Source organism: Myotis nattereri (genome assembly GCF_964212035.1).
Source record: "Myotis nattereri genome assembly, chromosome: 3".
Lineage (NCBI taxonomy): Eukaryota > Metazoa > Chordata > Mammalia > Chiroptera > Vespertilionidae > Myotis > Myotis nattereri.
This window is the reverse complement of record NC_138077.1, coordinates 191,697,626-191,824,639: the sequence shown is the minus strand read 5'-3', so window position 1 is coordinate 191,824,639 and position 127,014 is coordinate 191,697,626. Positions and strand designations below refer to the sequence as shown.

Below are 127,014 nucleotides of genomic sequence, written 5' to 3'. Positions count from 1 at the left end.
AGGGGAAAGGAAGGGGTCCCTCCAGTCTTCAAACTGTGGGGGTGGGGTAGTGCTGAGCGCTGGCTGGGCTCCTGGGGAGGAGGAGGAACTGGCGTCCGTAGTCAGAGGGCTAAACCTTAGCCCCTCGTTACTGAGAAGTAAATAATGTGGGCGTGGCTTACAAAGGGGGCGAAACTCGGGGAGACGGCGACACTTGCAGCCTCTGAGCTAGCCTGGAAGGTCCCTCGTTCCCAGGACCTGCAGGGGTTTGGATGTTCTGACCCCAAGCCCTGGGAGCTCCTCTTTCTCCCAGGCCTTGGCTGCTTCCAGTGTCTGCGGTTCCCGCTGTCTCCCGGCTCTGGATCCGGCTCCCTTCGCTCCCCGCCCTCGTCACACTCACACACACACACACACACACACACACACACTCCCCGGCCGGGGGAAGGGGCCGGCCCCGCCCCCGGGAGCTGCTTGAGAAGAGAGCGAAGTGGGAAAGAGTCGCACCCTACCAGCCACACTTCAGAAGCTGGGAGACCATGTGGATGCCGGGATGGGGCGGTGGTGGATTTTGCATCAACGACCCATTTCACGGGTTCTTGCTCTCGCTGCCAGGACACAAGCAGCACTCGCCACAGCCCACCGTGTCCCCAGTCGGCTCCGAGCCTGGAGCTACCCCTTGGCTAACCCCTCTCCGCCCACCCCAGGGGACTGGCGAGGCGCGCTGCGGCCGGGACTGCTAGGCATCTGCTGGCGAGGCGGAGCAGTCCGCGGCGAGGTCAGCCAGCACTGAAGAAGCCGCGAGGAAGCACGACCTCCATCTAGTGAAGGTCATTTATGTGCCCGCGGAGGGTTTAAGGCGCCGGTGTGGGAAGGCTTGGGCCCTCGTCTAGGACGAGGGAGGCGGCTCTTGAGCGCCACCATCTGGGCTGAGCTTGAAGGGAGAAAGCTCCACCCACCCTGTGGCTGTTCAGAGCTCTTTTCTTGGGGTCCCCAACCCCTGTCCCTCTGGAAGCTGAAGAAGCCTGGAGAACGGATGTGAGCCTTGTGTCTACGAGACCTGTGGGCTTGCGTGTCTCTGCATTCTGTATGTGTGTATTCCGCACCCCCACCCCCCTACCCACCACCAACAACAGCAACACTGACGGGGTCCCACGCTCTGTGCTGAGATGCCCCGGCCCATCGCCCTGTTCCTGCCGCCATCCATACTTCCTCAAGCAGAAGTGACCTACATTTTTGGCATTGTAGACCACTAGCCACGTACGAGCTGCTTCCATGTGTCATTTCTGTGTGTGTGTGTGTGTGTGTGTGTGTGTGGCACGTTTACAAGCACACTTGCTCGCTCACAGACATACTCGCTGGGCCGTAGCCATGGCAGGGGCTGGGAGGATCTGGGAGGATCGGGCTCCTTTGCCTGCAGACAGGAAGGCCATCAGGAAGGGCTTGGGCTGGGACACCCTGGAGACGGGGCCCGCCGGGGAAGCAGAAGGCGGTGGGTGCTCTGGCCAGTCCTCAGATGCTGACAGGGGCCTCTGAAGTCAGGTCTACCTGACTTACACCCCACCTCCTTCCCATCTTCATTCTCCTCACGCTCGCTTCCCCCTCCCCCTGCCCCAGCGCTAGGAGATGGTATTTTTAGAAGCTGCTTAGAGACCCAGGACTCCTTTCATTTCAGAATGAGTCTTCCCTCCATCACTGCTCACCTTCTCTTCAGAGCCAGGTCCCGTCCCCGCCGCAGTCTCTAAGTGCCAGCGATGGCCTCCTCCCTGAGCTCCGGGGACTTCAGCCCAGAGGGTCTGACCCTTTTGCTACAACAAAATGCAGACTCCCTGGGAGCTCCCCAAGGATCCCTCTCGAGCCAAACCTATGGGGGGAATTTTCCGGGGAAGCCACATAGGCTGCCCCACAAACCCCTGGCTTTCAAGAATCTGGATCCCACCCTCTCCCACCACACACGCCTGTAGGCACCCCCGGGGCACCGCCAGATCTAGACCCTAGGCATGGGGGAAAGAAGGGGAGAAGATGTAGTGAAATAAGCCTGGTCTTTCTTCCTCTGAACAGCTCTTTTATAATAAAAACAAAAATAAAAATAAAAACATACATTGAGAAGCCCCAATGTATGCGGATAGAGCTGCTCCAAGGCCAACTCCACTCCACCAGGCGGCTGCAGAACAGACACCCCACGAAGAAATCCAGAAGGACCTTAGGAAACTGAGCCATGGTTTACTGTCGCCTTTAAGTGCTGGGGCCAGTCAGCCAAGGGCGGGTTAGAGCCCTCCCTGAACTGGCAGGTTGGGGAGAGGGTTGGGGGTGAGGTTTTTTTGTTTGTTCGTTTTTTTAGGGGGTGAGTTTTCTTTCTTTCCTTTTTTGTTAATCCTCACCAGAGGACTTTTTTCCCATTGATTTTTAGAGAGAGTGGAAGGGAGGGGAAGAGACAGAGAGAAACATCCATGTGTCCCCATTGTAGCCTACTCCTAAGGGTAACTGTGGCAAGTGAGAGGGGTACACAGATGGCACAACAGTACACACACACTTGCACACACCAGGTGCGCAGGCCCTAAAGCAAAGTGAGCAACAAGTGAGCCAAGATCAGGTGTGCAGGACTCTACCTCTCGCCAGGTGAGATGGCTTAAAGTTGTGGGTCTGTGCCCAGGAGAGGCCCCGGCCTGGGCGTGAACTCTGGTGGGATGGAATGGGGCAGGCGGAGGAAAAAGGACTCTGTGAGGATCACCACACCACCTGGCTGCACGGGAGAGCTCTGACCTGAGTGTGACAGGAAGGAGTCACAGGCTTCCCGTCAGGGTGAATTCCTTCCTAGGACAAGAGACTTACTGGCAAAAATAAGAGGGAGGCACCCTAGCGGGTTTGGCTCACTGGATAGAGCGTCGGCCTGGGGACTGACGGGTCCCAGGTTCGATTCCGGTCAAGGGCATGTACCTTGGTTGCAGGCACATCCCCGTAGGGGGTGTGCGGGAGGCAGTTGATCGATGCTTCTCTATCACCAATGTTTCTAACTCTCTATCCCTCTCCCTTCCTCTCTGTAAAAAAGCAATAAAATATATTTTAAAAAAATACGATGGCGGCTATAAGCAAATGCTTACACTGTATTTTGCTAAGATAAAAGAAACACAAAACATTTTTTGACTTTGAAAATTAAACAAAGAAAACCTATAGATTATCAAACACAACACAGCCTCATGAGCCTCTACTTCCTCCTCTGTAAAATAGGAATGAAAATATTTCTCAGAGTTATCGTGAGGTGGGAATATAATTTATATGTGGCCCAACACAGTGCTTGACACATAGTTCCAGCATATTTTATTATTCAACTCCATGGGTAATTAACGTGAACAACAGAAAGAAAGAAATGGGAAAGGATAAAGGTAGGTTTGCTGGTGAGGTAGGAAAAGAGAGAGAATTAGAGAAACAGTCCTAGAGGGAAAGACAGAATGAGGGGTAAAGAAGGAAACACCCTTTGAGACGAATGTGGCTAGAAAGTGAGGAACCTGAAGGAAATGCGTTTGAAGAGACAGGAATATGATCAGGGCAGGCTGGCTGGCCCGCCACCAAGTGGCCTGAGGGCGACATTTACCTCGGCGGATTCATCATGGTCCAGGCTCATAAACTTGGCTTAACAGCACTAAGAGAGAGTCTATATACTGGGGAGTTGGGAAGTAGATCAGACTAACTCAGCTCCTGTCCTGCTATAACAGTGGTTCTCAACCTTCTGGCCCTTTAACTACAGTTCCTCATGTTGTGACCCAACCATAAAATTATTTTCGTTGCTACTTCATAACTGTAATGTTGCTATTGTTATGAGTCGTCATGTAAATATCTGATATGCAGGATGGTCTTAGGCGACCCCTGTGAAAGGGTCGTTCGACTGCCAAAGGGGTCGCGACCCACAGGTTGGAACCGCTGTGCTATAAGAACCAATGTGTTCATATGCGATGAGAAATGGAACTGCCGAGGGGGCCAGGATGCTCACATCGCCACGTCCAGCAAATTCCTCCCCTGCAGTAAAATGTGCTCAGGAAGCCAGTCTGTGATGTGCAGGCTGCGTTGAGAGCGTGAGGAGAGGGAGTTGGGGTTGGATGGTGAGAGCCCTGTGCCTCCAAGTCCTCAGGAGGAATAAACTTGCTCTGGTACCTGAGTGACTACTGGGGGGCAGGGGTGGGAATGGGATCCATCAACAGATGCTTCTCTGACTTTCTCTCTTTTTAAAATCTTAGTTCTATTTCTTTCTTTAAATTTTTTTTTATTGCTTTCAAATAGGAAGGGAGAGGGAGGGAAAGATAGAAATGTCAATGATGAGAATCACTGATTGGCTGTCTCCTTCACACCCCCTACTGGGTGGGGATCAAGCTCACAACCCAGGCATGTGCCGTGACCTGGAACCGAACCGTGACCTCCTAGTTCATAGGTTGATGCTCAACCACTGAGCAGCACTGGCCAGGCTTAGTTCTATCTCTGCTCAGCCAACTTCAAGGTTGAAGCAGTCCTCTTACATTTAAATTACCCAAGTAATATAAACTAATAAAATTTTCCTAAGTAAAAAGTGAAAATATCCATTCACTCTACACAGTCCCATTTCAAAATTTAGATCTTGTTAATAGATTGATCTATACCCTTCTTGATACACACTCACGCACACCTTTACAGAAAATAAGTATATCTCTTGGCAAGGTAAACAATGCTGATTATCTACCCCAATACCTCTTCCCTCTCATATCATATTTTTTGTTCCTGAGAAATCCCCAATTTTGTTGGGATGTTTATCTACTGTAATCCTTTGCTCAGAGAAGATGACGCTATCAGGGATGAACAAAGATTGTTATTGGCTAATCATTTTTCAGCCCAGTCCATGTCTGAGTGTAGCTTAGGCATGGGTGTGTGATGCAACCGTGGCTTCTGAATTGGGGATTCTAGAAAAAGTTTTGCTCCTAATGTCATGTCTGCATTTGACACCTGGAGCTGCTGCATCTTGACATGGGGGTGGGGAGGATTTCAGAAAGGCACGGACACCGGGGAACAGGAATCATGGGGACCACTCTAGGGTCGGTCTGCCACAGACAGAAAGATTTAAACCTAAAGTGAAGGAGAGAGAAGCTATCGGGTGCATGGACACGTCTCCCAGGAATGAACTGAACAAACTGGCAGGAGCTGGAGCTGGGTCTGGAGACTGTCAGCTAGAGAGGCAGCTGCTCTAACCTTTTAGAAGAAGTCTTAGCCCTGGCCGGTGCGGCGCAGCGGACAGAGTCGGCCTGAAGAGACCCGGGTTCGATTCCGGTCAAGGGCACATGCCCGGGTTGGGGACTCGATCCCTAGTAGGGGCATGCAGGAGGCAGCCGATCAATGTTTCTCTCTCATCATTGATGTTTCTATCTCTCTCTCCTTCCTTCTTCTCTGAAATCAGTAAAAATATGTATTTAAAAGCAGTCGTCCGTTTGCTCTCTCTTTCTCTTTCTTCCTGGGGTCAAATTTCTCTGGTTTCTTCTCATAGGATAGTTGCCACATTTTCCTCTGTGTAGACAGAGGGCTCGCCTCAGCCTACTTCAGCATCTGGCCCCTTATACCTCTGGCCTGCCCATGACATGGGCTTGTTATGGTGTCTCTCTGGTTTCTGCTGTGGGCCCGACTCTGCATGGCCTTTCAACTTACCTCCCCACAGCTAATTTTGGCAAAGAATCTAATAGCCTAGCTTGGGTCAGATTGTTACTGATCCAAAAAGCTGTGGTTAGGAGAACAGGATCACATGGTATAAGGATGTCCCCTTAAGCAGGGAGCTGTGAATGAGCAGGCACCCAATTTATGTCTTTTATTTCATTCCCCTGCATTAAACTCGTCAGCAGCAAATGCAAGTGACTGTCCTTGCCAGAGGCCTCAGCCTGCCAGCGTAGCTACTCTGGTCACTGTGACACTGTACGTAAACTCCATGGAGATGCGAAACTTACTTATCTTGTTTGTTGTTGCATCTTCAGTACCTAGAACTATGCCTGGCACCTTGCATGCACGCAATAAATGTGCAATGAATGACTCAATGAATGGGACTTGAATAACATGATTCAGTATTTCCTTCCAAACTCACTTTCCTAGAAACATAAATGTCCCGGGGAAGTCAATTACTTTCCCCGCTGAACTATAAAATCTGATTGTCTATTTCCCTGCTCCTTTTTCTCAGGGTTAGGGTTGGGCTGAAGTGGAAGCATGATGGAAGGGGTACGTGTAAGTGTGCAGAGGGTTGGTGAGGATAATTACTCCATTGGGTGGATCGGATTGAAATTAAAATCTAGAGGCGAAGAAGAGGCAGAAGAAGGGTCAGTGTAGAACAGGGGTCCTCAAACTTTTTAAACAGGGGGCCAGTTCACTGTTCCTCAGACCGTTGGAGGGCTGGACTATAGTTTAAAAAAAAAAAAAAACTATGAACAAATTCCTATGCACACTGCACATATCTTGTTTTGAAGTAAAAAAAACAAAACAAAACGGGAACAAATACAATATTTGTATTTGCATGTGGCCCGCGGGCCGTAGTTTGAGGACCCCTGGTGTAGAAGATAGCCACATTCTGTCTTTTTTTTTTTTTTTTTTTAAATATATTTTATTGATTTTTGACAGAGAGGAAAGGAGAGAGAGAGAGAGTTAGAAACATCGATGAGAGAGAAACATCGATCAGCTGCCTCCTGCACATCTCCCCACTGGGGATGTGCCCGCAACCCAGGTACATGCCCTTGACCGGAATCGAACCTGGGACCCTTCAGTCCGCAGGCCGACGCTCTATCCACCGAGCCAAACCGGTTTCGGCACCACATTCTGTCTTGATGGAGCCCAGAGTGACCTCTAATGATCAAAGCCTGTCCTTACAATAACATCTCTTACGTCTAATGAATCGATCATGAGCATAATTCTTGCTGCTGGTTCTGTGTCAAATGTGTTCAATGCCTTTTTTTGTTTAATCCTTACTACAAGCCCATAAGATGGCTATTGTCATCTACTTCCTTCTTTTCTCCACATTCAGGGTTTTAAAAGTGTCGTTCATGTATTCATTGAATTTGGTTAAAGTTATTTTTTTTAAATATATTTTATTGATTTTTACAGAGAGGAAGGGAGAGGGATAGAGATTTAGAAACATCAATGAGAGAGAAACATCGATCAGCTGCCTCCTGCACACCCCACACTGGGGATGTGCCCGCAACCAAGGTACATGCCCCTGACTGGAATCGAACCTGAGACCTTTCAGTCCGCAGGCCGACGCTCTATCCACTGAGCCAAACCAGTCAGAGCTAAAGTTATTTTTAATCAAAGTAATACTGCATGTAGTATTAAAAGCCAAATGGTACTACGAGGCTTTACAATAAAAAAAGAAACTCCCTGCCTCTCTCCACCTCTCTCCACAATTCCTGAGTTTCATCCCCCAGAGCTGCCCACTTCCAGCACTTCTGGTGGTGCCTCCTGGTAGTTCCTCACACTTACTGACCGTGGTACTGAGTCCACTGCCCCTTGTAACTCTGGTCTGCCCTGACAATGGCTAGTTGTGGTGTCTCTGAAGGCACAAGGTGGGTTTTCCTTAGTGGGGTACTTTCCTGCTCCCACTATGCTCTACAAGCCTCAGGCATGGTCAGCTGGGGTCATGAGGCCACTAATATATACGACACAGTCCATAAACAACTCAGCTGACATTTACTGCGCCGGGTTCAGGAGACAGTCTTGCACAGTGATTCAGGTCACAGGCAGAGGTAGGCTTGAACCCCAGCCCAGTCTCTTTCTACCTCTCTCAGCCTTTTCTTGACCAGAATGGCTGTACCCATGATACAAGATTGGTGGGAGGATGGGGGTGTGGTTGTGGGTAATCAAGGATCCTAACACAGGGCTCTGCTCCCTTCCATCAGGACTGAGAAACCATGCCTGGAAGAGCTCTTGAGTGAGGGGTGGAATTTGAACAGGAAGGAAAAAGAAAGTTTATTAGGAAAAAGAGACGAGTTGAAGTGTAGACTTACAGGCAGAAATGAACCGAGTGCTTGAGGAACAGTGAAAGGAGACTGATGGAACTTGAATGTTGGGCTCTTTTCAGATGTAGGAGATGTCAGATGGTAGCTGAGAAAAGTCCTGCCAGGGCAGACCACAGAGCATTACTGTAGGACGGGCGGGGAGGAATGAGGTGGTGTGCGAGGAGCACTCATTTGTGAGCAGCAGGCAACGCGGATTGGATTGGGCAAGGGGTGGACTCAAGTGTGGTGTAAATGTAATCAAGCTTTGCCTGGGACTCCAGAGATCTATCCTCCACAGAGAATATCTGCCATCTCCTGCCACAGTGGGGTAAGGAGGACTCTCTCAACACAGTGAAAAAGAAGAGCATAAACTCTGAGCAGATGTGGGAGACATTCTTGGCTGTTTACCCAACTCACACTTATTTCCTCCCTTTTGATTTCATTCAGCCTTCTCTGAATGGCCTTGACAAGGGATTGGCTTAAGCACCAGCATATGACACAATTCTAGCCAATCAGAAGTGATGGGAAATCAGCTGAGAGCTCCTGGAAGAGTTTATCTTATTCTTTAAAAGGATTATAAGACAGCCATTTCCTCTTCTATATCTGAATATTGTCAGGTAGGACCTGCTTCTATTCTTTTTCAACCAAGGCCAAAGAAACCATAGACAAGATTATCTGACACCCCAGTGTCTTTGAACTTCTGGATTAACCATCTCAAAAACCAGCTACTTAAAGGCTCCTCCAAATGTGGAGTAATAAGCCTCCTGTACTTTAAGTCCTAAAATGTGGTCTGAGACTACCAGAGGCACACGCACGAGGTCCTACCAGAAATGCAGACCCTCATCCTGGCTGGGTGCTCAGTTAGAGTATTGTCCTGATACACCGAGGTTGTGGGTCCGATCCCCGGTCAGGACACATACAGGAATCAACCAATGGCTCTAGTCAGTTTTGCTCAGTGGATAGAGCATCAGCCCATGGACTGAAGGGTCCCAGGTTCAATTCTGATCAAGGGCACGTACCTCAGTTGCAGGCTCCATCCCTGGCCCTGGTTGGGAAGCATGTGGGAGGCAACCAATCGATGTGCTGCTCTCACATCAATGTTTCTCTCTGAGTGTCTCTCCCACTCCCTTGCGCTCTCTAAAAATCAATGGAAAAATATTCCCGGTGATGATTAACAACAACAACAAAAACAAACAAACAAAAAAAATCAACCAGTCCTAGCTGGTTTGGCTCAGTGGATAGAGCGTCGGCCTGCAGACTCAAGGGTCGCAGGTTCGATTCCTGTCAAGGGCATGTACCTTGGTTGCAGGCACATCCCCAGTAGGGAGTGTGCAGGAGGCGGCTGATCGATGTTTCTCTCTCATCGATGTTTCTGGCTCTCTGTCCCTCTCCCTTTCTCCCTGTAAAAAATCAATAAAATATATTTAAAAAAATAATCAATCAATGAATGCATAAATTAGTGGAACAAAAAATGGATGTCTAGCCCTAGCTGGTTTGGCTCAGTGGATAGAGCATCGGCCTGTGAACTGAAGGGTCCCAGGTTTGATTCCGGTCAAGGGCACATGCCCGGGTTGTGGGCTCAGTCCCCAGTGGGGGACTTGCAGGAGGCAGCCGATCTATGATTCTCTCTCATCGTGGATGTTTCTATTTCTCTCTCCCTCTTCCTTCCTCGCTGAAATCAATAAAAATATATTTTAAAAAATCGATGTCTATGCTTACCATTGGGTCGCCTGCACTATGACATGATGCATTTCCATAGCGAGTAAGCCAGTTTGAATCAGGTCTGCTTCTTGGAGCTGAAAGCATTCTACTTAATTCATATTTACTACCATGAATTCTCTCACATTCACTTTCCTGGGCTCCAGACCTACCCACATTTCCCAGTCTTGTGCCTCCTCTTCCTGGCTTTCCTACCATTCATTTACTTAAGAAAGATGAATCAGGTGCATACTTTTATGCCAAGCTCTGTTTTAGACACTACAGATAGAGCAACTGATGAAACACAGGTGCTATCATTACGGGCCAGTGAAGAAGCAGACAATGAACAAAACTATTTTTTGAATAAATAAAATAACGAATAATGCAGAGTAGGAACTCAATCCGTGTGGGCTGAAAGAGTTATCTTTGTCTATAACATCACAGCAGAGTTTGGCTCAACAAACAGCCCTGGGAAGTGAGGAGCAGACCCTCTTCTTGCAGCCCTAGAAATCTAAAAAGGAAAATACAACCTGGCCTGCCCCCGGAGCTCAGAGTCCAGGTGAACCGTGGAGGTGCTGAGTGCTAATTCTGCCAGGCCCCGTGAACGTGCTCCACGTAACCCTCTCATTTAGTCCTCACCACTCCAGGAGACTGTGCAAGGGCAGACGATGGCTCCGGACACAGCGGGCCTGAGACCCGGCAGCCTGGATAGTGAGAGGCTCTGGCGGGCTCTGACCCTTGGTTAGACCTGCTCCATGTGACCTTGTGCAAGTCCCGGTCTCCCTCGTCCTGCGGTGCTCTAGCGCCTGGGTGGTGTCTGACTCTGGGGTCGCCCCCGCCCCCCCCCCCGTCTCTTCTCCCCCTCCCCCCCCCCCAGTCTCCTCCCAGAGGCTGCCTGGGTGTGTGGGAGGGGGGTCTGGGGCAAACGCGGGCGGTCGCTGAGATCAGTAGGGAGGGGGCCGGTGAAGTCAGTAGGGTGATCAGTGGGAAGGAGACCGCTGGGGAGGGACGACCATAGACACCCACTTTCTGCCCCACGCGGCCCTCTGCTCCCACGCCCTTCAGCGCCGCCGCCAGGACGGGCCTCCTCCTGGGCTCCAGGAGGGCATCCCTTTTCCCCACCGGGCGCCCCGCCCGCTGCCCCAGGCTGAAAGGCGACACATGCTCTGCGGTCACTCGGCTGGATTTGGGCCAGGGCTCGCGTTCGGCCACTTTCCTTCTCTCCTCCGCGTCCACTCCCCCTCGCCTCGGGACCACTTGGTCTGCGCCGCCTGCATTGTCTGTGTGCCGGGCCCGCCCGCACTGCGGGGAGAGGCGGGAGCCGCCCACGCCGCGCCCGGCGCTCCGCGTCGCCGTCTCCCTGGGACGCGCTGGGCTGCGCGGCGCGCGGGAGCCGGGCGGGCGGCCATGGCGCGGCGCGCCGGGAGGTAACCCGCCGGCTGCCGGGAGCGCAGGGCGGCCATGGCCCGGCGGCGCCGCCGCGCCTGCATCGCGCTGTTCCTGGTGCTGCTCTTCGCCTTCGGCACCCTCATGGGCCTGCGCACGCTCAAGGCTCCGGACGGACTCCCGGCTCTGGGCCCGGGCCTGGAGCTGGCGTCCTTGGAGCGACGCCCGGAGGGGGGCCCCGCGCCCGCGCCCGCCGCCCGGGCCCCCGCCGCCCCCGCCGCGCCGCCACCCCCGCCGCCACCGCCCCGCACCGCGGGTCCGGGTGGTCCCCCGGAACCGGCCCCCGCAGAGGCCGAGCCCGTCCCCGGGCAGAGTCTGCGGGTCTACTCGGACCTGCACGCCTTCTACTACTCGTGGTACGGGAGCCCGCGGCGCGAGGGCCACTACATTCACTGGGACCACGTCATGGTGCCGCACTGGGACCCCAAGATCTCGGCCAGCTACCCCCGCGGCCGCCATAGTCCCCCCGACGACTTGGGCTCCAGCTTCTACCCAGAGCTGGGGCCCTACAGCTCCCGGGACCCCGACGTGCTGCGGGAGCACATGACCCAGCTTAAGGAAGCCGCCATCGGTGAGCCCTCCCCACCCCCTCCCCACGTGTCCGGGTCCCCCAGCCTCACCCTCTTCCTTCCTCCACCGCAGCTCCACGTGGTCCAGTCACCCGGCCTTTGGCCCCACTCACCCTTCAGCCTGGCTTCGTACCCCTTCCGAGGCACCGCTGCACTTTCTATCATTTACACGCACCCACCTCTGCCTTCTGACCCCCAGCTATTCAGGGCCCTTTCTTAGGGCAGACCTGCTGGGAGAGCCTGTGGAAGGCGGTTGGGCCAGAGCTGTGCCAGGCACCTTCATGTCTGTTGGATTTCTAGGTTTGGGTAAGTGAAGCCTGGGTATCCGAAAACGGATAATCCGCAGGAGTCTTGCATTCAGAGTAGCGCCTGGCGTGGCCGCTGCCTTCATACCAGCTACAGGGGAGAGCAGCAGCCCCCCCTGCGTCTGCTGGCTCAGGAAGGACAGTTCGTCCAGGTGCATGATGGACCCTGCTCTGCAGCATGGAGTCCGGATCTTCCCTTAAAGTACTCTGCTTGAGAGGAGGTCCCGGGAGCCTCCTGTAGGCAGGCTGGGTGGGAGGCTCACCTGTCAGATTTTGTCATTGAATTCCGCTGCATTTTACAGTCCATTCCAACTTATCTGGAAACGGTGAGTGAGTGAGGGAAAACACTGAATGCCAGAGACACGGGGGGAGGTGTTCACAGATGTATAACACAACGCCTGTCCCTCGGATTTTACCGTCTGGAGTGGCAGACAGGCTGGACAAATGCTATTTCCCACCAGAAGAATCAGATGACCTCTCTGTTCAGGGCTCTTCTCCCTTCAGGACCCAAGAGGTGCCCCTCTCTTCCTGGGATAGGACTGTGCCTTCCGGGTGGGTGTGGCATTGTCCACCCATTTCCCTTTGTTCTACTTGCTAATATCAGCAAAAGCCGGGACCCTACCCAGGCTTTTCTCAGGCTCCTGCCAGGTCTGATGCGTTCAGCTCGCCCGGATGCTGCTCTTCAGCACCGTGGGTGAGGACAGCTCCAGGACCCAGGCTCGTCTGGAGTCTGATCGGCAGGAAGTGAACCTGGCAGGAGCCTTGCTCTAAGACAGCGGTTCTCAACCTGTGGGTCGCGGCCCCTTTGGGGGTCGAACGACCCTTTCACAGGGGTCGCCTAAGACCATCGGAAAACACATATATAATGACATGTTGTTTTTGTGATTAATCACTATGCTTTCATTATGTCCAATTTGTAACAATGAAACTGGGGGTCACCACAACATGAGGAACTGTATTAACCCTTTGCGGTCCAATTTTATTTTTGGAATTCAAACAGTCTGGTCCAAATTAATTGACGGGATTGAATGTTGAACCGGTTTGCGGTGTCTCAGCCTCGACGTTGGACCTGCTCCTAAGTGCCTGGTCTGTCGAGTCAGCCTCCACATTGGACCGAAAAGGGTTCAAGGGTCGAGGCATTAGGAAGGTTGAGAACCACTGCTTAAGGTTTCATTCAGAAACCATTTTGCAGTTGGAGGTGGTCTTCGAGGGAACAAATCTCTGGTGTGGGGATGCTGTGTGTCTCTGAAGTAGCTCGTGTTGTGTTTCAGGTGTCCTGGTCCTGTCCTGGTATCCACCTGGCATGGCTGATGATAATGGGGAACCCTCTGATGACCTGGTGCCCGCCATTCTGGACACCGCCCATCAGTACAACATCCAGGTGAGTCTTCAAGAAGAGATCAAGTGCCCTCTGGCCCATTCTGGAGATTTTCCCTCTTCTGCCCATAGGGATAGTGCCTCCACCCAAGTTCTTGGCATGAGCCCAGCTATGGCAAATAAATAGCAAGTGTGGTGTTGGGGGTGGGGTTCTAATAAATACTGCCTATGTCACTCTAGTTTTCAGTTCTGAAAAAAAGTTGGGAAAACTAAATATAGGAGAAATGAGAGACTAAATATCAAAATAATAGAGTTTAAGTTGGAGACCCTGATGCTGGAGAGGGCAGGCAAGAACCAAATGGGCCCACAGACAATTCCAGCCTCAGCTTCCTTCTGGGAGGCAGTGCTGGGCCTCAGGGAGCAGAGCACACCTGTTCTCAGCAGGTAGGCTTGCTTTCAGAGGAATGAGGGAGCTGAGCTTAGCATATCCGGTTATTTTCCCCAAATGTACCAATTAAATAAGTCATTCTCCTCTCCTGTGGCAGAACAACGATGAAGAAGAGCCTCACTCCCCTTCCTGAGCCCATCACCAACATGCATAATAGGTCATAGCACATTTTCCCACTGACATAGCTTCGGTATAATTCTTCCCACAGTTTTTTCTTTTTATTTTTTTCTATATATTTTATTGATTTTTTACAGAGAGGGAGAGAGATAGTTAGAAACATCGATGAGAGAGAAACATCGATTAGCTGCCTCCTGCACATCTCCTACTGGGGATGTGCCCGCAACCCAGGTACATGCCCTTGACCGGAATCGAACCTGGGACCTTTCAGTCCGCAGGCCGACACTCTATCCACTGAGCCAAACCGGTTTCGGCTCTTCCCACAGTTTTAGGTATCAAATGCCAATCACTTGAACTGGCAGATAACTTGAAACCTATTAGCCACCCTGCCACAGCCCAACAGAATGACTCTCCCCCTCCCCCCAAAAAAGTGATGCCCAGATACGGGAGGTGGGCAAACTTCTTGCCCCTCTTTCTTGGCCCTGAGAGCAGTGGCTGTTTTATGTCTATAGTGCCCACCATTGCCGGGCCCTCTCCTGAACTCAGCCTCTCCTCTAGGCCATCGTTGGAGCATCAGCCTTATAGGTTGACCCCTGGACAGATAATCACGTGACCAGTGTCTCCTATCTGTGGCAGGTGGCCTTCCACATCCAACCTTACAAGGGCCGGGATGACCTCACACTGCATGACAACATCAAGTACATCATTGACACGTAAGGCTGCTCTGGGGCATGGACTTTGGTGGGCATCAAAATAGGAGTAAGGATAGGTTTGGAGGGGCAGGTCAAGAGACACATGGGCAGAATGCCTGTGTTCCCCAGCAGTTATTTTATAGTAAGAGAGTATTGGGCTTTAGAATCAGCAACCTAGGTTTGAATTTTGATTCTGCAGCCTCCAATCTATAACAAAGGCAAGCCTCTTTTTTAAAAAGATGTATTAATTTCAGAGAGGAAGGGAGAGGGAGAGATAGAAACATCAATGAGAGAGAATCAATTGGCTGCCTCCTGTATACCCCACACTGGGGATTGAGCCCGCAACCTGGGCATGTGCCCTGACTGGCTATCGAACCATGTCTTCTTGGTTCATAGGTTGATGCTCAACCACTGAGCCACATGGCAAGCCTCTTAATGTGTGAGTCTTGTGAGAGTTACATGAGTTAATATATGTGAAAATGGCTTATACAGTGCTTGCACGTCATTCATTCATTCAAAAACATTTGAGTGCCTTGAGTTGTCTTGGCACTGTCCTAAGTCCATTGTACGGTAGTAGGTAGGACTAGCAAAGTTTACATTCTAGTGTATGTAGTGGGTGCAATGGAACAGAGAGTAGTTACACACGCAAAAATCAAAGTGATTCATACTATGGAAGAGTAATAATAAAGGATAAAGCAGGGTGTTGTGTTTGCTAGAGTGTGTCCAAAAAATATTTTAGAATGGGTGGTCAAGTGAGCTCTCTGAAGAGATGACATGTGGGCTGACACCTAAATGAAGAGGCAGCTCTGCGAAGATCCGGGACAGGCAGAAATTCCAGGCAGAGGGCTGTCAGATCCAAAGGTCATAGAGTTTGGGACAAGTTTACTGCGAGAAAGGCCAGTGTTGCCAGAGTGTAGAGGTAGATGGGATAATAGCAGGAATGGAAGTGGCAGGGCCAGATCAAGTAGGTGGGGCCTGGCGGGTTTTGGAGCAATCAGATCTGATTTAGACTTTAAAAAGAGAACTGATTATAAGGAGGTAGAATTGGGAGCCTGCAGTCCAGATGAAAGGTGATGTGGCTTGGCCTGGGGCAGGGAGATGAGGCTTGACTAAAGGAATAAGGCTGGGGAGAAGAGGGAGGGAGCTAGTTCTTGCTTAGAGGCATGACAATTCAATTATGGAGACTGGCTGGATCCAAAATTGTGCTTGGACATCCGGAAAGCTCTCATCCATGGCTGGTGACACCGCGGTGCTGGCTTCTGCCACCCTAGGCTGCCACTCAGGTGCTTCTTCCTCTGCTCCTCAGGTATGGCTCCCATGGTGCGTTTTACCGCTATAAGAACAGCATGGGAAAGAGCCTCCCACTCTTTTATATCTACGACTCATACCTGACAACCCCTGAGGCCTGGGCCCATCTCCTGACACCAAATGGGCTGCACTCAATCCGCAACACCCCCTATGATGGGGTCTTCATAGCGCTGCTGGTGGAGGAGGGCCACACCCATGACATCCTGGCCGCCGGATTCGATGGCATGTACACCTACTTTGCCTCCAATGGTTTCTCCTTTGGCTCTTCCCATCAGAACTGGAAAGCTGTGAAGAACTTTTGTGATGCCAACAACCTCATGTTCATTCCCAGTGTGGGGCCTGGGTACATTGACACTAGCATCCGGCCCTGGAATAACCACAACACGCGGAACAGGGTCAATGGCAAATACTATGAGACAGCCCTGCAGGCAGCCCTGACAGTGAGGCCCGAGATCGTCTCCATCACCTCTTTCAATGAGTGGCACGAGGGCACCCAGATTGAGAAGGCCATTCCCAAGAAGACGCCGACTCGTCTGTACTTGGACTACCTGCCTCATCAGCCCAGCCTGTACCTGGAGCTGACTCGCCGCTGGGCGGAGCACTTCGTCAAAGAGAAGGAGCAGTGGCTGATGTGAGGGGCCTGCAAACAGGGCCTGAGGTGCTGATGTCCCTGCCTCTCTGGAATACTGTCTCCACGTGGGGCTCAGCGAGGGTGTAGGCACTCACGTCTCCTTATCAGCAGCTGGTGCCTCTGGGTGGGCCATCAGGCCTGTTCCTCAGGCACGTGGTGCTGGGTTGCTCTGCAGCGACAGGAAACTGGGCAGTACTGCAGAGGGAACTGTAGAGGCTGGCAGGTGACTGGATGTAGCCCAGGGAAGCTTCACATCCTCAGTGAGACACTGAAATAATCCCTCTGGCTTTGAACTCAGCAGGTTGCTGTGGTGTGGTGGAGTCGCCAAGCCACTGCTCTAGGAAGGGTGTCAGGGTTCTGGGCTAGCATGCACCCTGCTCCCTTCTGCCACCCCTGCCCTCTCTTCAGGCCTCCTTCCCACATTGACCATCTTGTCCAAGTTAGGGAACCATACTTGAGACTTTCTAAAAGGGAAATTCTAGGTTTAAGCTATTTCCAATAGATTCCTGAACCCAATTTTCAGGGAATAATCCTGAGCACTCACACATTAATTCAACACAGACTAACACCACTTTACTATGTGCCAGGAGCAAATGACCGAAACGGTTCATCTTCCTTACAGGACCCAGCTTCCCTCATTTGGGATGGCCTTGTAGCTAGTGCAGAAGCACAGCTATAGGTTTTACTTTTGCAGTTTTACCCACTGCTGGGCGTTCTGTTTTCCCTAAGAAAATACCTCTGTGCTCAAGCCTCCATTTTCCCAGATGAACATTTAGCTTCAGGGAGAGGACTAGGACTTCCCCCTCCCTTTAGCTGCCTAAATGGAATGAGGCCCATTCACAAGAGCCATTTTCAGTGCTACTGTGATTTGTATTATTAAACAATGTGGTCTTCTCAAGTAAGCATTCCTCTTGCTCTCTTCAAGACTTCACAAATTCTGGCCCTGTAGTCAGATCTGGAGACTGACATGAGGGATGACTAGTGTTAGCACAGTGAAGAGGGAGTTTGCTTAAGAAATTAGCAAGATTGCTAGAGGGAATATTTAACAAACCATTGGTTCTTTACAAATAAACTAATGTGCTAACTGCAAAGACACTCAAAGCAGGCCCTGGGACACCTTTTTGGCAAATTATTAGGATCTACTTGAAAATATGTACATTGCAAACCACTATATTGAGAAGTTTATGGGCTCAAGAGTGAATCCCAATTCTGGGAACTGGGATGCAAGGCAGAGGGGAGGTAGTGGGCCCTACTGGGTACCACAAGGACTCCCAGTTGCAGTGAGGTAACTGATACTAAACCCCACTGATGGACGGGGTAGGCCTGGTCACCTGCTTGTGACTTAGTTGGGGAAACCAAGCAGGGACAGGTGAAAAGGGCTGGATGGGGTGACCTATAATTTACAGAAGGGGTAACACTGAGGCCTCATTTCACAAATATACAATTTGAAAAATACCAAAAGCATGGCAGTGCTCCAGGGGATGGGGGTAGTAATTCTCACATCATTGATGGAACTGGATTCAGTTCTCGAAGGCTAATCTGTATCAAGAGCCATAAAAATGTTCGTATACTTTGACCCAGTAATCCTACCCTAAGGAAATAATTCAAAGAAGAAAAACAAACCATTTTCAAAGACGTCTAATAGAGGCATTATTTCCTATGAAAGAAAATGTTCAAATGCCCAACAATAACTATGTTTAATACATGGTATCTACATATGAATGCAGATAAAGGCTGCTGAGTGGACACTAGGTTTAAATAATGGTGTCATTATAATGTATTTTATGAATAAGAAAAAAGGCACTGTCTGAAGAGAGATTTACTTTCCTATACTCTTTAATTTGGATCCCCCATCCCACTCCCTGCCAACTGAGCTGGCTTCCCACCATTAGCGGAAAGCGATGACCCTCTGCCAGGCAATGCAGCATGCCGCACCACCAGCCCCTGCTTCAGAGGAAATTGTGTTTGGCCTGTTACTCTAGTCTTTATACTAACCTGGTTCCAGCTTTAGGAGCACAAAAACTCAAGCCTTTGGTCACTTGAGTCCTTTAAACAGCACCAACTGGCACTCTAGCTTATTTGGACCTTAATCCTACCAGACCTGAGGCCCTGAACCTAACTGTCCCCTATACCTGGGCTCCTGAGCATTAAAGAGAAAAAACCAATATGATATAGAAAAATGTTAGTTACATGCAAACAAGTGGTTAGAATAAGATGGAACCTGGAGACATTGTAGAAAATAGGTCTACCTTTCATCTACCTTTCATCTAGCGCCAATATTCCACCTTTGTGTGGAAATTACCAAAAAATCGGTACAGCAGTCTGGTAGGGTTAAATGCCACCAACTCTCACTAGATTCCAAATGTTATTTAAATTATATATCAAGAATTTTTTTAAAAAAAAGAGAGGGAGAGAAGAAGCTTATCAGAATAAGAGCATCCTAGGAATGTTCTTAAAGTCTCTATTCAGCTTTTGGCTGACATGAAATTATAGACAATAAATATAGCCCCCTTCCCCAGGTGTGAAGCTAAACCAGCTTCTTCCGGGGCCTGGTTACAGTGCTCATAAAGGTAAGCTGCCTTCAAAGTCAGACTAGTGACGCTGTGGCCCCAGTGGCCTCTCAAGTGAGGCCTGGCCATCCACTGGTAGACAAGAAACGCAGTGTCCAGCATTAGTCCCTGGGCCCTTCTGCCTCTCAAGTCTCAGCAGGATCCCTGTGAGGGAGCAGCCCGTACTTCCTCTGGAGGACATCCGTAGTGTTTTCCAGGGCACTGAGGAGGAAATGAGGACAGTTAAGAATCTGACTTCTCAAAGCCCACCAGAGTCCAGTGATCAGGGAGCTCTAACTCTCTGGTCTTACTGCACTCTGTTCATCAAACCCTTGAAGAATCCTTTCGAATCCTGAAAGAAACAGCAACCACCAGCAAACTTAGTCTCACTCCACCCATCACTTCTCCAAAATAAAGGTTGTCAGGACAAGAGAGTGTGACAACCTGTATTTTGTCAAGGCCATTTTTGCATTCCCAACCCCCCTCAAATTCTATCCCCACAGCATAGGAGAGACTCACCAGCCTGCACGAATGATGCCAAACTTTCCAGGCACAGACAAGTCAACCACAGTTGAGCCGAGGCGACACTTGGGGCTCTTGCCATCCCCAATTGGCCCCCCATCGATTACCAAGGACAGCTGAGGCCAGAGGTCCTGGAACTCCTAAGAAGAGGGAGAGGAAGAGCATGGACACTAACCCCATGCAATGTTGTCACAATGCAGGCAGGGTTCACAAGACAAAGGCTACACCAGGGGTCCTCAAACTTTTTAAAGAGGGGGCCAGTTCACTGTCCCTCAGACCGTTGGAGGGCCGGACTATAGTTAAAAAAAACCCCACTATGAACAAATTCCTATGCACACTGCACATATCTTATTTTGAAGTAAAAAAACAAAACAGGAACAAATACAATATTTGTATTTTCATGTGGCCCGCGGGCCGTAGTTTGAGGACCCCTGGGCTACACAATCCCAAACCAGGAGGCACATTCCTATAAGAGGGGAAGGAACCTCAATTAATTAAGGTCAGCTATGCTAAGGACACTACATCCTATGAGGTTTGAGGTCCCCTCCCGCACATCAGCACCCCAAGTAACATCTATCTAGAGCTCAAAGAGTATCTTGCTGTGCCAGGAAGAAATTCCATACATCATTTCTGTTGGGGAGCTGTAAGCACAATGACTGGAGTCCAAGGTGGAAGCCCAAAGGGATGGGCTCTACCCTGGACTTTCCTCCAAATCTCGGTATGACCGCATTCAAGTTACTTTATCTATGGCTGTAAAATAAGGGAGCTGGACAGATGCTCCCTAAGGGTCCCTTCCAGCTCTAGCACTCCGATCCTGGATCTCAGGGGAACTGTGGATCACGGTTCGGAGAGGAAACGGGGTGGACTCTGTAAGTGCATGCCACCAACACTCAATCCTTGAGCTACGGGAAGGGTACTCCCTTCTTAGCTACAGCATCGCCTACTCCCCCTCATCCCTGCCCTCACCCCTTAAGAAGATGGGCCCGGGAATTGGGAATAGGGCAATACCAGTTGGATAGGTCAACTGTTTGCTGAGCAGGCAGGAATACCTCCCGCCATCCCCTTCCCCTACGCCTTGAGTATGGCCACCAGGACCAAGTAAAAGCCTGCAGTCTGGGAATAAGAAGGGATGCTGAGCTCTCACTTTCCCAGGCCCCTGAACCCACTCTCTAGGTCTGGGCATGGAAAACCACATCCCTTTGCTATGTTCTGCATTTAAGTTCAGTAAGAAGAAAACAGTGGTAAGTTGAACTTCTCTGTGTCCTCATTTGTTCCAAGCTATGCAGCTAACACCGGATTAGGATGATCCTTTGACCTGGCTCATGGCAGAGGTAAGAGAACGTGGTCAGGAGTCCCTGGGCCAAGTGATTTAACTTTTTGGAGTCTTAACTTCCTTTATAGCACTGTTGTAAAGACTTACTGCCTTATTCCCCGATAACTGCTACCCCTACAACAAGAGGAAAAACAATTATACTTATGTTTCTAATTAAAAAGACTAGAGGCCCAGTGCAGGAAATTCGTGCATGGGTAGGGTCCCTAGAGACTTCCTTGTTCTGCACCGCCCCCTGGTGGTCAGTGCACGTCATAGGGAGCGTCATAGCCAGCGGTCAAATTTCTGGTTGGTCAAACTCCCAAGGGGACAATTTGCATATTAGCCTATTATATAGGATAGAAAGAAAACACCCATCATCCCCTCCCCCCTCCTTCTCAAGCTTTGTAATAAAACCTTTCCAAGATTCTTTAACTTGGATTTCCCCCAACTCAACCCCTGCTAACTGGGCAGACTTCCCATCATTAAACTCTCCTGTCGGGCAATTCCAGCGAACCACCAACCCCTCTGGTTCAGAGAAAACTGTGTTAGGCCCGATGACATTTGGGGATGGAACAACAACTAGGCAACTCTCACCTCCACATTCAGAGAACTGGGCTGGGAGCTGAGGTTGGCACTGGTGAGAGCAAGTGGCCCCCCAAACATCTGGGCCAAGTCCTGCATGAAGGCATGGTCAGGAATCCGGATGCCCACAAGCTAAGAAACAAGGAGAAAGGGGACCATGAGAATGGATGGATGCAGTGGGTTCTGGGTCCAGCCCGGGTCCGTGTGAAAGCCGAATGGCAGGGAGACACGAGAGAAAACCCCACTCACGGGAGTGAAGGGGTTCAGGTCCTTGTTGAGCTCCTCCGAGCGTTCCATCACCAGGGTCACCGGTCCTGGTAACAGGTCTTTCAGGAGCCCCTCGGGCACGTTCACATGACAGTACCTGGGAAACAAAGGGGGCACAGCTCTACCCACGAATGAGGGGCCACTGCTGGTCCCGGTCCAGACTCTGGGCAGATCCAGAAGAGGGGACCCTCGGGACCCACCCGTCTTCCCTCTTCACCTACGAGCCTGAGCAGAAGCCTGGGCTCCGGAGAAGCACCCCAAGCTTGGGGCCCACACACCTCCGGCCTCCGAAACTACAATGGCTGCGCGGCTATCCCGTCCGTGTTTTATTTCCTCTTCAAAGCCCTCCCGGCTAAATTAATTAAGCTACTGTTTCCTTTTCCTTTTCACCGTGGGCGTTCCCCGCCCCGCCCCCATTAATCACAGAAACGCCAGGAGAAGAGGGGCCTGGTCGGCCTTCGCGGCTGCGCCGCTGCCTCTCGCCGAGGGCCTGGCCGACGCGAAGTGGCCGACACACACTTCCAGTTCCGGATTCCTGGGCGAGCCGGACAGGCCCCTCCCGCTCCCGGCGCCTCAGTCTCCCAAGCCTGTCACCGGAAGCCCCTCCCGCGGAGCCGCCCCCAGCAGGGCCGGGCCGGGCCGGGGAAGCCTTACCTGTAGACGTCGACCACGCGGCCCAGGCACACGGCCAGCGGCTTGGCCTCGCTGCGGCCCTTGAGGCGGTACACGGCGTCCAGTGCCGCCGAGCAGCTCGCCGAGCACGCCAGGCCGTACAGCGTATCGGTGGGGACGGCCACCACGGCGCCGGAGCGCAGCTCGGCCACGGCCGCCCGCAGCGCCTCGGTCCAACCGGCGCGCTCCGGGCTTGCGGCCCGCACGGTCCCGTTCCCCGGGAGCCGTAACCGCCGGGCCCCCGGCGCCGCCCGAGCGGGGCCCGGAGGGAGGAGGAGGCGGCCCTTGCGGGCGGAGCCCGCCGGCCCCTCACTCAGTCCCACGCTGGCAGCCACCGCGGCCCTCAGTCCCCTGCACGGACCCGCCGGAGACATCCGTCCAGGCCCGCTTCCGGGAGGAAGTGACGTACCCAGCCAGCTTCCGGTCCGGGAGGCTCGGCCCCACCTCCGCGCCGAGCAACTTAAAGGGACCACGACCCCCAGGAGGATTGAAGGAGACCGGTGGGGACGGGGCGGGGCGCAGCTTTGCGGAACCTTAGCGCAGCGCTGGGGAGGGGGCGGCCGAAAGGGGGGCGGTGGTCGGGCCGCGCAGGCGGAGATGGAATGGGGCCCCGGCTCAGACTGGTCACGGGGGTGAGAAGGGGCCCGTCGGGGCGGGGGGAATGGGCTCGGACCCCGCGCCAGCGCCGGCCCTGACGGCCTGTCTCGCTCTCTCCGGGCAGGGAGGCTGCCGGCGTGGACCGTGGGAAGGCGGGGCTGGGGCTCGGCGGGAGGCCACCCCCGCAGCCGCCCCGGGATGAGCGCGCCCAGCAGCTGCTGGACGCGGTGGAGCAGCGGCAGCGGCAGCTCCTGGACACCATCGCCGCCTGCGAGGAGATGCTGCGGCAGCTGGGCCGCCGGCGCCCGGAGCCGGCGGGTGGCGGGGTCAGTGCCTCCCGACCGGGCCTGGGAGGTGGGGACTGTCCACTGGCTGGATTAGCTGAGCCCCAGCTCCCCCTGAGAGTGAACGTGTCCCCGCTGCTGTACCTCCCACTTTTCATCTGGGTGAGAGGCTCTGAAAAAGTTCAGTGCTGTCCAGATGCCAAGGAGCCATATCCTTGCGGCCTAAGCCGAGGCCTTGCCTCCCAGCCTCACTTTTTTCCTTCCTGTTCCTACCAGAGTGTCTCATCCAAACCCGGGGCGCCCCCCCAGCCAGCGGTCTGCGCCAGAGGCGGTTTCCCAAAGGATGCTGGCGATGGAGCTGCGGAACCCTGACCGCTCCCGAGCCCGTGGCCCCGAGCTCTCTCCCTCCGGGGGGCTGGTGGCTGGACTCTGAGCAACTGCCTTCAGTCAAGGACCAGTCTTCACTGGCAGCGGCTGGAACTTGGCCCTCAGCCTGGGTGGCAGCTCTGCTAGCGGCTGGGTTCACTCCTTCCCGGCTGATGCGGAGCTGAGCTTTGAAATGTAGCCGAGGCACACCCAGCCCGGTGACCGGAGTTGGGCAGGCCAGCAGTGCCCGCCAGAGTGGTCTGGCCTGCTTCCGGGGATCCAGGTGGTGTTACATGTCCATTTCATGCTTCGGGGGCTCCAAGTCCCACACAACACTTTTAGCAGAGCCTTGATTAAAAGGAAGCCTGCAGACTCTCCTGGTGCCTGGCCTTTCCTTTCTGTCCCATCTCTAAGACTGATGGCTGGGGAGGGAGGAAGTGGTGGAAAGCTGGCAGGGTTGGGAAGAAATACCACAGATAACTACCAGATTTAAATAAGCATTTAATTAGGATCTCATTAGTATTTAATATTGCTTTTTCAATTCCAAAAAGTTAAATTTTCACTTCTTAGCAGATATTTTAAAGTACAATATTAAGTTTATACAAAATGAGCAATTAAGCAAACACCATTATTTCACATTCTTCAAAAATACAAATTCATATTTACTCTTTTGGGTTTGGAGGTTTCTTCCTTTGGAAGTACTGAACCTGTAACGTTTTCATATCGCTCAGTGAAAGTCTGTTGTTCCCATGTTTCACACTTAAATGAATTTGATAGGCTTTACATAATCCAAATAAAACTACTGGGCTTTAGACAACTGTCACGGAGACCTTCAGCCAATGACCGGTGTATGTCCAAAAGAAAAGGCTCTCCTGGGTCTTGCCTTTCCCGGCCAGAAGATCTGAGCCAGAGATTCAGCAAAACCAAGTTTCCAGCCACCTCCCCCAGACTGGGACTAGGAGTTCACAGGGAAAGGAAACAACCACCTTGAACTCTGACCCCCGCCCCACATTCACCAAAAACAACGAAGGACTAGAGTCAAACATCGCCCTAGGGGAGGCCTGAGGACACGGGAGCGGGCAAGAGAGGCTCTGACTTGGCACCACTGTGAGGATAACAAGGACATTGCAAAAAACAACCCTGGGTTTTGGTGAAAAAAGGTTTTATGAAAAACTTTCCCATAAGAAAAAGAGTAGAAACTGCACTGAGCTGAGAAAGTGACACTACGTTATCACCCAATTTTTGGCCCAGCAGGCACACCACCAAAAGGGCAGTGTGTGGTTTTTAAACTTTGCATCCAGTAAAAAAGGCTGTACTATGTACACATTAACATAAAGATCCAGTTTAATTTGCATTTTCAGTGCAGACTGAGAAGCCCTCTTGAATGGGCTTAACAGTGAAAAATGCCCAAACAGTGGTCATCAGCTTCCCCAAAGGGCATGGGAAGAAACACAGGACCCTTTCTCTCTTCCCCAAGTCTGTCCCAGAGGAAACAGCCTAACTGGTTACCAATCAGAAATATGCATAATTCCGTTTTCTTGCCTCCTCCCTCCCAGTATTAAGGAATGAACAATTCTGATCTATGTCACAGCAATATCATTTGCATATTGGATCTATGGAAATCTTTCTGCTTTGGCTGAAGTATTTTCAAACTTTTCCATTGTATAGTAGCCTGAGAATGAAGATAAAATGGGGTGGTAGGGGAAACAAGAGAGGACTGAGGGGGAAGGGAAAAAGTTGATAAAGCAAATTATAACAGTTTTGTTTATTGGATTTAATGAAGGCTGGAGGCCTTTTTGCTTAAAAAGCCAATAGGGGTAGCATGGGAGCGGTAAGGAAATGGCTCATGTTGCCTCCCCACCTCTAACACCTCCCCAAACATATTTCTGATTGGTGATTAGGAAAACTGAAAAGTCTAGCAATACTGTTGCAAGTTCCACAAATCAATGGTTTCGGTGATTCTGGAGAAGTCTTTTAAGATTAAGGACAATGGACGTGATTACAAATATAAAAGTCTAGAAGGTGCCAGGTTTCTACCTAGGAACATCCCGTTCCTTCCTTTCAGACATCACTTTGTAATGGTGAAGGGGGTAAAGATGGCAAGGGTGCAAGAAGTGATGCAAAAGGGCCTCAACAGTCAGCAGAAACAGGACCCGCAGCAGTTCTTTAGAGAGCCTGAGGGGGCGCCCTCAGGCACACAGGGAAGGCTTGCATAGATTGAGCAGTTGCTGAGAATGCATAATAGTGTTTCCCTACAGACAGCCTCCTGGTACAGAGTTGATGGAGCAGAAAATGCGGCCAGGCCAGGGCCACATGGGACAACGACCATCAAGCTACACATATTGCACCAAGGTAAGTGCTTTTCTTTTCACACCTCAATTTAACTTTTTATTCTAAGCAAAAAATAAAACTTTGTGGAAAGCACACACACACACACACACACACACACACACAAAAGAAATTGCAGCAATTGGGTTAAAGATAAAATAACCTAAAGTGCTTTTTATTTTATTATTTCTTTAATATACCAATATGAGGTTCTGCAAACTCGTCCCTCTGGACACATTCAGCATTATACAAAGTCTCTCAGGAAACCCACCCGCCCTCCATTAGCCCCATCAGTCCACTGCCTTGACACTCTCCAAGCTACTGACTCTCCCAGAGGTGGTAAACAGAAGTCCCTTGCTTCTACCCAGAGAGGTCTTCACACATGAAGGCCCCTCCCAGGCTTTGTACCAAGATCTCTTTCTAAAAGGATAGGGGGGCAGGGGATTCAATAAACGACACTAACTCCTGCCACCAAACTGGTGATGTCCCCATGAGGCTGACCAGACCCGACAGGAAAGGCAGGGCCACTTTCCCTCAATGCCTGGGAAGGGCCAGATTCACTAAGGCAGTTTGGTGGTGCCAGCCAAGGTTCCTCCCACCTCCTGAGCCCGTGTACTCCAATCCCTGATGCTGACTAGCACCCTGTATGCGAGCAGTATAACTAGAGATGCTAGCAGGAACTGGAAGTATAAATCTACAGGGGGGAAATGGTTAAGGTTACCATGGGAAGAAAAAGGCTTGATTTCACCTGGTAGAAGTCTGCAGACCTCTAACCTTTCCCTCGGTTCACTCCAGGTTTGGGAAACCACTCTCTCCATGAAGGCTCTGTCTGGATCCACTTTAGCCAGCAGCCCAATCTTCTCCAAGGTTTCCGGGGGGGGGGGGGGGGGGGGGAGGCGCTGGAGGAGGAAGGAAAGACTGCCTATCCTGTGGAATAAACCTGCTCTTCTTTGCAACCACTCACTGACATTTTAAGCACGCTCATGATTTTTCAAAAGCTGATTGGGTTTGATAGTTGCCCTCGTAATCTCGAATCATCCTCAAAAGGCAGATACTGCAACTAGAAAAATCTGTCGACCCAAACACTATTTTAAGATGCTTCTTCATCACCCCCAATCTTTGGAGAGCAGAAAAGCCATTGACCTGGGTAGGCTCAACAAGTCAGCACAGGCCTGGCTACCAGAAAGAAGCAACATTTAAACCATGAACACTTCCAGAGGCTTTTCCTGGACTCCCGTTTCCCACCTGCTCCCAGGGAACTGAGTCCCAGGTGACTCCAGGGATGTGGGAAGAGGTCATTCCTGCCCTCCGATGCCAGTTACCTTTGGGATTGTATTGTGCTGGTCGCTCGCAGAAGAGGTAGAGAAAACACACGTGTCCTACCTCAAAGCTTCCTATGCTGCCTGGTCCACAGAGCCAAGGACAAGCCATGCTCAGCAGCTGGTTTTCCAGGACCCACTCACTGTGGTACTAGAAGATTCCTCCTGACTTATCAACTTCTGCTGAGGTCAGTGGTCCCAGAACCCACCAGCCTCTTGGGGAGGAGCGTGCAGAAGGTTAAAGGAAACCCATTCTCCTGCCTAGACTCCTGGAATGAGAAGCCAGCAGCTGCTTGTGGCTAAGCCCACCTCTCATTGCAGTGACGACGTTGACCACCACTGCCCTCTTGTCCAAGTCTGTCCCTGAACATCCTGTTAAAGGCTGGGCTTCTGGCTCCCAAAATGATCTGCTCTGGATACTGTCTTGGCCGGCCGTGAGTATGGCTCAGAGACAGGAGAGTGGCAAATGCAGCTCTTTTTACATTAGGGAGTGGGAAAAAGGAAGGCAAGATTATGGCTACTTTCTGCCCGACATCATTGACCCAGAAGAGCAGCCCTGTTCGCTCAAGGCAGGGAAGGGGCCTAGTCTATAGACGCGGGGCCATGCCCAGCTTCTGAGCTCAGTGAGCTTGGTGAGTGCTTATGACTACATTGATATAGTCAGTTGAGAGAAACTTTCCATTTTAGTGTGGGCTGTAGTTTATGTTTTATGTTTAGAGGCATGACTTGGAGCCAAAGGCAGATAGATGGTTGTAATTCTATACACAAATCAAAAAACAATTCTTCTTTCCTATAACACAACTTAATGAAACATTCCAAATGCGATAACTTATTGCAACATTTCAGGCTTTTTGGTGGAAGGGGAATTTTTTTGTTTGTTTTACCCTGAGTAGAAGATCATCGTTTTGTGTTTTTTGTTTATTTTTTGTTTTTGTTTAGAAATCAAGTGACTAAGCTGAGCAAGTCACATCCTTCTTTGCACTGTACTAGGCTGTATGCAAAATCCAGAGGGGTGAGAGGTGGAGATGGGAGGGGCAACCAAAAGCCTGGCTAGAACCTGGAACCAGGATACCTGGCCTGCCAATTACATGCCACCTTAAGAAACCTCCCTCAGCGATACACCTTCTGATAAGCAAAATGCAGTTCTTCTGCTCCGAGGAAGAGAAATACCATAAAGGAAGGCAAAGCACCGACCAGCAACTGGCCATATACCCACATGTCCACTCTAGGACAAAACAGGGATGTTCCCCAAGAAAAATTCGCTGTGATCTGCAAACCCTGGCAACCAACTGAGAGACAGAAACAGGAAGGCAAAGACTGTGATCACGTTGCTAGAGCCTGCTCTGCACACACGCCATCGGCAGATAGTAAACAGCTCGCGCGGGGCCCGCAGAACCAGATCCTCCCTACAGCTTCGGGCCAGGCTGTTCGCTGCCCATCTGTGCTGCAGCTGGATGCAGACACCTGCCACAGTCACTCCGAGCTCCACTGACACAAGTGCAAACAGCAAAACCACCTCACCCAATTTCTGTCCGGCTCACAGCTGTCTGACCTGCCTTTGCCACTTCCCCCTCTGGTGGAGTGAGGGTCTGGCCTTTGGAGCGAGCTTCAGCCTCAGGCTCAAAAGACGCACAGGGAGGAGCAACACCTGACACACTGAATTCCACTGTCCAGACCCCAAGGCCCCAGTGCAAGTGATGGGCAACATCAGATTGATGGAAACACACCCTTTCACTTGGATTTTTTATGCATACGAGTAACCTTAATTTCCAAGTTCACATGACAATAAGCAAAAGTGACATACAGTGCAGCCAAACAGTTCATTTATAACTTAGCTTTTTTTTTTGTTTTGTTGTTTTTTTTTCTCCCAAAGATCAGTTCCTTAAAATGGATGCTCCTGGGATATGAATAAAGAAAATATATCCGAAATGTGAGGATTTCAAATAGATTTCTTCATCCTTCAAATTAACAATCCCATGATGGTAGACATCACACCTGTGTGCTTCCTGCTCGCCCTCTCTTCCCGGAGGGGAGCACAGGTGGCCTTTCACTTGGAGAAGCTGCTGGTCAGGCCCAGCTCCTCCTCCCCCTGCAGTAGTGCTTCAATGGGAATCAGATTGGACGGCGTGTCCAGGTTCGGGAGGGACAGAAACTCTGACACATCCATGGCACTTAACGTTTCCGTCTGAGGGTCTGGAGGAGTCCCTGCTTGTCTGCTCTGCTCACAGGAAGAGGGGATGGCGGAGGAGGATGACAGGGGGACAGAGGGTGAGGAGAAAGTCTGTGGTGGTAGCTTCCGGCTGGGCCCCTCGGGAGGCTGGGGGCTTGGCTCTGGAGGGGGTGGGGAGGAGCAGCCCTTGCTCCTGCCAGCCGCCCGCTCCTTGGCAGAGTCCCGGCACGCGCACTGGCACTGGCAGGCCTCCTCCTGCTTGATGATGATCACGGGAACACTGAGCCCGATCTGCTGCACGGAGCTCCCTGTGAGAGAGGCGAGAGACTGCTCTGCACGCGGCCGCAGGGCGCGGGGCCTAGGCTAGGTGAGGGCCGAGTGCCGCGGAGGCGGGAATGGCGGTGGAGAGGGTGGATGCCACGCACACCATCGAGATGTGCCCCTATTTCCAGCCTTGTTTCCAGCCCTCCTCTCCCCTGCACCCTCCATGCCAGCCAGAGAGGTGGATGCCTCCCTTTTCCTGACATGTTTTATTTCTGGTTTTGTTTGTTTGTTTGTTTTTTACCTCTGAGCCTATGGGTGCTTTCTGTGGCCTAAACTCCCAGGCTGTTCTTCTGGAGAACTGACTCTTCTTATCTCTGAAGGCCCAGCTCACTCCCCTCTCCCCTCTGATGCCTCCAGGCAGTGTTTCCAGCAGGCTTACACCTAGCGCTGGCCCAAGGCAGCTGCCTGGCACTGTGCAGAGCTCCTGGATTCCTCCCACATCTAGCATCTTTGTCCCTTTGTCCACACTGTGTGGGACTGTTCACTCCGCCTACCCAAGGCTCCTTCAGGACATGTCACTCATCTTTGCAGCCGTCTCTGACATACGGTGGGTGTCCGTAAAGCCTCCTTCTACACGGCCAGCCTCGTGTGCACACGCTCTGAACTCAGATGGGCTGTGTGTGTCTCAAGAGCTCTAGAGACCAAGGGGCAGGAGAGCAGAGTGGGAGCCAGGAGGCCTGAGAACTCGTGCTCTGGCTCTGCCACAAACTCATTTGTGACTCTGGGGGAGTCATTTAATATTTCAGGGCCTCAGTTTCTTAATCCATAACATAGAGTTTGAAAAAAAGGACCTTTTAGTTCTATACAGTCTCTGACCCAGATGCTATTTTTTCATTACTGTAATTAGGAAAGAGTCCAGTGAATTAACAACTGCCCTCTTTAGCATTAATTGTGATTCAAACTTTTTTTTTTTTTTGGCTACATTTAAAAGCTGTATCTGAAAGGGAAAGAACTGTTACTAGTTTAAAAAAAAATGTTAAAAGTGGCATTAATGCCGTAAGTGCACTAACCTCCAATAGTTATAAGAATATGAGATACTCTAATAAATAAACAATACAATGTGACAATTTTGATTTCAAAGTTTTAAAAATTGGGCAAAGCAACAAACTGTGCCTCAAGGGGCCCAGGGAGTTGAGTATCTTTTAAAGCTCACATAGAATTACATACCTGTGCTACTGGCTACTGGTACCGCAGTGGTAAAAAACACCTTCTCAACTTTAGATGCTTGCTGCTGGAAGAAAAAAAGTCACATTTATGGCACTCGAATACGGCAGAGCTCCAAGGAGCTGAAGCCTCCCCAATGTGATGGTCATCCAAGAGGGAGAGAACGCTCAGTGCAGAGGGGTTTGCACTGAGAGATGTTTTGTTTGTGCTCTGGCATGAGGTCACCCCACTGTTTGACGTTCAGTGTGGACAATGTAGCCAGGTTTGTCCTCCAGGCTGCCTCCCAGCTGCCCAATCCAGTGGTTCCATGTGCCCAAAGGCTCCTCCAAGGGTGCTGTTCTCCAGCGGATGATCTTCTCGGAGGGAGTCCCAGGGCTGGCTTCCCCTCTGAGCTCTCCACTCTCCGCCACCCCCAACACTTCTAAGAGGCTGGGAAGTTCTTTCCCTCCAGGATTAAGATGCATGCAGAACCGCCCCGTGAAGGCCCTGAGCACAGGGCAGCTGCTCATGGTGGGCCCTGCACTCTGCCACGCCCGATGCCAGCCCTAACTGCTGCTGAGCAGTTGTTAAGGTCAGGCAAGTGAGTCAACCTCTGACAGTCTGTTTCCCCACCCGTGACAATGGGGATGATAACCAAAGAACCCCAGCGAGGGTGTAATGCGAGGATGCATGTAGAGTCCCAGGCACGTGGCGAGCACTCGGCAAACATTAGCTACTTACGTTACTACTAAGTAGGATTATAAAGTCGTGCCCAGAAATCACCCTAATCACTTCAGTACACTTCCTATTAAACTATCTTCAAGTCTTAACTTCAAAGGGCTTTGTCTTTTTTTTATTATTGTTTAAAGTTTTACATGTCACCTTTCCCCCCCCACTGACTCCCCAACCTCCCCGCTCCCCCCATCACTCCCACCCCGAGGGCAAGCCCCCACCGCCCTAGTGTCTGTGTCCATTGGTTATGCTAATATGCATACATACAAGTCCTTCGTTGATCTTTAACCCCCGCCCCCTGCCATTTGTCTCTGGATCTAGGGCTTTGTCTTTTATCCCTCTAAGGCAGTGGTTCTCAACCTTCCTAATGCCGCGACCCTTTAATACAGTTCCTCATGTTGTGGTGACCCCCAATTTCATTGTTACAAATTGAACATAATTAAAGCATAGTGATTAATCACAAAAACAATATGTAATTATATATGTGTTTTCCGATGGTCTTAGGCGACCCCTGTGAAAGGGTCGTTCGACCCCCAAAGGGGCCGCGACCCACAGGTTGAGAACCGCTGCTCCAAGGAAATAAAATATAGGAGGACTGTGAAAGCTTCTGGCTAAGTTATAGGTGACACTGTAAAATAATGATGGAAAAATAAGACCCATATTTAAATACATGAAAATGAGTTGTGTGGAAAAGGAATGACGACACTTGTTCCATGCAGCTCCCCCGGGCAGATTCAGAAAGAAATGATAAAAACTTCATGGAAGCAGATTGGGTCGTAATATTGAAAAGACCTTTCCATTGGAAAGTGGAACTAAAGGTGGCAGGCACCCCGTTTATGGAATTTGAATGCTCACTATTTAGCCCTAAATAGTTTGTTTGAGATATTTAATTGAACAATGAAGTCATTTCCTTATCATCAAGACCAAACACTTAGCAGAAAATAGCTCTAAGTGGGCTCTGGAGCAGAGATTTCTCTGATGTGCATCTGATGGGGTGGTATCAGTCCCTCGCCTCAGTGTGACTGCCCTGGAGACAGAAGGGGCTTCCTGAACCGCTCTTGGGCCTCCGGAGTTGGCTGACTGCGCGCCTGGATTAGGCTGCAGGTGGAATATTTGTTCAAGTGCCCACTGCTTGGGAAACGTAAGCCTGATTCTCTGTCCTACTGTAGGTACCAACCACAGCATTCCCTGGGTTTACACCACCTGATTCTGGGAAAAGTGACCGAGAGACACAATTACATGTTTCACAGCCTGACAGCCATTTTCCTTTTTTGAAGAAAAAGCCTCTGAACATGTCCCCTATGTAAGGACACTTCACCCCACTGGACCTGCTTATACATAATACTTACCATTTGTTCTTGGTTTTGTGGTGAACTGGTGGCACCATTCAATATCCACTGTAAGTTCTGTTCTCCCATGACGAGGCTGGACTGCAGGATAGCCGTGCTGGGCGTCGGGGTGATGGTTATAGTGGGATTATTAGTTAGGACAGAGTTGGCACCCAGGGGTAGAGTCTGGACCATGGCTGGCAGGGGTTCAGTAGTACTTTGTGGTTGGGGCGCTGCTGCCACGGCTGACGTCACTGCCGCTGCTGACGCAGAAGCCCCAGCAACAACAGAAAGTCCTGGTACGACGGGCTGCGGTGCCTGAGGGTGCGGAAGAAACTCTTGATGATTAGCAGCAAACTGTGTGCTGTGGGGGACAGGCACTTCTGGAGGTTGTAAGAGAGCAGGGGGGTTGCCAAATGCAGCTTGCTGGGAACCAGGTCCTAAGGAGGGAGCAGGCGGAGGAGCAGACGGTGCTGAGGCTGGTAGTAGAGGCTGGGGTGGCTCGGAGATGCCAGGCTGCAGTACAAGTGGAAGAGATAAAGATGCTGAATTTCCTGTGGGTGGCGGAACATCACTGACTGACTCTGCATCACCATTAAAACTTTCAATCAAGGCAGCTGGCAAAAAAAAGAAATAGAAACATATATACATATCCCAAGCCTTCGATGAGCCACAAAAACACAGTCACTATGAGCTAAACCAAAGACAGCTGAAGTCTGTTGGAGCCAATTCCTTCATTGCTAGCAGGCTGGCTTTCTGCTTTTCATTTAATGGCACCTCTGGTCCAAGAACCAGGCTTCATAATCACCCTCACTTTCTAAATGTGAAGACCTAGTGTAGGTCTTAGCTTAAAAAAACGCGCTGTAAGGCTTTTCTACAAATGGGGCTCGACATCCTTTCTGGCATGACCAGTGTGCACGCTTTCTGACAACTGAGGCTTCAGGGAGATTCTCATTCGAACAGTCTGAGCTAAGCCGGTGGATCCTACCCTCTCACAAATGGGTGTCACATCAGAAGAGCTCACAGTTCCTCTCATTTTTTAAAGCCAACAAGAGCTTTTGGAAAAGGAGACCCTCCTCTTTGAAGGTCTAGGGAAAAGCAGGCCCTCAAGGAGCCCCTTGCTGAGGGAAGCAGGGAAGAGATGGAATTGACCTGAAAGGCCCTTACTTTTCTAACCCCTCACTGAAAGTCACTTCATGCAAAGAAACTGAAGTGATCTTTCACATGCCTGTCATTCAGAGTCAACGTGTGAATCCCCTTCCCAGTGCTGAGATCTGGGCAGGAAGAGACTGTGTAACAAACCTGTCTGCTGAGGATCTTCCTGAATTGCCGTATCATCTGAATTCTGGAACATGGACTTAAAGATGGTTGCTGGTGAAAGTGTGCTGAGGTCCTGGCCCTGTGTCTGATAGACAAAGAGAAGGATGTGAGACCTGCATCGGAGGCAATTCTTCGCAATGAGAGGACACAGAGCAGCAGAACCACCTGATCTTCTGAGGTGCTTCTTGTTTCTAACTTTTCCTTTTCAAGTGACATTTATGTCCCTAAACCTCAGACACACAACACTGGGCCCTCAAATACTCTAAAACAGAACCTGATAAGCTGACTAGCAGCTGAATGCCTGTTTCCATAATGCTTTCCTGGAACACAGGCAGGCAGGTTTGTTCATTTATTGTTCATGTGCTCCAGCTACAACAGCAGAGCTGAGGAGTTGTGACGAGACTGTGTGCTCTACAAAGTCTAATATATTTACTATCTGGCCCTTTACAAAAAAAGTGTGCTGACCCATACTCCAAGAGACCAAATCCTACATAAAAATGGGATTGAATAATACCCATTACCTGCAACTTGTTTTTCTCATGTAATATTTTGTTAATAACTTTCAAGGTCATTACATAACATCTATAATACTCTAATATGTATACCTGGTAATGAAGCAACCACTATAAAGAACTCTGAATGACAGGCAATAGTGATCCTTTTATATGCACCATTTTCTTGTCATTACATTGATTCTTTGTAACTTACAAATAAGGTCAGAAGCATTTATAAAGATAAAATGTGAAATAAACAAACACATATTACTCTGAGGACCTGAGTCTTGACAAGCACTAAATAAAATGACCACCTTGCCCTAGCTCAGTGGATAGCGTGTCAGCCTGTGGACCGAAGGGTCCTGTGTTCAAGTCTGGTCAAGGGCACATGCTCGGGTTGCAGTCATGTGCAGGAGGCAGCAGAACAATGATTCTCTCTCATCATTGATGTTTTTATCTCTCTCTTCCTCTCCCTTCCTCTCTGAAAGCAATAAAAATATATTTAAAAAATAAAATAAAATGACCACCTCCAGGCTTCCTGTTAGTTAAGGGAAGGGGAAAACACCAATTCTTTTATCTGCAACCCACCTCCACTCATTCATTCTGTAGGACAAGAGTGACAAAGGCAACCTCCAAGAGTCTAGACAAGTCCTAGAAATAAGTGAAGTGAGGGGCAAGGGCCGGGAGGCTGGGACAGAGAGCATGCACCCCGTCATCTGGGCTTCAGTGGAATCCTGCCACGTGGTTCTGCGGGCTGAGGAATACCAGCGCTCAAGCACAGTCCCAAATTTGGATCATTTGGTGAAGTCTACTGACTTGTCATTAAAAGCAAGTAACTGAAATCCATTTAAAAACACTGTATAAACCAAATAAAACCTATCTGCAGGCCAGATTTGGCCCCAGTGCCAACTTGTTCTTTAGGTCATTCTGCAACAACTCTGCTTGTGGGGGGAGAATAGCTCTGGGGCTGGGCAAAGTGTGCTGAGCAGAACAGTCCACCATCTAGAGGTCCTCAGAGAGGAAACTGCCTTTTTGAGCCAAGAGAGGCCAATTACTCTAGCACAGCGGTTCTCAACCTCTGGGTCGCGACCCCTTTGGCGATCGAACGACCCTTTCACAGGGGTCGCCTAAGACCATCCTGCATATCAGATATTTACATTATGATTCATAACAGTAGCAACATTACAGTTATGAAGTAGCAACAAAAATTATTTTATGGTTGGGCCAGAAGGTTGAGAACCACTGCTCTAGCATGACTCCACCATCGGGAAGGCGGAGAGGGGAAGTTCAGCGGATCGGACTGCCAGGATGACAGAGATGAAGGCAGAAATCTATGTGAGGCTGCCAGCTTCCATCCACAGCGGGTTAAGAATCGCAGGCAAGACAGTGGCCCTCAAAGTTTTCATTGTAATACAAAGTAGTACATTTTACATTATCGAGTATATATACATATATGTTTCATATTATATACATATCCATGTGTATAACTGAAATGAAAGTCTAAGAAATAGAAGCTTATCCTTACTATACAACGTTCTTCAACCGGTGACCCCAGGGCTCCAGAAAGCTCCTCAATCATTCGTCACAGCCCTAGCCAGGAGTAAACCCCTGAACTATTTAACAATCTGAGATTAAAGAGCTATTATAACCAGAAATCTTAGGCTGCACAGCTCAGAGGTCAACCAGGCTACCCAATACAGACATTTCTTTTAGAGCATTAGTTCTGAAATATGAATATGCATAAAAATCACATGAAGTGCTTATTTACTGTGGTTTGTTTATTTTTTCTTCCGATTGGTTAATTTCTACTGACCTATTTTCAACTTAACTGATTCTTTCTTCTGTCATTTTGCTGCTAAGCTCATCCAAGTGAATATTTTATTTCACATAAATTTTCAGTTCCAGAATTTCCAGTTGGTACATTTTTAAAAGTCTATTTCTCTGCTGAGATTTCCTATATATTCAATCATTATAAGCATATTCATTGGAGCTACTTAAAAATCCTTGTCTGCAGCCCTGCTGGTGTGGCTCAGTTGGTTGGAACATTGTCCGTGCCTACAAGATTGCGGGTTTGATTCCCAGCCAGGGCACATACCTAGGTCACGGGTTTGATCCCCAGTGGGAGGGCATACAGAGGCAACTGATCAATGTCTCTCTCATACATCGATGTTTCTCTCTCCCTCTCCCTTCTTTTCTTTCTAAAAATCAGTAAAACACATCCTCGTGAGAATTTAAAAAAAAAAATCCTTGTCACCAAGTCTAACATCTGGTTCATCTTGAGGTGGGTCTCCATAGGATTATTTTTCCTCTTGCATAAGGATAAAAGTTTTCTGTTTCTTTTCAGGTTTACTAATTCTGGATTACACTGTACATTGCAAATAACATGTTATAGAAAGACTCCGGATTCTGTGACACTTGGAAGAGCGTTTGCTTTAAGATTCCATCGACTGGGCTGTCCTCCAGCTTCACACTCTGTCTTCCCTGCAGTGGACAGCAGCTGCAATCTTTACCCACTTCTTTAGCCTTAGCTGCGCTGCTTAGGGTCTGCCTCACACAGCCATAGTTCAGGGGTCAACTAGAGATCTGGACACAGTTTACACAAAGAACTTGGGGCTCCCCTTTGTATTCTCTCCTTTCTAGGCAATGCCCCCTCATTTTCTAGGCGCTTTGGTAGCCCTGCCCTCTGCCCTCTGGATTATCATGCCAGCAGCACTGAGTGTTTACTGAGTTTTGGCCACCTTGTTTGGTGTCAACCGAGCCGGCCCTGATAAGCCACAAAGCCTGGAAACCCAGCCAAGTGCCTTTGCTATCTTTCAGGTGCCCCTTCGTCCAAGTGTTACCTCTGCCTATTTGGGTTGCTCTCTGGTGCCTCTGAGTGGTTGTTTTTTATATTTTGTCCACATATATAGTTATCTTTTTAAAAATATATACGTATTTTTATTGATTTCAGAGAGGAAGGGAGAGGGAGAGATAGAAAGATCAACGATGAGAGGGAATCATTGATCGGCTGCCTCCTGCACTCCCTCTACTGGGGATGGAGCCTGTAACCCAGGCATGTGCCCTGATTAGGAATTAAACCATGACCTCCTGGTTCATAGGTTGACACTCAGCCACTGAGCCACACTGGTGGGGCTATCTCGTTTTCTTATCAGAGTTGGTCTGGTAAGAGCGACTCTGTCATGACCAGACCCAGGCCTTGGGGTGCTTATATAAAAATGCAGCGTCAGGTGCCACTCCCAGGGACTTGGGACAAGTAAGGGAATGGGGAATGCTGGGGTGGCAGCAAGAACCTACACTGGCAGAAGTGCTGCAGATGACTCCACTTTGAGAAATACTTTTTCACAGCATTCCTGAGTTATTTAGTCTCTGTTCCTATTGCACTGATTCCTTCTTATTTATATCATGTATATAACCAGAAACTCTAACCTAAGCTATTTTTATTTAGCAAACAAAAACAACAAAAACTGCACCCTAACAACCGGTGCCGGTGACACAGTAAAGCACTCACGGAGCAGCACGAGCTCGGCTTAATGCAGTGGTTGCAAGGCCCATCACGGAGCCACGGGAAAGGAGGGGAAATTCCAAACAGTGAACTGGACAGCAGGTTGTCCTTTAGCAGGGGGCCCAAAGAGGAGGTTGCCTTAAACACCCCAATGTGGGGAGCTCAAAGAAAGGAAAAGACTGACTCAGATCAGACCGGCGGGGTTTCAGAAAATCTGGAGACTGGAATTCAGATTCCCCCTTATAGGGGACTAATTTTAAGCTCCTCAAGGACAAACCACACCTACATTTTTACCACTACAAGCTCAGCACCAGTACACTGCCTGATGGAGTAGGCACCTGATAAATATTTGCTCAATGAATAAAGAAAGAAATATTTGGGGGCCAGGAGGTTATCAAGTGAGTGGTCTGGATCAAAAGGCATTAGGCATCAGAAAGAACAACCTCTCTATGAAAGCTTGTATTAAAAAAAAAAAACAGAAGCCAAAACCGGTTTGGCTCAGTGGATAGAGCGTCGGCTTGCGGACTGAAAGGTCTCAGGTTCGATTCCGGTCAAGGGCATGTACCTGGGTTGCGGGCATATCCCCAGTGGGAGATGTGCAGGAGGCAGCTGATCGATGTTTCTCTCTCATTGATGTTTCTAACCCTCTATCTCTCTCCCTTCCTCTCTGTAAAAAATCAATAAAATATATTTTTTAAAAAAACAGAAAATCAGAAAACCCTAAACCTTAAATAGTCATTTAGTCTCTGTTCCTATTGCATTGAATAGTAAGTAACTGAACACAACTACATTTGGAAGACTTCAAAAACTGGTCTCCCTCAATTTCCCCACCAAATTGAGTGCTCAATTCTTGCACTTATTTTTCTAGTACCCATATTACAGGTATACTTACTGTATTGGAATTTTCTCGAAATTCAGAATCTGTGGACAGAAGACTCAAGTCACTCAGACAAAGCGAGTGATTTGCATCCTGTGAAAGAGAAAAAATTCTTACTGAGTAACCCCATAAAAATCAGGATTTGTAGTAGCATATCATGTAATAAAACACCTGATTACAATGCCCCAAATGTCTAGATGTAAACCATCTAAACAAGAACTATGTGAATTACTTCACTTTTTAAAATCCTGATATTCTTAGAAGAATCACTTACATTTCTTAAAGATGATTAGTAAAGAGTTTAAGAATTATCTCCCAACTAAGGCTCTAGACCAGTGATGGTGAACCTTTTGAGCCTGGCGTGTCAGCATTTTGAAAAACCCTAACTTAACTCTGGTGCCGTGTCACATATAGAAATTTTTTGATATTTGCAACCATAATAAAATAAAGATTTATATTTTTGATATTTATTTTATATGTTTAAATGCCATTTAACAAAGAAAAATCAACCAAAAAAATGAGTTTGCGTGTCACCTCTGACACACATGTCATAGGTTCGCCATCGCTGCTCTAGAATAACAAGTCATGGTAATATGAAATTAACAGTATTTGTATAATTAGTCTTATCATTTACAAAGTGATTTCACATAACCTCATTTGCTATTCATATAAAACTTTGAAGTGTTATTTTACATTTCCATTTGAAATGAGAAAATTAATGGGGAGTGGCAGTGAACTGTCCAAAATCACGCAGCTAATTCACAGAACAGAAACCCATTGCTTCTAACAGAAAGTCCTTCTTCCTTCCATTACATCACAGTGTCCTCAATATGGGCATCTCAGGGGCCCTTCCTCAGAACGTTACTGAGGATTGACTATTAAAATACGGCTGCCTAGGCCAACTCTGAACTCTGGGTTTCTAGAATGCCAGTATCAGTCCACATACTTTGTGGTAACCCTGCTTACCTAATGGATTAGATGCTGCCATTCATGTATGCATTCAACAAATATTCACTGAGCATCTACTATGCATTAGGCACTGTTCCAGGCCCAGGGATACAATAATGAACAAAAGCAAGTCCCTGCAGCTACATAGCTTATATTGTAGCAGGAGTTTAGAGTATGGGGAGGGGACAAGCAAATAAATATATTTGTATATAAGATGATAATAAACGCTAGAGGGTAAGGGAATAGGGAATGCTGGGATAGGAGCTGCCCTTTTATTAGAATAGGAAAGGCCTCTTAGATAAGGTGGCATTTGAGCAGATACTGAAGGAAAGAGGGCATAAGTGGGAAAAGTGTTCCAAGCAGAGGATACAGCAAGTACAAAGGCCTGGAGGCGGGCGTGAGCTTCCCTGGTTCAAAGAACCACAGGAGGACAGCATGGCTGAAGCGAGAGGAAGAGATGTAAATTAGGTCAGAGAAGTGACGATGCCAGAGTGTAGGGCCTTGTAACACACTGTAAAAATTTTGACTTTAAGCGACACAAGGAACTACTGGAGAGTTCTGAGGAGAGGACAGACATTACCTGCCCATGGTTTAGAAAGATCACTCTCGGTGACATGTAGAAAAGTGTGTGCCAGGGCAGAGTGGGAGTGCCAAGAGGACCACTCAGCAGGTGACTGCAATCATCCAGGCAAAAGAGGAGAGTGGCTTGAATGAGGTACCCAGAAAGAGTGATCAGATTCTAGATATGTTTTCAAGGTAATGCTAATGGGCTTTGCTAGTAAATGTGAAGTATGAGAGAAATAAAACAACTCCAAGATTTCTGGCCCGTGCCAGTAGAGAAATAGGTGCCACTTACTAAGATGGGAAACCTGCAGGAGGAACAGGTTTGTGCATGTCAAGTTGGAGAAGAGCCGATGATATCTGGGTGGAGATGACAAGTGAGAGGTTGAATGGAGTAGTCTAGAGTTCAGAGAGATCCAGGCTGAATATGAATCCAGGACTCAAAGATGGCATTTAAAGCCTGGGGCTGGAGGAGACTCCTTCCACTGGACAGTGCTGAGTGATCCAGAGGAGAGGTCTGAGCACTGTGCACTGGGCCTCCGATGCACACAGGTGGTCAACAGTTAAACTATCCCTGGATTGCTACCAAAGTCAGAAAACTGATCATGACCTCATAAATGCAGCTCAGCAGACAAAGGCTCTCAAATCTTAACATTTATATCTGGTTTTACAGAAGAAACCAAGGCACAAAGAAGCCTTGCCTAAGGTCATCCGATTAGTGGCTGAGCTTAGACCTGAATTCAGAGAGCTGAGCTCCAGAGCTGCAGTCTTCACAACACATGCAGTTTTACCTCTTACAACATAGGGATCGGGAACCAGGTTCTGGAATAATAAGTCTAATTACAAGCTCTGGATCCTTAGGTAAGTCATTTCTCTTTGCTTCTAGTTTCTTTATCAGTATATGGGGATAACAACAGGACTGATCTCACAGAGCTCATGTGAGAGAAAACATAAAAAAGCACTTAGCACAGTATCTGGCACACAGCAAACAATCAGTAAGTGTTATTATTGCTAATAAAACACAGGGAGAGAGTCCATTTAAAGGGATCCTCTGTTGTTTAGAAGTTGCAAACCACAGAATTAAAGTATGCTGTCTCTCTCCAAATCAAAATCATATTATACACTTTAAGAACCTCATTATTCAAAAGGGGGTCAGTTTGCTTCTTTAACTATGAAGTAGTAAGATAATAATAGCACTCACTTCCTAGGTTTAAAAGACATATGGTAAGTACCCAATGCCACATTACCAGCAGGAACAGGAAATTCACCCTAGGGTCTCTTGGAATGAGCTGGGAGAGGGAAATACAGTGGAGGAACTTGTCAAAGACTAGACAAAATTGCCTAAAACTTTGCAGAGGCTTGTTCTGTGGGTTAGTGCCTTAAACTGGTGATTGTCAAACCTTTTGGTCTGCAGACAATTCAGAAGGGCAAGGGACCCCCCAGCCTCTTCCTGGTTCTCCAATGACAGATTAATGGATGTGTGAGGTAAAGTATTAATTTGTGTTCCAAACCCAAGTACAGATATACCATTCTGCAGATATGCATGGGAAAATACACGCGTTTGGAGCATCTGGCTGGCCCTCTGGAAGCCATTCTAGACCTCGGGTTTCAAGACCTCTTCCCACACACAGGAGGGGGAGCTGAATCAAGGGCTGAAGCACTGAGTCTGCTGAGATTTCTGGCTTCTACCACCCCATCCCCAAGCCATAGAGCTTGGCCCTGATTTCTTCCCTCTCACTAACAGATACACAGAGATGATGTTTTGACCTTTTATTTTGATACACAAACAACGGTTGCTGTTCTGTGGTGCCCAGTTCAGAGCCAGAGAGAAAACACTGCGCACCTCTGATCCGTTGTGAGCTGGAAGTGCATTGTATAAGTGTCCTTTGTTATCGTGACCTTTCATGTGACTTTTGAGACTGTACTGAGTGCTGAATGTTTTCTCACAGCCGTTACTGGGGCAGAAAAAGGGTCGTTCACCTGCAAGAATGACAAGTAGTGTTAATTTGACCATGAAGTCGTTTCACTGAGTTAAGACACCTACTATTCCCTAAAAGAGGGAAGCAGTCTTATGAGGGTTCAGGTTACCAGCTGTTACACATTAGCTAAATTAAATGTTAACCATCTTAATCCTAAAACTCAATGTAGAGCAAAGCCCTGAGAAGAGCCTGCTCCGGGGAAGTTTAAAGAGATTACTTTCCCCCCAGGTTCTTTTATTGAGTATCCTGGTACTGTTTTCATTTCTTAAGTTTGGATTCCTGAGTCCAACCTTTAGATCCTTTTACCTCTGAAAGAAAGTCAAACATCATAGGTGGAAGGCTAAGCTGATAAGGCTCCCTCCCTCCACAGAGCTCTACAGGTCTCAACAGAAACATCGGTGTTTACTGGCTCTCTGAAGATGAAAATGAAAATGAACTTAAACTCACCAGTATGTGTACGGACGTGAGTTTTAAGGTGGTGGCTTGCTGCAAATGCTTTTCCACAGCCATCATGATCACACCTATATATGTGGTTTAAGCAAAAAGAAACAGCAATCATCAGCTAATAGACCTTTATCTTCACATCTCTCGTAAATACAGACTCAAACTAAAATGTTCAGAACAGCAAGATCACGTCAACAAAATTGGATTTAGACATGGAATGACAAGTCCCTGGAAAAGAAAGGTGACAAATCTGAGATCCGAGGGAGCTGATGGCGCAGGATAAGTATTTCTTGTGCTACAGAAAAGGCACTTATTGAGAGCACTGACAAGAAACGCCTTTTGATGAACTACTTAACAGTATTCTATTGACAATGAGAGCCCATTGGGAAACATACTGCCAGTGCAGGATTAGAAATACCAACAATGGGCACAGGGGCTCTCAAAGGCATGGAGCCTGAAACATAGCACTAGAATAAAATCATTATCTATTATCTTCTGTTTACATCAGATCTACTTCTTCCTTTACTATCTTGATAACCAAAGCCAGAAGTAATCTTTCCCTCCTATGGGTTTAGTTTCTTTTATGGCGCCTGTCATTTCTAATCTTGTTTTATCTCCTGTGTACACATTCGTTATCTGTCCCCCTAGACTGTAAACTCTTTGAGGGCAGGGTCCATGCAGTTCTTGACACTGGCTGTAACTCTTGCACACAGCAGACATTCGATAACTATTTATATGGATGAATGTATTTTCTTGGAAGCCAAAATATTTTATTTCTTTAAATAGAAAGCTTCTCTAAAGCATTTTACTTTCTAACTACGTATCATCATCTCAAGTCCTACCTAATATTCAAGAAAAGTTAGCAATATTAACATCGCAAAAAATGCATATGACTGAACAGAAATCGGAGTCTCCTCAACAGCCCACAGGGAAAGAGGTGCCTTACGTGTTACAGCATCTGGAGGGTGACCAAGGAGACTCTAAATACTCTTGCTTTAGAGGGGCCTGACTCAGAAAAGCAGCTGTCATTTTAAAATTCAATTACTTTTAACTGCTGTGTAAGAGTTGACTGTCCCTGAAGACTTTTCAATTTCCTGCTATCCTAATGAGATGGGTGATTCAAGAAGGGAAAGGTATGACAATAACAGCAATCTTTCCTGACAAGTCAAAGCCATTGTTTATGTGCAATTTTCATCTCTATTATATTTAGGGGGAATCCTTATGAACTGATTATCTCACTAAAAAGTCACATAATCATCCCTAAGTTGTTTTTGAATTCCTACTGAATGCCCAGAACCATGCTATATGCTATGAACACAGGAGAAAGGTGATACAAGTCTTTCCTTTAAGCTTCAACATTTATATTTCTATCTATTAAATATAAATGTGTATAAATACATAAATTTAAATATCCTATCTAATAAAAGAGAAACATGGTAATTAGCCATACGTCCGCTACCCTTCCCATTGGCTAATCAGGGCGATATGCAAATTAACTGCAAGCCAAGATGGCGGCCGGCAGCCAGGCAGCTTGAAGCGAACATGAGGCTTGCTTGCTTCAGTGACGGAGGACTCCAACGTTCCCTGCCTGCCGCTGCCGGCCTCTGAGCTTGCAGTTTGAAACATTGTTACAAATATAGAAGCTAAACAAAACCCCAGAAACCTGCTTTCAGCCAGCCGGGATCTCAGAGCTGGAGTTGAAACAGTGTTTCGATTATAGAACCCAAACAAACCAGATACCTGCTTTCAGCAGCCGAGGCCTAAGAGCTGGAGCCAAGCCTCAGAGCTAAAGCTGGCCCAGAATAAAAAGAAAAAAAGGAGCGGTTGGGAGCTTCAGTCACCCGCCAGTCTGAAAACAGCCCTCAGCCCCTCACCCAGGCTGGCCAGGCACCCCAGTGGGGACCCCCACCCTGATCCAGGACACCCTTCAGGGCAAACCAGCCGGCCCCCACCCATGCACCTCTATCCTATATAGTAAAAGGGTAATATGCCTCCCAGCACCGGGATCAGCGTGACAGGGGGCAGTGCCCAAACCCCCTGATTGCCCTGCGGCTCTGTGTGTGACAGGGGGCGGGCTACAACCTCCCTATCCGCCCTGCTCTGTTTGTGACAGGGGAAGGCACCCCAACCCCCTGATCAGCCCTGCTCTGTGCCTGATAGGGGGGAGCTGCCCAACCTCCTGATCGCCCTGCGGCTCTGTGTGTGACAGAGTGCGGCGCCCCAACCCCCTGATCGGCCCTGCTCTGTTGTGACAGGGTGCGGCGCCCCAACCGCCCCCCACGGACCCTGCTCTGTGTTGACGAGGTAGAGCCATAACCTCCCCATCGGCCCTGCCCTGAGTGTGACGGTGCGGCGCCCCAACCCCCTGGTCCTCCCTGCTCTGTGTGTGACAGGGGGCGGTGCCCCAACTCCCCTATTGGCCCTACTCTGTGAGTGACAGGGGTGAACTCCTCAACCCCCTGATCGGCCCTGCTCTGTGCGTGACAGCGGGGAGCTCCCCAACCCCCTGATGGGCCCTGCTCTGTGCGTGACAGGGTACGGAGCCCCAACCCCCCTGACTGGCCCTGCTCTGTGCGTGACAGGGGGTGGCACCGCAACCTCCCCATCGACCCTGCCTTGAGTGTGACAGGGGGCGGTGCCCCAACCCCCCAATCGGCCCTACCCTGAGCGTGACTGAGGGTGGCATCGCAACCTCCTGATCCGCCCTGCTCTGTGCATGACAGGGGGCAGCGCCCCAACTCCCCAATCGGCCCTGCTCTGGAGCCTGACCAGGGGCTGCACCTAGGGATTGGGCCTGCCCTCTGCCACCTGGGAGCAGGCCTAAGCCAGCAGGTCGTTATCTCCCAAGGGGTCCCAGACTGCGAGAGGGCACAGGCCAGGCTGAGGGGACCCCCCCCCCCCCGAGTGCACAAATTTTTGTGCACCGGGCCTCTAGTATATAGATAAAAATGGATGCTCCTGTTTGTGTACACATGAGAGATGCTGAAGAAACCACTAAACAAGTGAAAAATAAAACACTTGCACCACTAGCCTAAGTAGTCCTATCCCGTCTTTCCCCTTTTGTCTCCTACTCTTCCCACCGAGTCTCGGGTAAGTATCCCTTCCCCTGTGCCCAAAGCACTCTGGGCATCTCAGTCTCAGATGCTATCTGGCTGCCTGTGGTTCTTTGTTACCAGACTAAATTTCTCAAGAGGAGAACCTGTATCATAGCATTTCTCTGGCACTGATAAAAATCCTACCATATAAGTGAGTTGCAACAAATGTTTTGCAAAATAAAAGGAAGAATGAGGCAGGAAGCCATCATCCAGAGTGAGGGTGCCCGTGGAATTCATTACCCTCCCTCCTGTCGGCAGTAACTGGGTATAGCCATCCTGGGGAGAGCGAGCACTGCCAAAGGACTAGTGAGAGGAAGTTCTTTCCATAAAAAAGTTTTAGAGTGCATCAAGATACCCAGCCGGAACCTGACCAGTTACAAATAGAAAACAGTAAGACCTACCGAAATGGCTTTTCTCCTGTATGGGTTCGAATGTGCTTCCTCAGATCGCTGAGTGTGGTGAAGTACTTGCTGCAGCCTTCAGATTCACAGTTAAACGTTTTCCCTGTGTGAAGCCTCTGATGTGCTTTCAGCCTGTAAGAGAGCCCAGAGAAAGGCCCTTTGTCATGATGTATTACAGAGCCGCCCACACAGCTAACAGCCTCCAGGGTCAAGTGCACAAGCCTACGGCAAGTAAGATCTTTTATGAGAGAAGTAATTTCATTTATGGCTAAGTAAATACTGAATACTGATTTAATAAAAAATAATACATACTGGAAATAAAATAATAACATTGGGAGAATGGGCTTTGGGGAAGGGCCAAGTGTGATGGAGATGGCGGCAGGGGAGAGGGGAAGAAATAGAGCTTAATCCTTAACTTCCATAGTGGGAAGTCAATATCCTAAAGTGGAAAAATCAAGAAGGAGCAATATGAGCCAAATATTTAAAAGCATGGAAGTAAATATAAAAATATTAATATAGCCCTAATCGGTTTGGCTCAGTGGATAGAGCGTCGGCCTGTGGACTCAAGGGTCCCACGTTCGATTCCAGTCAAGGGCATGTACTTTGGTTGCAGGCATATCCCCAGTAGGGGGCGTGCAAGAGGCAGCTGATCAATGTTTCTCTCTCATCGATGTTTCTAACTCTCTATCCCTCTCCCCTCCTCTCTGTAAAAAATCAATAAAATATATTTTATAAAAAAGATATAATCACATAAAAAAAAATAAAATATATTTAAAAAAATATTAATATTAAGCTAAAAGAGTAGAAAGTGGTTGCTGTGAAGGGGGAGAAATGGGGAGGTACATCTTTTGTAACAAACCTATTAGAGCTATCTACTTTGTAAACATTGAGAATGTATAACCTTGATAAGATTAAAAATGTTTTTTTTAATTGCTTAAAATATTACAAAGAGTATTGCATATGTTTCCTTTTTTAAAAAAAATGTTTTTAAAATAGTAAAAAAAGGATTAAGTGCATCAGAATTCTATATTCCAAAACGTTTTGCTCAATGAGAAGTATATAGCATAGTGGTATGAGCGTGACTCTGGAGCGTGGGACTCAAATCCTGGTCCCACCTCCTACGAGACCCTAAGCCAGTTACCTTGCTGGGCTTCCATTTACTTATTAGTGCTGTGAGGATTAGCACTCAGAACAGTGCCCTGCACACAGTGGGTGCCTTAGAAATGTCAGCTCTTGTTATGTTTGTTATTTTACACTCAATGTTGAAGACTAGTAAGTCTCCTGATACCAATGGTGGAAAAGGGAAAGGGCTAACAAGCGGACCACGCCCCATTTCTCAGGCTAGACAGAAAGTACGCTTCCTCAAAGTGAGAGAGGAGTGAAAATGACAGAAGGTTTAGTACCAAGGTTCTGAGCCAAGGGAGATAGCACTCTATGCCAAATACTCAAATCCCCGGGCCAGGATGGCACTACAGGAGAAATAAAATCTAAACACAAATGTACCATCCTTTTCAGGCAACCTTTAAATCCCGGAAAGGGAAGTCTGCTGTGCGAGGAGAGCTGTGCAATGGTGACAGCCAGGGTAGAGCTGGCGGCGCAGCGGGAGGAAGGCTGACCTGTACAGCGTGTTGAACGCCTTCTCACAGCCCTGCACGTCGCACTCAAATGGCTTCTCCTTCGTGTGCACTCGCACGTGGATCCTGAGGCTGTAGGAGGTGAGGAAGGCCTTGCCGCAGCCCTCCTGGTTACAGACAAAGGTGTACTCTCCTCGGTGAGTCTTCTGGTGGGTGCGCAGGTTGCCTGCTGTGCTGTAGGTGCGGGGACAGCCCTCGAAGGTGCACTGGTACCGCTTTACCTGGCAGACAGAGGACACCTCAGCAACAGGACAAAAGAGCTGCCCAGGCTCTAGCTGCCCCCTGAGCTTGGCTCCCAGGAGATGTGGATGACACAGAAACACAGAAAATAGCCTCTAACAACAAAGTGGGGCTATCTTCCTGTTGATCAAATCACTCCTGGACAAAAAACAATGAGTAACGGGGAACAGATAGCTTGTAGAGAGGTGACTATTCTAAGTGAAAATAAGAAGGGTGCTGCAGACTTTAGTATACATCTACCCTCTAAAGGGGGGCATACACTCTTACAGTTACCCATATTCAAATTTGGCCCTAGCCGGTTTGGCTCAGTAGATAGAGCGTCAGCTCGCAGACTGAAGGGTCCTGGGTTTGATTCGGGTCAAGGGCATGTACCTTGGTTGCAGGCTCTATCCCCAGCCCTGGTCTAGCGCATTCAGGAGGCAACCAATCCATGTGTCTCTCTCACTTTGATGTTTCTCTCTCTCTCTGTCTCTCTCTCTCCCTTCCACTCTCTAAAAATCGATGGAAAATTGTCCTCGGATGAGGATTAACCAAACAAAACAAAACACAAAATTTTACTTCAGTTTAAGTCAAACATCCTGTCCTATGGCACGATATCTTGATTGGAACTAACCAATGTTAAATTGAGTCTAAAACATCCTAAAATTTACATATTCAGTCATATGCATATTAGCAGGTACATACTAGCATAGTTTCCACTGAATATTTTCAAGTCTACAAAATGAAAACAATGTATCATGAATTTCTCAGAGCCTGACATTTATCGAACTGCTAGACGCTGGATTTCCTTTTACCACCAAACTCTTTGAAAGAGTAGTTTTCCCTTGTGCCTTCTTCACTTCCCGCAATGCCCGTGTATTCCTTGCTACTTGGCGAGCTGGCTTCGCTGTTATGAAAATACTCTCTTGAATTCCTGGTGGCCAAACTCTTTATCCCTCCCCACTTCCCTTCATTTGCAAAAAGATCTCAAGGCTGATGCCCTCTCCTGAAAATTTGTCCTATATCACACAGGAGTTCCTTGGGGCTCTCTTTTATCTTCTCTGAGCCACTCCTTTCCTTTCACCTCTAAATGTAGGTTTATTCCCAAACTCTCTCGTCTCCCAAACCTGCCCCATCTCTACACTGGTGCAGAGGAAGCAGCATTCGACTTGGCGGGAGAAGACTGAATTCTGGCACTTATGTTCAAGACCTTGAGCACCTCATTCCACTTCTCTGAGTCTCAGGTCCTTATTTCTAAACGCGAATATTAATGCCTGCCCTGACTGCCTCACAGTGCTTTTCTTTGAGTGGAACAAAAGACGATGAAACATTTGTGAAAATACTCTGTAAATTCTCTGATGCTATACCTCTCAGGGTGCTAGTACTGTCTACTCTTCAGCTTTAGCAAAATCTTCATCCTTTAAACCTTCCTCCAAAGCCTCAGTTTATATTAGTGTTACTAACGACACTGGTGTTGCTCATTCAGCAGCTACTGAACTACTATGTCCCAACCAACAAGCTCGTTATCACACATAAGAAAAAGTAAGCATGCCGAAACCGGTTTGGCTCAGTGGATAGAGCGTCGGCCTGCAGACTGAAAGGTCCCAGGTTCGATTCCGGTCAAGGGCATGTACCTGGATTGCGGGCACATCCCCGGTGGGGGATGTGCAGGAGGCGGCTGGTCGATGTTTCTCTCTCATCGATGTTTCTGACTCTCTATCTCTCTCCCTTCCTCTCTGTAAAAAAATCAATAAAATATATTTAAAAAAAAAAAAGAAAAAGTAAGCAAGACCAAAATCTCTGCTTTTAAGAAATGTCCATTTTAAGGAGGCAGACGTGCACACGTTATTATACACCAGGCTGAGCCTAACAACAGACACATGGTGCTTGGGAGCATAAAAAAGACAAAACTAACCCCTCTCAGAAAGACTGGAAATCAGTGAGGCTCAGAGACCAAGGTACTTACTCTCTCTGAACTGAGGGTGTCTTTTTGCTTGCCTGTTAAAGTCTATTTTTTAAGGAACAAAGTGAAAAGGCCTTCCTCACACAAACCGGGAAGAAGGACATTCCAGAAAGAGGTAACTAACACCTTGGGAACTGCCTGGAGAAATGAATGTGTTTTTTTGGTACAGGGAACATCAAAAACTCTTATAGTATGAGAAAGACTGGAAGGAGAAGACTCTAGAAAAAAAAGGGCAAAGCCTCCTCAGTTAAGCTATGGAGTAGAGAAATAGGACAATGGGGAGCCATCAACAGGTTTTAACGAAGACAGCGAGACACCCAGATCTGGGGTTTAGGAGAGCATTCTGGTATTCTGTGGAGGACAGACTGGAGTAGAAGGGAAAGATTAAGAGAAGAGGACAACAGTTCTGGAGAGAGATGAAAAGAATCTGAACTGGGGAAGTAACAGTGGACAACGTGAGGGATGAATTCTAGAGACATCAAAGGGGGAGAAATGGCAGCCTCTAGGGCAGTGATGGTGAACGTTTTGAGCTCGGCGTGTCAGCATTTTGAAAACCCCTAACTTAACTCTGGTGCTGTGTCACATATAGAAATTTTTTGATATTTGCAACCATAGTAAAACGAAGATTTATAATTTTGATAATTATTTTTTATGTTTAAATGCCATTTAACAAAGAAAAATCAACCAAAAAAATGAGTTCGCGTGTCACCTCTGACACGCGTGTCACAGGTTCACCATCACTGCTCTAGTGACAACTGGGTGCTGAGGAGTCAAAGGGGTCAGGGAGAGGCAAAGTCAAGATCAAAGGCCTGGATGACTAAAGAGATGGTCACACCACCAACTTGGGGCTGGATGGGAGCTGGGGGAGAGTTGAGGAGTTGGGGTTGAGGCACTGCCATGACTTCCAGATGGAAATGTCTAGTAGCCAGTCAGACATACAAGCTGGAAGCTAAGAAACAGGTCTGTGCAGGAGTCTGGTACACAGATAGTAGCCTACTTGACCGGCAAACTACAGCAGGCTCAGATCCAGCCCCTGCGGCTATTTACTGTAATAACCTTGGGGAAATCACTTGAACTTATTGAGCTCACTTTCCTTAGTTATAACATGGAGGAAACAAAATCTATCTTTCTAGTGTTGTTGTAAGGATTAGGTATAATTTGCAAAAGCATTTAAATATAGTGACTGCCATACAGTAGGTACTCAATAAAATAATAGCTCTTAAAGGGGACAAAGGCTAGACCGTGAAAGTCACCAATGTTTAAGGTAATGGTACAAGAAAAGAAGCCATTGAAGGGTGAGCAGGAGGAAGGGCTGGGGAAATAGGAAGAGAAGCAAAGGAGAGCAATGTCACAGAAGACAAAAGAAAAAGGGTCTCTAACATCTGCAGGGTGCCAACGACTGACTACTTGTTGGTTATAAGGAGAAAAGAAAAACTTTATACTGGAACAACCAGGCTGTCACCTGTACCACACAGCTACACCTTGTTGATGCTAACAGTGGGACAGCTAGCTATGATGAACCCCACCAGGTGATGCAATGTGAAGGACATGGTCCCTTCTATGAAGTATTCTTGCCAAAAAGTTGATCCTGAATCTAAGTAACTGTAGAAGGACATTTTTTACTATTGTAAAAAGGGAAACTGAAAATGGACTGAATATTAGATGGAGGGATTATTGCTAATTTTGTTAGGTACAATTAGGTGTAATGGGCTTTTTTGTGTGTGTGGAGCTGTATACTGAAGTACTTAGCTGTATATATGATGTCTAAATACTTCAGCAAAGAATAGATTTAAAAAAAAAAGGGTCTCTAAGAAAAAAAGACATGAGGGGGGGAGGGGAAGGGGGAGGGCATGTGCTAGGATTGGGGGAGCGGCCGGGGAGTGGTCAATGGGGGAAAAGGGAGAGTTATGTAATACTTTAAACAATAAAGAATTTAAATTAAAAAAAAGAAAAGAATGATCAAAATGTTAAATGTCGGTGAAAACAAGGAAGATAAGGACTGAGGAAACTACTGTATCCGGTAGCTAGAAATTCACTAATGACTCAGCAAGACTAGTTTTAATGGACTGCTGGGGTCAGCAGTCTAGGTGAAGTGGAGGTACAGACTGGAGATGGAGACCAGCAGCAGAAGTGTTTGTTTTTGTTTTCTAAGGAAGGCATGTCTTGAGCATATTTGGGAGGGGAAAGGTCCTTGCAGAGAGTAAAGCTGAGGATCTAGGGAGGAACATAGAGAAGGATATTTAAAAGTCTGGGTAGAAGCTAAGCTTCAGGTAGGAAGAGAGACACTGAGTTTCAGAGAACAGAGGAATGAGATAAGGATGGGTGTGACTCAAGGCTGGACAAGGTTTCTATAAAGAGACAAACAGTAAATATTTTAGGCTTTGTGGGCCATGCAGTCTCTGTTACAACTACTCAGCTCTGCTGCTCTATGTGGAAGGAGCCATAGGCAATACCTAAATGGACAAACAAGGCTGTGCTCCAAAAATGCCATGACAATGAAATTTGAGTTTCATGTAATTTTCGTGCATCATGACATACTGTTCTTATTTTGTTATTTTAAAATATAAAATACCAGCCCAGCCAAGTGTGGCTCAGCAGCTGAGAGGTTGAATGTTGACCCAGGAACCAAGAGGTGATGGGTTCGATTCCCAGTCAGGGCATATGCCCAGGTTGTGGGCTCAATCCCCGTTGGGGGCGTGCAGGAGGCAGCTGATCAATGATTCTTTCATCACTGATGTTTCTAGCTCTCTCTTCCTCTCCTTTCTTCTCTGAAATCAATAAAATAATTCAAAATAAGTATATAAATAAAATGTAAAAAGCATTTTACAAAAACAGGCATCTGGATGGATCTGGTCTGTGGGCCACATTTGCCAACCCCTAAAACCAGTGGGGGTGGGGGGATGAGGGGCCCTGACTCCTCCCGTCTCCCCTCCCACTCCTCTCTCATCTATCCAACCTTCAATATGACCTTGCACAAGTCTGGATTTCTCAGGCAAGTGCTCTCACTTATTCATTCCTGACCCTTCCCACTGCCACCAGGGAGGTGCTGCACAAACATCTGTTGCGCTGAATCACTGGCCCAGCAGTCCAGGCGTTCTCGTGTCTCGGAGCCTGGCTTGGAGGCCTCCAGCTGCCAGATTTATTCTGAAAATGTTCTACACATGCCATCGCTCTGCTCAAACAATAAATCCAGTTCCTTAGCCTGACAGTCAAGATCCTTCGTAGGTCCTCTTCCGTCTTCTATTGCATTACTCCAGTACAGAGTAGGCTCTGTCTCGGCCTACAGGCAACAGCACACCCTTCCCCAAGTGCAACACTGCATTTCCACTTCTCTGCCTTTGCTTTCTCCTTTTTCTCTACTGGAAATGGCTGGTTCCGTTCTTCTCTGCTTTTCTGAGTCTCTCTCTTCAATTCAAGCTTTACTACCTACCTCCAAAGTCCTCATGGGATGTTAACCATCCCATGTCTAAGTGACAGTGCCCTTCTCTGAATTCAAATATTGAACTATACCAATCATTGGACACTCATTGATTATCCACTCAAACATATATCTTGACTTCCCATCAAGGCTAAAAATCTCTTTGGTGTTGCCAGATAAGAGATTTCAAAATATCCACTGACCAGGAAAGAGAAAAGGGCTGTGAGTGCTGCAATCAAGGAGTCTGCATGTCTCAATCGTAAAGCCTATGACAAAGACGAAAGATAAGAGCAGAATTTCATTCTTAAGATGCTGCAACAGCTGATAACTTTATAGGTAACAGTGCAATCAATAATTAACTACCCTTCCCTGTCTCACTGCCCTTCAATCCCTACTCCCATCAGGGTTCTTACTTGGCCAATTCAAGTTTCAAATAAATGTTCCTTCCTCAAGGAACTCTTTCCTAATTGGCTCCCAACTCCTACCACAAACTAGGTATTCTTGTTATAGGTTCTCATAGCTTCCTCTATTTCTTTAAATCATATAATACCATTAAGATTAAATAATTTAACAATTTATATCATTATCTATTTAGTTGCTAGGCACAGCAGTAGCTAAGGAGGCACTAAATAAGTTATTTCTTGAGTTAAATGAATGAATGGCTACTCTCCTTTTGGGCTATAGGTTCCATGAGAACAGGGACTGCATCTGTCATGCCTGTCTTGGTCACTGCCACAGCCTCAGGGCTACTCTTGTGGAGAAGTGGCACTCAATGCATATTTGTTGAATGAAGGAATAAATGATGAAACAAATGAACAAAATAAAACCAGCAGGACTTGATGCTGAGAAAAGTAGTAACAAGGACTACAAGTGACAAAGGAACAGAGTATCAAGGAAGATGTTAACTAGGTCAAATATGGCAGAGATGACTGATAAGCATTTCTTGGATTTGGCCAACTCACAAAGTCATAATTGCCCCAGCAAGACTAGCTTCATTGGAGGAGTAAGAACAGAAACCAGAATGTAATGGGCTGAGAAATCAGAGAAAAGCAAGAAGCTGGAGACAATGAATAGAACTACTTTTCAATAAACTCGGCTGCAACAGCTGTTTTTGATAGAGAAGCAAATTATGAAATGACAAATTCTACATTTTTTTGCAAAAGCTGTGCACCTGCTGATTAACAGTTGTCCTCAAATTCTGCCTAAACCTATGTCTTAAAGTTAATATGTTTACACTATATATTAGATGTCAAAATGTTATGAAACATTCTGATCATTCACTGCTGCACTGCATAAACTCATAAGGAATTCGATGTTGCTCTTCCCTCTGTCTTCAAGAAGGTGCTTGATTATGCTAATTGCATAGGAGATTTTTTAAAAAAAGGATGCAACGTCATCTCATAATAATCCATTCCTAACAAATATTATAGCTAGGAAATGTGTCTCTACCATACCTGAAATACACTTCCTTTCTTTCTCTGTCTTTAGAAAGAGTTGATCAGTTCCTTCAACTACGATGTTCTATGCTATGAAGAATAATATGCAAAATAAACAGCATGATCTAATTAAATTAATAACTGAAGTAAAGGTAGAAAAAGGCAAAATCTGATTAGGAAAGGTTTTACTCCATTCAATTCAATTCCATGAGTACAATTCCAGAGATCATAAAACGCTTAGTAAAAGACCTAACTGTTGAGTTGAGTCCTAAAGGTGAAGCAATGCTTACTAAGTGAAGCAACAAGACTCAAGGAATTCTGTAGTTCACACAGATAGGAAATGGCAGCGCTGGAATTCAAATCCAGGTACTGGTAAGTTCACAAGCCCATGCTCTTATCTACAACCTCATCCACTACTGCCTCTCTATATTGCAGTGCTCTTTATCGACTACTGTGTTTTCACTGTAATCAAGTTAAACTAAAATTAGTTTGTATTCCAAGTAAAAATTAAAATTGATCTGTGTTCCCCAACTCACTACTAAATGAAAGTGGTAAAGCAGCACAAGTGACAGGATACTGTCTACCATGAATTTAAAAGAAAATTTTCACTGGATAACTGACACAGATAAATCAGAAACTCAATATAATTTGGGGGGAAATTAAATCAGCAGGTTCCCAGTATTGCTTTTTATGGGGCAAGAGACATTACCCTGACCTTTTAACAAATGAACCCACTATTCTAACATGCATTGAAAAGCAAACATGTTATTTTTTATAACTTATCCTATGAAATCGAAAAAAATCATCAGGATGAAAAAACTCCACCCCAGGTTTTTCCTAAGTAAACCAGGTATATTCCTAAGTTTTTGTTTAATCCTTACCCAAGGATATGTTTATTGATTTGAGAGAGAGGGAGGGGGAAAGGGATTTAGAGAAACATCAATCGATTGCCTCCGATGCATGTCCTGATTGGAGACCGAACCCACAACCTAGGTATGCGGTCTGATAGGAAATCTAGCCTGTGACCCTTGGGTGCATGGGATGATGCTCCAACCAACTGAGCCACCTGGACAGAGCTGAGGATATGTTTTTTATTGCTTTTTAGAGAGAGAAGAAGGAAGAGAGTGAGAGAAACCTTAATGTGAGAGAGAAACAAACATTGATCAGTTGCCTCCTGTATGCACCCCAACAGATAATCGAACCTGCAACCTTGGTACATGCCCTGACTGGGAATCGAACCCACAACCTTTTTTTTTTTTTTTAAATATATTTTATTGATTTTTTACAGAGAGGAAGGGAGAGAGATAGTTAGAAACATCGATGAGAGAGAAACATCGATCAGCTGCCTCCTGCACATCTCCTACCGGGGATATGCCCGCAACCCAGGTACATGCCCTTGACCGGAATCGAACCTGGGACCCTTCAGTCCGCAGGCCGATGCTCTATCCACTGAGCCAAACCGGTTTCGGCGAACCCACAACCTTTAGGTGTATAAGACCAGTCCCAACCAAATGAGCCACCTAGTGAGGATAGGCCATGAGTTAGATTAAATGCTGGGGCCAGGACCAACTTCCAGATGTTAATTTCTGGAGCTCCTTTCTACGTACTCATAAAATTGAACCATGCATACTCTATTGTCATATGTTCACAACTGTTGTCAATCATGGACACTACATAATAAAAAGTATGTGAGAAAATAAATACTTAAATTTTTTTAAAAAAAAGTAACTTGGCTGAGAAAAGAGAGAGAGAGACAGGAGAATTAGGAGGGAATAGAGACTAGGATGATATTTGTATTTAAAGGTGGGAGAAATGGCTGACTGTCAACGCAAATGCCTACTCCCTCATAAAATGCTGAATAAACGAGTAATCTCTCACTCCATTTGGAGGGAGTCAGTAAATGGAAGTCGCTATTCTGACTTTCAGAATCATTTTAAACAGCACCAGATTTCACAAAAAGGAAAAGCAAAACCTCCTCAAACTGGATTAGAACAGGAAGTACAAAAAACCGTGTAAGTTTTCCTGGTTACATAGAGAAGGTATTGAAACATGTGGTACATTTAAACACAATTAAGGATATCATGCATGCATGCTTAAAAAAATTATGTTCCAGAAATTCTACTGTCCCACGTGCTAGGAATACAGGACAAATAACCTCTGCTCTCAAGGAGCTCAAAATGAAGAAGAGATTCAAACAAAGAGCAAGATGGTACAAAAATGTGCTGATAAATGGATGTCAGAATATAGAGAAATGTAGAGAAAAAGCATTTAACTTAGACTGGGGAATGATTAAGATAAGCTGCTCAAAGAGGTGATGCCCAAGCTAACGTCAAAGAACTTGAGGAAGAGGTGACTCATAATTAATTTGCCTATCAAAATTAAGTAAGAGCATATACAATATGAACATGTCATTGAAGATTCCAACAGATGTTTCTCCAAAAGAGCCTGAGAACTACATCACTTGAATGTTCCTGTGTAGCCTTCAAAGAGGGCTGTGGATCGCCAAGTTAAGGAGCTCGGAGAGAGCACGGGTTGGGCTCACTGAGGATGGGGTCTGATGCAAGTAACGGGCAGGAAGCATGAGCTTTCAGAGAACTGATGTTGCTTTACAAAGTGTTCTAAGTAGTTCTAGAACAGAGACACATCTATCAAAGATGATTGCCTTTGTTAAGTCCACAGAATCAGAAAAGAAAGGTGAATGAAATAAGCAAAAATGAGAAAATTAAAACCCAGAACTCCAGGAGACAGTGCTTAAAACATTTCCGAAAAGAACAAAAAGCTGGGCCTGAGTCTGAGAGAATGAAACTCTATGCACATTAACAGCCCATGCTAAGGAACGGAGCTCTGATTCTGAGCACCCAGCATATGGACATTCTTACAAACGAATGACTGGCTGGGATACTGTGGCTGAAGGAGCTGCCCTTCCCTCCCCATCACTAGGGACTTCCCCTTCCCTCTTCCCTGATACGAACTCTGCTCCTCTGCTGGCACTGATCTCATCCCTTCCACACATCCTGTACAACCAGAGCTCAAAGGAGAAGTAGAAGAGCTGTGAACTGACCTCATTTCTTCACCAGGCCGCCCACTGTCCACCACCAGAGCTAAATTCAGACAGCTGCTTCCACTCCTTAACCTTTCACCCTTAGAACTAACGGAATTGTGCTGCCCCTAATTTCTCAGCCCTTTTCATGGCTAACAGGTCTGTGTCCTTTCTTCCCGTCTTTGCAAAAATAGTGTACTATGCTAGAAAGGCATAGACAGGCTTTGGCATGCAGAAAGTCCTCAGTTCAAATCTCAGTTTACCACTTGCTAATGGTATGTTTCTAAGTCTCAGTTTTTTCACCTGTAAAATGAGGGTCAATAGTACTTACTTATAAGATTGTTATGAAAATTAAATACAAAACTATATTAAAACCCTTGATACAGCAACTCCCATATAGCAGGCACTCAACAGACGCAGCCATCGCACCCTCTCCCACTGCTACTGCCAGCATAACAGGAGTCCTCATTCTTTAGCTTTAAGAGCCTCGGCTTTGCCTGGTGCCCCAACTGCCCACCATGGAAGTACAGTGGAACCTCGTTTCTCAAACTTAATCTGTTCCTGAAGGCTGTTCGAAAATCGAATCATTTTTTCCCATTAGAAATAATGTAAATTGAATTAATCTGTTCCAGAAGCCCAAATGATTCCTTATTTTAACCTTTCTTATAAACAGTACATGTCTATTGTACTGTTTAACCTATAATAAACACTTTAAAAACAAAAAGAACATGAAATGTAAATTTAACAAAAAGGAAAGGAAATACAGTAAAGATGAAAATTTTACAATAATTACAAGTAGCATCAAAAGCAAAAAAACACAAAAATATTCACAGCACAATATCCTGAGATTTTAACAGTGGTAAATTGACTCATATTTTCGCATTCTCTCCTTTATCTGTCACCTGAGAGATGCATGACTCATCATACAGGTATCAGCATAAAGGGCTGTCCAGTTGAGAAGCGAACTGTTCGAGATGGGAGTTGTTCGAGAAACAAGGCTCCACTGTATCTATCAGTGGCCTGGGTGCTAAGGAAGTCAAAGGGAGCCGAGTGGGAGAGCAGAGGATTAGCTGTGGCCAAGGCTGGAACCCTGCAGTAGGACTACAAACCTGTTCTCATTTAAAAACATGGCTATAAACCATGGTTCACATTCCATAGTGGTATTCACATGACAGTTGAGCTAATTACGAGTTATCGGGACTTCTGCAGACTGTCCTGGAACCTAACCAAAATTTATAACTTTGTTTTAAGGAGAAGATGCTTCCCTAGGAGTTCCTACCAGAGACCAATGTAAACTCTTCTTAAACTGGAAATTACCTCCCAACCTCCTTCAAGAACCATGCGGGCCAACAAGAAAGAGAAGTAAATAAACATTCACTGAACAACCACGATGCACCAGACATTAAGCTAAATGTTTTATGCTTAGAGTGATGTATATTTATTATGAATAAATATCATTTCGTCTGCACAAAATGCAATGAGGTATTTTTATTTCAATTTTACAAGAGTGGTAACAGAGCAACTTGTCCAAGGCCATATCGTATATACCAAAACAAAGATGGAACCAAGGTCTAAATTATCCCTGTGCAAATCAAGAAAAAACAATTTTAAGAATAAGCTTGGTTTAAATAAGAGAAAGACATGAAAATACAAATTCTTTCTCCAATGTTCCACAATAGCAACATCTTAGCAAAACCCAACAGGTACAGCCTACATAACATGTACCTCTGAGACCTGTTATTCCTGCAGCACCATGCTGGAAACCACCCTTGTCCCTTTTCCAGGCCAGCAAGCCCCAGTGAGGGAAATGCTGGTGACGGGAGAGGCGTGTAACACACGCAGGCTTGCAGGGGACAGCGCTACAACAGCTTCGTCTGGTGGTAAACGGGAAAATGCTTCCAGCCCTGGGCTCCTCCGGAACTTTGTATATACGTACAGCTTCTAGCAGTTTCCATCCTGGATTCTAAGTCCTGGGGAAGAACTATTTGACAAAAGTAGATACCCAACAAGTAAAAGCTGTGGAAAGAATGAATGGATCCTTAACTCTAGAATTTCAAGCAAAAACTGTCTCTGTCTTTCCTAGTTCTAAATGGCAATTCCATGGGAGTTCAGAAGGAACCTGTACAAAAATATAATGATAATTTATACAAAGAATGAAAGTGGCCGGTTCCCCTCTGGGAAAGCCAGCACCCTCCTGGTTTGAGTGGACCGATCATTCCACAGCCCGAGGGACTGATAATGAGGAACGAGGAATTGGAAGTAAGTATCCCAAAGTAAAGGTCCCACTGCAAAAAGGCTCTGAAACCCTGGAGTCAGATTTCCCCCCTTACTCTTCTACTTCAAATTTGTCACACTAGAAAAAATAAGTCTCCTTTTGTCACTAACCAATATAGCAAGCAGCCTAATTCATAAAGCATCACTGTAACTGTGCTTCTCGGTAGAAAAAGATACTCCTTCTCAACCAGTGCACTGGAATACTTTGGTACAACAACAACACATCAGGTATATGACTGCTGGCTTTCTTCACACGTCTCCGACAACTATTCAGCAGAAAAGTGACAAGGTCGGTAAGCCACAGGGGTGGGGGGCTTCGGGGGCAGCACTACAACAGGTGGTTGTGCATTATGTTCACCAAAGTGTTTCAAACAGAGATGGATGAACATGAAAATATTCACAGCACAATATTAGTCCTGGCAGGTTCTCAGGAAGGGCAGAGATTCAAGTTTGGGAGCAACTCTTAAGAATGCTGATCTGGTGTCTCTCTCTCTCTCTCATTGATGTTTCTAGCTCTCTATCCCTCTCCCTTCCTCTCTGTGGGGAATCAATAAAATATATTTAAAAAAAAAAAAAAGAATGCTGATCTGGAACAGAGTAACACTACTTTGGAAATTTTTCAAAGCTACCAAACCAACAGGTAGGCATAGTAAAACAGCAAGTATGAGAATAAGATACACGAAATTAGAGTCAGAATGACCAGTGTCCCTGTGGAAGGAAAAGACAGTGTCTATAGCAAGGCTCTGGTTGGTTTATTTCTGTCCAAGGCAAGCATGTGGAAAAAGCAATGAAGTACCGCCATGCACTGCTTAATGACGAGGCTATGTTCCGAGAAATGCGTCCTTCGGCGATTTCTTCAGCGATTTCTTTGTTGGCAAACATCATAGAGTGCACTTACACAAATCTAGCCTACTGCACACCCAGGCTACAAGTGGTGTTGCTGGAGTACACAAAGCTACACAGCCAGCCGTATAAAAGCACAGCACATACAATGATGTACAGTACATAGTACTTCATAATGACAATAAACGACCATGTTACTGGTTGATGTATTTACTATACTATACTTTTTATTGTTATTTTAAGGTGTACTCTTTATACAAAAAAAAGTTTGCTGTAAAACAGTATGCTGTGTTAGGCTAGCAGCAGTCTCACACATCTCGTGTTTACTGTATGTCTTGATTGCATCACATTCTCCTGTGCTTGATTTAATCTCATGTTTTGTACAGTAACATGCTATATAGGCTTGCAGCCTAGGAGCAACTCCAGCCGTGGGAAAACTACGGCCCGCGGGCCAGATCCGGCCCATTTGAAATGAATAAAACTAAAAAAAAAAGACCGTACCCTTTTATGTAATGACTAGAGGCCCGGTGCACAAAAATTTGTGCACTCGGGGGAAGGGGGGGGTCCCTCAGACCGGCCTGTGCCCTCTTGCAGTCTGGGACCCCTCAGGAGATAACGACCTGCTGGCTTAGGCCTGCTCCTGGGTAGCAGAGGGCAGGCCCAATCCCTAGGTGCAGCCCCTGGTCGGGCTCAGAGCAGGGCCGATTGGGGAGTTGGGGCGCCTTCCCCTGTCATGCACAGAGCAGGGCAGATTGGGAGGTTGCGATGCCACCCTCAGTCACGCTCAGGTTAGGGCCGATTGGGGGGTTGGGGCACCGCCCCCTGTCACACTCAAGGCAGGGTCGATGGGGAGGTTGTGGCGCCATCCCCTGTCACGCACAGAGCAGGGCCCATCAGGGGGGTTGGGGCTCCATACCCTGTCATGCACAGAGCAGGGTCAATCAGGGGATTAGGGAGCTCCCCCCTGTCATGCACAGAGCAGGGCCGATCAGGGGATTGAGGAGCTCCCCCCTGTCACTCACAGAGTAGGGCCGATAGGGGAGTTGGGGCACCGCCCCCTGTCACACTCAGGGCAGATGGGGAGGTTATGACTCTACCCCATCACACACAGAGCAGGGCCCGTGGGGGGGGGGGGGGGTTGGGGCGCCGCCCTCTATCACCCACAGAGCAGGGCCGATCAGGTGGTTGGGGCGCGGCCACTGTCACACTCAGGGCAGGGCCAATGGGGAGGTTATGGCTCTACCCCATCACACACAGAGCAGGACCCGTGGGGGTGGGGGGGTTGGGGCGCCGCCCTCTAACACCCACAGAGCAGGGCCGATCAGGTGGTTGGGGCGCCGCCACTCTCATACTCAGGGCAGGGTCAATGGGGAGGTTATGGCTCTACCCAGTCACACACAGAGCAGGGCCCGTGGGGGCGGGGGGGTTGGGGCGCCGCACCCTGTCACATACAGAGCTGCAGGGCGATCAGGGGGTTTGGGCGCTGCCCCCTGTCACGCTGATCCCGGTGCCGGGAGGCCTCGTGGCTCCGCTGATCCCGGTGCTGGGAGGCATATTACCCTTTTACTATATAGAATAGAGGCCTGGTGCATGGGTGGGGCTGGCTGGTTTGCCCTGAAGGGTGTCCTGGATCAGGGTAGGAGTCCCCACTGGGGTGCCTGGCCAGTCTGGCTGAGGGGATGATGGCTGTTTGCAGCTGGTCACACACCCTTCAGGGTGGGGGTCCCCACTGGGGTGCCTGGCCAGTCTGGCTGAGGGGCTGAGGGCTGTTTTCAGGCTGGGACTGAAGCTCCCAACCGCTCCTTTTTTTCTTTTTTCTTTTTTTATTCTGGGCCAGCTTTAGCTCTGAGGCCTCGGCTGCTGAAAACAGGTTTCTGGCCTTTGTTTACCGTCTGTATTTGATACAATGTTGCGGTCCAGCTGGCTGAAGCTCCCCTGAGTAAAGCAGGTTTCTGGGGTTTTTTTAGCTTCTTTATTCGCAACATAGTTGCTTAGAGTTGCAGCTGAGAGGCTGGAAAGTCAGGCGGGGAAGTTGGAGTTCTCCTTCACTAAAGCAAGCAAGCCTCCCTGTTCCCATCAGCTGCCTGGCTGCCGGCCGCCATCTTGGCTGCCAGTTAATTTGCATATCTCAGCCCTACTCTGTGAGTGACAGGCGGATTAGCCAATGGGAAGGGTAGCGGACGTACGCCAATTACCATGTTTCTCTTTTATTAGTGTAGATGTTTACTTTGAATTTATATTAGTTCACACAAACACTCCATCCATGCTTTTGTTCCGGCCCTCCAGTCCAGTTTAAGAACCCATTGTGGCCCTTGAGTCAAAAAGTTTGCCCACCCCTGAACCAGACAATAGGAATCTTTCAGTTCCATTATAATCTTTTTTGTTAATGTAATGGGGTGACATTGGTTAATTAAATTATACGGGTTTCAGGTATACAGTTCTACAATACATTGCAGCTCCATTACAATCTTATGGAACCACCGGCTCTTTGTTGACCGGTCCCTCTTGACAGAAACATTGTTATGGGGCACATGACTGTAACAGGTAAGCCAACTACACACAACAGAAAGCAATGCAACAATCGGGGTAAACAGGAAATTCAGGCTAAAATCTGACTCAGAAAAATAAGCTGCCTAAGAAGCCAAGAAGACTAACTAGTTTTCAAATGATTAGATTTCTTAAGAGTAAGAGAATGGGAAATGGAGAAAAAGACTAAGTTTAAAAAAAGAAGGGAGGGGGAGTAAAGAATCATGGAGAGTGTTACCAAATAGTTTATAAAATGAATTTAAATGCCAAAAAATAAATAAAATCACTGTGAAAGCAAAAGCTAAGGTAAGATGGTACTTCAGGAAGGCAAGTCTTCTGAATGCCTGGTCATTAGCAAGATTTTAAAAGACTAAAAGCCACTGCTGCTTCTCTCTCAGTCCCCAACCTACCCCACACCTACTGAATTCAAAAACAGGTTATAGAATCTTCCATGTAGGCCTCATCGATTGAATGGAAAAATGTGGTGAGGGGGAAAGTCCAGGGAGCTAAATCCACAGTCCACTGAGCAAGGGTTCATACTAGTAATACCCTTGACCTTGTCCTACTCAACACGATTATCAATGACCTGAGACATGAACAGTAAACCAGGCTTGCCAGTAGTGCAAAGTGGGAAAGTGACAGCTCATATCACTGATTGCATAATCATTCCTTCCCTACCGCGTCCTCTTCTGCCTAGATCAGCATATCCCAAAATGTGTTCCCCAAAACACTGACTCTGGAAATGAAACTGAAAAATAGTTTCCCAAGTTCAAAACATTTGGAGAACTCTGCCTTTCCTTCCTTCTTACTTATTGGCACATCAAAAGCTCTAAGAAACCCTGTAATAATCAAACCTCTGTCCTGATTTAACGTTTCCCTAACATTTGCTCTTGAAACACTTTCACTAGTAATCATTAACACTGATGGGCCCTAAACTATGTCAGATTTTTTGTGCTAAAAAATGATTCAATCCCCTTGAGTTACTACTGCCTTACCACTCTTCCTCCAACTACCATATTTACACACATACACATACACAAAACTTGACACTTCCTGCCTCCCGTTTCCTCACCACCCACCTATTTCTCCATCACTCAAAACTCAAAATCTGGCTTCAGCCCCCAGGGCTCTACTGAACATCTTCTCATGATGTGATCAACTGTGCAGACAGCAGGACGAATGGCTCCTCTTGGGCCCTTCAATCCCTCTGCAGGGTCACACAGAAATATTCACACAGCCTGGAATGCTCTTCCCTCAGCTTCCACAACACTGCATTCCACCCATCTCTCTCTATGTGATCTATGGTTCTCTTTCTAACCCTTAAATTCTCAGATCAACTCTTACTTCTCCCCTGAGTAAACTCATAGTGGTTTGAACTACTGTCCCTTCATGGATCCACAATTCTAATCTCAAGCCATTTCCTCGACTTCAGATCATAGTTCCAATGAACTTCTCAACATGTTCACCTTCATTTTCCCCAAGGACTGTGCATTTAACATACTCCAAACAAACTCATCAATTTCTCCTCTTCTTGTCTTCTTGAATTCTGTTATGGAATCGCCATTCCCAGAGGGGACAGGGGACAGCAGTCAGCTGCTTTTTCCTCAGCATGCACACAGCACTGTGAATATGCCTCTGTTAAAGGACCTATCACAATGGACTCTAACCACTTAGCTCACTACCTAGACCTGAAGTTCTGCCAATCATGAAGAGATCTGGAACAGAGTAACCCTGCAGCCCCTATGCTAAGACACAGAAGAAACTCAACACACTTGGAAAATTGGATGAATCCTTTGAATCATACCCAATTCATGACTCAATCTTCAGACTCTCATAACATACCAAGTTCTCTTATACTGCAAGAAAAGCTCTCAATTTTCTCCACATAAAAGGCCACTATCCTTCCTCAGACTCAAATGAAACCCCAAACCTAAACTACAACTATCTCCTGTCTGGGCAATCAAGGAACCAGTTACCTTTTTAAAAAGGCCACTCTAACCATATCACTTCTTGGTTCAGACACCTTCATGGTTTCCCTCTAGTTCCAGAATACAGTCCAAACTCCTTAGCATGCTACCACTGCCTTCCCTATCTTGATCTCTACTATCTTTCCACCTTTATCTACAACTACTCCTATGTTCTAGTCCACACTACAGCCAGTGCGCCAAATTCAGCCCACTGCCCATTTTGTAAATAAAGTTTTACTGGAACATACACAATTGACATTTTGAGCCACATAATTCTTTTTTAAATTTAAAATTTTTTTTACTGATTTCAGAGAGGAAGAGAGAGCTAGAGCTAGAAACATCAATGATAAGAGAGAATCATTGATTGGTTGCCTTCTGCACGCCCTCTACTGGGGATCAAGCCTGCAACCTGCACATGTGCCTTGACCTGGAACTGAACAGTGACTTCCTGGTTCATAGGTTCAACCACTGAGCCACACTTAGCCAGGAGGGCCATATAATTCTTTGTTGTGGGTGGGCTGTCCTGTGCACTGTGGAATATTTAACAGGATCTTTGGATGCTACCTATGAGATTCCGATAGCACTTGCCCCAGGTGACAACCAAAAATGTCTCCAGACATTGCCAGATGTATCCTGGGGACAGAACTGCCCCAAATAAGAATCACTAGTCTGGAGGTTTCCAAGTACAAGCTGAGAGTATGATGCCGTTATTAATAAAATACATACTATACAGTAATTGTTGTACAGTGTCCAGATCAAGAGATGAGTCACACAGTATTCAGTGCTAGTGGACTTACACTTGTGAGATTATGCTCAATTATGAATTTTAAGAGGAATTTGGAAACTGAAATTCATACAATCAAAGGTGACCAAGCTGATGATAAGCAAGGGGAAAATGTCATAAGAGGGATCTTTAAATAAATGGAGGGATTTAGCCTGTACAGGTGAAGATGAAGAGAAATCCATGATCTTTAAATATCTGATGGGTTGTCCTTTGAAAGGAAGGTTTAACTTGCTGTTGTTCAGGAAGGCAGAACTAGAAGGAGTGGGCAACTGCAGGAAGGTCGATTTTGGCTCCATATAAGTAACAGCTTTCTAACAATCAGAGATGGCCAATAAATCTATTAGGCTGAGCCGTGAAGCACTGTGCCCTCCTCATTCTGGAAGTGGTCAAGCAGAGCCAGGTAAACTGATGTCAGAGATGCTATAGAGATTACTGCATGGGGTAAGGAGGTGGGACAAGATGGTCTCTCTAGGGCTCCTTCCAGCTCTGAGTTCCTAAGGCTACCAAAGGAAAAGCCATATGTCATGAATGCCTCATTTCAAGACCTTCATTACAACAGAAAACTATTTTGCCAAACAATTTACCCTATGTCTATTCAGTAACCTTTTACATTTAGTCCCTGCATTGCAACTACCAGTGATCTATTTTTTTCTAATTAACCTTCAATTAGTTCTTATATAATGTATATCACTAGCTTTAAATCACATCTTTTATTCTGCTAATAATCACCACCTGTACAATGTTTTAGTTTCCAAAACACTGTGACATGCATTACCTTACTCACACTAGCCAAATAAAAGCATGAAAACTTATTTTAGATAACCTGCTCTCATTTAGTGTCTCTTGCCTAAATTTTTTATGAAAGAAAACTAGCCTTTATTATTCATTCAACATTCACTAAAAAAAACATATTCCAGCAGATACTCCATCTCCAAAACAAGTCATTTATATATAACCCAGAGGTAAGCCAGATCTAGTCATTCCAGCATCAGAAATATAAATGTACTTCAGTGAGATTTCTATTTTATTTATGATTTGGGGAGGAATATGAGAAACATTATACTTTCGTTTTCCCAAATTTCAATGTAGCCTTACAAACCGAAAGTTCCAGAGTCACAACAAAACGTGAAACATGAATTACTGACAAGAAAGCCATTGTAGGTCCTAATGGCACAGACTCCTTTACTTCTCGCTAAAATTGCCACCAAGAGCTGTGTAAGGACTTTCCCCAAAGCCAAACTGAGCCCTCACCCACCGCTTTACTTACTTCTTTACGTTTTGTTTCTGGACATTCCGACTGCAGAGTGAGGGTTGCACCTTCGATATTTCTTGGCATGGGCGTGGAACCAGGGTTTATTGTTAAATGAATCTGATCTGGTGAGATAATGTGTTGCACATAACCCTGGGACATTGCTTCATGATCTATTAGATGAAAGCCCTCTTCACCCCCTACTAGAAAAGGCAAGGGTTCTCCACACTGTCCATCATCATCTTCATCCTCCAAAGTGCCAGGGTCTTGCTCAATAAGAACAGTTGTCCTATCGTATACAGTTCCAGATGAGGAAGGCACCAGTCCGTTTTTATCCACAAACCTGAGCATCCTGTCACCAGGGGTCAGCTCATCTTCCTCTGCCTCAAAGTAGATGATGCTGTTATCTGGACTGTGTTCCCCCATGGTTCAATTGTGCTCAGCCCAATTGTGAGAAATGGAAAAGTAATGACTTGTCTGCAAAAGAACAAACCAGAGTTAGAGCCACACCAGCACCTCGGGACCTTCTCAGCAACCACAGGGCTGTTTTCCTCTCCTTTCAAGACCAGGTCGAAGTAAAGGAAAAATCATCTTCCCTGGGAATAACTTTTTAAGTTTTACTTTGAAACCATCAAGTCATTTTAAAAGCAATGCCTTTAAAAAAGACAACAACACTGAAGTAAAAAGTAGCATTTCACAAGACCTTCCAAGTGTGCTTTAATGCCAAACAATTGGAAGGTTGGTCAAAATACCTAAAGGGGACTGAGGGGCAAAACTGCTTCAAGTCTGAGTTGCCATAAATCTTAAAAGTAAGGAAACCTCACTCAAATATGACCCCAAATTAGGCCCGGAGGCAGTGCAGTCTATAGTGGAAGGAGCGGAGTTTTGGAGGCAGGGTCACCCACCTACAATGTCCATCTTTGCCACTTACTACGTGGGGAACTTTCCTGTGCCCCATTTTTCTTACGCGTAAGGTGAGGCTGGTCATTCCTGTCCTCTCAAAGTTGTTATGTGAAGTAAAGGAGATAATGTACATGACAGCAACAGCAAAGGAAACAAGTGTGAATTCCTTCCTTCCTTCCTAGAACAGATGGTTCAGCTTGAGTAGAGGGGCTGATCCTTAACCAGACGTGTCTAATGAAAACAGTTCTACCTCCTAAAACAATCTGGAGCCCAGCAGAAGCATCCTCCTACAGCGTGCTCTCTGCAAGGAGGGAATGAGGAGTTGTTGTTTCCAGGGTCCCTAGCACAGTACACTGACACTGGAGTCCGGGAGATGTCAGCCAAATGAATGGAAGACCTGCAGATACACTCTCTTGGGAAGATTTGCTCTCTTGGGAAAAATACCAAATGTGAAGCTTTCCCGTTTTGGAATAGTGATTTACCTGCAAACACTGAGGTTCTACAAATGTGAGTTTGGCAGGCAGAACAGGGAACTGAAAAAATCATCCCATCACTTTTGGTTTTCAGCCTGGACTTGCACTTTATCTTTCTCTTCTGCTCTGGATTCGAAGGTGAACCTTGTACGTAGTGGGGCCGCTAGACAGGGAGACAGGTACCAGAGACAGGCCGAGGGAAGAACCGCCCGACCCCCTGCTCTGGCTTACGCAACCCGGTAGATGCACATTTCGCTGCATCTGTGAGGGGAGAGAAGCGCACGGGGCCCCACCGGGCTGCCCAGGCGCCGTCGGCGGCAAACACAGACCAACTGTCCGAAACAAACAAGACCAGGAGGTTTGAGGATGGCAAACGAGGAGTACAAACAGCACCCCTGAGAGGAGGCTGGGAAAGGAACCCGCCTGGGAGAGCTCCCAGCCTGGGCTACCCGGAAAATCTGAAGACAGGCGGGGGGCTCCGACCCTGGCGAAGAGGGGCAGGGTCCGGTCTCCATGGAAACAGGGGAGGGGGCTGGATACCCATCCCCATGGAAACAGAGGAGGGGTGGGGTCTCTATGGTGACCGGACTGGGGTCTCTACTGGGAAATGCTTCAGGAAGAAGCCAAGGTCCCGCGCCCCCCGGGAAGTCCCCAGCCCAGGTCACGTCTAGTTCCGCCTTTTACCTCCGCGGCTCCCGGCAACGGCGGCAGCGACAGCTTCTCCTCTCCCAAGCGGCACCATGATTGCCCCCGCCTTCCCCGAACGTCACTTCCGCTTCCGCTTCCCGGAGGAAGGAGGAGAGCCGGGTTTCGCCTCTCCCTGGCGCCGCTGGTTGGTGTAGGGGGTGTGGGGGCTGAGCTCGAGCCTCCAATTGGCGAACGAGAGGGGCGGGGCTCCTGGCGACGTAGCCGGACGGTGAGCGGGTCCCGCGCGGGGAAGTGCACGTCGTGTCCGTCAGGGCGTCTCTCCCGCGGCGCCAGACGCAGGGAAAGGGGATCGAGCCCCTACTACACTAAGCCGAAACTGCTTCAGTACGGCTTGCGCTGCCGCCTTCGCCATGGCAGCCACCAGCGCCACAGAAAAGACCACAGTTAGGTATCCGAATTCCGGCTGGGACCCGCAGGGGGGCATGGAAGGCTGTGGCACTCCCGCCATTTCTCCTCATCACCCAGCAAAGTTAATGAACATAAGCCGGAGGGTCCGAGAAAGGAAGATTGAACCTGAAGGGCGGAACTAGGGAGTATTCCCAGCCCAGCCAGAGCCCGCCGCCGCCTCTCCCCCGCGCGTGCGCTCACAGGAGCGCAGTCGCTCGCTCCTGCCCCGCGGTCTGTCCGAATTTCCCAGGCTGAGGACTGTGGGCTCCCAGCCGGACTCTCGCCGGGGCGGCCAGCGCCACCTACTGGCCATTCCCAACGGCTCACATCGTCATGCTACTGGCTGGTACCTCCTAGTAAGTCACATTTGACACTGCCAAGTAGTGGTGTTTCAGGGCCCAAGGAGCAATTTTTTTATTATGACGTCATTATGCTCTACAATTTTCTAAATCCCTGGAAGATCCAGCTGTTAGAACATCCCAGCAGCCAGCACCTGTTTTTCCCCTAAGCTACTTGTATGGAATATTCCAAGTGCAACAACCCCCAGAGACTAGAACACCAGTCAAGGGGTTCAGGCCATGCCTGTCCCATCTCTTGCTTGAAAAATGTGAATAGCCGAAACCGGTTTGGCTCAGTGGATAGAGCGTCGGCCTGCGGACTGAAAGGCCCCAGGTTCGATTCCGGTCAAGGGCATGTACCTGGGTTGCGGGCACATCCCCAGTGGGGGATGTGCAGGAGGCGGCTGATCAATGTTTCTCTCTCATCGATGTTTCTGACTATCTCTCTCCCTTCCTCTCTGTAAAAAAAATCAATAAAAATATTTTTTTTTTTTAAATGTGAATAGTGACTGCACCCACCAGATGCCAGGCAAATCTCTCTCTAGCCCCTGACCAGCCACCCAATGCTTACGCTGCAGAAGTCCAGCCGCAGAGAATTGCCATCTCTTAAGAAATAAAAACACAAATAACCACTGTTAAAAATAACATTTATCATTAAAATATATTACACATATGAGAGAGGGAATGCATCAAATACAGTTTGGAGAATTTGCTGGCCCAGAAAGTCCCACTTGTTCAACCAGAACACCAATTTCTTCCGTATTTTCATTTTCAAGCCACTGTATTGACCGCCGTGGCTGAGTGGCCAGCCCCGGAGGTGTTGCACGACATCTGAGCAGGAAAGGGAATAGGGTTTGCATCTGCATGTACACATGTACACAGACAGCGTGCTAGAAGCATCTGGGTGGCTATAACCTATTTACCCTGCAGCTGCCACTTGCATTCTTGTCCAAGTCAACTTATTCTCCTTTCAGTTCCAAAGTGTGTTCAAATATCTGATCATGGGGAGCTCAGCCCAGGTGACAGGGAAAGCACTGACTATGCCCTGGAGACAGGCTGAGTAAGCACAAGTACGGTTATTTAAACATTAAAAAAAAAAAATAGAGCCCTGACCGGTTGGGCATTGTCCTGTGCACCAAAAGGTTTCTGGTTCCGTTTCTGGCACATGCCCGGGTTGGGGGCTCAATCCCTGGGGGAAGAGGGGGGGAGATCAGGCAGAAGGCAGCGTATCGATGTTTCTCTCCCTCTCTCCTCCCTTCCTGTCTCTCTAAAAAATCAATTTTTAAAAAATCTTTAAAAAAATAATCTATCTGTGTTAAATTAACTAAAGTTGAACATTGCATGTCAGTTTTATTGTGGTGGGTTTCTCGCATGTCCTCACAACTCGCAGCAGCTCTAAGTGTGATAGCCATGGTGGGGGAATGGCCTGGGCTCAGGAAGCTGGCAGTCGCCACTCTAGCTTCCAAGTGGCCTCACGTCCTCCGAAGGCCACTCTCCAGGGGAAACAGGTGGGACTGGTAATTGGATGCTTCCGGTCAAATAGACGAAGAGACAGAGAGGCTCAGGGTGAGTTGCAGAGGAACTGGTGAATGAATTCTTGAGCCTTCTTCTCTGCCATTTCGAGCTTTTGTTGACCAGCTGGGTTTCGAAGCAGTAAGCTGCCAAATACACTAGCTGCATGAAAAACACAGAAGACAAATGATTCAGCAAAAGAAGGTGCTAATTTTTTTGTGTTGTTATGAGTGGGGAAGGGTCCCCAAAAGCAAATTTTCTGCTTTAAATCCTATTTGAAGGTAAACTTTGCCCAGAGCTTGAGATTTTAGTTTTATGAGTGGACTTGGGACCTTCCACAACCACATTTCTTATAATGAGTCTCTCAGCCTGCAGAGATGCTTCCCACAGACACTTGGCTACTTACCTAGAATATTCTCATCCAAATGATTTTTTTCTGAATTTTTCAGCAACTGTCGCAAAAACGCCATCAAGTAGTGGAAGACATTTTTGTGGAATGTGGGGAGAGTAGAAATGACCTGCAAGAGGCAGAATTGGGATTTGCCTTTTTATTCATTCAATTAAATAAGTGTCTGCTATATTCCAGGAATTGAGTGCATGATCCAAGTACATGAATAAGACTGTGCACAGAAAACCTTGACCACTTACCATTTGGCACAAGTGCCAAAAGAGAAGCACAGATAAAAAGAGAGAGAAGCACAAATCAAGTACTACATGGATTTAGAGGTCAAGCTTCTAACTATGTGCTCTCCAAAGACTTAAGGAAATAGAAGACATAGGTCTTGAATATAAGACAAGACTGGACTTGCAGAGGTAAGGACTAGGGTTTTTAGGACCAAAGAAAGCATAAAAAAGTACAAGAGAAGGAAAACAGTGAAATAAGGAGAGAGCACTTTGTGTGAAGTCATTGTTGGCAGGAGCATCACTGAAGAGGCGCTAAGCCTGGAAGGGATCAGGCTAGAATTCAGTGAGTACTCCATCTATCTGCACAGGAGAATCAGTGAGGAAGCTGGTACAAAGTATATTCCAAAGAGATATTGATTCAGTGAATGTGGGATGAGGCTCTAGGACCTGTATTATTAGCAGGTTTTCTAGATGATTCTGTTATCTATGTGAGCAACTAGAGTAGATCATAGAAAGCCTTGAATGTTTAAGAAAATCATTCATCGGCAATAGAAAGCCAAGAATGGCCTTTGACCAACAGGAACACGAGGAGAGCTTTAGAACACAACCTAATGGCAGTATACGGAACAAATCAGCAGAGGGAGAGCCTCAATGCAGGGCCTTGCACCCAGGAAAGTGGAAGGAGAACGGAAGAAAAAAGATGGGTGGCAGATCAAGGGGATTGGGCATGTGGGAGGTGAGAAATGGAGGAGTCAGAAATGACTCAGGTTTCTGGGTTGAGTCACTACAATTAAGTGTGATGCCATTAAAAGAAAAAAGGGAGGAGAGGAAAAACAGGTTTGGGAAGGAAAGATACAGGTGAGTTTCTAAGATACTGCATGTGAGGGGCTGTGACTGCTCTGTTCCCTCAGGCCCCAGGAGGCCTGGGGCTACAGCTTGTGTATGCTGATGTTCAGTGCTTCCCCTCACCTGTTTACTTGCTGTGTAGTTGCCAGAACACTCCAAGCAGTTATGGTAGGCGCTGTAGCAGATGACGGGCTCTGGCAGGCTCTCCAGGAAAAGCAGCAAGGCTTCGGCTACCGAATGATTGCTAAGGGCTTTTGGCCCATCGTTAAGGAACAGGAAAAGGCCCAGGGCCGACCACATGCCAGAAGTGCTACCTGCCTGCTAGCTGGAAGGAGCCAGGCTGTATGTCAGCTTAGTTGGGCCCTCCTTAGTTCCTACTATATTGGTTGCTTAACGTTGTGAAGACTTCTCTATGCAAACTTTAAGTAAGAAAAACATGATAGCTGAGGGCACAATATCTGATTTTGAGCCTTAAAATATTCTTTCCTTTTTCTCACCTCTCTTACACACACACACAAAGGATACCGAGGGTATCAAGGTTCTCAATCATTCCAGTATCCAAACAGTCCCTGATTTGCTCAAATTCCAACCTTCGGCCCGGCTGTTGAAACAGATCTTCCTGCAAAAGGGAATAAAGCCACAAAGTAATTATATTCTCAGAAAATCAGCAATGAATTCCTGACCTAGAAATGTCATTTCCAGCAGAGAACAAAAAGAAGCATGTAGTGAGGCCTTTGAGTCACCCTGGTAGACAACCTGATTTAGGCGGGTGTGGCTAATTAATTCATCTTGCAGGCTTTCCCAGGCATGCTCCCACCACAGGTCTTGATAAGACATCTTTTATAAAACTATGGGTAGGGCCTATGTACAGTGATGGCGAACCTATGACACGCGTGTTAGAGGTGACACGCGAACTCATTTTTTTGGTTGATTTTTCTTTGTTAAATGGCATTTAAACATAAAAAATAAATATCAAAAATATAAATCTTTGTTTTACTATGGTTGCAAATATCAAAAAATTTCTATATGTGACACGGCACCAGAGTTAAGTTAGGGGTTTTCAAAATGCTGACACGCCGAGCTCAAAAGGTTCGCCATCACTGGCCTATGATATACAACAGTAAGATCCAACATAAGGGAAACTTAAAAGCAGCTATGTTTCCTGCAGTGTAATAGAGGGATTAACCAAAAAAAGAAAATTATGAAGAAATTATATCATTTATAAGATGAAGAAAACTAAAAGGCAGTTCAGTGCTTTATGAAAACAAGATTATGGCAATAAAGGTATTTCCAGTAGTCCCAGGGGACTTTATATCCCTTTGTTTTATAAAATGACAATGCCATCTACCTGTGTTGATAATAACCATATTACATGTATTGCTCAAAAGTTACACTTCTCTACAGAGAAGGTAGGAGAGCATGGTATGTAAGAAAGTGACCTCTGTCCAGCCGGCGTGGCTCAGTGATTGTGCATCCACCTGTGAACCAGGAGGTCACGTTCGATTCCTAGTCAGGGCTTATGCCAGGGCTGCAGGCTCAATTCACCGTAGGGAGTGTGCAAGAGGCAGCTGATCAATGATTCTCTCCTATTATTGATGTTTCTATCTCTCTCTCCCTTCCTCTCTGAAATCAATAAAAATATATTTTAAAAAAAGAAAAGAATGTGACTTCTCTAGCCAGACTCCCTGGGTTCAAATCCCAATCCTGTCCACTTATCAGCTTTGGGACCTTTACCAAGTTATTTACCTTTTTGAGAACTAAATGAGTCAATATTATAAAACACTTAGAACAATATTTGGTACATTGTAACACTCAATAAATGTGAAAGAAAAAAAGTGAAAAGAGAATATCCTAAGAATATATGTTGCTCCATCTCCCCGTATATAGTAAGTGAGTCAGTGAAACTGGCCAATCTGATCTCAATGAAGGTTGCCCAAGTCACACTAGAAATCAGGCCTCCTGACTCACACAACCTGGGAATTCCTCCTGCCTCTATCTGGCTTGTCTACAAGTTAGTCCAGCCCATTCCCAGAAGCTGGGGCGAGTTCCTCAAAAGGATACCTGGCTGAGAGCCTGAGAAGGCTCCAGATGGCTTCCTACAGGGGCGACCGAGGCCAGGGGAGGGACCAAGCGGTGCTGGGAAGGCCACCCCGTGCAAGGCCGCTTCCCTTGGGGGTAACCAAGTGCTCTATGTAATGTCACAATCCCCCAAGGGTGTGAAACATGAACCTATTTGTCCGTCATTCCCTCCCAGAGGGAAAAACAGCTTTCCACCGGTTCTCTGGATTCAAAGCTTCTTACACCAAACATTGGGGCTGATGCTCTTTCTCAGGGCAGCCTGGCCTCCATCAGGTCTGACTGTGGAAGCACCACCCACCTCCTGGGCAGCATTTCGGTACAGGTAGTCAACCAGCATCCAGAGCTCTTTGGGGATTTCCATGGGGTTCTCCAGCTGGCTGCCATCATCTTCAGTCCAGAGTGGCATCAGAGTCTGAAAAGAAATAAAAAGCCTCAGAAGCCCCACCAAGAGAACCTGCTGGCTTAGAACACAGGATGTGGGGACAGCAAACCCATGGGAGATGGGGGGGTGGGGGGGTGGGGTGTATTTCAATGCCCTGAAGCAAACATTCCACAGTCGGAAATGAAATCAGGTGGCACAAAGTACAAAGATGATTTTTTAGAATTGGGAATGCATTATAGCAAGAACTGTCAATGAATTAGGTGACAATATGCATCAACTAATTAGAAAAAAATCCTGCCTATAGCATTTCAGTGTCAGGGCTAGAAGGACACTGTGGTCCAGGGAAAAAGGACACAGACTTGAGATTCCAAAAACCTGGATGCAAGGTCCAGGCCCATTGCTAACTTGCCATGTGACCTGTGATAAGTCAATCCCCTTATGAGGCCTCACTGTTCATCTGTATAATGGAGAGGATAGTGTTGAAGAGTACCTAGATGAAAAATGCATGGGTGGCTGCCCTAACTGGTTTGGCTCAGTGGATAGAGCATCGGCCTGCGGACTGAAAGGTCCCAGGTTCGATTCCGGTCAAGGGCATGTCCTTGGTTGTGGGCACATTCCCAGTAGGGGGTGTGCAGGAGGCAGCTGGTAGATGTTTCTCTCTCATTGATGTTTCTAACTATCCACCTCCCTTCCTCTCTGTAAAAAATCAATAAAATATATTTTTTTAAAATGCATGGGTGGAAGGAGCCTATGTATTACTATAAATCTGCTCCAAACTAGTTGCCTTGTATTAGAATTGTCTCCATAGGAGCCTCTGAGGTCTCAGAAAATTTAGTTTGGGATGATATATTACCAAATGATGATTAAAAAATAAGAAGAGAAAAAAATAAAATAAAAAATAAGAAGATAGCCCTGACCGGTTTGGCTCAGTGGATAGAGCGTTGGCCTGCAGACTCAGGGGTCCCAGGTTCGATTCCAGTCAAGGGCATGTACCTTGGTTGCGGGCACATCCCCAGTGGGGAGTGTGCAGGAGGCAGCTGATCAATGTTTCTCTCTCATCAATGTTTCTAACTCTATCCCTTTCCTCTCCTCTCTGTAAAAAATCACTAAAATATTTTTTTAAAAAAATAAGAAGATAATCATGGGCCAGGGAACCTTCATTATCATTGTATCCATGGCTGAGTTTCTCTAATGAACTGTGTATGAAAGGCTGAAAGACACGGCCACAACATTTTGTAGCTCTTTCTATAAAGTGGTAGAGTCACTTCCCGCCCTTGGAATCTGGGCTGGCTTCACAATTTGCCACCATCTGATTGCAACTGCACACATGAGCCTAGGCGAGATCAGCAGAAGAGCTACACGGGAAACTCACAGAAGCAGGAGGAGCAATAATTGGTTGCTTTCAACCATTAAAATCTCAGGTGGTTTGTTACACAGCAATACTGTGTATAACTGATACAATAAGCCAGCTCTAGGGAGGCTGAAGAATTCTCAGATCCCTGGGCATATCCTGTTTGACTGACATGGCTGCTAGATGTTTCCTTGTGGTACATAACTCACCAGCTTTCTAACAGTTTCAAGCGGCAGGTCAGAGATCGGCTCCCTCATGTAGCACAGTGTATGAATGGGAGATCCGAAACAGCTGGGCACGTAGTTCCCAGACACAGACAAAAAGTAATCCTTTCCCCTGTCCAAGTGCAAAACAAGAATGTCCTCAATTTTGTCTTCACCAGAGTTGAGCTTTATAGCCATGTTCTTAGTGACAAATATCTCCAATTCAATCTCAATGGCCGAATCTGAAGAAAAATTTAAAAAGTAATGTTGGCTGGTGGGAGGCCAAGAGAAAAGAAGGAAAGAAGATACAAAGGGAAGAGAGTCACCAGGCCTAAAGGGTTAAGGAAGGAAAATAAAAGGAAGTAAGAGCCAACCAAGTATTTATGTGTTCGGCACTCAGGAGATACACGAACAGAGTTGACAGTCCAAGTGGGAATATGAAAACAACAAACAAAAACATGTGAATAGGCAACTACTATGAAATTCAAGTTCTAAGTAGCACAGCTTAAACTAGTAATTATTAATCACTAAGAAGGCATGGATCAAAGAGCTTACCCTGAGCAAGGTCAGATAAAGACACCTGATCCAGCAGAAAATATAATGACACTATCACCCTGTGAATTGTCCACAAAACAGGCTTACTCCCTCTGCCACACAGCACAACACAGAGTGCAAAGGAGAAGGTAGGGGAGAGATGTGCATGGTATATTCCAGAGCCAGATATAATTTTGGGGTCACCACCCCATTATCTTTCCCTATAAGAGCAACTGGGAGTTGATTATGGTGAGGCAGACAGTCAAAATGATTCTTTTTGTTTGTTGTAGTCCTCACCCAAGAATATGTTTTTATTGATGAGAGAGAGAGAGACATCCATTAGTTGCCCCACATACACACTCCAACCAGGAATCGAACCCACAACCTAGATATGTGTCCTGACCAGGAAACAAACCCACAACCTTTTGGTGTGAAGGACAATGCTTCAACCAACTGAGCTACTGGCAAAGGTTAAAAATGGTCCTTTTAACAGCAGCAGCTGCTTCACAGCAATCTTAGATTTTCTCTTTCTGTGAAATTATGGAACGAATACATGACTGAGAATGCTTCTGAAGCTGAACTCATGCTCCTCGCTATTTTATATTTTATTTGTAGATGGTTCATCCATAGGACTTTTTAAAAGTTTCAAGCAGACAACAAAACACTCAGAAACAAAAAGCTTATTATAGGAAAGTGAGCCAAGATAGGTTAGAGTGTACCCCAAACCAGTAACCAAGGACCTGGAAGAGGCCTTACCTGGCAGGAGGAACCCTTTGCTGGGGTTGGCATTCAGCCACTGCTTACAGTAAGACTCTTCATCAGGCTTGTTGATGAATTCAAACCGACAAGGCACTTGTCCGTTACGAATTGTAAAGGATTCCACTTGCAGTTGCATGTACTTCACATTCTGAAAACAGAACTGGGAACAAGCCCGGAACCCATCAGACCATTGTCCTCTTCTCGGCAACCTGTCCAGACACCCAGCTGGGCATTCCTTGCCCTTTCTGGAAAGAAAATGAAGGACCAGCCCTAGCTGGTTTGACTCAGTGGATAGAGAGTCGGCCTGCAGACTGAAGGGTCCCGGTTCAGTCCTGGTCAGGAACACATGCCGGGGTTGTGGGCTCGATCCCCAGTATAGGGGGTGCAGAAGGTAGCCAATCAATGATTCTTTCTCATCATTGATGTTTCTATCTCTCTCCCTCTCTCCCTTCCTCTAAAGAAGGAAGGAAGGAAGGAAGGAAGGAAGGAAGGAAGGAAGGAAGGAAGGAAGGAAGGAAGGAAGGAAAAGAAAGAAGGACCACCTCTTTCAAATCATGTTTCTTCTCTACGTATTTACCTGGGAGGCCACAGCTACCACTAAAGACCAATTGTCTGTGTTTAACCCAGAAACTCAAAGAAAGCATGTTGTTTTATAAATAAATTTCCTGAAGGAATCAACATTTGTATCTTCTATACCCAAACAAACTCAAGGCCAAACTTTTCTTTCCAAGTAGCTGGACATCTAAGGTATTGAAAATACTCTTACCATAAATACCCATTGACTGACTTCTTGGTATTGTCAATTCTGAATGATCTATGCTGTGGCTCTTTCATGGAAAATCTTCAGCCCTAACTTGACTTCTCCCACTGACCACTGCTTTTCTATACTGCCTTCCCTACCATTCACTCAAGCATACCCAAGAAATTCGAACTTGATTTGATCTCAAAGCAAAGCATCAGTAAGAAGACAACCCAATGCAAGAATACACACCAGTTATATTAAAATTAAAAACAAAACAAAACACATTTTGGATCACCTTTGCCATTATTTAACTCATAGATGGCTCATGTGTAGGTGAAATCTATGAGTCACAAATGGTTGCCCTAGCTGGTTTGGCTCAGTGGCTAGAGCATCAGACTGTGGACTGAAAGGTCCTTGGTTCTATTCCAGTCAAGGGCACATGCCTGGGTTGAGGCTTTGACCCCCAGTAGGAGGTATGCAGAAGGCAACTGATCAATTATTCTCTCTCATCATTGGTGTCTCTATCTTTCTCTCCCTCTCCCTTCCTCTCTGAAATCAATAAAAACATATTTTTAAAAAATGAGTAAAGGCTTCTGGTTTAGAAGATTAGGAGATAAACATGATATAAACCAACAACCCCTCTCTTCTCAGCTAGCATCAGCAGCCTCACTTTATCTAGAAACAGCCTATCAAGAAAGACTAGAGTTCAGTAGTCTGACGGGTACCTCCTGGAATTCTGAGCCCTCGTAGATGAAATGTAAGCTCTATGAACAGAAGAGTCTGATACTGACAGTCTTTCTTGTTTTGTTTTGTTAATCCTCACCCAAGGATATTTTCCCATTGATTTTTAGAGAGTGGAAAGGAGGGGGAGAGGACAGAGAGAAAGAAGCATCTCTGTGAAAGAGACATGTCGAGCCAAGACCGGTTTGGCTCGGTGGATAGAGTGTCGGCCTGAAGACTGAAGGGTCCTGGGTTCGATTCTGGTCAAGGGCATGTATACTTTGGTTGCGGGCACATCCCGTGCGGGAGGCAGCTGGTCGATGTTTCTCTCTCATCGATGTTTCTAACTCTCTGTCCCTCTCCCTTCCTCTCTGTAAAAAATCAATAAAAATATATTAAAAAAAAAAAAGAGAGAGAGAGAGAGAGAGACATGTCGATTGGTTTTGAGGTCTGAGGCACATGCCCTTGACCAGAATCGAATTTGGGACCCTTCAACCTGGGCCCACGCTTCAGTTCGTGGGCCAACACTCTATCCACGGAGCCAAACCGGCCAGGGCTGATGCTGATATTCTTTTTTTTTTTTTTAATATATATTTTTTTCATTGATTTCAGAGAGGAAGGGAGAGGAAGAGAGAGATAGAAACATCAATGATGAGAGAGAATCATTGATCAGCTGCCTCCTGTGCCCCCTCCTGGGGATGGAAGCTGAAACCTGGGAATATGCCCCTGACCAGAATCGAACCTGGGACCCTTCAGTCCACAGGCTGACACTCTATCCAGTGAACCAAACTAGCTAGAGCTGATGCTGATATTCTTAACAGTCCTTCCTACCTCTAGCTTGGAGAGGGACACAGAAGGAATGTTGGCATTTTCCATCTTGTCCAGGGATCGAACAATCTCCTCCAGAGTCTTCCGGTAAAGCTCTTCATTTATAACCCGCACCTGGAAGGGAACATCAGAGGCTGAGTACCAAGCCTTCTGCCCATTTCCTCTTTTTCAGTATACAGGGCATTCCCGGCGCTGGGAAACAGCAATACAGAAAGTGGATACTAAATAGATTTAATTAATTAACAAAAGATCCCAATCAACAGTAGACATAGAAGGGTCGCCCAGAGGCAAAATCTATGGTAAAGTCAACTGCTTCCTGATTAGCAGAAAGAGGATTCGGAGTGAAAGCCTGGTTGGCAGTTCTACCAGGACTCAGGACCAGGGCAGAGGGATGCTCAGTGCTTAGCTCTACTTGGCTTGCTGCTGCCAAAAGGCCCGCAGTAAGAAATCTCTCTAGAGCTTTTATTTAAAGCAGCATTTCTTTAAAAAGCATTTCTCGCCCCGACTGGTTTGGCTCGGTGGATAGAGCATCGGCCTGCGGACTGAAGGGTCCCGGGTTTGATTCCGGTCAAGGGCATGTACCTTGGTTGCGGGCACATCCCCAGTGGGGGGTGTGCAGGAGGCAGCTGGTGGATGTTTCTAACTCTCTATCCCTCTCCCTTCTGCTCTGTAAAAAATCAATAAAATATATTTAAAATAAATAAATAAATAAAAAGCATTTCTCAAGCTTTTTTAACTAACTGCTCCATCAGACAAGATTTTGTCAGGTTTTTCCTTCTGTATTTGAATTATAAACACAATTTTGTCACTTTCCAATAATAAAACTTTAATTATAATATTCATTAGGCTTTTTTCAAACCACCCACACCCTCATGGATTCCGATATGCTTCTACCTGGACCCTTGAGAATTGATAAAATAAACACTGAAGTCACTGAAGAAGGAATACAAATAGGGAATAAAGAAAAGATGTCCAACTTCACTAGTAACCAGGGAAATGGAATCTAAAATAATGAAATATCTTTTTCTTTTGGCTCACTGTGTTGGTAGAAATTTAAAAGATTGATAAAACCCAATATTAGCCAGGGTGTGAGAAAATAAGCTCATATATGGTTGGCAGGAGTGTAAAATGGTAAAAACTACTGGGAGGATGATTTAGCAAAATTTAATAAATTTAAAATACATTTCTCATTGAACCACTAATTTAACCTCTAGGAATTTCATTCTATAGAAATGCACTGGTACACAAAGATTTATGAAGGGTGGTTACCATAGCACTGTATATAATAGCAAAACTTTGGAAACAAATGATCATCAATATATACATTATGGTTCACTCATACTGTGGCGTATTTTGAAACCTTTAAAAATAATGAGGGAGCTCTGCCTTTAGTGTCATGTAAAGGTCTTCTGAGACACAGTTAGTGGGGAAAAAATACGTTCTCAGAACAATATGCATAATATGATCTCTTTTACAGAAAGGAAAACCTTCCTCTAGAAACACCCTCTGTGCTGCATAGAGAATACTGACACACATTTGTAAATGCATGGAGAAAGGTCTGGAGAGATTCAGTCCAAAAAGTAAGGAGGAACTTCCATGTATGTAGAAACATACAGTGGTAGTATGTCAAAGCAATTATGAATTAAATTGAAATTAAAACAATTTTTAAAGGAGCGTCATCATACTCAAGGGAAGAGGAGGACACCAGAAAGAAAAAAGCCGTCTTGGTTGTGAGAGCCTGTTATTCCCCACGGAATGATGACAACAGGTGCAGCTGCTCACCTACCCCAATGTCAAACTCCGAGCTGACAGGCTTGTGGTCACTGGTCTTCAGGGCCATGTGGCTCTGGTAACTCAGCTGAGTAATGTTCTTCCCTTTCCAAAGGATCCGGTCACACCAGGCAGGAGCCCGACACTTCTCACTGAAATGCAAAGTCCACACTGGGGCCCCCACAGGCACAGCAGTACCCACTGCCTGGCTAGCCCCTGGCTCAGCTGGGGATGACTGGGCAGAGCCGTCCAGTCCTCGAGGCCCAGTGATCTGAGAGGTCAGGAGTGATTTGGGCTCACGAAGATATAACATGTATCCTGTGTATCATCCAAAACACCGTTCAGAATGATTCCCTGCTCTCTGGCCTCCTCTGGGGATGAGGTGAGAGTCAAAAGGCAATCTGACAGTAAGTACTCTATGGTTTTTAAGAGATGGTGGTTAGAACATGCTTTGAATTCCGACTGCCTGGGTTCAAATCCTGGCTCTACACTTGCCTGCTTGGGAGGCTCTTTAATTTTTTAATGCCTCAGTTCCCTGATCTATAAAATGAGAATAACAAAACCATACCTATTTCGACAGGTTGTTGGGAAGATTAAATGAGATAATACAAGTAAAATGCATTGAATAGGGCATGGCATACCATAGGCACTAATAAAATAGATGAACTACTACGCAATGACCAAGTACAACCTAAGTTAGTTGGAATCATCTGATCCCCCTAAGAATAACTTAAAAGTAAACCAGTCACAAGAATTATTAAGGAACAAAGGCTAAAGCAGTCAAATAGAAAACAAGGAGGAAGGCAGGCTGCTTAATGAGCAGCTACTGAAGGAAAATGTTTAACCAGAGTACAACACATGGAGAAAAGTCGCAGTAAACCTATCTTCTTCTTTAGGCCCATGAGGGCAAGTGCTTCCCTAAATTTCTGGGTTTTCGTTTGCCTGACCTCCTGAAGCAACCTCTGACCTACCTGGTATCCCACTCGTCGGAGCCAGTGTCATATTTGTAGGTCGGCTGAAACGTGAGTTCGCCTTCTGTGAAGCCTTCAAAGACAGCCTTTGCAGCCACCTGAGTTTTCAGCTACACAAAAGGATGGAAGAAAAAAAATCTCAGAATAAAAAGGTTAAGCCTTGAATGAGCAGATATCAATCTGAAATCTGAAACCTAATTCAAAGGGAAAGGCCCATGAAAAAGCTATTCTGGAAGGTTATTTTTTTTTTCATTTTATTCCCCCCGCCCCTTTTTATTGACTTTATTGGGGTGACACTGGTTAACAAAATTACACAGGTTTCAGGTGCACAATTCCACAACACATCAGCTGTACACCGTATGTAAGATCTTGAATTAACTAACTTCTAGCAAGAGGAGCAAGCAAGCAAACGTTTCCTTTGCCTGTTACAGTTTTTAAGGTGCTTTTATAAGAGTTACTGTATCCAGGGAGCCTGAGTACCATCTTACTGAGACATCCCTAATAGAATTAAGGTACCAACAGACAGAGCTTTTCTCTTTTAGGTATCAAACACTTCATCTGTGTAGCACAATTGTTTTAATTATACAGAGAGACAAAACTGCATATAAAAGAGTCTGGAAAGATAAAGTCCTAAAAGCAAAGGGAAACTTCCATGTATGTAGAAACATATAGTAGAAATATACCAAACCGATTATGGTTTAAATTTAAAAATCACTTAAAACAAAACAAAAAAAAACACTTTCAAAAGAAGTTTGTCCAGCTAGTTATATGAACTGAAGGAAGCTGTGTGCCTTGATTTCTCCATCTGTAAATTCTGGACTTAGAATCTGCTTCACAGGATTGTTGGAAAAATGAACTGTCAACTTAGAACAGTGCCTGACACAGTATAATAGCTAGTATCCTTCTTTTTTTTTTAAAATATATTTTATTGATTTTTTACAGAGAGGAAGGGAGAGAGATAGAGAGTCAGAAACATCGATGAGAGAGAAACATCGATCAGCTGCCTCCTGCACATCTCCTACTGGAGATGTGCCCGCAACCCAGGTACATGCCCTTGACCGGAATCGAACCTGGGACCTTTCAGTCCGCAAGCCGACGCTCTATCCACTGAGCCAAACCGGTTTTGGCGCTAGTATCCTTCTTAGTGCACTAATTCTAGGAGCCCCTTCCAGATCACACTCTCGGCAAGAGATAAAAACACAGGTACTCCTGCCTCCCCGCCCTCTCCCCCCAGCACCCAGCTGGGTGCCAAGTGAACTGGGGAAGAACTGTCAGCCCTAATGCAGGAGACAACAGTTGCCAAATTCCCCAAAAAGCAAATTCCTAATATAAACTAATAAAGAAAAAGCAACAGGAAGTAAAACATTTAGGTATTAAGGTAAGCTGACACTTCTTGAGTGAGTATATATTGACCTTAAAACCATCTGGAAAGCAGAGAACACACAAAACAGGGACTATTACTTGAAGAAACACCAGAAAAGAAGGAAGAGGAGATGAGTATTAAACTCCAGAGAAATTAGAATGCCTTCAGAGGCAAGAAACAGAGAGTTTAGAATAGAATAGAATAGAATAGAATAGAATAGAATAGAATAGAATAGAATAGACGGGATTAATGCTGAAATGGGTATTAAAGAGAATAAAAGTAATTTACCAAGGAAAACAGCTACAGAGAAAAAGATGGATTAATAAAGAGATTATTCCATAAAGAAAAATATATAAAAAAAGAAAAGATATAAAATTGATGGGGTTTTTTTCTGCAATTGATCTGCACTGGGGGAAAAAGATAACTGAAAAATTTAGACGAATGAATACTAAGATTTTTTAAAAGGGGACATAGACTAGAAAGAAAAAGAACTTTAACATTCTGAACGATTCTGACCAGTGGAACCGTTTTTCAATCTATTGAGGAGTAACCTGAAGAAAGAGAGAAACTGACTGCTCTTGTCCTGAGAAATGGCTAATGCTTTGAGCCCGAAATGCTGACCCAAACAACGGCAGGAGAAAAGCAGGTTACAGAACTGATTCCCACTGGAAGTGAAGAAAGCCATTCAGGAAAAAGAGTTGCCATTCATATTGGACAAGTCTGGGGAGGAGGAGGCTAGGGGAATAGGAGACAAATTCAAAAGAATCCTATATAATAAAACCCTAATACGCAAATATACTGAATGGCAGAACAACCGGTCACTGTGATGCGCACTGACCACCAGGGGGCAGATGCTCAATGAAGGAGCTGCCCCCTGGTGGTCAGTGTGCTCCCACAGGGGGAAAGCCACTCAGCCAGAAGCTGGGTTCACGGCTGGAGGGCACAGCAGTGGTGGTGGTAGCCTCTCCCAACTCTGCTGCTGCAGGCGGGCGGTAAGGAGCTAGGAGTCCCAGATGGAGAGAGCCCTGGACTGCAAGAGGGATGTCTGACTGCTGTCTTAAGCCAGCAGGTGGACATCCCACGAGGGGTCTGGACTGCGAGAGGGCGCAGGCCAGGCTGAGGACTCCCTCCCCCCAAGTGCACGAATTTCGTGCACTGAGCCTCTAGTTAGAAAATAATTTTAAATAGCCATGTATCTTATTTATGAGAAGTCTGGTACCCCTACAGTCCCAACTTGAATGAATGAATGAGCACATACAAGGCAGAGAGACAGGGAGAGAGAGAACACTCCTGCTCAAGAGAAGAGAGACCTGGCACCTCAAAGGACAAGCCAATGGGGAGGCAACTATGGACGAATGGAAATGCAGAGGAAAGACCTGACTGGACATCAGCTCCTCAGGGAAACCTCCCAAGCTGAGGAAGAAGAGGCTGAGAGTTGAGAAGCCAGGCTTTTCTGTGCCCTCAGTGTGGGGACGGCTGCCTGAGAGGGCACAGGTGGCCATCTGTACCTGGTCATACGCATACAGGGTCTGAAAGTCCTTCTCTTCGATGAGCTTTTTCACTTTTTCCACATCCAACTCTTCTATCCTGTAGTTGAGGTCCCCCAGCCACAAGATCACACTGCAAGGACAGAGCACAGAGGCCGCAGGCGTTAGTAGGGACTTTACCCGTCTCATCACAGAAGGCCCCTGAGGCCTCTTCGGAGCTGGGTGGGGAAATGATTCAGCTGCTCAGGAAATCTTTCTCTCTTGTCCTTTCATTTCATACCACGTCTACCATGCTGCTTACACAACTATCTTGATCCAAGTTCATTATAAACTGCCTCGAGTTCTCCTTGACTACTTTATATTCTTGTATGGTTGGAAAGATAGTCTAATAGGATCTAAAAGCAAGACAATAATTAACTTCATTCTTGGGAAGAGGCAAAAAGATCAAGTTTGGGGAGTCATGCCAATCATCCAAGGACCCCAAACTAGATGATGCCATGATGTTGCCTCTGCCTCCACGCACACTCCAGTCCACAAAACACACCCCCCGCCTTTGTTTCTAGAGCTGAGTTATTCTGAAACAAAGCTCAACCTCTACAGTAGAATCGGGGTTTAAGCACCACCATAGCATCGGTTGGCTCAGTGTGACAGGTATTTTATGACACCTGATGCTTTGGGGGAAAAGATAAAGGAATGCTCCTCAGTAACACTGCACATCCCATAAAGTCCAATAGTGCTCCACGAGAAGCAGCAACCAAGTCAGGAGAGAGTCTGCACAGCAGCAAACACCCCCCCAAATAAAAGCAGACAAACTGACATGCAAGTTGCAACCTCACAAACTAGGATGCTGCAGACTTAGCAGAATGGAAGACACATTCCCTGCTAGGTTCCCTGAAGAAGGAAAGCCATCCTGTCAGCTTCTGGGACACCAATGAGTTCAAGACAGTTCCACCATGGCAGCAGGCAGGATGAGAGGCTGGACTCTGTATGCTCCCTGGCAGACACCATGGCCCCAGCGGCTCTTCCTCTTTATAAAAGAAGTGGCACAAGCTTCAAGTGTTACTTTCAAGTCAGAAATTCTCATATGCCTTGAATTTAGACATATAGGAAGTTTTAGAGATAAACGAAATAAAAAGATAGACAAAAATTAGCACAAGATGCTCCAAGCAGCTGCAACTACAGCTTTATAAAGTTGAGGTCTGAAAGACTAAGTGAAGGCAGACAAATGCAGTCATTCTCAACTACATATGCTCCTGGGAAGAACAGATGCATAAAATCCTGAAACATACTTCTAAAGCCTGGAGTTGAGATGCTCGCTCTTTGGTTGCTTTCATTGTGGTGCTGTATCAAAGCAGGCCCACATTCAAATAAGTCTTAAACATTTTCCCGGGACAAATGATTTGAGAAGAATTCTAGAGGTCTGCCAGATGGTAAATTAGGAAACTAAACCTTCCCAATGATCCGTGTGTAACCGAGCCCCCACTCCAGCAGTGGGAAGCCTCCCCCTGTCACCTCCCTAACAAAACACCGGGCGTCGTGACCTGTGCGGGGTAGAAGTCCAGACTCACTCGTGCTTGCTGATGGTGAGAGGGGGAAGGCTCGGGTCAACCTGACTAAACTGCATTCGAGAGCAAATGTCTTTATAGTCCTGGTTCCTCCTCTCGTACTCTTCTGTGTGGGCTGCCAAGTGCGAATTCACGATGCAGATGCTGGTATTGTGGAACTGGAACCTGATCGCCACTCCTCCTTTGTTACCCTACGAAGAGGAGCCCAGAGAAATCCAGTTTAGACGGTTGTTTAATTATGTCAGTTGCTTAAACCGGCAAACTTTCAAAACGTTTTTCTCTTAACTAGTCTTCGTAATAACCCTGTGAGGTAAGTAAAGCAGTATTACTGTCTGCATTTTACAAGAAAACAAATTCAAGGAGGCAGAATGACTAGCCGGTCCGTGGCAAGCGGAGTCCACTTTTCATGAAATCCCAGGAAAATCACATGCTCTCCCTTCTCCACAGGAGGCTCTAGCAGTAGAATCTAAATGCAGGACTTTAATGGCCTCAAGAAGAAGAGGAAATGGCAAATCTGCATCAGCATTCTTTCTTTTCCTGTGACCCAATATAGTTTCTGCAACCTATTTCATGGATTAAATGGGAGAATAAACTCGAAACTCTAGTGTGCAGTAAACATGAGGATCCCTGCTAGTTGGGCAAATTAGCCAGCAATTCCCTAAAATACCATCTGTAAATGGTCTGCTCAGTCCAGTCCTGCTGAGGGTACAATTCATCTTCTAATACCAGCCTCCTCGCTGGGACACATGCATCAAGGTATCATGAGAAGTGGGGTCAAAACCTCAGGGATCAAGGCCCTCAGTGTGCCAAACATACCACCAAGAACTCACCATCCTCCCCATGATTCCTGTCCCCACAGTCTCAGCTTCCATTTCAGAGATGTACGCTGCATGTTCCTGTTTGACATATAACAGCAGCATTATCCCAACCAGTCGGATGAACTTCACCTGGAAAACAGAGCCAAACACTCAAGTCACGGCATTAAACAGAAGTCGGAAACAGAAATAAAGATCCCAAAGGAGAAGTGGTCTCGAAGCTGGCTGAGAGTGTCATGTATCTCCTCCACACGAGGACCCAGGGTAATCACCCATCCAACTCACTTAGCTTGCTACGTGACAGCTTAGCCTACAAGTGCCAAGACCTGCATCCTGCCCACCCACAGGTGCCTCCTCTGGAGGACCTAGAACTGAAAATAGCAGGATAATCAGGACTGGCTTGGGGAGAATGTGTAATACTGTCTTAACTTCCCTGCGTGGCAACCTAACATTCAAAGGTCCCTGACTCCTCTCTTACCTTTGCATACTTGGCATCTGGATGAAGGCTCTCTGATACAGCTTTAAACCACTCTTCCTCCTTTGGGGTGTCATGGAAGAAAAAGGCCTCCTTACTCAGATCAAGTTCCTGGAACCTATTAGGAGAAGCCAGAAGTAAGAAAGTAGAGAAAGGTAATGTACAAGATGACACGTCCTAAGATCGGTTTGGGTGCGTAAATCCTAGCCTTCTGGCTACACTGCAGAACCCGCAAGAGAAAAGAAAAGAACACTCAGGGCCGAGGGTCAAAGTGCTAAGGCACTTACCAGGGCTGTCACAGCAGCAGGCCATTCCCGCTTCATAACAGCCTGTGATGCCGTTGGAAGCATCTGCACTTTACATCTGAGGTCACGAGTTCACACAAGCACCAAGCGGCAAATGGGTTCAAACCCAGGTCTACATACATTCCAAATTCTAGGCCTTTCCACTTTACCATACAGGCTTCTTCGCTGCCCTGTCCCCATCAACAGTGCCCAGTATAGGGGTAGTAGGATGCTAAGTGTGAAACAAAAAGGGCTGACTGGTGGGGCTTTTTTTTTTTCTTCTTTTTTTTTTTTTACACTAACCTTCCTTCCCTGGCAAAAAAATATTCTTTGCTTCATGACCAAAAGTGTTGAATGTCTAAGTAATGAAAATCAATTCAAGGTGCAGTGATTTTAACAGAGGATTATACTAAAAAATTCAATACTAGCATTTAAGTGCCAAGCACATCACTTTAAGAGTGCCAGAAATGTGTTTAACTATGAGGGAGAGCATCAAATAGAGAAGCAGCTGTTACTAAGCACATACTTATTCGTCAATTCCTTCACCTGCTGTGAAGAGTCCAGTATATAAGGAATGGGCAAAAGTAGGTTTAAAGTTGTGAGTACATAAAACACAGCTTATTCTTGTATTATTATTTGTTAATTGTATTATTTTCCATAGGAACAACTGTAGACCTACTTTTGCCCACCTCATCTTCATGTCCCCATCCCTTCAGCTACAGCTATACGTTTGAGAATGTAGAAGCAACTGGAAGAGAAACACTCACCCTACACAGTATACATCTGGGGCCTGGATACCGTGACTTAGCCAGGGCCGGAGGCATTCTTTGGGGGACTGTCCATTCACATTGTATGTCCCCACAAAAAACCTGTCACCAAAGAAAATCAATCGGTCACTCAGGAAGACCATGGAGACAACCAGGGAAAGCATTTTAAGACTTAAGAAAGGTCACATCTAACCTATACCAATGACTGCAGTCTACTGTGATATTTGTTGCTTGTGTGATAACATCAAACAGCGCAGGCCTACTCTGAACATTCCTACTTAGCTCTAACAGCCCTTAGAGAACTATAATCCACAAGATAATTCTTTACCCTGCAAATGCTTCAGAAGTGAAAAGTACCTTGGTAATTACTTTCAGAAGGAAAGCAACAGCAGTACTCACCATAATTGACTATTTCTATCCCTAGAAGCAATGTTACTTTGTCTTATGATCGCAGTGCAATAATTTAAAAAGATCTAGCAGAATCATGCAACCTTGATTCATTCAACTTTCAGTAACCCTGTCTAAAAAGATTACCAAACACTAACTTCAATTTAAATGACTTTCTTCAAAGGCCCATAACGACCAAGGGTAGGCTACATTCCTTTTTTAGTATCCATATAGCTCTTCAAATATTGCTGTAACTATGCTGCAAGCTGTGTCACTCCCACTGCACCACACCCACCAGAGTGCCCGGCCGAAAAGGCACAGAATAAACGCCTGCAAATGAAGAGTGAATGAAATCACTCATTTTAGAAAATGAAGGGAGAGATCTGTAGTAGGATTTGCTTTCAAATCCAAGGTCCTGGGGGTGGAGGTAAGTGCTTAAATTTCAGAGAGTTGAATGATCCTTTTCCTTTGGAAACAGTCTAAGAGCCAGTTAGCTACCTGAAGTTCTGGATATAGGTATAATCCTCCTCTTTCTGCATCAGAAGTGATTTCACCAGTGTTTCTCGCAGTCCAAACTTCTGCATCGACAAAATATGAGCCTTGTCTGAGACTGTGATAGTGCAAGAGCGAACCATGTCGGTAATTTCCAACTTGGATTTAGTCTGTCTAGAAAAACAGAAAAAAAATTTTGTTATCATATTTTTTAAAATATATTTTATTGATTTTTTACAGAGAGGAAGGGAGAGGGATAGAGAGTTAGAAACATCGATGAAAGAGCAACATCAATCAGCTGCCTCCTGCATACCCCCTACCGGGGATGTGCCCACAACCAAGGTACATGCCCTTGACCGGAATCGAACCTGGGACTCTTCAGTCCGCAGGCCAATGCTCTATCCATTGAGCCAAACCAGTCAGGGCTGTTATCATATTTTGATGAGTCCTTCATGACATAAACATAAAGCTAGAAGTTTCCACACACAAGCATCTGAGTCACAGAAGGCAAAAGGAGGCTAATGTAAAACTTATTTGCTAAAACAATATTACTTCTATGTGGAATTAAGTAAACCTACATGTTGTTGATTAGACAGTACATTGGTCCAGAGGGTTTCTGAAAATACATTCATAGAATCTCAGACCAGAAGGGGACCTTGAAGATACTGTAATCTAATCCCTTCATTTTTTCAAATGGGAAACAATGAGACCCAGCATCATTAATGATTCACGCAGCTGGATGGTGAGAGTGCCTCACATAACAAGACTGTGAAACAATCCAGCCTTGGCCAGTGTGGCTCAGTTGGTTGGAGCAGCATCCCATGAACCAAAAGGCTGTGGGTTCAACTCCCGGTCAGGGTACATCCCTGGGTTGCGGGTTCGATTTGTGTAGTTTTAGTCATATTAAAAATTATTCAAATGCTAACTTTAAAATTAAACAAAATTTGACACTTACCTAACAGAATCATAATAATAGCTCCAGAAACTTTTGTTGAAAATCACTCAATGAATTAATATCTATAAAGCACTTGAAGTAGTTTCTGACACTAAATAAATGCCACTTAAGTGTTTGATATAACTCTTGTCATGTACATACAGGGTGGGGTAAAAGTAGGCTTACAGCCGAAACTGGTTTGGCTCAGTGGATGGAGCGTCGGCCTGCGGACTGAAGGGTCCCGGGTTCGATTCCGGTCAAGGGCATGTGCCTGGGTTGCGGGCATATCCCCAGTGGGGGATGTGCAGGAGGCAGCTGATCGATGTTTCTCTCTCATCGATGTTTCTAGCTCTCTGTCTCTCTCCCTTCCTCTCTGTAAAAAATCAATAAAATATATTTGAAAAAAAAAAAAAAAAAAGTAGGCTTACAGTTGTGAGTACACATTGTATTATCATTTATTAATCATTGTATTATTTTCCATAGGAACAACTGTAAACCTACTTTTGCCCCACCCTGTATTAATTAAGGCTATGTAAAAATGTATCTGTGTTGTACCAAGAAGGATCAAAGGTGAATTGAGAATGACAGACCTGGGTTCACTTAAAGTTCAGGATCTGTTCATTGCAGCTTAATTGCAAAATTAAAATACTGACATAATAAAGTAGTTTTATCTTGACCAGAAGACTCTGGCCATGATCAGTAGGGTGCACTAGAGTACATACTAAATATAACAGCACATCAGGAAAAAAGAAAGGGGTAAATAAAAATGGGAAAAAGAAGACTCTTCAGCGTCAGCAAAGTCTTGAAAGAATGGGAGGGAGAAATCAAAACGTTTCTAATCTGCATTTCTAAGATAGATTTAGATGCCAGTTTCAAATCCTAGATCTGCCACTTGCTAGTTCTAGATGTTGGGTGAGTTTTACAACCTCTCTTCTCACCTGTTTCCTTAGCTGTAAGACAGAAAAATAATAGTACCTACCTCTCAGGTTAAAATAAGATAACTTGGGTAACTATTGGCATACACAGTAAGTGCTCAATAAATATCCAACATTTCTTAGGCCAGCTACCCTGGGACAACTTACCTCATTCACAGGAATGGTTTCAGTTCTATAATGAAGAAAACCTCAGTCCTAAGAGGTAGCAGTGAAGGGAGAGCTGATTACCTTGTGAGCAAGTTTTCTGGTTTATCCTGACCCCGGGAGCTTTGGTCCACAAACATGCCTTTCCCATTTGGCCTCAAATTGTCCAAGTGAGAACCACCTAAGTGGGGGGGAAAGAATTAAAACATAGTTACGTATACTCTCACATATACTTTAGCATACAGACCACAGTTTCTCAAATCATACTAGGCATTACTGGTAGTCCACATGTTACTCAAAAACATAGGAAAGCCTATGTTTTGTTGGTGCCTGGGTGAAGCTCCCACAACACATATACCAAGAAGAAAGAAAAAAAATTTTCATCCAGCTGTCTACTGCTGAACACATAACACTCCTTTTTCTTGGAGACAAGAGTGCACTATAGAATGAATAAAGCTATGATATCTGCAGACCTTAGTTCTATCACCAGCTCTACTATTTATTGTCCTTTGACTATAAAAGTCATCTAACCTCTCCAAATCTCAGTAATTTGGCCTGTGCTGCCCTCCTCACAGGTTTATTATAGGGATCAAATAATTGACATGTGAGTAAGCATTCTGAGACAACACAACATATTACCCTATATAATAAAAGGGTAATATGCAAATTGACCGAACAGCAGAATGACCAGTTGCTATGACGTGCACTGACCACCAGGGGGCAGGCGCTCAGTGTAGGAACTGCCCCAGCTGGCAGGCTCCTATCGCCAGATAGGGAATGGGGAACCAGGGGTGGGTGGCAGCAGGGGGCGGGGCCAGCTGCCAGCAGCCCAGGAAGATGGCCCAGATTGCAGGCCAGGCCTGGGGACCGTACATGTGCATGAATTTCGTGCGCTGGGCCTCTAGTGAAATATAAGATCTTATTACCACTTACTGCAAGTGGCACTTCAATTCCAAGGACGAAAAGGCAAGGGTTAGATATCTAAAACTGGAAAGGGCCTAAGTGCCCTCAAGAATGAGAAGAGCTTGTCAGTGTCAACAAATTGCCTTGAAAACCAAAGAGCCCAAGGACTTGCAACAAAGAAATATTAGGGGAAGTTGTTAAACCAAGATAATTAGAAAGTTAATAATTAGAACATTAATCTGCCAATAACTTCTCTGCTCCTTAAAACCCAGATCCCTTGTCAACAGGAAACAGCATGAAGAGGCCAAAGAGAGATGCTGCTTTAATACACAAGTTTCAAGGGGCACCAGAGGCATGAAACATCACTAAAGAATTTTGCTCTGAAGACTATTACTAAACATGGACTTTTCAACCATGCATTCACATGATCCAGAAAAAAGCAAACAAACTTTGGAGTTGAAAAGAAAACACAATCATTTGAAACATGAAAATAATTACATTTCAATGCCTCCAGTGAATCACCTAGGCCTTTCAATTTTGCTTCCTCAATGCCTCTCAAATCAATCTATTCCTATCCCCAATGTCACTATACCAATCCAGTTTACCAATATCTCCCTGAATGACTCTGAAAACCTCACTGAGGCCCAGCCAGCGTGGCTCAGTGGTTGAGTGTCAACCTATGAACCAGAAGGTCACAGTTCAATTCCCGGTCAGGGCATATGGCCAAGTTGTGGGCTCGATCCCCAGTGGAGGTTATGCAGGAGGCAGCCAATCAATGATTCTCTCTCATCATTGATGTTTCTATATCTCTCTCCCTTTCCCTTCCTCTCTGAAATCAATACAAATATACTTTAAAAAAAAATACATACACCTCAACAAGTCTCCCTGTCTCCGTTCTCACCCCACTCTCTCTAACCCAATCTCTACACTGTGACAAAAGGATTTTTTGAAAAAGGAAATATGATCTGTTAAAACCTTTTAAAATCCCCCCACTGATAAAACCAAACCCCTTAATATGGCTGTCAAGTCTCTTTCCAGTGGAGATCCTGCACACCTCTGGCCCCCTACCTCCTTCAATGCCATATTCAAAGTATATTAAAGGTACTGCAGTTATACAAAGACCCCATTAGAAACCGACTTCTTTCTTCCTTGCTCTGCTTTACACAGCTAACTCCTATCATCCTGTGGCCTGGGGTCAGCAAACGTTTTCTGTAAAGCACCAGAGAGAAAATGTTCTAGGTTTTGTAGACCATACAGTTACAACTACTCAGCTCTGCCTAGTATGCAAAAGCAGCCATGGGCATGGCTGTATTCCAATAAACTTCATTTATGGTCACTGAAACTTGGATATTTTATAATTTTCACATCACAAAATATTATTCTCTTTTGATTCTTTTCAACATTTTAAAATATAAAAATTATTCTTAGTTCACAGGGGGTACAAAAGCCGGCAGCAAGCTGGATTTGGCCCACGAACTACCGTTAGCCAATCCGCTGCGGTAGGCCAATCTTAGAAGTTATTTCTTCTAAGAAGCCTCTCTGACCCCTCCTAGATGGGTCAGGTGCCTCCCCTGACACTGGTGTTCCCACAGCTCCCTATACTTCCCCCATCACAGCCCTGATTGCTGTGCATTGTAACTCGTTTGTCTCCCCAGATAGACTGTAAACTTACTGAGGACAAGACTATGTCTGATTGACTAATCACTGCATCGCCATCATCCAGCACACCAGACAGTATATTATAAGCAGTTCAATCCCTCAACAACTCAATAGGACATACTGGATGAACGTGGATCTTATGTGCCTTATATAAATATATAACATCTGAATTCAGGCCGGAAGAGTTCTTTTGGAATATTTCAGGTCACCTTCTCATTGTCTTCAGCATATAACAAAAATAAGACAGAGAAAACCAGAATAGGTTGTTTCTAAAATTCTACAATCCCATGGTTAGTTATTTCTAGAAACCAAATCCCCACTGGATTCCAGCTCTCTTGCTTTACTCTAAAGGTTAGAGAGCCAAGGTATTTACTAGTAAGTTAGTGAATGGCATATACGGACACCTCTTAGAACGGTTGAAATCCAGAATACTGACAATACCAACTGCAGGCAAGGATGTGGAGCAACAGTAACTCTCCTTCATTGACTGTAGAAGTGGAAAATGGTATGGCTGCTTTGGAAGCAGTCTGGCAGTTTCTTACAAAGCTGGACATAGTCTTACCATATGACCAGCAATCATGCTCCTAAGTATTTATTGATTTGAAGATCTAGGTCCACACAAAAACCTGCATGCAAATAATTATAGCAGCTGTATTCATAATCATCAAAAACTGGAACCAGCAAGATGTCATTTAACAGGTGACTGGATAACCAAACTGTGGTACATCCCGATAATGAAATATCATTTAGCAATAAAAAAGACTGAGGCCCTGGTCGGTTAGCGTGTCGTCCGGATACACCAAGGTTGCGGGTTTGATCCCCAGTCAGAATCAACCAATGAATGCATAAGTAAGTGGAACAATAAATCAGTGTGGGGTTTTTTTTTCCTCTCTCTCCCCCTTTCTCTCTCTCAAATCATTTTTTTTAAAAGAATGAGTTATCAAGCCACAAAAGACATGAATATTAAATGTATATCGCTAAGTAAAAGAAGCCAGTCTGAAAAGGCTAAATATTATCGGTATATGATTCCAATTATATACCATTCCAAAAAGATAAGAACTATAGGGAGGGTAAATAGATCAGTGATGGCCAGAGGATAGGAGGAGAGAGGTAAGGGTTAAATAAGTGACGCATAGGGGACTTTTTTAAAAAAACATTTTTTTATTATTGATTTCAGAAAGGAAAGGATGCAGAGAGAGAGAGAGACACGGAAACATCAGTGATGAGAGAGAATCATTGATTGGCTGCCTCCTGCTTGCCCCCTACCGGGGATCAAGCCCACAACCCAGGCATGTGACCTCACGGGGAATCGAACCGTGACCTCCTGGTTGATAGGTCCATGCTCAAACACTGAGTCACACTGGCCAGGCCACAGAGGGCTTTTTAGGGCAGTGAAACTATTCTGTAAGTAACTGTAATGGTGGATACATGACGTTTTCTGTGGGTTTCAAAACCCAAGGAACTTTACAGAACAAAGAATGGACCTTAATGTATGCAAATTTTAAAAGTTATTTCTGAGGACAGGGGATCCTGAAGTGAAATTACAAAAGAATCTAATTATATTGTATATGTATGAAACAACCTCACTGAAGTGGGTAGAAGAAAAAGTGCTTACCTAAGTAATTTTTGAAATGAGTGAAGTCTGTAAGACTAAAGGTAGAAGGGACTGTACGTGAGTACTATACTCTAGCTGATAAGGCTGACACCATTACACATGTATACTGGAGTTGAACAACTAAGTAAATGGGTGGTGGATGGTGGGAGCTAGGTGTCTCACTGTCCGAGTGGGACGTTCCAGTAAGCAAGGGGAGGAAGCCAGAATGATCCAGGTGGTAATGAATTAGAGCTGGAGAAATCAATATGAACTCAGGTTACCTAAATATAAATACAGGTGGTACACATAGAAATACACACAGGTAAGTATGCACACATATATTTCCTTGCTCTGTCAGCGAGGAGGGCTCAGAAGCAAGAACATACCGATAGCAACAACCACACTTTATGCCCAGATCTTGGTTTCTAGTTCATTCTCCAATATAAGGAACCAGGGCTCCTTGAGATACGGTTATTTTAGGAATGAGGCAAGAAGTATAAAAGATGAGCCTGGAGCATTTTGTAGTACCAGAAAATAAGAGCATGCTCAAAAAACAAAAACAAAAAAAATCCCACAATGATGGGGGCATGTCAAAGTGACACAGGACCCAACTGAAAGAGCTCCAATGGCCACAGTTGGAACAATTTGAGCAACAAAATAAAAAAAGCAGTACTGGGTTATAATTCAAAGTATAAAATAAATACCCAGCGGTCCATAGTGATATAAATAAATAATAATATAAAAATGAATAGTCCGGCCATAACCAGTTTGGCTCAGTGGATAGAGCGTTGGCCTTTGGACTGAGGGGTCCCAGGTTCGACTTTGGTCAAGGGCATGTACCTGGGTTGCGGGCACATCCCCAGTGGGAGGTGTGCAGGAGGCGGCTGATCGATGTTTCTCTCTCATTGATGTTTCTATCTCTCTCCCTTCCTCTCCGTAAAAAATCAATAAAATATATATATTTTTTAAAAATGAATAGTCCGGCCGGCATGGCTCAGTGGTTGAGCATTGACCTATGCAATCAAACCAGGAGGTCATGGTTCGATTCCCGGTCAGGGCACATGCCCGGGTTTTGGGCTCGACCCCCAGTGTGGGGTGTGCAGTGAGAAGGCTAAAAAGGGCTAATTCAAATGTAACCCTGATATTTTGGGAGCTAGCAATTGGAATTCATGCCAATAAGCTCAGTGTGCATTCCTGATGACCTATAATTAAAGTCATTGCCTCCTTCCCCAAAGTCTTGCAAGGCTTGTCAGGCCATAAAAACTTGAACAATGCATTGCCCTGGGGGGTGGGGGGGAGGGGAGTCATTATCGCTGGCCCCAGGACAGATCATCAACACCTGGGGGCCTTCCTGTAAGCCCATGAAAGGGGGCGGAACCATATCTGCAAGACAATGACCCCACAAGGTTATAAAAAGCGAAGCCTCTGAGTGTTACTTCACTCTGATTTGGAAATTATTCCCAGAGTCCACTAGTGTTAATAAATGGGTTCCTCCCTTTCTCTAGGAAGCGTGCTTGGTATTTCTTTGCTCTTCTGTACACAGGAGGCAGCCAATTAATGATTCTCTCTCATCATTGATGTTTCTATCTCTCTCTCCCTCTCCTTTCCTCTCTGAAATCAATTTTTTTAAAAATTTAAAAAATGAATAGAGGAGAAAAGACAAATCTTCTATGAAGAATTCCAAATAATTTAGGCAAATATTCTGCATTCAGGGAGGTGAAGCACAATTGCCCACTCCTTAAGTATGGGCTGCACATGGTGACATCCTTCCAAAGAGGACAGTAGGGAAAGGGGCGTGAGGGGTGAGGCCAACAACCCTGGAGAAACCTGACCAACATGACCTCAGCCAGGAGACTAAGGTTCATATCCACAGTGAGAAGTCATGTTGATAGCACAGCCTTAATATAACGTGATGAGAATGATACTTGACTCCCATTGCCTTCCTCCCCCAACCTATAACCCCAGTCTAATCATGAGAAAAATACCAGGCAAACCCAAATTGAGAGTCATTCTACAAACTACCTGACCAGCACTCCTCAAAACTGTCATGGTCACCAAAATCAAAAAGTCTGAGAAATAGTTGCAGCCTAGAGAAGCCAAAGGAGACATGATGACTAGATATAATGTGGTAACCTAGGTGGGGCCCTAGAACAGAAAAAGGGCATTATGTAAAAACAAAGGCAATGTGAATAAAATATGAACTTCAGTTAATAACAATAATGTATCAATATTGGTTCATTATGAAAAATGTGTCATCACTAATATCAGATGGGGAAACTGAGTGTGGGACATACATGGATCTCTTTGTACTATCCTCACAATTTTTCTGAAAACCTCAAAGGATTCTATAATAACATTTATCATTATTATTATTACTATTATTATTATTATTTTTTTTTTTTTTAAGGCAGACTGGGGACTGAACTCAAAACTCTTTGAAAGGCTTATCTAGTCTCCGCCTCACCTCCCAGCCTCTTCTTAACTCTCTGCAATGGGGCCTGTTCCCCATTACAGTAAGTCCTTACTTCATGTCATCCACAGGGTCTTTGAAAATGTGCCTTTAAGCAAAATGACATAAGGAAACCAATTTTGCCATCTGCTAATCAATATAAGAGTTAAGTTCCTACAGCATATTTCTGGTCAAAAAACATCACCAACCTTCTAAATAAAGACCTGGCAGCTCAAGGCACAATGTGAGAACCACCCTGGACAGGACGCCCTTCCAGGGCCATCACTGCCATCCCTGCACTCACTCAGACAGGGGTGAAAGGACAGAACAGGACTGGTAGCTGTGTCCTTAACCCCTCTTCCAAGAAAAAGCTGCAGAATGTATCAGTTACTCAGCCTGCCCTTATCTCGGCCAATGGGAAAGCGGGGGAAACTAGCCCAAGGCCAAAAGTATGCTAGCCACTCCCCTGTCTTTGTGTAACCAGACCCTAGCTGCACCCTGCCCCCACCCCCAACCCCAAGCCCTATAAATTCTTTGTTCTCTTGGGACTCGGGGCTCTCTCTTGCATCCAGTAATGGAGGCGGGGGGGGGGGGGGGGGGGGGAACCAAGCAAACTTGTATAAAAGACTCTCTGCTTTTGCATCGGATTTAGTGCTCCCTGGTGGATCTTTGGGGAGTCTTGAAATCTGGGCATAACATTTGGGAGCTCGTGCAGGACCCCCAAGACTCACGAGGGACCCCGATTCGGAGAGTCTGACTGACCGCGGTAAGTGTCTGTGTGTTATCTATTCTGTTCTGTGTGTTCTGTCCTGTGTGAGCTCACTTCTGAAGTCTGTAATGCCTGTAAATGGTCTAAGGTGGACGCACTGGGGGGGCCACAGGCGGGAGGAGTCAGGGGACGGACGCCTCGATCCTCCATCTGAAGGGGTGCATTTTTGCTTCCGCAGAGTCGGAAGGTCTGTAGGAACCCCTCTATCTGAGACAAGGCAGGTTGCTCCCGCTGGTTGGCGTGCAGCCATCGTCTAGCTTTCAGTTTTTGCTTCCATGGAGTTGGAAGGCTGTACTTTTTTTGGGCCCTTTAGTTTGTGTTTCCGTTTTATTTTGTAGACTTGCTGGATGGACGTTATGATGGACTCAGACTGCTCCTTTGGGTATTGTGATAGATCATTTCAAGGAGCTTGGGGGAGGCTGTAGAGCTCCCTCAGGAGTTGGGAAGTTGTTATTGTTTAAACTCTGAATGAATGTCTGGTGAAAGTGTGTGAGTGTGGAGGGAGGGGGACTGCCCTCTCCCCTCCTTTGTGTGGCGGTCGGGCGGCCGTCTGAAGATCTGTGAAAACAGGTCACCCCCTCCCCAAGTAAATGTGTCTGGGATTTCTGTGCACGTGTAAGGAGAAAAGCTGGCTTAAAACTAATGTGCGCACCATCCATTTTTGGATAGAGTTTTAAGCTGGAATCTCCTTTCAAATGTGAAGGATGGATCCCACGACTAATCATTCACCCAGGGAAAAAAGATGCTAGCTAAATTCTAGCAGCAGGATTGGCATTTCCATAATAAAGAACAGTTTTTCCAAAGGAGAAAAAACAACAACAAAAAAAACTGGTTGGTCCTTTGTTAAGAAAGCTTTTCTTAATGGAGGAAGGGCTAGCCTCCCTTCCCCCAACAGAACAAGCAGGTGGGTGGAAATTTCCCACCAGCGGCAACTTCTGGAGACCAGTTTGCTTCCCAGTTTCTCATCCTTGGGAGAAAGAATGTAACTAATTTGCATTTTAATGGTTACCTGTTTCCAGTCAAAGGCAGCCCAAGGCTTTGGGAGTTTGCTAAATTGAACAAATGCTAACATGTCTTGCATTTTTGAAGTTTATTCTTAAAAATGTTACTGATTAAGAAATGCTGAATACTTGACTTGCCAGCTAAAAGTTTAAGGTTCAGATTGAATTGGGAAAAGTTCTGTAATTATAATAACTAAATGCCTTTGCTTATTGGTCTGATTGAGAAGGGAGGATTGACTTTGTGACCTCAACTGAAGATTTTTGATACAAGGACCAGTTTAAAGAGCAAAGGCCCCTCCCTCTGATTTAGTCAGGGGTGGAGCTTTAAGGCGGAGTTTTGCTGCAGAAATGTGGATGGGGCAGGAAGTGTGCTTGCCTTGGGGATTTATTTTTAAGCCAATCTCTTAAATCTAGAAAACCCTGCTTTCCTTAAACTAAGGACAATTAAAGGTTATATCAAAGTCTTTAAAAGGAACTGATAGCAGTAATCTAATTTCTAAAGTACAATATTTCGGGTAGAAACTGTGGTTTCATACTGATCTTAAAGGGCTCCAGTTAACTTGCCAACTCAGTGTTCGGGAGACCCAGGATATGCCTAAGTTTAACCTAGGTTCTAGATAATGTGTTTACCCAAAGCTGTGGTTTAAATTGTACGCTGTCTCTGCTTCTGTAAATTGATCTGTCCTTATTGCTTAAATATGTATCTTTGTTATTTAAAATTGTTTAATGAAATTTCTATGTCTCTTAAAAAATTTTTTTAATGTATTGCTAATCACCTAAAAATTAAGGCTAAAAATTCTAGCTACCTAAAAAGCATGGCCTTGGTGTGATAGGAGGAAAAAGAAATGTTAAATGGATGGTAGACCAATGAGCTGGGACTGGTCACTAATGGTGGATTGTGAGAAGAACTGGACGTGGCCTAACCTCTCCTTCCTTGGTACCCCTGAAACGTCAGAGGGTACTTCTGGCCTTGGTTTTCCAATGTGTTTAATCTGTCGATTTTGTTGTTTCGCCGAAATCCTCTTGAAGGACACTGAATGGTTCTTTCCTTCCTCTTTAACTTTTAGGGAATTGTATGAATGGATTACTGATGTAGATTATCAAGAATCTCTAAGGAACTTGTCCTGTATCTGGAGGAATGACTTCTAGAGAAAAGAAGCATTCCTAGGCAGTTTTCTACTGCCTCTGTTCAGGGACTTGTTCTGTATCTCGACACAACTGAAACTGATTTGTTGTTATTTTGTGGTATAAATGTGGCATGCACCTCAAAGTTCTTAATGAGGAATGTATCTAGTTATCATGTCTATTTAGTCTTGATTTCCTTGTTCAATATGAGTACCATTTCTATCTGGATGAGACATAGGTCAAGAATCCCGTCCTGGGACGTGGAAAAGGGAGGCCTCCACATCTGTTCTTGTCAGGCCCCCATCAGGGAACTTGGGCTATATTCCTGTTATCTGCTCAAGATCCCAAGACTGTAAAGGTACTTGTTCACTGAAAGGGTATAAGTGTAAATATTTATTTGATATTTATATGTCTACTTGGGTATAATTATTTGTTCATGTAAGTGTGGAAGTCTATGGGAAAAAAGGCACACACTTGATTTCTTTAAGGCTGAGTGCTCTGACCGATAGGAAAGCGCCTTGAGTGGCCACTGGGATCTTTCCCCAAGGGCGCTTGCTCTCTGTCAGAGGTGGAATCAGCCCGCCTAACTAATAAACATCTGTCTGTTTGTTTGCTGGGAACTTTGATTTGCTATGTGATATTCTGTGCTGGGTTGGGATTGTGGAATTCTGAGGTAGATTTAAAAGGTATTTGTGGCTTTTCTAGTCTGATTGGGACATTTAAAAGTGGGGCTCACAGTTCCTCAGGGCAGAGATTTCATGGGCCCTTGCCCCTGCCTGTGCTAAATTAAATAATACAGGCCAGTATCATTAGCTTGCTGGTTAAAGAAAGACAATGGGCCTTAGAATCTATAAAAATGGACGGGAATGAAGCTGGTCAAATATACTGAAAGGGTTTGGTACCTGTTGCTGCTAGCAAAGGAGGGGCTGATGCCCACTTCTAGCGCACTCCCTTGAAAGAGGCCTGGTTGCTGCTCTGCCACAAAGGGAACTGGTAGAAAGGCAAGAAAGCAGAGCACTGTAACTAATAAACAGAGTTACCTAGAAGCCATCAGGACTTTGAAGTTCTCCAAGAGAGGAGAAACCTAACTCGGAGACTGGCGGGGACTGGGTGGCTCTCCTATCATGTTTGGCAGGCCACCTCCTATAAAATCCTTTTCTTTAACTATCTCTTTCCTTGAGAGGGCTCCAGAGGGCACACGAGGACGTTTGGCCGCGCCTCCATGCTATCTACGAGACCAGCCCACCCCAAACTCCTCATCAGCACAGACCAGGAGATTAGGTCTACGTCAGAAGGCACCTCCGGGAGACCCTAGAGCCACGTTGGAAGGGTCCCTACACTGTGGTGCTGACAACCCCCACCGCTCTCAAGGTAGACGGCGTCGCCAACTGGGTCCATCACACTCACGTTCGGTCAGCGGACCCATCCATGTCCCGGAGAGACTTCATCACCAAATGGACCATCGATCGAGATCAACGCAACCCGCTCAAGCTCAAGCTGCAGCGTGCTCAACCAGCCTGATGCTGGTGACATGACTCGCGATCACTCCTGTCACCAGGAGCCCCCACAATACTGTGTAATACACTTAGATAATGCCTGCATCTTCATGGACATGGCTCCAAAAAGACAAGGACAATTTATAGAATCACATGTTTAGTAGGGACCTGGAACAGCATCTGGTGCATAGTAGGTACTCCACGTGTTAAATGCTTGAAAGTATCAGGAAACTTAAGTTGAAGTCTAGCTCTACCATTACTTTCCTGTGTGACAAGTTACTTCCTCTCTTTGGGGCTTAGTTTCATCTATAAAGTAGGGACTTTAAATACCTCATGGGGCTTTAGAATGCGCAAAGGCAAACCAAGGTATAAGAGCTCTGTTTCTGCATGTCGGTGTTTTCCATGGACTCAGGTTTTTTTTTTCTTTTATTTATTTATTTATTTATTTATTTATTTATTAAATAAATATATTTTATTGATTTTTTGCAGAGAGGAAGGGAGAGGGTTAGAGAGTTAGAAACATCCATGAGGCAGAGCTGCCTCAAACAGATTGTCAAACTGCAGCGGGAAGGCCGGGGAGGGTTGGGGGGCAGGAGGTAGGGGGGTAAGAGATCAACTAAAGGACTTGTATGCATGCATATAAGCATAACCAGTGGACATAAGACACTGGGGGGTAGGGGAGGCCAGGGGACTGTCTAGGGCGGGGGGAAAAAATGGACACATATGTAATACCCTTTGTAATACTTTATGCAATAAAAAAAAAATAAAAAATAAAAATAAAAAAAAAAAAAAAAGAAACATCCATGAGAGAGAAACATCGATCAGTTGCCTCCTGCACACCCCCTACTGGAGATGTGCCTGCAACCAAGGTACGTGCCCTTGACTGGAATCGAACCTGGGACCCTTCAGTCCTCAAGCCGACGCTCTATCCATTGAGCCAAACTGGTTAGGGCTCAGGGTTTTTTTTAGTTGTCCCTACTAACAGCCAGACTGAAAGGACAGAGGTCAGCTTAGTTAGGTCCATAAGTGGGCAGTGCACTGACTGGAAAATGGCCTTGCAGACCTGCATCTCGTCTGTGCTTTCACGATGCGTCTACCCCGAGACGCGGCAAGGACCGGAACATCTTCATTCCTCACTCTATGTATGGAAACTTTAAGGCATGATTTGGGGATTTCCAGCCACAGGCAGTCTTCTCGGAATCTTTTCTCTCCTGAATCTGGCACGGAAGCTGGCTGTCAGCAGCTCTTCACCAAACTTGCTATCACACAGTCCCTCTCTGGCCACAGCTTCCTGTCCTTCCTCCTCTCCTGCTTCCCCACTCACGCTCTGCCCTTTTTCCAACCCCAGACCTCCAATCCTTTGTCACTCGGTCTAAGAGGCGACATCTGGGATCTTTCCCTTCTTCCTATGCTATGCTTCCTATGCTTCCAAGTCCTATAAATCCTCTCTCCTAAGTATTTTTATATCTGATCCTCTTCCCTACCCCCTACTGCCATGCCTTGGGTTAGGCCCTGAATATTTCGGGAAAGCACACTCAGTGATTTCCCGGCCTCCATCCTCACCCCCTCCAATCCATTATGTCAGCACCTGGAAAAAAACGAATCTGAGCGTCATTCCTGTGCATAAAATTCCTCAATGGCTTCCATCACCTTTGGACTAAAACCCAAACCTCAGAATATACATTCAAGTAAAATTGAGAGTCCTGATGCTTTTGATTAAATTTAGTTTTAAATCCTATCTCTAGGAATCATCTCTCTCCCTCTCTCTACCCCTCAGAGACCTAACTTTCTCCCAATAATCAGCAACCCCCAAGGCAGCAGAAGGACAGTAGTCTGGACTGACTAATGGTCACTGGATGGGGACCTCTGGCAGGATGAAGATAACATCTTAATCTAAGTTATGTTTCAACACCTGAACCCTAAGGTGAAACAACCCTCAGGTAACTTTTCCATGAAACCAGACAAAGGGATGCCAGGGCTGTCCTAAAGACCAGAAGAAAAGATTCATTGCCCTTACTTCAGCTCCAACTGGTCAGATCCCGGCATGATCCTGAACCCCTAACGCACAGTGTTTTGTGATTTTTGCCCTGTATGATCTGCAACCCACAAGGCGTTGGGGAGTTCAGGCTTTTGAGCATTAACTTCACATTCTCGGAGTGGCACCATTCATAATAAAATAGTCAATATTTCTCCACCGCAATTCTCGGTGTTTAGGGTTTGGCTCTGCTAGTGCCAGGTGGGCGAACTCTTTGTACTTTTTTTAAAAAAATATATATTTCTTTATTGATTTCAGAGAGGAAGGGAGAGGGAGAGAGAGATAGAAACATCGATGAGAGAGAACCATCAGTCAGCTGCCTCCTGCATGCTCCCCACTGGGGATGGAGCCTGCAACCTGGGCACGTGCCCTTGGCTGGAATCGAACCCAGGACCCTTCACTCCACAGGCTGAAGCTCTATCCACTGAGCGAAACTAGCTAGGGTACTCTTTCTGTTCTGTAACACAAGGACCTTTGTAATTAGTCCCAGACTACTTTTCTAGCCCCATCTCCTACCACTGACTCCCACCTCCCCTCACACATACCCCCAATACAGTCATGGCAAAATGATTGATTTTTTTAGATGTTGCCTCCTCACCCCACCCCTGAGTCTGGGTGTATCATAACCACTCCTCAATCCTACCTACATATGGTGAACTTCAAACTCATCCTTTAAGATTCAGCTCAGGAATCTCTTTCAAAAAGCTTTCTCTGGCATTCTCCTTAGATTCTTACATGTCCAGTGATTCCCTCTATCAAGACATTTACCATAGTGAAATTGTAACTGTGTTTAACTCTTTTTATTTGCCTTATCTCTTTAGCTAACCAAGGACTGATGTTTTGTGTGTGTGTGTGTGTGTGTGTGTGTGTGTGTGTGTGTTTTTAAATATATTTTATTGATTTATTACAGAGAGGAAGGGAGAGGGATAGAGAGTTAGCAACATCGATGAGAGAGAAACATCGATCAGCTGCCTCCTGCACACTCCCCACTGGGGATGTGCCTGCAACCAAGGTACATGCCCTTGACCGTAATCGAACCTGGGACCCTTGAGTCCGCAGGCCAATGCTCTACCCATTGAGCCAAACCAGTTAGGGCAGGACTGATGTTTTTTTCTTGTGGCCCCCACTTTGGAACAAACCAAGCAGTTACTAAACACAGAGAACAAACAGCCACAGGGCCGAAGCTCACTGCCATTTCTGGGTGCTTTCTTGCTGACCACTTTTCACACCTACAATTGAAACCATTTCCCAGCAAGAGCCAATCTACTAAGTCAACCATAGTAACAATCGCAGCCCGATCTGGAAGTATAAAAGCACAGAAGTGTTCCATTTTTCTTGCAAATTTTGAGCACTGCATGGCACATCTTACAGAAACCCTTCTCACATTCCTCACTAAGTAGACGATGACCTTTGGGCCCAAGCAGCTATATAGCATGATATATATCTCCTACCCCTTACCTGGGATCCTTGGGGCAAGAGTATTTTGGACTTCAGAATTGAGGGGATTTTAGAAAGATAACACTTTCCCTACCATATATTGCACAACACTCCCAGCAGAGTCTGAGCCAACACCCAGTAATCAACACTTTAATATTTCCACAGTGCGATTTATGAGTAGTAACACTTAGTGGGATAAGTAAAGCCTATAAATAGTTTCATGTCAGTCAAGCAAGTCTTACTGCCAAGTTGAGTTTGGGCCAAGCTTACAAAAAAAATTTTTTTTTCATTCTTTAGAACTGCTGCTGATAAAGGATTGAGGATACAAATGAAGAGCATGGCCTGGCATATCTACGTATATGCACCAGAGATGACTGGAGTGTGTGTCTATGTACATATATACCACATGGTTACAGATATATTATATCTATATCTATCTATCTATACACACAGATATATATATACACACACACACACAGAGGAAAATCTGGAAGGGTATACATCAGATGCCAATAGCAGTCACTTCACAGAGGTAGGATTTCTTTCTCTTTTGCTTACAGGTACTTTCTAAATTAGCTTTGGAGTGAGACTTAGGTTCCATTTCTGGCCCTGCCACTTACTAGCTGTATGAGCAGGTTATCTAACTTCTCTAAGCTTCTGCTTCCTCAACTGAACAAAGATAACAGTTATCTGCCTTATATGGTTGCTGTCTTTCTTTCCTATGGTTACCTCAAGGCTATCCCAAGCTGCGTGGCCAAACCAGACCTGTTAAAAGACCATTATCTACAAAACAAAGATAGGAGGGAAGGCCTTGCTTTCAATGTCTTGTAGCCAGGCTTACCACAGACTTGTATCTGGGCTTTTACTAAAACACTAGAGGCCCAATGCATGAAATTCGTGCAAGGGGCTTGGCCCTCGCCTCGGCCAGCCCTCACAGCCCCAGGCAGCCTTCGCAGCCCCAGCTTCGTCCAGAAGGTTGTCTGGAAGGTCATTTGACTGTCCGGTCTAATTAGCATATTACACTTTTACTATTATAGATGACATCAGTTAAGGAAAAAGAACAAATTCAAACCAAATACACCATTTCTTTTGAGATTTATCCAAGAAACAACATTATTTCCTTTTTTAAAAAAAAAATGTGTTTATTGATTTCTAGAGAGAGGAAAGGAGAGAGACAGAGAGAAGGAAACATCGATGAGAGCAAAACACAAACATCATTGACTGGCTGCCTCCTGCACGCCCCACACTGGGGATCAAGCCTGAAACCCAGGCATGTGACCCGACTGGGAATCGAACCTGCGACCACCTGGTTCATGGGTCAACGATCAACCACTGAGCCACATCAGCCGGGCACAACGTTTTTTTTTTTAAATATATTTTATTGATTTTTTATAGAGAGGAAGGGAGAGGGGCAGCAGAGAGTTAGGAACATCGATGAGAGAGAAACATCATCAGCTGCCTCCTGCACACCCCCTACTGGGGATGTGCCCGCAACCAAGGTACATGCCCTTGACCGGAATCGAACCTGGGACCTTTCAGTCGCAGGCTCTATCCACTGAGCCAAACCAGTTAGGGCCACAACATTATTTCTTAATTCAACTGCTTCTTACTAGACCAGTGCTTCCCAGTAGAATCTTCTGTGGTGACAAAAATGTTCTATAACTGCACTGCCCAAAACAGCAGCCACTAGCCACACCTGAACACTTAAAAAATGCGCCAAGAGAGAATGAGAAACTGAATTTGATTTACCTAAATTAACTTTAAATAGCCACATGTGGCTAGTGGCTACCATATTGATCAGTATACATCTAGATCAGTGGTTCTCAACCTCGGCTGCACATTAGAATCACCTGGGAATCTTTTTAAAATCCTGATTCCGGAGGATGAGGCCCAGAAATCAGGATTTTAAGAAGATTCCCAGGTGATTCTAATGTGCAGCCAAGGTTGAGAACCACTGCTCTACAAGACTCATCAGCCATCACAGTCAATTCTAAACGAAGCTGCCCCGCACCACCTGAGCTCAGACCTACCACTGTCTACTGGGCGGTCCTGCAGGATGTTTTGCAAGGGTGGGGCCCAGGTGAAACTGTGCTTTAACTTGTGGGCCCTCTCCCTGAGCTCTCCCTGCCTTCCTTCACGAGCACCATCATTCTCCTGTCAGCCAGGTTTGCCATCCTGCCATTTGCTCACCCCTCTCCTTGGGCCCCCAGAGCCCGTCAGTCATCAGTCTCTTCACTCTCAGAGCTGTCTTTCTCCAGGTCACCCTCTTCTCACCTGTTACCTCAAGAGCTTCCCAATTAAGAGATCCTCCCACTTCTCCCTACCAATTCAGTCTCTGAACCTGGCCAGATTAAACTCTGACTTCATCTCTCCCTGCTCTGAAACTTTCAGCATTACACCACTGCCTGCAGGTGAAGATCCAAACGGGCGGAGCTGGCATATGAGGCCCAAACTGGCCCTACTCTCTCTCACCCATCCACCTCCCAAAGACAGCCCCATCCAAACAGGCTGGTTCCAATCACTAAACACTACGCCAGTGGTTCTCAACCTTGGCTGCACATTGGAATCACCTGGGAATCTTCTTAAAATCCTGATTTCTGGGCCTCATCCTCTGGAATCAGGATTTTTAAAAGATTCCCAGGTGATTCTAATGTGCAGCCAAGGTTGAGAACCACTGCTCTACGCCCTTTAGAATTAGTGTCGCAAACCAGATAAAATTCAGCACGCCCAGTAAATTTGAATCTCAGATAAACAATGAATAATTTCTTGTCACATACTTATAACAAAAAAAGCAGTTGTTTTTCTGTGATTCAAATTTAACTGAGTATTCTGTAGTTTTATTTAAGAAATGTGGCAACTCTGTTTGGAATTAAATTTTTCACCAAAAATGTAGTCAATATCTCCAACAAAGATCAGTTTAAATTTGTCTTCACTTGTTTCCGCTAAATTTCTAAGTACACTTGAATTAAGGATGGGGTGATGAAGTCATGTACTAAGTAGGAAAATAAATTGGGCATCAATATTTTTTCCTCCTTCTTTCCTGACAGGAATTCAATGGGAAATGAAAAGTTTCCTAGCCTGTTGCATTCTAGTTTTTCTGTTTGAAACGAGGCCCATCTAACTCAGAAACATTTACAAGTACATATAAGACAATGCAGATCAACCTTGGGAATTAATTTCGAATATGGATGTCATTTTCATCACTTCTCCATAACTTTATTTCCAAGAAAACTGTTTAAAAAACAAAAACAGACTGACTCCCCATGCATGCCACCCTCACTGCTGCGCCCCTAGGAGGTCCCTCCTCCTTTATGGCCACCTCTCCTTCAAAGCCAGCCTCAACTTCAACATCCTCCTTCACAAAGCTCTCTCCACCACGCTAGTCCTCACTGGTCATTTCCCTGAATTCTGAAGCCCTTTTTATTCATACAACTTGTTTGAAAAAGTTATAACTTGTTCAAAGAAATTAGAGTGTTTTAGAAAAAGCCTTGGGCTTTGAAATAGACCTGGCTATCTTACTGGCTCCATCCACTACCTCATATGAAACCTCAAGCAAATTACTTCATTTGTTTCCTCATTTGTAAAATGGAGATAACACCACTCCACTTACAGAGGCCAAAAGAATAAACAAGTGAAATTTAAATGGGTCAGGAGCCTGCCTAGCATAATGCCTGGCCCACAGCAGGTATTCAGGTACTGTTAGTTCTTTTCCTCTGGAATCCCCCTCTGCTTTGATAATAATGACAACCACTTATTATTTATTGAGTACCCGCTAAAAGCTAGCTGTCGTGTTATTTATGTGTTAGCTCTGACTGCTGGCCTCACTTTTACAAACGAGGTCACTGAGGCCCAGAGTAGGTAGCAGAGATGCCCCAGGACACAGAGCCAAACCAGTAAATGGCACAACTGACACTAAAACCCAGATCTGCTCGACTCCACAGAAGGAGCACATCTTCAATGAAACTATAAACTCTGGGGGTAAGTCCATTATAAATAGGAGGGTTGAGCCTGTTTGGATAACGAACCACCATGATCTCCACACGTGTGTGTGTGTGGGGGGGGGGGGCGGGGGGCTCTCATTGCTGAGTGGAGCTCTCCTCCTGCCCTTCGGGAGTTGCTACCAGGCAGGTCTGGGAGGAGGTGTCCTTCCTACCTTCTCAGCCGCTGGTCTTTGCATTCCCTTGCCGGCAACTCGAAGAACTGGCAAAATACAGTTCGCACTGGCAGGAGTAGTGGGTGGGTTCGATGCTTACCAGAGGCAGTGGCACACCAGCAAGCGTGGCCCCGTGGGCTCACTGAGTCTAAGACAGAGCAACACATACCAGCAAGAGACACATGCACTCAATTCACGGGGAGCTAAACAGATCCAGTCCAACTACCCAGAACCCAAGTCAGGCTGAATTCATTTTGACAATGACAGTAATATCATCATGAAGAATATTAATAGCAAATATTGAGGCTTTGTACAAGGCAGGCATGGCTTTAATCACTTTATGTATATTTAGTCTTCACAATCCCTACCCTTTACAGACCAAGAGATAAACACAAAGAGGTTAAGTAATCTGCTAAGAAAACATAACCAATAGATCACATTGCCAGCATTCAAACCCAAGGAATCTGGGTCAAGAATCTGTGTTTTTGTGTGTGTTTTTTAAATATATTTTATTCAGAGAGGAAGGGAGAGGGACAGAGAGTCAGAAACATCAATGAGAGAGAAGCATCGGATCAGCTGCCTCCTGCACACTCCCCACTGGGGATGTGCCTGCAACCAAGGTACATGCCCTCAACCGGAATCAAACCCGGGACTCTTCAGTTCCAAGGCCGCCGCTCTATCCAGTGAGCCAAACCGGCAAGGGCAAGAGTCTGTGCTCTTAACCAATAAACGAAATTAACTATCAGAAAAGCATGGAGTTCAGCCCTGGCCAGTTTTTCTCAGTGGCTAGAGTGTCGACCCACAGACTGAATGGTCCCGGGTTCGATTCGAGTCAAGGGCTCGTACCTTGGTTGCAGGCTGGACCTCTTCCCCGGTCAGAAGTAATACAAATAAGTAGAAAAGTTTTGTTTGAGAAGCATTTGGGGATACCAAAGGAGAGTGCCGGGTTAGGGCTCAAGCATTAGATTCACACAGACAACCTGAGTTCTAGTCTCAACCCTGTCACTGGCCAGTGAGTGGTCTGAGGCATGTTACCGACCCTGTAAGGCTTTGAATACCATGTACAGTTTGGATTTTATTCTTTTGGCAAAGGGGAGCTAAGTACATAGCACATAGTACGTAAGGCAAGGAGCTCTTGAGAGAAGCCCATACACGGGGCACCCAGCATTAAAAAGAATGAAAAGAATCAATTTTTCCGATTTCAGCCTGGGCACCATCCCTCATAGTCATTTTACTTTCTTAAAACTCAAATAACCAGGCTTTTAGGTATTTTTCTTTCTTTTCAGTCTTTTTAACATATCCTATTCTCCGTCGCTTAAAAAAAGAAGAATCATAGATTTTGGCATTTAAAGTGAGCGGACACATCTCTAAAAACACATCCTGTCCTGGCTGGTTTGTCTCAGTGGATAGAGCGTTGGCCTGGGGACTGAAGAGTCCCAGGTTCAATTCCGGTCAAGGGCACATGCCTGGGTTGCGGGCTCGGTCCCCATTGGGGAGTGTGCAGGAGGCAGCCGATCGGTGATTCTTTCTCATCACTGATCTATCTTTCTCTCTCTTTCTCTCTCTCTCTCTCTCTCTCTCTCTCCCTCTCCCTCTCTCTCCCTCTCCCTCTCTCCTCTCCTCTCCTCTCTGAAATCAATAAATAAAAATATATTTTAAAAAAACAAAACACATCCTGTGCCCTGAAAACCTTTGGGCTCTGGACTCGAACTCCAATGTGCAGCCTGTGCAAATCCAACTTAGTTTAGCAAGGACTAAATGTGACCAGTTTAGCTTTCAAGGAGGAAGACGGTGCAATGACTTCACGGCAATAGGCTGTGGTGGTGATAGGCTGCTGGAGAGATGACTTGACTTTTTCCTTCACACTCTCCCTTCACTGGAGCTTTCTGAGAACTGCCTGTGGTCTGGTGATAAAGCTGAAAGAGAAGTGGACAGGAGCAAACCAGGAAGAGGGGAGAGAAGCACAGAGAATGCTCAAAGTGGACCGGGGCAGGAGCTATGTAGGCGGAAAGCACTTCAAGCCAAGAACTGTCTAGGTCTCTAAGGTTTAAACAAAGAAGGCAGACTTTTTTTTGAGCACCTAGGATGTACAAGGCCTTAGGCTGGTCTGTGGGGAGGGAAGGGGGTGCAAAATGCTAAGGGCAACAAGTTCACACTTGTAAAAAAATGTAGCTGAATGAGCAGTCAACAAAGAGATGAAAAAAGCACAGGGTTTGTCCAGAAACAGTGAGCAGTCAAGTGTGAAGTCAGGAAATGAAGGTGAGTTGGGGCAGATAAGACTAGAGAGCCTGCCTAAGCCAGGCCTGCAGGACCTGAACTCCAGGCTGAAGAATCTGAGTTTTATTCTGTAGACAACAGGAGATAGTGCAGTATTTGAGGTCACATACAAAGCATGTATGTAAGGCATGATGGAAGTATGTTCTAAAGAGATTCCTAAGGGAGAAAGAGACTTAAGGTAGGAAGGCTCATCACTGTACTAGTTCTGGTAAGAGGACGATACCAACATGAACTAACAGGGGTTAAGTTATTTTTTTTAATTTTCAAAAGATTTTAAAATTGTAGAAAAAGAATGAACAGAATTTGGTTATCAGACATAAGAGGGGAGGGAAGAGTCAAAGATGACCGAGGTTTTCAGTGATTGCATTAACAGAAAAGAAACTAGAGGGGAGGAGTATAGAAGAAAGTGAGTGTAGTTATTCGGAAGAAAACAGCCTAGGGTGCTCTCTCTCCAGGGAGCACACACACCCAAGCCTTTCCCTCCCCTCTCCATTTCCCTCTCCTTTCCACCTCCTTCTCCCCCAGGAAAAAAACAAAACAACAACAACAACAAACAGCCTAGGATAGGCTCTGAAGGGGGCAGCCAGTTTCTAAGCTCTTGGTGGTGAGAATCTGAATTCCTAAATATGTTTCCCAAATAAAGCACCCCTAAATAATTCAGCATTCCTTAAGCCATATGTGGCCCTCTAGGAGACAAAAACATTCACTCCCATTTTACAGATGGAAGAAAGAAAAGTCAAGAGACATGACTAATGTTGTACCAAAGTGTGTTCAAGAAAATAAAAATAAAAATATCCAGGCCACTTAGACATATACTTTCAAATTCTCATCATTCATACTTGCTAGCTTCAGTTCACACAGGCATCGCTGGGAAAGCCTACAAATCCCTTACAGTATAGTTCAAGCAGCAAAGAAAGCATGCAAGTCAGCTAGCCTCTATGTTCCAACACTGTCTTTCCTCTAATAAATATTGATGCCTCCCTCTTCCTGAACCTTCGCCCCCGAGGACTTTTCTGCGCAAAGCTCCACTTCTAAATAAACATTTGTGGGTCACTTCACTTGCTTCTACTGTAGAATTCCAAAACAAACTGTTTTCTAAAGGAAGTCTTCAGGGGTTTCTCCAGTTCTAGAAACAAACAAGGTTAAACGGGACAAAAGGGAAAATGGAGAAGGGAACAACAAAAGGAGGAAGAAAAGTGAACACAGGTTTTTTTTGTTTGTTTAAAGAAACAAAGTGATTCCAATTAATTTGCCTAGCTGCCTGCAGAGCTTGCCACAAAGGTGGAGATGAGGGCCGTATCTCTACTGTGGATAAACATCTAGGAAAATTCATTTTCCCCATATTAAAAGGATGTTGGTCACACAGACTTTGCTTATTGAGAGACAGAAAGATAGACACACCCAGGTCCTATTTTCCAACATTCTCTCTGGCTTCTACCCTGATAATCTAGGTTACCCTTTATGCTACCCTGAGATATAAATAGCATCCATTTCCTTTCTCAGGCCAGGCCGACTGTAAGCTTTGTTTCCTGGGTCCAGGGGAAAAAATACTCATGACACATCTCATTCTAAATGTGAGTTACTACAAAGCTGCCTCACTTTGAATCAACCATGGGGAGGGAAAAAAAAAAAAACCCACTTCAAAAGACTAAAATGTCTTATTACCATTTTGATAAATTGGTCCAGAATTGCCCCAGTGGGACTTCTGAGTAGCTGTTTCCTTTCTAGTGCGTAGCTCGGAATCCTCCAGAACACGGGTCTTCACATGTGTCCAGGATAAAAGGCAGGTAAATATTTTACAAAATGACATGGATGTACTAAGCTACATACAGATTCCCCTAGAGGCTCCCTGGATTAGAGCACCTTCATTTGCTAGACAGGAATAAGGAGGCATTTCTCCTTTCATCACCGGTCTGCATTTGAAGACACGGACTCCGATCTAAAACTACTTGCATTTCACTTTTCTACAACAATCCCTACCACCTGAATTCAGCAGAGACCCATCAAAGAAAGGCGTAGACATCTTGGAGAGAGGCAGCAAAGTGAGGCCTTTCCTTTCTCTGCCAAGGCAAAGGCGAAGAGTAAAGATCAGGTTCGCCTTTCCGGTGCTCTGACTCTTGGCTCACCCTACAAAGACCACCTCTCTTCTTTTTATGGCCTGTGGGATCTCTCTGTGTCAGACTGTCATTTCCTCAGGGGAGTCCTCTTCTCCTGATGTGCATGACAAATAGCATTTAAAAAAAATTTTTTTTTTTTTAATTTCAGAGAGGAAGGAAGAGGGAGAGAGATATAAACATCAATGATGGGAGAGAATCATTGATCGGCTGTCTCCCGCATGCCCCCTACTGGGGACTGAGCCCACAACCCAGGCATGTGCCCTGACTGGAATTGAACCATCATCTCCTGGTTCAACCTCTTGAGCCACACCAGCCGGGCCAAAGAGCATTTTTAAGCAGCCTTGGGTTGGTTCCCCAGGCTATTGGGAAGTACATATTTTGAGCATATGCACATAGGAAGTACCAAATCCTCTGTTTCTCTTGGGGGCATCCAGGAGGGTCCAAAGGGTTCCTGCCACCTGTTTTACAGGGTGTGACCCTCCTCTGAGGCCAGAATAAGTCTGAGAACGCAGATGACCCAAACAGAACTGGGTGTTTGGTGCTATTGCTTCCCAATTTTACCATGAGCAACTAGAAATTAGTAAGATAACCCCTTTACTGTAGGTATTCTGATGGGAACTAATAATTTCAAACTAAAAGTAAAACCGAAACCTTGACAAAAAATCCTCACTAGCGTGTGGCTAGTTTCGGGGGTGGGGGGTGGGGGGGGGTTGTTTGTTTTTTGTTTTTTGGAAGGAATGAAAAGATGCTGAGATCCCCACATCATTTCTCACCCAGCACAGATAACTGGCTTCAGAGCTGCGCTGACTTCTCCCAGAAGACCTCTCTCTCCTTCGGGAATGAGACCCGCCAGCAGCCTGGTGCTGGTGTGCCAAGAAGACAGAACCCACCTCTTCCTGTTGCCATTGGGCCTGTTTTCCACAGACGGGATTCTGGCAGCCTCTTTCGAGGAGCAGAGAAGAGGATATGTTCTTAATCTTAAGGGGTCCCAGAACCAGAGCCCACAGTGTCATGGAAACTGAAGCAATAGCTGTCTCAAGATCAGCACTTCGAGTTATCGGAGCTAAACCCATGAAAGATGCCCGCTATCGGCACCATCAGGGGCTTTGACCACGTCTTGTGGTGGCCGCAATGAAGGAAAAGCATAAGGCCTGAGGAAGTCCTTGGCCTGCCTCGTTTCCTCTCATTTTACAAAATTATGCAACCTGCTATCCCCACCCCCCACCCCGCGACCCGTCACAGTGTCCAGCCTTGAAGAGTCAGTGCAGTGCTGGCCCACACCTGACACAGCTACCTGAGACTCTTCATCTCTAGCGAATGGCTGAGAAAAGTGGTCATGCCAAAGCTCGAACGTAACTGGAGCCACATGGGCACGCCCAGGAGGAAAAAAAGAAGAAAAAAAAAACCCCACCAGGGCACCCTTGCAGAACAGTAGGAGCTGGACAGACAATGCAGGTGTGCAGGTCGTCCCTGAGCACCAGACCGGCCCAAATTTCAGCCCCGGGCCGCTCGCTCTCCAAAAGACAACCTTCTGCTCAACAATTGGCCTTTTGTGCTGCACAAGGGTTGGGTGGAAAAAACCTAGTCCCTTTCCCCTGGAACCTCATCCGCGTCTCCTTTCCCAGGGGGGACAGGGCTCCCCTGGACTCCGGCTCTGCGCACAGCCCAATCCATACCCGGGGCTGGGGACCGACAAGGGAGCCAGAGGGCCCCGATACGCACACCATTCCTCACCCAAAGGAAAGGTCCGTCGGGACGCCTGCCCCCCGGCACAAGCCAAAGTCGGAAGGTCAGAACTGAACTGGCTGAAGGTTAGGTTGTCCTGCGGCTCAGAGAGGGGCAGCGACTGGCCCCAGGTCACACAGCAAGTCAGAAACAGAGTTGGACTCTACGACCCCAGCCTCAGCATTCCCGAATACCCCCTGGCCACCCGCCTGCCCACGCCACGCCCGAATCAAAATAAGTGACATCCCCTTTCGGAGCTTCAGCCCCGGGGTCGCCGCTTCCGCAGCGCTAGAACCTCGGGCTTCACGGCGTGTGCCTCCACCCACCAAACCGCCGGCCCTGCCCATCTGAGGGCCGGCCCCGCCGCCGCTCCCGGCCCAGAGCCCCAGCCGGCTTCCCACCGCCCGCCGAACCTGAGGAGTCGCGGTCCCGAGAACCCGCGGCGGCGGACATCTCCCTGCTGCTTCCTCAAGCTCTTCATCTCGCCGCCGCACCGCCCCGCCTGCGCTGCCCCAGGGTCCCGCCCCCGCAGCCACCTCCGCCAATAGAAAGCCGGATGTCTCCATAACCACGCCTCCCACACACAACAGAGCCCACCCCTGCAGCCGGGCCTCCTCCAATCCCCACCGCCCCTCCCCCGATGGATACCTGCCTCCGCCAATTCTGGCGCACCCGGGCCAGGTGCCGAGGGCCGGGTTCCCACCGCGCGGCGAGGGTTCCATCTCGGTGCACCTGTACCGAGACAGCCACTGGAACTCAGGATCCCGGGTCGCAGGGTCCAAGCCTGAGGCAGGAAGGAGGAGGAAATACTGAGCCACGGGCTTGAAGGGCAGGCTTCACCCCTGCGTGACTGTATGACCAGGAGCCAAGCGCTCAGTCTCTTCGAAGAGTCTCCAAGCCTGTTTCCCTGTTTCCCTCGCGCGCACAGTGGGTCCGAAATGCAAATGCAGTAATAACTGTGCAACCGAAAGTGTCCTTCCAGGCTAGACCCGTGCCATTCCCCCAACCTCGCGGTAACTGTGTGCCAAGGTCTAGGCGTCATAGGTATCCTTAATCCGCACAACAAACGTTAGCACGTTGGGAGCTATTAACCATCCGCCACTGAGCTCAGAGTGGTGGAGTCTGAGGTCACAGAGTGAGAGGCAGAGTTGGGGGCTCAGATAGATGTCAGTACTAGGGAGTGGGTAGAATGCTTTAACTAGCCAAAATCTCTATCAGCAACTCGCAAGCCACTCCAAATAAACACACTCTGAAAGCAGCGGGCTTGCCCTGAAATACTCCTTCAGGACAAGTCCTCTGGCTCCCCCTTAACCAGATTGCCGTCCATCCTTCTTAGAAATTCTTGACTCTCCTCTGCCTGTCACTCAAACTCAGATCTGTCTGGCTTCCAGACACTTGCTGTTGCTTTCTACGCTACTCTGCCTGCTTCCCTTGCAGAAATTCATGAACCTGACCACACTGAATTTCCAACGGCATCATAAATGAGGAGATCTGGGTCCCAGTCCTGATGATGGCACTGCCAGGCACAGCTTTTAAATTATTTTCAGGATTTGCATGCTATTAACCTATCCCGGGCCTCATCTGCTCCTCATAAAACTCTTGGAATAGTAGGTAAGGCAAGTTCATGTTTCAACTGTAGAAATAATAAAGCCAAGGCCTGAAGAAATAAAATATATTATTCACATTCACAAGTAGGAAGTGGCAGAACTGGGCTATGAACTGAAATCTCTGAACTCCGTGGGCTTTGATGTTAGAACCTGGGGTTCCAAGTCCTGTTACTTCAATTGATGAACGTCTTTGGGTAAGTTACTTACTTTCTCCATGTCAGTCAACTCATCTATATAATGGAATATCTGCTCTTTAGGATTGCTCAAAGACTGACCAGGAGGACATGTTGTTGTCTAGAAGAATGTCTGGCACGTAGATGCTCAATTAATGTTAGCTCATTCTTTGCTCTGTCACCTAGTGACCAAGGCACTTGCACTCCCTGGCTTTTTGTGCTGCACATTATCTACCCAGGGCTTTTTATCTGTAACCTTATTCTGGACTTTTACCTGTAACCTTATTCTGGACTTCAGTCCCTTTATCCGTAAAATGCCCAGAATTGGGCTGATGGATATCCAAGAGCCTGTCAGCTCTGAGAGTCCCATCTCACACAGGCCCCCTCTGACAACTGCTCAATGAAATTGAGTTAGTATAGTTTCCCTGTTGATTACCCCAGATGTGGAACCCAGAAGGGAAAGCCGGTAAAGGGATTGACAGACAGATACTTAAGCTTAAAAGAGGAAGTCATACTCAACTCCTCTCCTTCATTCTCACAGCCAGCCAGGTACCAAGCTCTGTTCGTCCATTTAACACATTTATTAAGTGCCAGGCACTGTTCTAAGCACTGGGGCTAAAGTTATGAACACTTTGTGAACACCCACACTCATTGCCCCCAGGATGCCTTCATTCTCATCTGTAGGATCTCTCCAGCCTGTCCTCTCTTCCCCATCGCCATTACCAGAACCTTATCCAAGCCTCATATTTCTAAGGCCTGAGCACTGCAACACATTCCCATTGCTCTCCCTGCTTTAGGCTCCCCGCTTCCGCACCAGCTGCCAGAGGAACTTGTCTAACATGCAAATTCTGCCTTGTCATTCCAAGGGTTAAAACTCCTATAGCTCCCCACAAGCTACCGGGCAAAGTGCAAGCTCCTTGCTGGTTATTTATGACCCTTCATGAGCTGCCTCTACTGGCTTCTCTTGACTTAGCTCTCTCCACACCCTCCTTCCACCAAATGACCTGTTCTTCCCTCTAATTGCTTCTCCTTGTTGCCTTCCTGGGAAAACTCATTCAAGCTTGAAGTTTCAGTTTAAATATCACCTCCTACACAAAGCCTTCTCTGAGTCGTGTATCTGATATAGGGTGGCATGAGTTTAGGAAGCATTACAGCAAAACTCAAGAGCTCAGATTTTGGAAGAGACTCTCTAATCCTGTTTAATCCTGTCTAATCCTGGCTCGTAGTTCACCAGCAAGGCCCTGACCCTCTCTCAACCTCAGTTTCTTCATTTGTAAAACAGAGACATTGATAATACCTTGAAAGGTGGTAGTAAAGAAAGTGACATAATGTGTGAAAAGTTCTTAGAGCAGTGTCTAACACACAAGTCAACAGTGAAGTTATGAGCCCTCTTGCACAGAAGGAGGAAACATTTCTGAGCTCCTACTATGTGCTGAGCCCTTTCATATGTGTTATCTCATTAATTCTCACAGCTCCACAAGGAAGATATTATTTATATATAGAAGTCGACAAAACCAAGGTTCAGAGAGGTAAGGTGGTTTGGCCAAAGTCACACAGGCAGGGACCAGCAAAGATAGGTTTCAAATGCAAGACGCTGTGTAGCTTCAAAGTCCATGTGCTTTGCTGTTATTACTATTATTAGCCCTTCTACAAATACCAATAATAATTATAAAATACGTTATTCTTGCCCTGACCGGTTTGGCTCAGTGGATAGAGCGTCAGCCTGTGGACTGAAGGGTCCCAGGTTCGATTCCGATCAAGGGCATGTATCTTGGTTGCGGGCACATTCCCAGTAGGGAGTGTGCAGGAGGCAGCTGATTGATGTTTCTAACTCTCTATCCCTCTCCCTTCCTCTCTGTAAAAAATCAATTAAATATATATTTTTTAAAAGTATGTTATTCTTGTTAGTTGAAGGCTTGGAGATAAATTTCCCCTTGCTTATAGAATAAACTTTAAACCCCTGAGCCAGGCATTCAGAGCTCTATAATTGTGTTTTTCTCCCCTCCATACCCCACTTTGAATCCAAAGCCAGCATCCTTCCTGGCACCCCCGCCCCCCCATGGTCATGCTCCATGGTAAAATGATGATAGAAGGGAAGCCCATCCCCCATTCCTGCAGAGACAAGAGGTTAGTCTGAAAGGAAGCAAGTAATAGTGTTGGGTGGACACCTAAGCCACAGCACCTGGTGGCTCAAATTTGCATGTTCTGTGGCTGAGCCTCTGCTCTATATAAACTCTTCTTTACAAATCTGCCTGGTTGATTTCCTGGTCTAAACAAATTCTGCCCTCGAGGCCACTAATCTCTCCCTGCTACGCCAAAGCTAGGTCATTTTCTCAGCTGTAGTGGGGAACAGAGCCAGGTTCAAGGGCAGGAGGGCTCATATGTCAGACTTCCCTAGGTTTCTGGCTGTGGCCGCCAGAGAGGGAAGGTGGGCTTCTAGAAGCTGTTGACCCAGCCAACTTGTAAAGGATTCTGCATCAGAATCACAACCCACCCTGTGCAGCCCTGCCCACAGCCAGGAGGACAAAGGGGCCCTGCTGGAGTTAAAACTCAGGTCCAGCCCTGACCGGTTTGGCTCAGTGGATAGAGCGCCGGCCTGCGGACTGAAGGGTCCCAGGTTCGATTCCGGTCAAGGGCATGTACCTTGGTTGTGGGCACATCCCCAGTAGGAAGTGTGCAGGAAGCAGCTGATTGATGTTTCTCTCTCATCGATGTTTCTCTCTATCCCTCTCCCTTCCTCTCTGTAAAAAATAAATAAAATATATTTAAAAACACACACACACAAACAAACACCTCAGGTCCAGAAATAGGAAAGGTGAAAAGCAAACACCATGGTTGGCTGGGGGCCTGGAGGCACTGTGGCCAGATGACAGCCCACATGAGAGGGCACAGAAACGGGGGTGAGAGTCCAGAGTGTGGAAAGTCAACTGGTAGTGGGTAGATTAGTAACCAGCCAGCCCCCCAACAGAGCCTGGGTCTTACCTACCTGGACAGGCCCTGGCAACTTCCTGCAGGAACATCCTGGTGTGTGAACCAAAGGGTAGCTGGAATGTGAGGCTGAGCTCCGCTGTGTCCAGCTGGACGGTCACATCTGAGCCTGCACAAAGGAGGCCGGGAATGAATCCTTGACCTTCAGGAGCTAAGGATGGGTGCATCTTAAGGCTAGAATCCCCAGAATGGACAATCAGCAGTCCAAGCCCCTGAAGTCCTTTCAGCCCTTCAGGAATTGCCCGGCCAGCATGTTCAGTAGTTGGTGCCAACTCATGAACCAGGAGGTCAGGGTTGGATTCCCCATCAGGGCATAAGCCCGGGTTGAGGGCATGCAGGAGGCAACCGATCAATGATTCTCTCTCATCGTTGATATTTGTCTCTCTCCCTCTCCCTTCCTCTCTCTGAAATCAATATAAAAATTATATTTTTAAAACATAAATTATAGAAAGGCTGTGCTGGATCAGTAAGGGGACTTTCCATACACTCAGCTCCAAATTAACATCATCCTCAATCGACAGGGGGCATGGACTGAGGCTCTAAAAAGTCGTTGAGCCTTCCCACAGCAGTGCTACGCGAAGCTGAAGAGACAAGTCCATCCCCCAGCAACTGGAATGAGAAACACATACAGGCAGATAAGAGAGGCTGTCTGTCAGCCGGTCTACCCAACTGTGCCAGGCACTTACTTCACACCCAGACCCTGTACCCTCCGCCCCAACTACTCACCGAGAATGTAGAGTTCACCATCTGAGGACACTGTGGGGAGGGAAACCAAAAGGCCCTTAGCCCTTGAGCACCTCAGCCTCGGCATCCTCCTAGTGCCCCACCCCCAACAAGGGCAGAAATGCCCTGGGAGCCAGAGGAGAGGGACTCATACCACCCAGCCCCCCTGTGCACCTTCTTCCAGTGTAAAATCCCGCGAGACGGGCACTATCTGGTCCAAACAGACGTCATCCCCAGTGATGGCCATCCTCCGGTGCGTATACAGGAAGAGACTACGGGCAGGAAGCAGAGGTGAGGACAGGGCCCGATGGCCGCCCGATGGGCCCGAGACAAAAACGGTGCGACCCCTTTCCCTCCCTGGACCTGGACCTCTTTCTCCATCTGTAAAGTGATGGTGGTGGATTAGAAAATGTCTGAGATCCGCCTGCTGGTGAGGAGACCTTTGACAAGCAGTAGTATTCTCTGTGTGTGTGTAACACATGGGTGGTGCTGACAGTTTCTCTGTGCTTCAAAGTGTATGAGACACTTTCCATGTAATAACTCCCTTGAACCTGGACAAACAGGTCCGGAGGAGTAAAACCCCTCGCTCAAGGCTGTGTGGCTTGGAAGTAACAAAGCCTGGATTTGAACCCAGGCCATTAGACGCAGGATCTGGGCCAGTATGTTAAACTGCCTCTTCTCCAGAAGCTTTCTCTTCTCATGTTGAGGATTATATGAGCTAATTGTATGGAGAGCTTAGAATACAGTATTCCAAAACTATTAACTACCATTAGTGTAATTATTCTAGAAGACTCAGACTCTGCCCCAGAGGGATGGTTGAAGTCCAGCTGGAGGGTCCTGTGAAGAAAAACCCCGTGGCCCAGACAGGTGGGGGCCGAACCCCTCACTCACGCGTGTTCTTGGCCTCCATGTTCCAGGCGGCAGCGCACGAGCCCCAGGAGGCGGCTCTGCCTGCTGTCTCCCTCACACAGCACACCCTGCACTGCCTGCTGCTCAGGGTCAAGGGAGATGAAGCAGGAGGCCAGGGCTCTCCCATCCCAGCCGGCCCCACCTCCCCTGCTTTTCCCCTGCCCACACAGATTCACTGTGTGTCCTTGGGCAAGTTGCTTCACCTCTCTGAGCCTTCCCCATCTGTGAAATGGGAATGATAAACCCCAACTTCCCGGGGGTGGGAGGGGGGGTGGGTGGAGAGTCCAATACCAAGGAAGTACTGAGTAAATACTGCTTTCCCTCTCCCTGGATGGCTGAGCGAGAGGGAGGAGAGCATGTAGATACATAGACTTTCCTTTCCACTTCCAAGGCCAGGCAGGCCCTGGGGCTGGGAGCTCAGTGCTGGGAAGGATATGATGATGCAATATTCCCCTTCAGCCAGCGTCTCCTGGATGGCCACAGACTGGTCCATGCTGGTCCCTGTTGAGCAAACACACCCGGGAGGGTAGATGGGAGGCCCCTTTAGTTAACAAGTTAGCCAGGAGGCGGTGGGGCTGCCGCAGAGGGCTGCGGGGCAGGGAGGAGGGGCGCCTGTGCAGTGAGAAGGTAGAGAGGATGGGCCTTGGAAAGTTGCTAAGGAGAGGGGTTACTTCTTGGCCCCAGGTGGGATGTACAATCTGTGGTACCGCCCTTTTTCTGGAAGGGTGCCTAGTTTTTCCCGAGAGGGGTCCAGTGCACTGTGGGAAGTGGGGTGCCTGGTCCCATTAATGGGGAGGGGACACGGCCCCATTGCTCCTGGGATGGGCTCTGCCTCCCTTTGGGGAGCAGTATTCGTCCTGCTGGCTCCTCTACGGGAGGTGTCATGGGGGTGGGAGCGGCATCCTGTTACTCTTTGTCTCATCCTGGACAAGGACCCCAGTCCTGTTCCTCTTTCCCTGGAGACAGGAAAAGTGTCCCATTGCTCCTTGGCCCTCACCCCCATCCAGTAGGCCCCATTGCATCAGCCACAGGCCAGCGGAGTGACCGGTTCTGGCAGCGCAGGGCAGGGGTGCCAGCCCTCAGCTTGCCCGCAACTTCCTGGCCAGCTCAGCCCTGGGTCCCCCCTCCCAGCCTGCTGTCACTGCCGCCTACCTCCTCAGCTGTCACCTCTGGGCGTGCGGGACTCCGTGGCCCGCGCCCCTCCAGTGACTACATTTCCCAGCAGCCCTAGCGCACACCATGGCCACCCAGCCTGCAAGTCCCAGCATGCCTGCGTCAAGCCTGGGGGTCTCCCCACCCCTGTTAACTCCTTAGGTCCTGGGGTGCGCCGGGCTCCCTGTTCCGGAAAGGTTTTCCTAATAAATGCCCTGATCTCCACCCCTGACCCTAAGTCATGGGGCCAGATTTCCCCGCCCACAGCCTGCAAGGAAGGTGGTCACATTTAAGATAAAAAAGTAATGCATTTTTACTTTCTCTTCAATTCCATTCTGAACGCCTCTCAGCCAGGTGGGCCAACTCTGGCTTCTACTGGAACGCTTCCTCCCCAAAGGACTACGCTGTCCTAGCCGAAAGAGGAACAACGCCAGGGAGAACCATTAACCCGTTTCCAGCTGGAGAAACTGAGGCTCAGAGACGCGATGCAGCGTTGCCAAGGCGCTGCAGCCAGCCAGTGGCTAAACGGAGCCTGAGCTGAAAGTCTGACTCCAACTTCTGTGCACTGACACTGCCACTGCCACGCACTGTCCTATTTCCTCCCTCAGCCTCCCGGGAATGTACGATGTGCCCACGACAGAGAGCACCCTGTCTGCCTGACTCACAGAGCTGTTTGAGGAAGGGGGTGTGAACGCACTTTGTGGAGGGTGTGACACTGTTCCTATATACAGGATTATGCTGAGACCCATTCCTCCCTCCTCCTCCTCCTCCCCTCGCCCTCCTCCTCCTCCTCCTCCTCCTCCTCCTCCTCCTCCTCCTCCTCCTCCTCCTCTTCCTCATCCTCTTCTTCCTCCTCCAGAAACTCCTCCTTTCTTGTTCTCCAGCCCCATCCCCTGATTCACCTGGTCACCTGCACTTGGGCAAGGCCCTTCTCCATTTGGCCTCGATTTCCCCATCAAAGATGTGGAGGTTGCTCCAGATGG

At 46.5% G+C, this 127,014-nt stretch overlaps 5 protein-coding genes across 10 annotated transcripts; 2 read left to right on the top strand and 3 right to left on the bottom strand.

Annotated features, from left to right (window-relative positions):
• Positions 1-11,120: 11,120 nt before the first annotated feature.
• On the top strand, positions 11,121-18,135 carry MANEAL (mannosidase endo-alpha like; the record flags this gene model as incomplete). Its single annotated transcript, XM_081086846.1, has 4 exons — positions 11,121-11,676; positions 13,251-13,360; positions 14,498-14,574; positions 15,860-18,135. 4 exons carry the CDS (start codon positions 11,121-11,123, stop codon positions 16,494-16,496), a joined length of 1,380 nt encoding a protein of 459 aa, XP_080942972.1. The 3' UTR covers positions 16,497-18,135.
• Positions 18,130-22,776, bottom strand: YRDC (yrdC N6-threonylcarbamoyltransferase domain containing). The gene is made up of 5 exons (XM_081086847.1): positions 22,379-22,776; positions 21,707-21,821; positions 21,470-21,589; positions 19,561-19,703; positions 18,130-19,263 (listed from the first exon to the last, which is right to left on the bottom strand). Exons 1-5 carry the CDS (start codon positions 22,768-22,770, stop codon positions 19,188-19,190), a joined length of 846 nt encoding a protein of 281 aa, XP_080942973.1. The 5' UTR covers positions 22,771-22,776; the 3' UTR covers positions 18,130-19,187.
• On the top strand, positions 22,776-24,018 carry LOC308516077 (uncharacterized protein C1orf122). Of its 2 annotated transcripts, none has more exons than XM_081086849.1 (3): positions 22,776-22,896; positions 23,118-23,319; positions 23,554-24,018. In XM_081086849.1, the coding sequence occupies exons 2-3, from the start codon at positions 23,272-23,274 to the stop codon at positions 23,647-23,649; spliced, it is 144 nt and encodes a 47-aa protein (XP_080942975.1). In that variant the 5' UTR covers positions 22,776-22,896; positions 23,118-23,271; the 3' UTR covers positions 23,650-24,018. The 2 variants fall into 2 exon arrangements, with proteins under 2 accessions (XP_080942975.1, XP_080942974.1); XM_081086848.1 differs by having other exon boundaries at positions 22,892-23,028.
• A 4,131-nt stretch (positions 24,019-28,149) lies between these two features.
• MTF1 (metal regulatory transcription factor 1) lies at positions 28,150-70,113 on the bottom strand. Of its 2 annotated transcripts, none has more exons than XM_081086844.1 (11): positions 70,022-70,113; positions 67,980-68,438; positions 48,225-48,463; positions 46,609-46,740; positions 43,116-43,189; positions 42,533-42,669; positions 39,196-39,273; positions 34,290-34,392; positions 33,009-33,604; positions 30,952-31,015; positions 28,150-29,768 (listed from the first exon to the last, which is right to left on the bottom strand). In XM_081086844.1, the coding sequence occupies exons 2-11, from the start codon at positions 68,385-68,387 to the stop codon at positions 29,338-29,340; spliced, it is 2,262 nt and encodes a 753-aa protein (XP_080942970.1). In that variant the 5' UTR covers positions 68,388-68,438; positions 70,022-70,113; the 3' UTR covers positions 28,150-29,337. The 2 variants fall into 2 exon arrangements, with proteins under 2 accessions (XP_080942970.1, XP_080942971.1); XM_081086845.1 differs by lacking the exon at positions 28,150-29,768 and adding an exon at positions 30,030-30,721 and having other exon boundaries at positions 70,022-70,098.
• A 1,284-nt stretch (positions 70,114-71,397) lies between these two features.
• On the bottom strand, positions 71,398-125,372 carry INPP5B (inositol polyphosphate-5-phosphatase B; the record flags this gene model as incomplete). Of its 4 annotated transcripts, XM_081086524.1 has the most annotated exons (23): positions 71,398-72,444; positions 72,689-72,800; positions 73,876-74,003; positions 74,278-74,371; positions 76,130-76,243; positions 77,774-78,009; positions 79,058-79,220; positions 81,354-81,464; positions 83,137-83,272; positions 84,092-84,201; positions 86,963-87,074; positions 88,510-88,697; positions 89,337-89,453; positions 89,800-89,914; positions 90,848-90,949; positions 91,733-91,900; positions 93,824-93,920; positions 119,132-119,263; positions 123,246-123,356; positions 123,974-124,003; positions 124,145-124,242; positions 124,862-124,956; positions 125,316-125,372. In XM_081086524.1, 23 exons carry the CDS (start codon positions 125,370-125,372, stop codon positions 72,332-72,334), a joined length of 2,739 nt encoding a protein of 912 aa, XP_080942650.1. In that variant the 3' UTR covers positions 71,398-72,331. The 4 variants fall into 4 exon arrangements, with proteins under 4 accessions (XP_080942650.1, XP_080942647.1, XP_080942649.1 ...); XM_081086521.1 differs by lacking the exons at positions 124,862-124,956; positions 125,316-125,372 and having other exon boundaries at positions 71,401-72,444; positions 124,145-124,697; XM_081086523.1 differs by lacking the exons at positions 124,862-124,956; positions 125,316-125,372 and having other exon boundaries at positions 71,401-72,444; positions 119,128-119,263; positions 124,145-124,230.
• Positions 125,373-127,014: the final 1,642 nt, after the last annotated feature.

What these genes read in the sequence shown, in the direction of transcription:
- YRDC (XM_081086847.1), bottom strand. Translation starts at nt 22,770, where the DNA reads ATGTCTCCGGCGGGTCCGTGCAGGGGACTGAGGGCCGCGGTGGCTGCC. An exon ending in CGCGTGGTCGACGTCTACAG is followed by an intron (nt 21,822 to 22,378) that starts GTAAGGCTTCCC and finishes TTTGTTTCCCAG; the next exon opens with GTACTGTCATGTGAACGTGC. An exon ending in CCAGTTCTCTGAATGTGGAG is followed by an intron (nt 19,704 to 21,469) that starts GTGAGAGTTGCC and finishes CCCTCTTCTTAG; the next exon opens with GAGTTCCAGGACCTCTGGCC.
- LOC308516077 (XM_081086848.1), top strand. Translation starts at nt 22,994, where the DNA reads ATGGAATGGGGCCCCGGCTCAGACTGGTCACGGGG. An exon ending in GGCTCAGACTGGTCACGGGG is followed by an intron (nt 23,029 to 23,117) that starts GTGAGAAGGGGC and finishes CTCTCCGGGCAG; the next exon opens with GGAGGCTGCCGGCGTGGACC. An exon ending in CGGAGCCGGCGGGTGGCGGG is followed by an intron (nt 23,320 to 23,553) that starts GTCAGTGCCTCC and finishes TGTTCCTACCAG; the next exon opens with AGTGTCTCATCCAAACCCGG.
- MTF1 (XM_081086844.1), bottom strand. Translation starts at nt 68,387, where the DNA reads ATGGGGGAACACAGTCCAGATAACAGCATCATCTACTTTGAGGCAGAG. An exon ending in GCGTTCAACACGCTGTACAG is followed by an intron (nt 46,741 to 48,224) that starts GTCAGCCTTCCT and finishes GCTCTCTTACAG; the next exon opens with GCTGAAAGCACATCAGAGGC. An exon ending in CAGCTCACAACGGATCAGAG is followed by an intron (nt 39,274 to 42,532) that starts GTGCGCAGTGTT and finishes TCTCTTTCACAG; the next exon opens with GATGCAAATCACTCGCTTTG.